The sequence below is a fragment of the Strongylocentrotus purpuratus genome, unplaced genomic scaffold (assembly GCF_000002235.5).
Source record: "Strongylocentrotus purpuratus isolate Spur 01 unplaced genomic scaffold, Spur_5.0 spur5_scaffold_21, whole genome shotgun sequence".
Taxonomy (NCBI): Eukaryota; Metazoa; Echinodermata; class Echinoidea; order Camarodonta; family Strongylocentrotidae; genus Strongylocentrotus; species Strongylocentrotus purpuratus.
Window position 1 is genome coordinate 685,802 of NW_022145607.1, and position 138,217 is coordinate 824,018.

Sequence of the window (138,217 nt, forward strand, 5' to 3'; positions counted from 1 at the left end):
GAACATTAAAACTTAGTTTTTTCCGAATGTCATTTCTCAAAATCCACCCTTTTGACGAACATGTGATGGAATTAGTCAAAAGCCGTTAGACGATTCTGTTAAAGATTTTTTCTTTTTCTTTTTTCTTTTTTTTTTGGCCGGCATTTTTTTTGGGGCGACCGCCCCCACCGCCCCCCCCCCTCCTCTGGCTACGCGCCTGCGGTAAGATGAGCATATTTTTATACCTTGTCCGCCCTCGGAAGCTCAGGGTTTAAGGCAATAAATTACGGGCAAGTAAGCATTCAGGGGCCCGCCTTAGGGCCCCTGGTGGTGTTGAGGGGGCGGAGCCCCCTGAAGCTCAGGTTTTTTTTAGGCATTTGATTACGGTCAGGTGAAAATATTGTGATACCTTATTGTGACAGGATACTAATTGGCGTGGGTTTCAGGAGGCGGAGCCCCCAGAAGCTCAAGGAATTTGGGCATTAAATTACGGTCAGATGAGTATCAAGAGCCCGCCTTAGGGCCCTTGGTTAGGTCAAGGGGGCCCAGCCCCCTAAAGCTCAGGGGTTTTAAGGCGTTTAATTAAGGTCAGATGAGCATTTTTTGATACCTTATTATTTTGTGACACTGGCAGGACATTTTTTTGGCATGGGGCCCAGCATATTTGATACCTTATTGTGACAGGTCACTTATTGGCGTGGGGTTCAGGAGCCCTAAGGCGGGTCCTGGTGGGGTCGAGGGGCGGAGCCCCCGGAAGCTCAGAGGTTTTAGGCATTGAATAAACGTCAGATTAGCATCCAGGGTCCGCTTTGGGGCCCTAAGCGGGGTCCAGGTGAGAGCCCTGGAAGTTCAAGGGTTTTAGGCAATTAATTACGGTCAGATGAACATATTGTGACACCTTATTGTGAAAGATCGCTAATTGGCGTGGGGTTCAGGGGGCGGAGCCCCAGAAGCTCAAGGAATTTGGGCATTAAATTACGGTCAGATGAGTATCAAGAGCCCGCCTTAAGGCCCTTGGTTGGGTCCAGGGGGCAGAGCCCTCTGAAGCTCAGGGGCGTTTTACGGTCAGATGAGCATTTGTTGATACCTTATAATTATGTGTGACACTGGCAGGACATTATTTGGCATGGGCCCAGCATATTTTGATACCTTATTGTGACACGTCGGTAATTGGCGTGGGGTTCCGGGGGCTCTGCCCCCGAAGCCCAGGGGTTTTAGGCATTTAATGACGGTCAGATTAGCATATTTTGATACCTCATTATTATTATTACTGTTTTTTCTTTCTTGCTCTCTTTCTTTTTATTTCTGTTTAATATACTTTTTCAAAAAAAATGTAGGGGGGGGGGGGGGGAGGAAGGAACTCGAGGCTCCCGATCCCCGCCGTTCCGCGGGCTCTGACATGTCAATAAGCATATTTTTTGCCTGACTGTAAATTTAGGAATTTGTCATTTTCCAACAAACGCATACAAAAGTATAATTTACTAAAGAGTGAGGAAACATTTCGGAAAATTATGTCATTTCAGCAACATTTGTAAATTTCCGTTATGGAATTAGAAATAAACCACGTTTGAATTTTATTCCCCCCCCCTATCAGTACGCCAGTGCCCCCCCCCCCCACCGATTTACACCTTGTTGGCGAGAAAATCGCAACTGATCTACCTTACCTTTCTTCTTTTCCTTTTCTTCTTCTTTCCCTTTCACTCCTCTTTCCCTTTCCCTTCCCTTCGTTCTCTCTCTCTTAGGTTTGTTGGGGGGGGGGGGGGGGAGGCAAAGGCCTTTCGCCCCCGATCCACACGTTGTTGGCGGGATTAACCGCAACTGATCTCCCCCTTCTTTTCACCCTTTTCTTTTCTTCTTCCTTTTTTTTTGTTCCCTTTTAGCTCTCCTCTTTCCGTTTCCCTTCCTTCTCTCTCTTTTTCTTAGCGGGGGCTGGGGGGAGCCAAGTGCCTTTTGGCCTTCTTTTCTTTTCATCTTCCTCTTCTTTCCTTCCCTTTTTTTCCTCCTTTCCTTTTTTTCTTTCCCTTTCCTTTATTCTCTCTTATTGTTTTAATTTGGGGCGGGGCGGGGAGGCAAGGCCCTTTCGGCCCCCGATCCCCTTCCCCTTTCTTTTCTTCTTCCTCTTCTTTCTTTCCCTTTCTCTCCTCTTTCCCTTTCCCTTCTTTTCCTTCTCTCTCTCTCTCTCTCTCTCTCTCTCTCTTTTTGCGGGGAGGGGGGGGGGGGGGGGCGGGGGCAAGGCCCGCTCGGCCTCCCCCTGGATCCGCGCCTGCCCAAACGCTAAAACACTAAATAAGTAGGAGGACATAAATTCAATATAGCATACTAATCTTCTTCCTTTCTGACGCAATATTTCGGTGATACATTGACAAAACAATTTATTTTTATTTAAATAATGCATATCTTGATGTTCTATGTTTAACTATAGTCTGTTTTGCTCTAGACATTATCTAATTCATTAAAGTAGCCACAGGGCAAGAAAGTCATTATTTCTATCTTGAATTACATATTCCTTAAAGATACTATGTCCCTTTTGCAGCCAACATCAAATTATGTAGACATTTGCAGGAATTATGAATATGTCATGTATATGTCCTATCTGTGAAATTTAAACGTTAGCAGTGTCCAAATATTCAAATTATGCAAGGAAACCCGTTTACTTGCTAGACTTCACTGTCATACACTATCGATGATGATGATTCACAGTATTTGTATGGCGCCATTTATCTGTTTCAAAAATATTCAAAGGCGCGAGCTCCTCCAATAAAGTTAGCATTTAAATGTCTGAAGGAAGATGTAAGTTTTGAGTTTAGCTTTAAAGTGGTCAAGGTTGTCAATCTCGCGAATACATGATGGGAGGGAATTCCACAGGCGAGGAGCAATTGAGGAAAATGCTCGGTCTCCATATCCCTTGAGATGAGTAATTAATGGGCATCTGGAGAGTAAGGCCAGATGAGCGAAGTCCAGGGCGAAGATGACTGACTTGCTTTTTTTTCTTCTTTGGTAATAACATACGTGAAATGAGCTGTAAAGGGTACATGAGCATTTTGTCTACATCAATAACCCACTTCTTGTGATGGCCAAAATTAAACTGATTGAATCTTTGCACATCACAAAACGTACGACTATTTGGTACAATAGTCTGAAAATCAGACTATTAATTGGTAGCACTTAAGTCGATTCGACAAATGATACTCCTTATTTTCCCACTTAAAGACATTTTCAAGCCCCCCTTTTTTTTAGGGAAGTTCTAAATTAGTATTATATTTCAAATGCCGTTGTAATTTAACCTTTTCATTTGGTGGCCTGCAAATGGGACATTGCACCTTTAACACGAACAAAATTTGCTTAGTGTTATGTTATTCTAGAAAACGAAAAATGTTTTTTGAGTTCTCAACACAAGGAAAATGATACAATGCAGTATGAGAGTAATCAGGTAAAACATCATGCCATAATAGCTATAGTTTTATTTCGACCAGCAACATCAATGATTCTTTCCTTTCCTATTCACATTAACTAAATTGAATGTACATTGAAATAAAATAAAGCATTAAGAAATATATGAAATAGGATACCCATTAATGACACACGAGGCATACCTACATACACGCATAAACGCATCCTTTTTTGTATAACCCACACTTACAAAACGGGTACACAACGGGATTCAGATAAAGATTGAACCACCCTGAAAATACAGAATTCCACCTATTAAATACACGAACATATGAACATCCATCCAACACGATCAATGTCCATGTTTTCCCTGAGAATCCACAATTTGTGTGATTTTGTGTCTGTACGCAAAATGAATAACAGGCCAATACCATTGACATGCTACATTTCATTTATCATGGACAGCATGACAGGTATCTAATGTCAGATCACATCACCAAGAGTTGTTAAGTAGCTGTCTCGGCCAGGCGCGTACGCAGGGGGGGGGGGGGGGGGGGGGGGGGGGGGGGGGTTGGGGGGTTAACCCCCCCCTTTGGAAATTTTGTGTGTGTAAACCCCCCTAAAAAAAACCTAAAACCCCCCCCCCCCCCCCTTTGGATTTTTTTTTTTTTTTTTTTTTTTTTTTTTTTTAATTACTAAAAAAAAAAAAAAAAAAAAAAAAAAAAATTATTCCCATGGCCGACCTAAAAAAGGTGACCTTACCCCCCCCAACGGAGCAAAATGTCAAATTTCCAAATTTCGAGACCAAAAAAAAAAAAAAAAAGTGTCCTCTTACCCCCCCCCCCCCCGCTTATTCAGCGGCTGGCTGAGTCGTTGCGAAATTTTCGGACCGATTTATAAATGTTAAAACCCCCCCCTTGAAAAAATCCTGCGTACGCGCCTGGTCTCGGCCATTTGCAAAATTGGACAGATAAGGAATTATCTTAATCATAAATCTATAGCAATCCTTGTTCACTCCTTAATCATATTCCATGTTGATAATTGTAATGCTCTTTTATATGGTCTACCACAAAAGCAATCGAATCATCTTCAGAGAATCCAGAACACAGCAGCAATTAAGGCTCATAACAGGCCCTCGCTTTATAGAGACCCAATTTCACCTATATTGTTAGATCTCTATTGGTTACCAGTTGAAAAACGTGCACCTTTTGAGATATTAATTTGGGGCCAGTCACCACGAAATGAGTCCAGTGTCGCATTAGGCTCAATCGTAGTAATAGCGATGTATAATGTGTATGTACTGAAAATTGACCCACCTACCACATTTAAGATTTTTCCAAAAATCGACTTATTAATGTCTTGTAGTTTATATCCCCAGAGCTTAGGTCACGAAAATATCTCCTTCTAACATTTTTTGGCAAATAATATAGGCTATGTTACGCATCATTAACTTTACACCTAATTATCTCAAAACTGGGTAATCCCATTGTTTATAAAGTCCAATTAGGTTTTTGTTCATATTTCTGGATATAATTTATCAATTTTAATGTGTGACCCCTTAATTTAAAGCTTACTTAATGTAGATTCATATAATACTTAAAAACAGGAATAAATTTTTTGACCAACTGGACTCATTTCGTGGTGACAGGCCCCATTTTATTGTTTAAAGCTCAGAATTACGCCCTCTCCACACTCGTTCGTCAGTACACACCAAAACGCAACCTGAGATCATCCTCGTAATGTCTTCTTTCTGTTTTATACGCCTACTAAAAGGGACTAACACCCCCCCCCCACTCCGTGATCGGAGGGATACCATGCGTGTTTCCAAAATGTCCGGTAAAGGGGTACTTGTCCGGCTCGTAGTACTCAAAACTCCGGCCCGTATTGATTTTTACACACCGGACTTAGGGGGGTGTTTTCAAAAGGAGGGAATACGCATATGCGTACCCTAAATAACAATGAGTGGGGGGGGGGGGGGTGATCAACACACATACCGTGACAGACGTATGGCAACATAGCCTGTTCGGTCTTCGCTCCTGTACTCTAGAATTGTCTACAAAGTTTAAATATAAGAAAAACTAACTCACTTGCAATGTTTAAGACTGCTGTCAAATCTTATCTATTTTCAAAGAAATTATTATTTGAGGTAGTAGAATATCGTTTGATTGTAATTATCTATAATTTGTATGTACACTGTAAAAAAAAATTTGTTCATTGGTAATTTTTACGTATTTTTTCCATGTAGAATTTACTTGAAAACATTAGTTTTGCCACTTACGCACTAAATTTAAGTCTTGCTAACTCAAACTTTCAATTTAGTAGAACATACGTGGAATATTTAAGTAAAGTCAAATACATAAGAACTTTAAGTAATTTCAGCTTGTATTAATTTAGTAATTTTAACTCAAAATCAGAAATTATACGTATTACTCAAACAATTTATGTTGATTATTCTTATCTTTTTAAAGTAAGGACCGATGCAGTGCGTAATAGAAATATTTACATAATTTATGAATATTCATTAAGACCAAATTAAACTCTTTTTTAAATAAAACAATTCTTTTTTGTTGTTGAATGAAAATTTAAGGACTTTAAAACATTTACTAATTCATTTAACATTGCTAAGCAAAGACAAGACAATTTTTAATTGTTACCCAGTTCAAAACAATTCAAAACTTGATATTTCAGGAAATTGTCAACCAATTTTCCTTTTAAGATGCTACGATCAAGTATATATAAAATTAGGAGCCTTTCAATATGTGTCGAATTGAAGCGTATGTGTTAGTGATTAGTGATTAATCTTAAATAGAAGTAGTGAATGATTAGTGGATGTTACTTGTTAGATTAGATGGGTACCAAATCGTGCAATATGTAATCCTATCATAGCTTTTTTTTTAATTATCTAAAATGATTACAATACTTAAATTATTTACGTTAATGTAACTCGATTTAACTGAGTAAAAATTTATTCAGCAAAATAAGTAAATTCTACTTAAGATGCCGTAGGTAATATTTACTTAATAAAAATAAGGCAATTCTTTTCCTCAATTTTATTGAGTTATTTCGACTATTATTTTTTTTACAGTGTAGGCCTAATAATGTAAGTTGTATGAATGTAATAATGTACAGCGCATAGAGGATTGTCATCGATGATTATTATTCGCTATAATTATAAATCACAATTATTATTATTAAACTTGTGGCAAAATCTAGTTCAGCAAGTTCAAAGTGCGATCCAACCCTTGTAATAAGTTCAATAAAAGCAGAAAAATAAGATGAACAAAATGTTGAGATGTTTAAGGCAAAATAGAGTCAATAGGACAAGAAATAAATAAATATGATAGTCATATTTGTATTAACTAATAATTCATTCAATGATGGATTCATAATTGTTATCGGAATTTTTCGGTTATAGGTGGTAAGTTGGTGAAAATTAAAGAAAACTAAAGTATGATATCATAGTATTCTTTTATTTCATTTTCAAGTATAAGGTTGGTTGGTTCCAGTTTATTCAAACCTTTTAGGACAAGCTTCCACAAAAATTGTCCTCTTAATGCAGAATATATTTACAAGGACATGTTTCTCATCTATACGCTTTACAGATCTACCATTGATCATAATTATTTACTTTTAATCATAAGCCCAGCTGAGTAAACGACGTAACAATATGTGTTCATGGTGTTGAGGGTGTGAGTGTATGTGTGTGTATGTGTGTGTTTGCGCGTGCGTGTGTGTGTGTGCGTGCGTGTGCGTGTGTGTGTGTGTGAACATGTAGGCGCTCGCAATTCGGTTATACAGACGTGTACCAATCAGACATGATCATTAAGTGTGTCTCGGGACCGATCTGTTTAACAATAACCATTACAAGAAATCTTAATAGTCGTAACTGGTCATAACAAGGAGTTGTTTCAAGGAGCGGTCACGCCGGTCAGCATAAACAAATCATTGGTTATGGAGAAATATTCCCTCCTAAAAAGGTTTTTTTTAGTACCCCCTCCAAACTAAGAAAAAACAAGTGAACATGGGGAGACAAGGCGCCAGTGAAAACGATAATAGGATAAATTTGAGACAATGTAACACTAACCCCGATATCCTCATACATCTATCAGTATTGTTCGGCAGAAATTATTAGGTTGTAACTGTAAACAGTCCGTTTAAATCGGTTTGAGTTAGTACCATTTGGTGGCTGTTAAATAAGAATTTACGTTTGATATTTAAATCAGTGTAGCTCTTAATCCACCAGTAAATCAAAGAGAACCATATGAAAAGCGTATACCAAGAGCTTTATACGATGCGGCGGGGAGGTGGTTGCAGCTCCCTCCTCCCCGCATGAGAGTTTGAGATATGCCTATCGAAATTATCAATATTTGGGGAAACCGTCACGCTTATTATATACATAGGCAGCGAGATCGATACACGAGTTTGCATGCGTATCAGGACAATCACCCCCTGGGCAATCACCCCCGGGAAACTACCCCCAAGGACAATCACCCCCAGGAAAATTACCCCACGGAGAATTACCCCCCCCCTCTCGAGGACAACTACCCCCCGAGGACAGCTACCCCCGAGAAAAATTACCCCCCTCCGAGGACAACTACCCCGAGGACAATAACCCCCATAGGACAAATGTAACACTGTGACGTATAATACGAGCTTCTCTCCAAATTACTATTTATATAACATTTCATGAACTTTCATCCACTTAGTTAGTTATGAAGTTCATTTCAGTCTTTTCAAATTATTCAATTCGATGTGGGGGCGGGGGGGGGGGGGGGGGTGAAGGTTGCCCAATTCCCCCGCAGTTTTGCCACCGAGTATAAAAAACAGAAATTACATTTCTTACAAATTTAACAATACCTTGCGGGCAGATGAGTACGCGTTACAGCCTCTCTCCCAAACAATGGCACAACAAGGAAATTAGGATGTAAACAGATTTCATTTACACATTCTCTGTAACTTTTTTAATCAGCTGATCGTATATTTGTCTTTGTATGTACAGTGCGTCCCAGAAAAAACGAAACAGAGAATTATCGTTGTTTTATCATAACTTAGTCACATTTATACTTAATAAATGAAACATATTTGGGAAGCTTAGATCCTCCTCTTTCATTTGATGCAACTCTATGTATATTTCACGCATGAGTGATTAAAATGAATTACAAGAGAGGAAACCAAAAAGTCATTTGGCGGACGGTATCTGAATTTCAAAGAGAAAATGACATTTCCAGAAACTTGAGTTTCTGTCCTTTCATATGATACCTCAATCAGACAAAAATGAGCAAGGAATGACAAAGTTCCGTTTGTTTAAAGTAGTGCTTGCATTTCCATAATTTTATCAAACAAATTCGTTTTTACTGGCTGCCTGCGGTAGCAACAAGCAGAATTGACTAAAGACTTAACTCCGTTTCGATGACAATCAGCCATGCATGAAGTCTTTCGTCTACGGCTGATTGTCAACGAAACGGAGTTAAGTCTTTTGTTAATTCCGTTTGTTGCTACGGCAGGCAGCCAGTGAAAACGAATTCGTTTGATTCTCCCACTTCAAGCCCTCTGAGATTGTGACTGCCAGGTAACGGATATTTTGGACATATTTCAGGATGTTGCTATTAAGTTGGTAAAAGAAGGAATGACTTGCTGCAGATGCTCATGGTGTAGCACTTCTTTGTGTTAAAACACATGCCCCACTTCTTTGCCCAGGCATCTAGGGCTGGAAGATCATCTCGTAGGATGTGATGGTCTTGTTGCTTCCCGATTTGGCGGTAGAGGAGGCAGTCATCTACGAACAGTCTAACTTGTATTTCAGCAACATTTGTAAATCACCGGTATCGATTTTTTTTTTTTTTTTTTTTTTTTTTTTTTAGGGGGGGGGGGTGATGGGGGGGGGGGGGGAAGGCCCTTTCGGCCCCTCCGATCTCCTTCTTCCCCCTTCTTTTCTTCTTCCTCTTCTTTCTTTCCCTTTCTCTCCTCTTTCCGTTTTCATTTCCTTTTTTTTCTCTCTCTCTCTCTTTTTTTTGCTCGGCCCGCTCGGCCGCCCTGGATCCGCGCCTGCTTTAAATCGTTTCTAGTGTGTTGATTATAAGTTGATTACCAGTTTAAAAATGTCTTACATAGCACTTGACGAGTGCCAGAGTCATGCAAAATAAATAGTCTGTGAAGACTTTGGGATTTAGGTTTTGAAATAACGCTGCTCCAGAGAAATGTATTTATATGCATTTTGAGAAGCGCTGGACAATTTCCTAAAACTTACTTCCTTTGTGGAAGTCAGCAACCGCACTGGCGGTTATTATGATTAAAGGGAAATGTGTAATAATGAGGAAGATAACGTGCTATAGTATTTGAACGAATATGGGTTCATGCATGGGATCTTATGGTCTCGTAGCCATCTCTCAATGAGTGATTTCAAGTTGGGTGTTAGTGTTAGTGTTAGTGTTAAGAGCAGTCAAGAGCTCTTAAATCGAGCGAAAAATATGCTGATGAAATTAAGAGCCCGATACCGATATCAAAATCGATAGCTTAACACCAGCTGACGTCACCACATACATTTACAGAAGTGGCTACTGCTGACGTCACCACATTCATTTACAGAAGTGGCTACTGCATACAAAGATGTTTAGGTTTAATGAAGCGCATGCATGTAGCCGGTATTGGAATGATTGTATAAAGAAGGTAGTAGAAAGGATAGAAGCTGGGGGGGGGGGGGGGGGGGGGTGAGGCGGTGGTTGTAAGCGGAGGAGAAATAGGTGCAACTTTATTTGTAGACATGTCTTTTCTACATAGGTTTTATTGTGTGTGTTATATGTTACGTAAATGTTTAATGTATTCTTCTTTTTTTTTTCAATGGGGACAGTTTGTGGCAGCCTTTGATCTGGTTAGTTTTATATGGCTTGAATGTGGGCAACAACCTTTCCATCTCTCATCCACCTATATTATATACTCAACACGCACATGATGAGTAACACTAAAAATTCCGTCTGCAATTTGATATCCTTAAATGTAAAAGGTATTCGGGAGAAAAATAAAAGAAGAAGCATTTTCAAATGGTGCAAAGAAAAAGGTGGGAATATTATTTTTTTACAGGAAACCTTTAGCACACAAGATATAGTTAATACTTGGAATTCGATGTGGGAAGGCGAATGTATATACAGCCACGGTACTAATCATGGTAAAGGGGTTATGATACTATTTGATAGTGGAGTAAATATTAAGATACGACACACAGTTATCGATGAAAATGGCAGATACATTTTTGCAGTTGGTTTTCTGCAGAATAAGGAGGTAATATTCGGAAATGTTTACTTCCCTGTTGGGAGCAAAGAGTTGGAACAATTGGAGTTTCTGGGCAAAGTTAGAAATATTTTGGAAAAAGATGAATTCAAAAATAAACCTCTCATTATTGGAGGGGATTTTAATATGGTTAGAGATGTACATTTAGATTACAGTGGACATAATGTTAATAAAAAACAGTCTAAGCTTAGCTATGAATTTGAAAAGTTTTTAATTGACTATAATGCCACAGACATATGGCGTGTCAAAAATAATTTAAAGAAACAATTTACATATCACCAACAGAATCCTAAAATGCATAGTAGATTGGACTACTGGGTTATTTCGGAGAGCATAGAAGATATGGTATTTAGCTGCAAAATATTAACTTCAATTTCACCGGACCACTCAGCAGTAGAACTGATTATTAAACTACATTCTTCTACTAATCCTGTAATAAAAGCAGGATATTGGAAATTTAATAACAGTTTATGTAACGATGCAGATTATGTGAAAAGTATGAAAGAAGAAATAACACGGTTGAAACTCAATCTATCCAAAGAGATAATAGATAATAGAATATTATGGGATTATGTTAAAATGGAGATACGAAGTTTTACAAGAAAATACTGTAAGAAAAAAGCCAAAGAAAGAAAGGATAAGATTGTTGGTTTGGAAAAAGAAATTTCAAAGTTAGAGGAAGAATTACAAATACCAGCGAAGGTGAATGACAATTCTTTGATTAACGATTTGGAAAAGAAAAGAAGGGAATTGAAAAATCTTTACGGTTATATAAGTGAAGGGGTAAAAATCAGATCTCGAGCCCAATGGTTTGAAAGTGGAGAAAGAGAAACGGCATATTTAAGCAACTAATAGATTTCAAAGAGAAAAAAAGTGCTATTAAAGAATTACAAGTAGATGGAAATATAACTGATGATGAAAAAGATATCATACAAGAAATTAGAAGATTTTATTCTAAACTGTATGCTAAATCAGAAGAAGGATTATGCGAAAATATTAATTTTTTCCCCAAAACCTTACCCAAATTAACAGAAAATCAGAGGAAGCTATGTGAAGGAAAAATTAACCAGGGAGAGTGTATTGAAATCTTAAAAGAAATGCAGTTAAATAAATCCCCAGGAAATGACGGATTAAATGTAGAATTTTATATTACATTCTGGCATGTAGTTGGTGACTTAGTTCTTAAGGCATTTAACGATACCATGAAATTCAAGGAATTGTCGCCTTCTCAAAAACAAGCAATCATAACGCTTATACATAAGGATGGTAAAGACCCCAATTTCATTAGTAATTATAGACCTATCTCCTTACTCAACGTAGACTATAAGATTATTACCAAAATACTTTCTAAAAGAATAAAAACAGTTTTGAATGAAATTGTGTCGGTCGATCAAGTAGGTTATTTAAAAGATAGAAACATCGGTGATGCAATCAGATTAATCAATGATATGATTTTTCATACTTCTTGTTTTAACAAACCAGGGTACCTATTGGCAATAGATTATGAAAAAGCTTTCGACTCGATTTCACATAGTTTTCTTCAGAAAGTGCTCATTTCTTTCGGGTTTGGGCCAATGTTTTGTGAATGGGTTACAATTTTACTTACCAATGCTCAAAGTTGTGTTTTTAATGGGGGTAAATCAACCGGATATTTTAAAGTTCAAAGGGGTGTAAGACAAGGAGATCCGTTATCTCCATATTTATTTATTTTATGCATAGAATGCTTAACTCACTGCATTAGAAATGATAAGTTGGTAAAAGGTATTTGTTTTGGAGAAACAGAAATAAAGATGATCTTATATGCAGATGACATGTCAATTTTTGTACGAGACATAAACTCGATTAATAGAATAGAGGTAATCATGGAAAATTTTAGGAAAATATCAGGACTAAAGATTAATGGAAATAAAACATTCATTTTACCCTTAGGATCTTCTGTTGGCTCTGCGACTGTGTATCCTTTTGGAAAGGAGGCACACATTTTAAAAATACTCGGTATATATTTTACATTAGATCCCAATGTGGCGGAAGAGATGAATTACAAAGAAATATTAAGCAAAATAAAGAAATTGTTAAATTGGTGGAAACAAAGAGATCTTACTTTGATAGGAAAAATTCATTTACTGAAAACATACGCATATTCAAAACTAATCTATGTAAGCTCTTTGACTCCAGTGCCTGAATGGGTTATAAAAGAAATTGATGAGATCTGTTTTAATTTTCTATGGCGAGGTAAAGACAAAATTAAAAAAAGTACGATGTATTTTGATTACAAGCAAGGAGGATTAAAAATGCTCAACTTTCAACTTTTTGTGAAAGTACAAAAAGTGATGTGGATTAAAAGACTTGTAACAGGAAACCAGAGAGTTAAATGGAAAAAGTATTTCAAATTTTTAATGAGACCTTTCGGAGGAAATCTTATTTTTTACTGTAACTATTTACCTAACAAGATCGATATACAATTACCAAAATACTATCGGGATTTAATAAACATTTGGTTAGATATGAATGATTTTATTAAAAAAGATACAACTCACAAAGGGAATGAAATTTTTTTAAATAATAGGTATATACACAATAGTGGAAAAACATACTTCAATGAAAATCTTTTCTTAAAAAATACTTATAGATTGTACCATATTATAGATGGAAAAGGAACATTAAAGTCGGAAACTTATTTCAGATGTATGGGACTAGAGGAAGAGGAAATATCAATGCTTAAAGAAATCTATGGTAATATACCAAAGGAATGGAAAATCGAATTAACAAAGAGGCAAATTTCATTTCATGATCTAAAAATAGAATTTATGTTTACAAAAAAAACATTCCAATTTGAATCGGTTTGTTCGAAAAATCTGTACAGGGCATGCATACAAAAAATGCAAGACGTCCCTGTCAGTTTTCAGAATTTACATTCATCATACAATCTGTCGGTTAAAGAAATTGAAAAGGTTTTTGTCCGACCAAGAATTAGTACTTTAGATAATAAACTAAGAGAATTTCAATTCAAATTGCTTTATAAAATTGTTTATGTCAATCGTTATTTATACAGGTTTCAATTCATATTAAGTGATAAATGCTCATTTTGTGGAAAAGAAGAGGAAACATATAGGCACATATTTTTTGAATGCGAAATGGTGAGAAAATTATGGGATCAATGTAGTGATAGTTTGGATATTCCAATCCTTAAAGATATGAGCTGGAAGGAAGTTCACATTGGATTAGACGAAATAACCGAAGATAGGCAAATGATTAATCACGTGGTTTTATTAATTAAATATTTGATATTTATTAGTAGGAAAAAAAGAAGCCTCCAAGTATTGAAGAAATAAGAGAGAAAATATTCAAAAGTAAACGGGAAGAAAGAAAGAGTGCTACTGAACGAAATACGTTGACGCTCCACTATAAAAAATGGGAACATCTCAAGGTAAACATGGATAATATGCAAGAAAATGCAAGGGATGAGGAAAGGGGGGGGGGGCCTGCCCGGTTCACAGCTGTGTGTGATTGACCGGTCTCGACTGCCATAGACTGCCCACGTCTTCTTGTATCGTTTTTTTTTTTTTGTTTTTTTGTTTTGTTTTTTGTTTTTGTTTTTGTTTTCTTTTTTTGTTGGTTTTTTGTTTGTTTTGTGTTTGTTGTCGTTGGTTTTGTTTTTAACGGGGGTAGGGGATTTAACAAACTTTATTCATTCGATATAACTAAGTTGATTGTAGTCTGTACTTTGTTCCAATATGTTATAAATTATAATATGTAATAGGGATACTAGTAACACAGAACAAAATATAGAGGGGGGGGGGGGGGGTTATAACAATATTAATTCATTCAATATAATTGAGATTACTGTATTTTGTGCTCTGTAATTGGTTTCAATATGTTATATATTACAATTTGTATGAATTAATATTATTTATTGAGTGAATACAATAAAGAATATTACAAAACAAAAAAAAATACTTGATTTCACGATGATGATTTAAAAATAGTACATCAAAACTAAAGATATCATGAAAAGTATAAAAATAAATTTACACCTATTTCTCTGGTCTTATAAAATAACTCATTTTACACAAAAGAATATATGAATTACCTGTTTCACATATTTGTATCTGATCGTCAGACAATAAATTGGCGTCGTTCGTGCGTTGACTGTTGTGCGGTACAACGCTAACACCGAACTGGAAATCAACATTTGCTTAATCCCTAGGGGATAGTGTTAGTGAATAGGACATTTGTACGTAAAATATTAACACCAGCCACAAAGGTCGGTTCAGCAGACGACAATTTTGCAAAATCGATAACACTAGCTACCGGAAGTTGACGATATTCAGAGGTCAAAGCCTTAACACCGGCTGATTTCAATTTCGGTGTTAAGGCTGGTGTTAGTGTTTATTAAACACTAACACCATCCTTAAACACCCAATTTGAAATCACTCATTGTGTCAGATCGTCTTTCGCTTTCGAATCCTGATTGTCCACGGGGGTAGTTGACCTCGGGGGGTTATTGTCCTCAGGGGTAGTCGTCCCTGGGGTAATTTTCCGAGGGTAATTGTCCTTGGAGGGTAGTTGTCCTCTGGGGGTAATTTCCCGATTGGTAATTGTCCTTTGGGGGGGGGGGCGGAGAGTAGTTGTCCTCGGGGGGTAATTCTCCGGGGGTATTTTTCCGAGGGTAATTGTTCTTGGGGGGTAGTTTTCCGGGGGTTAAATTTCCGGGGGTGATTGCCCAGGGGCTAATTGGCCTAGAACCGTTTGCAAGTCTGTATCTTACATCATCTGATTTTTTACAGATGATTAAATAATAGTTTTACCACATTAAAGTGTTGAGATGCGTAGTGTGACGTATCAAGAACGCCGAAATTAGGCTGCGTATTCATAACACAAATGTTGCTTTGGCGTTCATACCTGCGTTGGTTATGCGTAGGCTGGCGTACGGTTGGGTACCCTGTGCATAAGGCGTATGTAGTTGTCGTACCTACGCGTATGCCTATACGATTGCGTACGTTTACGTAGGCCTGGCGTAACATGTACGTAGGTTTGCCTACGGTTGCACACAATTGCTTACTGTGTGCGCAAATAGGATCTAGGACGCCTTAATTAATGTATACGCTTTTACTGCTTCGTCGGACTGGTGTAGGGTAGCTTACTATTGCGTAGGCATGGAGTACAGTAGTGGTGCGCAAACTTGCGTAGGAAATGCGTAAGTTTTGCATCTAGTGTCGATACGCCGAAAGTACGCGAAAAAATTAAATATGTTTAATTCTCAGCGTATAGCTACATAGGCCAGCGTAGGGCAGCTAGTGTACACTCGTCGAAGTCGGATCGCAACACTACGCAACTATACGTTTGGCCCGGTGTGAAAGGAGCTTAAGCTGAAGTAATAGATATGTATTGAAATATATGCTTACATGGCCATCACGATGAGTATATTTTTCCTGTGAAAGGTTTCGTTTTGGCAGGAAGCTGTAACCGCTTTCTGGATTCGGGGTGCGCGAAGATATTATACACACATACACACACACACACACACACACATACTCTAAACCACGTCTCTGTACTAGGTATATTGATGCACCACTGTGGTTTTTATTATCTAAGTCATTGTATCTTGTTCGCTGGTTTTACTTGGGACTCGGATCATGGATAATAACATATTTCTGCAAACGCAATCTCTTTTGAGAATAATTTCTTGGGCGAATGCACTGCGTGTTTCGAACTGTAGTGACAATACCGGATTAGCCATTATTATGAACATCACCCCTCAGACCTGTTTCTGATCGTGCGCAAGACAAGTATTTCAACCTCATTTTGTTTCTTCATCACGTTCAAGAACAAACCTTTCAAGTGAGTTGTTACTTGTTATTTTGACTGAAATTTGAACAAGATACACGTGAACCTTGGTAGCTGGGTAGCATTTAGTTTACACAGTCAACATTGCTGATGGGGGGGGGGGGGGGGGGGGGGGGCAGGAGGGGGTGGGGACATTAAAGGCCCCGTTTTATCGTGTTTTTTTTTGGACATAGCAGAAAATTAAGCAACGGTAAGCTTCCACGTTTAAATTTTCATAAGAATATAAAAAAATGTGAATTGTAATTTCTGTTATTTGGGATTTTAATTTTGTTTTTTTCGCTATTAAATCTGCTCAACTCATCATGCTCATTAGAGTAGATGTTATTTCTGTTATAATTGTATTTCAAATGTTTAAATGACAATGAGGTCTGCTATGTCCAAAGAAAAACACGATAAAACGGGGCCTTATTCGTAAATATCTTAACCGTAGTGCCACTGAGAAAATTACTCATGCTTTGATTTCTTCTCGCTTGGATTTTGGTAATGGCCTTTTGTTTAGTTCACCTCACAACCTACTCGCATAATTACAAAGATTACAGAATGCTGCTGCTCGTGTCGTGACCCTGTCCAACAAGTACAGTCACATCACACCAGTCCTCCAATCACTCCATTGGTTGCCCGTAGAAAAACGTGTTGTTTTCAAGATTATTTTGCTATTATTTCACTGTATACATGGCTCTGCTCCGCAGTATAACATCGGCTTGATTAAGCATTACTTTCCTTCTAGACAGCTACGTTCTCAAAACTCTGGCTTACTTGTTACTCCTAGGGTTAAAACAAAGTGGGGGGAGCGAACTTTCGCTCTTGCTGGGCCTTCGTTATGGAATACTCTCCCTCAATGGGTTAAGAATAGCAGTTCTGCTGAAGTGTTAAAAAACAATCTTAAGAAATATCTGTTTAATTTAGCTTATAATTGATGACCATTACCTTTCATGTCTGTACCTTTCCTATCGCACTTTGTATAAATGTATCATGTATGTATTTCATCTTTTGCACAAGATGCGCCTTGAGCATTTGACTGTCAAGTGGATTTGGCGCCTTATAAATCATATGTATTATTATTATTAAAGTAACTGGAAATTGTCATACAAGCATTAATAAGTCCGAGCTCACTTTGGTATAATATTCGAACATCAACGTTATGGTTTTATTAGGTGAATAACACCGGCAACACAACTGGCAGGGCCGGGACCGCCATGATCATGAGCGGGCAAAGTTGTACGCGTATACATTATGACGTCAGATACGTCACTGCGTATATAGTAGATCATGCATTATAAGACATATTACTACAGAAATAGATTACAGATTTTTTAAAGTCTGTTTAAATCTATTTTCACAGAATGAGCGTGATGTTACTTAAGATACCATGATTAATACAGAGCTGTCAACCCTCCTGCATTTGGAGGGAGTCTCACGTACGCCAACACGCTCATTCTCCCGCCGTCCCACAAGCTCGTAGCTCGTAGCTCGTAGCACATACCCCCGCCACCACGCCCTTCCTCCCGCTCTCTCGCATCTCCCGCAATCTCCCGGTTTATGAAAAAACCTCCCGCCAATCGTGTAAAATGAACCAGCATACCGTATCGTATGCAATTATTTGCTCAACGGGGCTGGGGGGGGGGGGGGGGGGGGGTGAGCAATTTTTGTTTTCTACACCCTCCCCCCCCCCATATATTATGATTAAAGGGAAATGTGTAGTAATGAGGAAGATAACGTGCTATAGTATTTGAACGAATATGGGTTCATGCATGGGATCTTATGGTCTCGTAGCCATCTCTCAATGTGTCAGATCGTCTTTTGCTATCGAATCCTGATTATCCACGGGGGTTAGTGTCCTCGGGAGGTATTTGTCCTCGGGGGTAGTCGTCCTCGGGGAAATTCTCCGGGGGGTAGTTTTCCGGGGGTAATTGTCCTTAGAGGGTAGTTGTCCTCGGGGTGTAATTTTCCGGGGTGTAATTGTCCTAGAACTGTTTGCAAATCTGTATCTTATATCATCTGATTTTTTACAGATGATTAAATAATGGATATACCACATTAAAGCGCTTTTTCCCCGGCTCGATCGCAAAGGTCTTAGAGATTCTATCTCCCTTTTGCAGCCAACCTCAGATTCTGTACAACTCTGCAGGAATTACGAATATGTCATGTATGTCCTATCTGTGAAATTTAAACGTTAACAGTGTCCAAATATTCAAATTATGCAAGAAAACCTGTTTACTTGCTAGACTACACTGTCATACACTATTGAGTGACTAGCTGTTTTTTTTCTTCCTTGGTAATAACATACATAAAATGAGCTGTAAAGGGTACATGAACATTTGTCTACATCAATAACCCACTTCTTGTAATTGCCAAAATTAAACTGATAGAATCTTTGCGCAGCATAAAACGTACGACCATTCGGTACATTGGTCTGAAACTTAAGACTATTACTTACTAGCTCTATAGCTCCTAAGTCGATTCGACAACTAATAGTCCTTATTTTAACACTTAAAGACATTTTGAAGCACCCTTATTTTTAGGGAAGTTCTAAATTAGTATTATCTTTCAAATGCCGTTGGAATTTAACCTTTTCATTTTTTGGGCCTGCAAATGGGACATATAGTACCTTTAAGCTGGAAAATTCAGGCAAAAGGCAAAATGTATAGTTGCGTAGTGTGGCGTACCAAGAACGCCGAAATTAGGCTGCGTATTCATAACACAAATGTTGCTTCGGCGTATATACCTGCGTTGGTTATGCGTAGGGTGGCGTACGGTTAGGTATCCTGTGCATAAGCTCCGCGTACCTACGGCGTATGCAATTGTCGTACCTACGCGTAGGCCTATACGATTGCGTATAGCAGGCGTAGGGTTGCATACGTTTACGTAGGCCTGGTGTAACGTGTACGTAGGTTTGCTTACCGTTGCGTACCTGTAATTGTTTGCGTCCATCTCGCGTAGGCCTACCCCTTTTTGTGCCTCAGCGTAGCTACGTAGACCAGCGTAGGGCAGTGTACACTCGTCGTAGTCGGATCGCAACACTACGCAACTATACGTTTGGGCCGGTGTGAAAGGAGCTTAAGCATAAGTAATAGATATGTATTGAAATATATGCTTACATGGCCATCACGATGAGTATATTTTTTCCTGTGAAAGGTTTCGTTTTGGCAGGAAGCTGTAACCGCTTCCTGGTTTCGGGGTGCGCGAAGATATTATACACACACACACACACATACTCTAAACAACGTCTCTGTACTATTATTGATGCACCGCTGTGCTTCAATTATCTAAGTCATTGTTTCTTGTCCGCTGATTTTACTTGGGACTCGGATCATGGATAATAACATATTTCTGCAAACGTAATCTGTATTGAGAATAATTTCTTGGGCGAATGCACTGCGTGTTTCGAACTGTAGTGACAATACCGGATAAGCCATTATTATGAACATCACCCCTCAGACCTGTTTCTGATCGTGTGCAAGACAAGTATTTCAACCTCATTTTGTTTCTTCATCACGTTCAAGAACAAACCTTTAAAGTGAGTTGTTACTTGTTATTTTGACTGAAATTTGAAGAAGATACATGTGAACCTTGGTAAATGGTAGCTGGGAAGCATTTAGTTTACACAGTCAACATTGCTGATGGGGGGGGGGGGGGGCAGGGGGGGGGGGGGTGGGGACATTAAAGGCCCCGTTTTATCGTGTTTTTCTTTGGACATAGCAGAAAATTAAGCAACGGTAAGCTTCCACGTTTAAATTTCCATAAGAATATTAAAAATAAGTCATAACGATAAAATCTAAGTATGAATTGTAATTTCTGTTATTTGGGATTTGAAATTTGTTTTTTTTTTCGCCATTAAAGCTGCTCAACTCATCATGCTCATTAGAGTAGATGTTATTTCTATTATAATTCTATATCAAATGTTTAAATGACAATGAGGTCAACAAGTAACTGGAAATTGTCAAACAAGCATTAATAAGTCCGAGCACACTTTGGTATAATATTCGAACATCAACGTTATGGTTTTATTAGGTGAATAACACCGGCAACACAACTGGCTGGGCCGGGACCGCCATGATCATGAGCGGGCAAAGTTGTACGCGTATACATTATGACGTCAGATACGTCACTGCGTATATAGTAGATCATGCATTACTCCAGAAATAGATTACAGATTTTTAAAGTCTGTTTAAATCTATTTTCACAGAATGAGCGTGATGTTACTTAAGATACCATGATTAATACAGGGCTGTCAACCCTCCTGCATTTAGAGGGAGTCTCACGTACGCCACCATGCTCATTCGGCCGCGACTTTGCGTTTTACACCCTGGCCTGGACATTTTCCCGGTAAATAGCAATGAAACTGCTTGAATGAGTCTAGTCTACGCTCCTCGATCGGGCGCGCCAGTTCCAAATCGAATCGTACATGCACAGACGTACGTCGATGCAGCATTTATACACACCGTACGCAGCTGCAATACTGAAGATTAAGGGAGAAGATATAGGATTTCAAGTTCAGAACAACAAGTTAAGAAGCTTGCTGCACGATGGAATTCATCGAGGATGATGACGGAGTGGCAATGCAGACGCCTTTGCGGGTATGAATACTGTAAATCCAGTTTTGAATTGTAGTTATATGAGTACGATTAACTGTAACTGTTAGGCATCCACGAAAAAAAAAAGTATATGAATGTAAAGCAGTAAATAAAGTGCAAATGAATTCATGTAAAACTGGTGTATAATTTCCTTTATATGTTATGTGTCTGTACATTACACTAGACAAAGTGATGAATGGAAAAAGAGAGAAAGAGAGGTCTTATAAACAAATATCATGAATTTAAAATGAGAAAGAGAGAAAGGGAGAGAGAGACAGAGGTCTTAGAAACAAATATGAATTCAAGAAGTGAGAAAGAGAGGGGGTCTTAGAAACAAATATCATGAATTGAGAGCTAGAGAGAGAGAGGTCTTAGATTGAAACAAATATCAAGAAATGAGAAAGAGAGGGGGGGGGGGGGGGTCTTAGAAACAAATATGAAGAGAGAGAGAGAGGCCTTAGAAACAAATATGAAGAGGGGGTTAATGAGAGAGAAAGAAAGAGGGGTCTGAGAAATACATACGAGAGAGAGAGTGGGTCGAGAGAGAGAGGTCTTAATATGAATAGAGATGGGGGGGGGGGGGGGGGGCGGGGGAGAAATGGGTCTTAGAAAACAAATATGAAGAGAGATGAGGGGGGGGGGGAGGTCTTAGAAAACAAATATGAAGGGAGAGGGGTCAAGAGAATTAGAGAAATTAGGTCTTAGAAACAAATGACATGAATTTAAAAAATGAAAGACGTGATCCCACAATAATAGAAAATGGTACGAGTGCAATATTTAAATCACAGTTTATGTATTACATTACCATTACACATATTATGTCGAGTGTAGTCTGTGTATGTGTCGATATGTGTACACGTGTGTTAGGGGGGGGGGGTCCGAATCAGCAAATGGTTTGAAAGTAGGCTACACGTCAAAAATTGAAACCCTGAAGAAGGCGGAATTAAACCACAAAAACCATAATATTATTTGGTTTCTCTCTTTCCTTACTTTGATTAATTCCTTCTCTAATTTCTCTCTTTCTTTCAAGTTAGTTTTTGTTTTCTCTCTCTGCTTATGACATTCTTTGTTTCCTCTCTGTTCTTTAATTATTTATTGTTTTTCTCTATTTCCTTCTGTTGTTATTCGTTGTTTTTCTCTCACTCGTACGTCTCGATACAAAAGTACATGTACCGCGTACCGCGACACTGGACATATAGGACGTACGTTGAGCATTGCAGAAGAGCTACGTGCGCGCGCAATATCTTGTCATGGATAGACTTTTCCCAGTCGGTTCCTTGAAATTTATTGGGAAAAGGTCCAGGCCAGGGTGTAAAACGCAAAGTCGCCTCCCGCCGTCCCACAAGCTCGTAGCCCGTAGCACATACCCCCGCCACCACGCCCTTCCTCCCGCTCTCTCGCAATCTCCCGCAATTTACCGGTTTATGAAAAAACCTCCCGCCAATCGTGTAAAATGAACCAGCATACCGTATCGTATGCAATTATTTTGCTCAACGGGGCTGGGGGGGGGGGGGGGGGGGGGATAAGGGAGGTAGTACGCAATTTTTGTTTTTGAACACCCCCCCCCCCCCATCATAAATTATGATTAAAGGGAAATGTGTAGTTATGAGGAAGATAACGTGCTATAGTATTTGAACGAATATGGGTTCATGCATGGGATCTTATGGTCTCGTAGCCATCTCTCAATGTGTCAGATCGTCTTTTGCTATCGAATCCTGATGGTCCACGGTGGTTAGTTGTCCTCTCTCCTTATTTTCCCTTCCTCTTCACTTCCTTCTCTCTTTTAGGTTTGCTGGGGGGGGGGGGTAGGGGTAGGAGGCAAGGGACATTTGACCCCCCTGATCCACACAATGTTGGCGGAAAAATTGCAACTGATATCCCCCTTCTTTTCTTTTCTTCTTCCTTTGTTTTCCCTTCCCTTTATCTCCTCTTTTCCTTTCTTCTCTCCCTTTCCTTCCTTCTCTCTTATTTTGTTGATCGGGGGGGGGGGGGCACCAGCCTGGGAGGCAAGGCCCTTTCGGCCCCTCCGATCTCCTTCTTCCCCCTTCTTTTCTTCTTCCTCTTCTTTCTTCCCTTTCTCTCCTCTTTCCGTTTTCATTTCCCCCTTTTTTTTCTCTCTCTCTCTCTCTCTCACTTTTTTTGCTCGGCCCGCTCGGCCCCCTGGATCCGCGCCTGCTTTAAATCGTTCCTAGTGTGTTGATTACAATCTAATTTTTTACCAGTTTGAAAATGTCTTACATAGCACTTGACGAGTGCCAGAGTCATACAAAATAAATAGTCTGTGAAGACTATGAGATTTGGGTTTGAAATAACGCTGCTCCAGAGAAATGTATTTATATGCATTTTGAGAAGCGCTGGACAATTACCTGAAACTGACTTCCTTTGTGGAAATCAGCAACCGCACTGGTGTTGCATAAATTATGATTAAAGGGAAATGTGTAGTAATGAGAAAGATAACGTGCTATAGTATTTGAACGAATATGGGTTCATGCATGGGATCTTATGGTCTAGTAGCCATCTCTCAATGTGTCAGATCGTCTTTTGCTATCGAATCCTGATTGTCCACGGGGGTTAGTGTCCTCGGGAGGTAATTGTCCTCGGGGGTAGTCGTCCTCGGGGAATTTCTAATATACTATATTAAATTTAGAACTTCCCTAAAAAAGGCGGGGCTTGAAAATGTCTTCAAGTGGGAAAATAACGACTATTAGTTGTCAAATCGACTTTAGGGCTATAGAGCCCAAAAGTAGTCGTCTGGATTTTCAGACAATTGTACCGAATGGTCATACGTTTTATGCTGCGCAAAGATTCAATCAGTTTAATCTTGGCCATCACAAGAAGTGGGTTATTGATGTAGACAAATGCTCATGTACCCTTTACAACTCTTTTCATGTATGTTATTACCAATGAAGAAAAAAAAAGCCAGTCAGTCACTCAACAGTGTCTGACAGTGAAGAACAGCAAGTAAACGGGTTTCCTTGCATAATTTGAATATGAGGACACTGCTAACGTTTAAATTTCACAGATAGGACATACATGACATATTCATAATTCCTGCAAAGTTCTACAGAATTTGAGGTTGGCTGCAAAAGGGACATAGTACCTTTAAAGCGCTTTTTTTCCCGGCTCGATCGCAAATGTCTTAAAGATACTATCTCCCTTTTGCAGCCAATCTCAAATTCTGTACAACTTTGCAGGAATTATGAATATGTCATGTATGTCCTATCTGTGAAATTTAAACGTTAAGAGTGTCATAATATTCAAAAAGGGAGATAGTATCTTTAAGACCTTTGCGATCGAGCCGGGAAAAAAGCGCTTTAATGTGGTATATCCATTATTTAATCATCTGTAAAAAATCAGATGATATAAGATACAGATTTGCAAACGGTTCTAGGACAATTACAACCCGGAAAATTACACCCCGAGGACAACTACTCTCTAAGGACAATTACCTCCGGAACCCCCCCCCCCCCCTCGGAGAATTTCCCCGAGGACGACTACCCCCCAGGACAATTACCTCCCTAGGACACTAACCCCCGTGGACAAACAGGATTCGATAGCAAAAGACGATCCCATGCATGAACCCATATTCGTTCAAATACTATAGCACGTTATCTTCCTCATTGCTACACATTTCCCTTTAATCATAATTTATGCAACGCCAGTGCGGTTGCTGATTTCCACAAAGGAAGTCAGTTTTAGGCAATTGTCCAGCGCTTCTCAAAATGCATATAAATACATTTCTCTGGAGCAGCGTTATTTCAAATCCAAATCTCATAGTCTTCACAGACTATTTATTTTGCATGACTCTGGCACTCGTCAAGTGCTATGTAAGACATTTTCAAACTGGTAAAAAATTAGATTGTAATTAACACACTAGGAACGATTTAAAGCAGGCGCGGATCCAGGGGGCCGAGCGGGCCGAGCAAAAAAAGAGAGAGAGAGAGAGAGAGAGAAGAAAAAAAAGGGGAAATGAAAACGGAAAGAGAGAAAGGGAAAGAAAGAAGAGGAAGAAGAAAAGAAGGGGAAAGAAGGAGATCGGAGGGGCCGAAAGGGCCTTGCCTCCCAGGCTGGTGCCTCCCCCCCCCCCATCAACAAAATAAGAGAGAAGGAAGGAAAGGGAAAGAAGAAAGGAAAAGAGGAGATAGTTGCTAGACTACACTGTCATACACTATTGAGTGTAAATGAGCTGTAAAGGGTACATGAACATTTGTCTACATCAATAACCCACTTCTTGTAATGGCCAAAATTAAATTGATAGAATCTTTGCGCAGCATAAAACGTACGACCATTTGGTACATTGGTCTGAAACTTAAGACTATTACTTAATGGCTCTATAGCTCCTAAGTCGATTCGACAACTAATAGTCCTTATTTTCACACTTAAAGACATTTTGAAGCACCCTTATTTTTAGGGAAGTTCTAAATTAGTATTATCTTTCAAATGCTGCTGGAATTTAACCTTTTCATTTTTTGGGCCTGCAAATGGGACATATAGTACCTTTAAGCTGGAAAATTCAGGCAAAAGGCAAAATGTATAGTTGCGTAGTGTGGCGTACCAAGAACGCCGAAATTAGGCTGCGTATTCATAACACAAATGTTGCTTCGGCGTATATACCTGCGTTGGTTATGCGTAGGGTGGCGTACGGTTAGGTATCCTGTGCATAAGCTCCGCGTACCTACGGCGTATGCAATTGTCGTACCTACGCGTAGGCCTATACGATTGCGTATAGCAGGCGTAGGGTTGCGTACGTTTACGTAGGCCTGGTGTAACGTGTACGTAGGTTTGCTTACCGTTGCGTACCTGTAATTGTTTGCGTCCATCTCGCGTAGGCCTACCCTTTTTGTGCCTCAGCGTATAGCTACATAGACCAGCGTAGGGCAGTGTACACTCGTCGTAGTCGGATCGCAACACTACGCAACTATACGTTTGGGCCGGTGTGAAAGGAGCTTAAGCATAAGTAATAGATATGTATTGAAATATATGCTTACATGGCCATCACGATGAGTATATTTTTTCCTGTGAAAGGTTTCGTTTTGGCAGGAAGCTGTAACCGCTTCCTGGTTTCGGGGTGCGCGAAGATATTATACACACACACACACACATACTCTAAACAACGTCTCTGTACTATTATTGATGCACCGCTGTGCTTCAATTATCTAAGTCATTGTTTCTTGTCCGCTGATTTTACTTGGGACTCGGATCATGGATAATAACATATTTCTGCAAACGTAATCTGTATTGAGAATAATTTCTTGGGCGAATGCACTGCGTGTTTCGAACTGTAGTGCCAATACCGGATTAGCCATTATTATGAACATCACCCCTCAGACCTGTTTCTGATCGTGCGCAAGACAAGTATTTCAACCTCATTTTGTTTCTTCATCACGTTCAAGAACAAACCTTTAAAGTGAGTTGTTACTTGTTATTTTGACTGAAATTTGAAGAAGATACACGTGAACCTTGGTAAATGGTAGCTGGGAAGCATTTAGTTTACACAGTCAACATTGCTGATGGAGGGGGGGGGGGGGGCAGGAGGGGGGGGGGGGATGGGGACATTAAAGGCCCCGTTTTATCGTGTTTTTTTTTTGACATAGCAGAAAAATTAAGCAACGGTAAGCTTCCACGTTTAAATTTCCATAAAAATATTAAAAATAAGTCATAACTATAAAATCTGAGTATGAATTGTAATTTCTGTTATTTGGGATTTGAAATTTGTTTTTTTTTCGCCATTAAAGCTGCTCAACTCATCATGCTCATTAGAGTAGATGTTATTTCTATTATAATTCTATATCAAATGTTTAAATGACAATGAGGTCAACAAGTAACTGGAAATTGTCAAACAAGCATTTATAAGTCCGAGCTCACTTTGGTATAATATTCGAAAATCAACGTTATGGTTTTATTAGGTGAATAACACCGGCAACACAACTGGCTGGGCCGGGACCGCCATGATCATGAGCGGGCAAAGTTGTACGCGTATACATTATGACGTCAGATACGTCACTGCGTATATAGTAGATCATTCATTACTCCAGAAATAGATTACAGATTTTTTAAAGTCTGTTTAAATCTATTTTCACAGAATGAGCGTGATGTTACTTAAGATACCATGATTAATACAGGGCTATCAACCCTCCTGCATTTAGAGGGAGTCTCACGTACGCCACCACGCTCATTCTCCCGCCGTCCCACAAGCTCGTAGCTCGTAGCACATACCCCCGCCACCACGCCCTTCCTCCCGCTTTCTCGCAATCTCCCGCAATTTACCGGTTTATGAAAAAACCTCCCGCCAATCGTGTAAAATGAACAAGCATACCGTATCGTATGCAATTATTTTGCTCGGGGCTGGGGGGGGGGGGGGGGATGAGGGAGGTAGTACGCAATTTTTGTTTTTGAACACCCCCCCCCCTCATAAATTATGATTAAAGGGAAATGTGTAGTAATGAGAAAGATAACGTGCTATAGTATTTGAACGAATATGGGTTCATGCATGGGATCTTATGGTCTCGTAGCCATCTCTCAATGTGTCAGATCGTCTTTTGCTATCGAATCCTAATGGTCCACGGTGGTTAGTTGTCCTCTCTCCTTATTTTCCCTTCCTCTTCACTTCCTTCTCTCTCTTTTAGGTTTGCTGGGGGGGGGGGGGGGGGGGTAGGGGTAGGAGGCAAGGGACATTTGAACCCCCCCCTGATCCACACGATGTTGGCGGAAAAATTGCAACTGATATCCCCCTTCTTTTCTTTTCTTCTTCATTTGTTTTTTCTTCCCTTTATCTCTTCTTTTCCTTTCTTCTCTCCCTTTCCTTCCTTCTCTCTTATTTTGTCGATCGGGGGGGGGGGGGGGCACCAGCCTGGGAGGCAAGGCCCTTTCGGCCCCTCCGATCTCCTTCTTCCCCCTTCTTTTCTTCTTCCTCTTCTTTCTTTCCCTTTCTCTCCTCTTTCCGTTTTCATTTCCCCCTTTTTTTCTCTCTCTCTCTCTCTCTCTCTCTCACTTTTTTTGCTCGGCCCGCTCGGCCTCCTGGATCCGCGCCTGCTTTAAATCGTTTCTAGTGTGTTGATTACAATCTAATTTTTTACCAGTTTGAAAATGTCTTACATAGCACTTGACGAATGCCAGAGTCATGCAAAATAAATAGTCTGTGAAGACTATGAGATTTGGGTTTGATATAACGCTGCTCCAGAGAAATGTATTTATATGCATTTCGAGAAGCGCTTGACAATTACCTAAAACTGACTTCCTTTGTGGAAATCAGCAACCGCACTGGCGTTGCATAAATTATGATTAAAGGGAAATGTGTAGTAATGAGAAAGATAACGTGCTATAGTATTTGAACGAATATGGGTTCATGCATGGGATCTTATGGTCTAGTAGCCATCTCTCAATGTGTCAGATCGTCTTTTGCTATCGAATCCTGATTGTCCACGGGGGTTAGTGTCCTCGGGAGGTAATTGTCCTCGGGGGTAGTCGTCCTCGGGGAATTTCTCCGAGGGGGGGGGGGGGGGAGGGTTTCCGGTGGTAATTGTCCTTAGAGGGTAGTTGTCCTCGGGGTGTAATTTTCCGGGGTGTAATTGTCCTAGAACCGTTTGCAAATATGTATCTTATATCATCTGATTTTTTACAGATGATTAAATAATGGATATACCACATTAAATGTACTATGTCCCATTTGCAGGCCAAAAAAGAATAAGAAGTTTAATTCCAACTGCATTTGTAAAATAATACTCATTTAGAACTTCCCTAAAAAAGGTGGGGCTTGAAAACTTCTTCAAGTGGGAAAATAACGACTATTAGTTGTCAAATCGACTTTAGGGCTATAGAGCCCAAAAGAAATCGTCTGGATTTTCAGACAATATTGTACCGAATGGTCATACATTTATGCTGCGCAAAGATTTAATCAGTTTAATCTTGGCCATCACAAGAAGTGGGTTATTGATGTAGACAAATGCTCATGTACCCTTTACAACTCTTTTCATGTATGTTATTACCAAAGAAGAAAAAAAGCCAGTCAGTCACTCAACAGTGTCTGACAGTGAAGAATAGCAAGTAAACGGGTTTCCTTGCATAATTTGAATATGAGGACACTGCTAACGTTTAAATTTCACAGATAGGACATACATGACATATTCATAATTCCTGCAAAGTTCTACAGAATTTGAGGTTGGCTGCAAAAGGGACATAGTACCTTTAAAGCGCTTTTTTCCCGGTCTCATCTGTGAAATTTAAACGTTAAGAGTGTCATAATATTCAAAAAGGGAGATAGCATCTTTAAGACCTTTGCGATCGAGCCGGGAAAAAAGCGCTTTAATGTGGTATATCCATTATTTAATCATCTGTAAAAAATCAGATGATATAAGATACAGATTTGCAAACGTTCTAGGACAATTACAACCCGGAAAATTACACCCCGAGGACAACTACCCTCTAAGGACAATTACCTCCGGAACCCCCCCCCCCTCGGAGAATTTCCCCGAGGACGACTTCTCCCGAGGACAATTACCTCCCGAGGACACTAACCCCCGTGGACAAACAGGATTCGATAGCAAAAGACGATCCCATGCATGAACCCATATTCGTTCAAATACTATAGCACGTTATCTTCCTCATTGCTACACATTTCCCTTTAATCATAATTTATGCAACGCCAGTGCGGTTGCTGATTTCCACAAAGGAAGTCAGTTTTAGGTAATTGTCCAGCGCTTCTCAAAATGCATATAAATACATTTCTCTGGAGCAGCGTTATTTCAAATCCAAATCTCATAGTCTTCACAGACTATTTATTTTGCATGACTCTGGCACTCGTCAAGTGCTATGTAAGACATTTTCAAACTGGTAAAAAATTAGATTGTAATTAACACACAAGGAACGATTTAAAGCAGGCGCGGATCCAGGGGGCCGAGCGGGCCGAGCAAAAAAAGAGAGAGAGAGAGAGAGAGAGAGAAGAAAAAAAAGGGGAAATGAAAACGGAAAGAGAGAAAGGAAAAGAAAGAAGAGGAAGAAGAAAAGAAGGGGAAAGAAGGAGATCGGAGGGGCCGAAAGGGCCTTGCCTCACAGGCTGGTGCCTCCCCCCCATCAACAAAATAAGAGAGAAGGAAGGAAAGGGAAAGAAGAAAGGAAAAGAGGAGATAGTTGCTAGACTACACTGTCATACACTATTGAGTGTAAATGAGCTGTAAAGGGTACATGAACATTTGTCTACATCAATAACCCACTTCTTGTAATGGCCAAAATTAAATTGATAGAATCTTTGCGCAGCATAAAACGTACGACCATTTCGTACATTGGTCTGAAACTTAAGACTATTACTTAATGGCTCTATAGCTCCTAAGTCGATTCGACAACTAATAGTCCTTATTTTCACACTTAAAGACATTTTGAAGCACCCTTATTTTTAGGGAAGTTCTAAATTAGTATTATCTTTCAAATGCTGCTGGAATTTAACCTTTTCATTTTTTGGGCCTGCAAATGGGACATATAGTACCTTTAAGCTGGAAAATTCAGGCAAAAGGCAAAATGTATAGTTGCGTAGTGTGGCGTACCAAGAACGCCGAAATTAGGCTGCGTATTCATAACACAAATGTTGCTTCGGCGTATATACCTGCGTTGGTTATGCGTAGGGTGGCGTACGGTTAGGTATCCTGTGCATAAGCTCCGCGTACCTACGGCGTATGCAATTGTCGTACCTACGCGTAGGCCTATACGATTGCGTATAGCAGGCGTAGGGTTGCGTACGTTTACGTAGGCCTGGTGTAACGTGTACGTAGGTTTACTTACCGTTGCGTACCTGTAATTGTTTGCGTCCATCTCGCGTAGGCCTACCCCTTTTTGTGCCTCAGCGTATAGCTACGTAGACCAGCGTAGGGCAGTGTACACTCGTCGTAGTCGGATCGCAACACTACGCAACTATACGTTTGGGCCGGTGTGAAAGGAGCTCAAGCTGAAGTAATAGATATGTATTGAAATATATGCTTACATGGCCATCACGATGAGTATATTTTTTCCTGTGAAAGGTTTCGTTTTGGCAGGAAGCTGTAACCGCTTCCTGGTTTCGGGGTGCGCGAATATATTATTCACACACACACACACACACACATACTCTAAACAACATCTCTGTACTATTATTGATGCACCGCTGTGCTTTAATTATCTAATACCCCATTCACAGTGGTTTTGAAATTTGTAGCGGCGCTGTAGCGGAGCGGCGACACCGCCATAACACCGCTACAAATGCATTCGCAGTAGAAAAGTTATCCCGCTGCAGCAGCGGGATAAATATCATGTACCCATTCACGCTGCAGCGGGTGATTTTTATTACCTCCGTAACAAACACGTGTATGCATGGCTCATGACCCGCGAGTGACCCCGATATGACCGGAAATACTTCAGCGCGGGGTTTCCGAAGAGGTCAGTGATAGGTAAGTAAACAAATCACACGTGTTTGTCGCGGTGTTATAGCGGAGAGCCTTCACACTGAGTAAACACCGCGACAGCAGCGGGACTGTCCCGCTGCTGTAGCTAGGCGAACCTAGCGATAGTTTGTCGCGGCGTTATCGCGAGGCGGTGTTATCCCGCGATAGTTTATAACGGGTCCGAGCCTTCACACTGAAGACAACACCGCGACAGCAGCGGGACAGTCCCGCTGCTGTCGCGGTGTTTGAGGCCACTGTGAATGGGGTATTAGTCATTGTTTCTTGTCCGCTAATTTTACTTGGGACTCGGATCATGGATAATAACATATTTTTGCAAACGCAATCTGTAGTGCCAATACCGGATTAGCCATTATTATGAACATCACCCCTCAGACCTGTTTATTTCAACCTCGTTTTGTTTCTTCATCACGTTCAAGAACAAACCTTTCAAGTGAGTTGTTACCTGTTACTTTGACTGAAATTTGAAGAAGATACACGTAAGAAAGAAACGGAAGAAAAGAAGAAGAATACTAAGTGCCGAATGTTACGCCCTAGGGCGTCGTGTAAAGACGCTGTGCAAACAAGTGTGTAGAAACCCTTTTGATCGAGGCCTCAGACAACTGTATTACGCTAAGAAAAAAATGTTAAAACAGAAGTTGAGAGATATAGTACGCAAAGAGAGAAATCAGATCATAGACAAATTGGATACTCTGTATAGTGAAAACCCTAAGGAATATTGGAATCTGATAAAGGATCTAGAAAATTTACACACTGAAAAGAAAAGACCTGGAAACAGTATACAACCAAACATGTGGTTTGACTATTTCAAGAACCTTATGAACAAGAATCCAAAACTGTCAAAAGAACAAAAAGAAATTAAAAACTTTACGGACGACGCAATACTGCAAAAAAACTTCTCATCTTTAGATTTTAGGATAACTCCAAATGAAGTTCTAGGATGTATTGAAAAATTGAAAAGAAATAAGGCCCCAGGAAATGATTCAATTTTAAACGAAATGCTAAAGGCAAGCCGATTTGTTTTGACACCGATTTTAGCAAAGATATTTAACTTAATCTTAATTAGTGGTTGTTTCCCTGAAAATTGGTCAGTGAGCCTTCTAAAACCGCTTTATAAAAGTGGGTCTGTATGTGACCCCTCAAACTATCGAGGAATATGCCTATCCAGCTGTCTTGGCAAATTATTTTGTTCGGTTTTAAACCGACGTTTAGTACAGTTCCTTGAAGACAATGAACTGTATAAACCCAATCAAATTGCGTTCAGAGCGGGCTACAGAACGTCTGACCACATGTTTGTTCTAAAAACAATAATAGATAAATACGTAAGAGGCCGGGCAAAGAATGATAAGAAAGGTTTATATATATGTTTTATAGATTTAAGGAAAGCCTTTGACAATGTTTGGAGGGATGGTCTTTGGTATAAAATGTTAAAACAAGGTATTGGTGGTAATTTTCTGAGAGTGCTACATGACATTTTTTTAAAATGTAAAGTATCCATAAAACTAGACGAGGGCGTCACCTCGTGTTTCAATACGAATACCGGAGTAAAACAAGGGTGTGTCATTAGTCCGACATTATTCAATATGTTTTTAAATGATGTTGTAGATATTTTTGATACCTCAGTTAGTGAACCAGTAACGCTACATGACAAGGACTTGAACTGCATAATGTATGCAGACGATCTAGCAATTATTTCTAGATCCCCTCAAGGAATGCAATACTGTTTAGATAAATTCACTCAATATTGTAACTCTTGGATGTTGAATGTTAATGTCACCAAAACTAAAATAATGATATGTAATAAGTCAGGCAGGTTGAATGATAAGAGTGATTTTGAAATAAACGGGGAAAAACTTACCTCGGTAAAGGAAATGAAATATTTAGGCATTGTTTTTAGTAATAATGGATCGTTCAAAATGGCGACAAGGGACTTAGCGGATAAGGCCAGGAGAGCATTATTTAAACTTTATAAATCTTTCGGCAATTATACGCCCAGTATTAAAACCTTATTACACCTGTTTGATGCAACTGTACAACCAATTTTGCTTTATGGATCCGAAATTTGGGGTGCTAGTGCAATAGACATGAAGAAAATTCTTCAAATAGAAACAGGGAAAACAGGACTGTATTATAAAAACGATTTTGAGAAAGTACACATTCAGTGTTGTAAAAATATCTTAGGGGTAAACCGCAAATGCAGCAATTTAGCAGTTTCAGCTGAAATTGGAAGGCATCCTCAACTTATTCAAATTGCAATAAACATGCTCAAATATTGGATACGAATACGGAGTTTGGATGAAAATGGCCTTGTCTATAAATCTTTTGAAGAAAACAAAAAATTAGTAAATAACGAACAAAGCTGTTGGTTAATGTCAATTCGGGATATCTTTAGTTCACTAAATATTTGTAATAATGGAAATGAGACCGTATTAGACCCTGAAAATATACAAATTTCTCATAAAGATTTTGTCGAGTTATGTAAACTTTGTTTGGAAAGGAGATTTGATGAACAATTAAAACTAGACTTATTTGATGATAGATATACCCGTAAAGGAAATAAACTCAGAACCCTCAGACAATTTAAAAACTCAATCAAGCAAGAAAAGTATTTATCTCATATACCAAATATAAATTTAAGAAAAAATATCACCAAACTACGTCTAAGCGCGCACAACTTACCCATAGAAACAGGAAGGTATAAAAGACCAGAAAAAACTCCCCCGAATCTACGATTCTGTGAAGACTGTAATATGAATCTTGTAGGAGATGAATTCCATATAATTATGAAATGTGACAAGTATAAAGATTTACGAGTAGATTTTATAGAAACAATTAGTAATCTGGAAGAAAATGTTTGTAATTTGGATAGTCAAGAAAAATTCATATTTATAATGAGATTAGATAATGAAGTTGTAATAGATAGTTTTTCTTTGTTCACCAAAAACATAATTGCAATGAGGGGTAATTTTTAGATACTATGGGTGGTATTCTCTTAAGTTAAGCCGGGACTAAGTCCAGACTAAACAAGAATTTTAGTTCGCACTTCTATGGAATGCTAGGTTTCATCTTCCTCCTTCAATATTCATGACAAAGATAATCTACCAAGGACTTTGTTGAAATTTAGTGTATACTCATATTATCTTTTTCTTCCTATTTCAGTGCAAAATTAATTTTTTTGGACACTTTTCATTGAAGGATTAAAATAATCTGTTCAGGGTAAATTAGTTCACAACAGGCACTCCATAAAAGTGTGAACTAACTAAGCACGCGCTAACTTAGTACGCGCTACCGGAATACCACCCTATATGTTATAACAAAGTAGTCGTGTACAATCTTATGCTTTTGTTTTAGTTCTCATTTACATATTTCGTATTGCATGACTTATTGTTTATTTAGAAAGGTGTTGTAAATGTTTTATATTATGTTTTATATATCGATTGTTGCATTACATTGTAAAGTGATTATAACTATGTCTATAAACAGAATATTGATGTACTTCAATGATGTTTAATAAATACAATACAATACAATACACGTGAACCTTGGTAAATGGTAGCTGGGAAGCATTTAGTTTACACAGTCAACAAAGCTGATGGGGGGGGGGGGGGGAGGGGGGGGACATTTAAGGCCCCGTTTTATCGTGTTTTTCTTTGGACATAGCAGAAAATTAAGCAACGGTAAGCTTTCACGTTTAAATTTTCATAAGAATATTAAAAATAAGTCATAACGATAAAATCTAAGTGTGAATTGTAATTTCTGTTATTTGGGATTTGAAATTTGTTTTTTTTTCGCCATTAAAGCTGCTCAACTCATCATGCTCATTAGAGTAGATGTTATTTCTATTATAATTCTATATCAAATGTTTAAATGACAATGAGGTCAACAAGTAACTGGAAATTGTCAAACAAGCATTAATAAGTCCGAGCACACTTTGGTATAATATTCGAACATCAACGTTATGGTTTTATTAGGTGAATAACACCGGCAACATAACTGGATGGGCCGGCACCGCCATAATTAAATATGAGCGGGCTAAGTTGTACGCGTATACATTATGACGTCAGATACGTCAATGCGTTCATAGTAGATCATGCATTATAAGACATATTACTACAGAAATAGATTACAGATTTTTAAAAGTCTGTTTAATTTTTTTTTCACAGAATGAGCGTGATGTTACTTATGATACCATTTAATACAGGGCTGTCAACCCTCCTGCATTTGGAGGGAGTCTCACGTACGCCACTACGCTCATTCTCCCGCCGTCCCACAAGCTCGTAGCTCGTAGCTCAAACCCCCGCCACCACGCCCTTCCTCCCGCTCTCCCGCAATCTCCTGCACTCTCCCGGTTTATGAAAAAACCTCCCGCCAAACGTGTAAAATAAACCAGCATACCGTATCGTTTGCAATTATTGTGCTCAACGGGGCTTGGGAATGGGGGGGGGGGGGGGGGGGGTAGTGAGCAATTTTTGTTTTCAACGCCCTCTCCCCCCTCCCCGTTGGGCAAAAAAACATTGTAAATATAACGGCGGACCATGCAAGGAAATGTGCCTGCAAATATTAAAGGTAATACAAAGTTTTGGTAAATTTTGAAAATTGGGTGGATAGTGATTCTTTACAATTTTAATATATTTGGATGCCCCTGTGGATGTATTATAAGCACTAGAAAATTTAGCCCCTAAAATACTTCTTCTTTCGAGAAAAATTGAATATAAAAATTTACCGGTGCTCCCGTTAAATTTTGATTAATTTCAAATTGCGCCTACGGCCGTACGTACATAACTGCGACCATGAAAATCTCTGAATATGTAGTTGTAATATATAGTTTTTAAACGGGAATAGCTAGTCGGTCGATTTTAGTCAAGAAAAAAAGTTTTATAGCTTAATTAATATCTTGACCTTGAGAGGGGGCTCTACAGCATAAAGAGTTTATTATCTATAATTTCATAACTTTAGACTCGATTTCGACCGCGACAACGATCACTGAATATTGTAGGATCGCATTTGCTTCCAATATGTTCATTTGAACCAAATTCATGACCCTAGCTATACCAACAACTTTGTATTACCTTTAAGGCGCTTGATTGGAGATTCGAAGGTCGAGGGTTCGAATCCCGACACGGCACTAATATCCTTTGGCATGATATTAACCTATATTTGCTACTCTCCACCCAGGTATTAAAATGAGTACCCGGTAGGATGCGACCGTCATTGTTGGTCAAACAGTTTTTGAGCGTCATGTAACGCCTGGCTGGAATGCTCCGTAGGGAGTGGAGATTGTGCACACAGTATTGTGCGGGCAAGCACTGAATCCAACGACCGGGGTAATAGTATTTCTGTAAAGCGCTTAGAGACATTTGTATTAAGCGCTATATTAGCGGAATTTTATTATTATTATTAAAACAAAGAATTACATCAGAATAGAGGGAAGAAACGAAGAATAACATAAGGACAGACAGAAAGAGAAAACGATGAAAAATAGACAATGGAAAGATAGAAGAGAAGATGAAAGATGGAAAAACGAAGAAAGACATAAGAAAAACAGAGAGAGAGGAAATGATAGCAAGTAAACAAAGAATAACATGACGAAAGATTAAAAAAATGATAGGATTATAACGAAGAATAACATAAGAAGTGAAAGAAGGCGAAATTGAATAAACGCACGCGGGGGCCAATCACGTCATAGTGTAAAGAACAGGCGTCGACTGCAAACGAAAAGGGTTATAAAGTAGTGAACAGCCAAAACTGACTGCAGCCAATTCGCATAGTTTGATGAAGGGAACGGCATCCTCGTCCACACAAACGAAAAGCCCATGATGTGCGACGTACTGCTACGGCTGCGCATATAGCTGTGTAATAATAATTACAGTGCTTATATAGCGCCTAACACTTACTATGTCAGAAGTCTCTAAGCGCTCTCAATAATGCAGCATAATTACCCTGGCTTTAGCAGTGCAGCTGTTACGCGCGCTGCGTTTCAAGGAATAAATTCCTACCAGGTGTACGACGTCACACTTTTTCTTTAAAGCTTATCAGTACTAGTTTACAGGAGGGATTAGAGCACCCTGCAAGGTCACTGGACAGGTGGTTATCTCATCAACTCAGCTCTCAAATAACATAAGAAAAAGAGGATCATGGGGGACCAATGGTCACCGATTAGGCATTGTTTTCTATATAGAGGGAGCAAGTAGCTACAAGTAGTACAGTGGGCCTTTAAGACCACCACAAGAAGCCTGTGCGACGCTCGCAAAATGCCCGTCCGATGTTTGCATGGAGTACTAGGGACTTTTAGATTGAGTAGACGAGAACACGACGAACGCCGACTGATCATGCGTGTCAACGTACTCAACTGCCCATGTTGACTACAATTATACCCCATTCACAGTGGCCTCAAACACCGCGACAGCAGCGGGACTGTCCCGCTGCTGTCGCGGTGTTGTCTTCAGTGTGAAGGCTCGGACCCGTTATAAACTATCGCGGGATAACACCGCCTCGCGATAACGCCGCGACAAACTATCGCTAGGTTCGCCTAGCTACAGCAGCGGGACAGTCCCGCTGCTGTCGCGGTGTTTACTCATACCCCATTCACAGTGGCCTCAAACACCGCGACAGCAGCGGGACTGTCCCGCTGCTGTCGCGGTGTTGTCTTCAGTGTGAAGGCTCGGACCCGTTATAAACTATCGCGGGATAACACCGCCTCGCGATAACGCCGCGACAAACTATCGCTAGGTTCGCCTAGCTACAGCAGCGGGACACTCCCGCTGCTGTCGCGGTGTTTACTCAGTGTGAAGGCTCTCCGCTATAACACCGCGACAAACACGTGTGATTTGTTTACTTACCTATCACTGACCTCTTTTCTCCAGCAATGGGGAACATAAAGTGAAATAGAAATAAAGTAACCAGTGGATTCAAATTGATTTTATTATTATGTAGATATTATAATTATCCAAATAAAAATATTTCACACTTCAAAAAATTAAAATATTCTGACTGGAAGCAATAAAAATGCTAGTTTTTAAAAAAGTAATATGATAAAACCCCGCGCTGAAGTATTTCCGGTCATATCGGGGTCACTCGCGGGTCATGAGCCATGCATACACGTGTTTGTTACGGAGGTAATAAAAATCACCCGCTGCAGCGTGAATGGGTACATGATATTTATCCCGCTGCTGCAGCGGGATAACTTTTCTACTGTGAATGCATTTGTAGCGGTGTTATGGCGGTGTCGCCGCTCCGCTACAACGCCGCTACAAATTTCAAAACCACTGTGAATGGGGTATCAGTGTGAAGGCTCTCCGCTATAACACCGCGACAAACACGTGTGATTTGTTTTCTTACCTATCACTGACCTCTTTTCTCCAGCAATGGGGAACATAAAGTGAAATAGAAATAAAGTAACCAGTGGATTCAAATTGATTTTATTATTATGTAGATATTATAATTATCCAAATAAAAATATTTCACACTTCAAAAAATTAAAATATTCTGACTGGAAGCAATAAAAATGCTAGTTTTTTAAAAAGTAATATGATCGATAAAAGTATAGATAGATCCATAGCTAAATCGAGCTAGCTACATGAGGAAGAGTGTGTAAAGTACAGCTAGCGCGCGCAATTTCAAGCAATCGAAAACCCCGCGCTGAAGTATTTCCGGTCATATCGGGGTCACTCGCGGGTCATGAGCCATGCATACACGTGTTTGTTACGGAGGTAATAAAAATCACCCGCTGCAGCGTGAATGGGTACATGATATTTATCCCGCTGCTGCAGCGGGATAACTTTTCTACTGTGAATGCATTTGTAGCGGTGTTATGGCGGTGTCGCCGCTCCGCTACAACGCCGCTACAAATTTCAAAACCACTGTGAATGGGGTATAAGAAATCTTTTAGATTGCACTCGACGATATAAATGCATGCAGAAAGTAACACTATGAACATGACAGACAAAGAAAGAGGACAAAATATACAGTTCCTCATTCTACTCTCAACAATAGGCCATTTTCGTAATGTAACCAAATTTAATGCATATAGGTCTTTGTGAAGTGCCTCGATACAAATTATTTCATTCACCTGATAGAAATAATAGTATTTCAATAGTCAGAATGCAACTGCATATATTAAGTGTTGCTAGGTAGGTCAAGTCATAATGTTTGTCCAACCTGGCAACAAATAATGTATGCAGTTAGGATTCTGTTATAATATTATTCTTATCAGGTGAATGAAAGGTTTGTTTTGAGGCACTTCACAAAGACCTTTGCATTAAATTTGGTTACATTACGAAAATGGCCTATTGCTGTGGTAGAACATCCCTTCACTGCTATTATGTAAACATGTGTAGAACAGGTGAATATGCATGTGACACCTGTTCTACACATTTTTACATAATAGCAGGGAAGGGATATTCCTTTGTCTACCTGAGGAACTGTATATTTTATGCGCACGCGGCATACCGTACTAGATTTAGGAAAATCAAGGTTGACGCATTTTCGATCGCCGACTAAGACGACGTGACGCATGCGCAGTGCCTTAAAATGACGTCACACGTTGCAGTCAACGCTGTCAACGTGCAAATCTAAAAGTCCCCACTATCGCTCCACACGCCACGTGCATTAAGAACAACAAAAAACACGCAGGGATTTTCTGCGAAATGGACCAGACGCGGATATAGCTGTACTTTCCGTTGTGGTCATGTCTTTACTGACAACGATTCTGATTATTTTGCTCGCCCATGAAAGAGAAAATGTATACCCCGTTTCCCATTTGTATCGAAAGAATCAACGGCAACAATTTTTCTTTGTGTTGCATGCACAGACACACACACACGCACGCACACACACACACATACACACAGCACGCGCACAACGTGGGCACATGATACATACCCATTCTCCAGATGCTCCTATGTAACTCTGTCTTTGTCTGACATAATGCATTGAAAATATTCAGCTTCTGCCATAGCTCCAGGACATTTTGGATAGCTACTCTGGACTCACATCCCGCACAAGAAACATCTACGACAACCATAAACCCATAAAAAACTACCCCCCCCAATTGAAGCTTTTGTTACTGCCCCTCTACAAAGGGCCGTTTTCCCGGTGGTAGTTGTCTGGAGGGGATTGCGGAATATAAAGAGTTGTGCAAATTTACACTCAATGCATTCAATTGACTTTCAAAGATGAAATATATTTTGTAATTTAAAATGAATACGTATTCCATACATGGCATGTTAAGATAAATCTGTACAAAGATTTGACACAATTTTCTTATACACAGTCATGTTGCCCGTCTCATGAACTAACTCTGCATTAATCTTTTCTCTTTCTTGAATAACACAGTATCCTGATGTCACCATGCCTGTGTCTCTTGGTGAATGGCGTGTCAGGATCGGCACGTTCATGCGACGTCGGAGGAAAGAATACGACTACCACTATTTTTGGAGGAAACTTCACAACTTAATGAAAAAAGCCAAGAATGCTGAGCCACCCGAAGAAAACAACAATTCTGAGTGTAACATTTCATCTCGCACTGGCTCTTCGCCCGATGCGAATAGATCTCCAAGCAACACGGCTCGTCAGTCTGCATCTTCTGCTCAAACAGGGCATTTACGTGACGTCAACAATGGCGGAGGTAACGCAAGCTCACCGACTCTCTCACAATCTGACGTTACAGAGTGTGATACTGTCAAGGAGAGTGGATTCCCATGCGGTATAAATTACCCCGGTCATAGCAATGTCTCTCACTCTGAGTCTTCGTGTGCTCAAAGCAGTGGTTCTTCAATTGAAAAAGAGACCAACCTAGCTGGCCCTGATACCACTGATGTGACAATTCCAGTTCCCCGACCCTGTGTAGAAGACGAATTGGACAACAATGACATAGCCATTAATGTCATGTCACATGAATACATCCCGAAATCCGCCCAAATAAGTAAAACAGACAAACCTGAAGTTGGCACATCAGAGTCGAACTCACTTGTACCTGCAGACGTTCATGGTGAGACAGATCGTATCAATCGAGACAAGGAGGAAACTATAGACTCCGCACCGTTAGGGATAGAGGATCAATCATCGGACATATCACCTAAACATAGACTAGATACAACGATGAATACCGACCAAAGAACATCACCTATAAGGGTATGATTGATAAGCATTTTCCAGAACCACACCACTCACATGAAAACAACAAAGAAAGAAAAAAAAACTGTGAGAAAAAACATGGGAACAATAAATCAAAATAAAAACTCCCCCAATACTGAATAAAACAATTGTTTTTTTAAACAGGGTTTTAAACAGGACAAGACATTAAACATGTAACTAGCAAAATTTGAGCTACATTAGATGTAGGCTGTTGTAGAGGACAGCTTATTTAAATTTGCTATGAAAAGTGTAGGTTTGACGTTTGTGACGACTGTAATCAGTGGTAATATTGCCCTTTACCCTTTCACAGAATTCTTATACTCCCGTGATTCTACATCTATTTTGTTCAAATAATTTCTGATTATTCTTTTGAAAATTGTCTTTTGTCCATATGTTTCATTAAGGAAGTAACGGAATATCACGAATTGTCCACCCATCTTGTCCAATGGCTACATGAACACCCGTCTATCATTATGACTGCACTAATTATTGTTCTATTATGAAATTAGGAATAAACTAGAAACCATTGATAAAAAAAAATCCCCGCCAGACTACATTGTGGCACAATGAAGTTATCGCAGTATGACATGTACATAGTTTACGGAGTTCAAATTGTATCATCTATTCGTAATTTTCTCTTCATTCTTAGGAAGTAACGGAGTATCATGGATCCCCGATCTATCCGGTCCTCGGATCAGGGACAAGCAGCGGTGAAGCAGATGAAATTAAAGGGAATGACTGTCCAGACATGAATAACATACTTCTATTGAGATCCGGTGATGTAGAACAAAACCCTGGCCCAAATGATAAGTAAGCACAATGAAAGAGCGACTTTGGATCTTATTCTGTCCATTGAGGTACGCCCGACCCTTGGTAGGAGATCACGTTTAAAGATAAACTTCATTAAACTTCAGACTAATTTCCATTCTAAATCCGATTATAAACTTTGGCAAAATACGAGCCAACGAATTTGTTGGTAAAAAATATTAATTGGAATATACCAATTGATCAATGAAAGCAAATGGTGACAGTAGAAGTTTCGCGTATTTCCGTTATGTTAACAGGTCCTTATTTTGCAATGTTTTTGGAGTGCTTGCATTCTAGCAAATGTTGGAAAATTGTAATATTGTAATGCAATCCAAACAAGAGTATTCACTTGAGATGATAATAAAAGGAAAGTCCTTTGACTGTAAAACCTCACAAATATATGTAAGCTGTGTATGATTTTCCCCCTTTCTTTTATCTAATGATTTAGACCTGGGAACCTCACCGAACTCGAACTTTATCTCATTGCTGACAGTATGGATCCATCAGATTTCAGGAAGGTCGGACTAGCTTTGGGATTCACTGAGGCTGAACTAAGTCGGTTTGAGAAAGATCAGATGGGCAACACTTTGTATGCTATCTATAAGATGCTTTACGAATGGCGGAAGAGAGTACGTGATAGCGAGGCGAGGGAGGCGTTGGTGGTCACGTTACACCGAATTAAGCTGGTACAGCTTGCTGATAGCGTACAGAAAGGTACAGTATTACTCACATGCATGCGTACACACACGACCATCCCCACCAAAAACACCACCACCAAAAACACGTTTACGCCTATATATGCAGTATCCAACAAAATTGAGCACACCCCAACAAAAAATATGAAAACTTATATGTAAACTTTTCACAAAGTTCTATGAAAACGAAGAGCCTTATTAAAAAAAAAAAAGTTCAAGCATTATGAGATATAATTATGAGTACTATTACGTAATCCATTAAAGCAGCGCAGCAAACTAAGAAGTATCCTTCAATCACGATGGCTTTGCTGCTCTGGCACGTCGATCCAATGGTCGATCCTCGAAATGCGCGGAATAAGCCATCTCATCGCACCGGAAGTCGTAATCAATATTCATAAAACTTTACCGAATAAGGCAGTACAACTCGTTACCTATGACCAATGAAATACAAGGAGCCGCGATCATTGGCCCTTCACCGTGCGATCGTCAGGATGTTGTTTCTGATTGGTTCATTTTCTGTACCAGGAGCTAAGCCAATAAGGATGAAAACACTAGGCGACTTAAGGAGAATTTTTAGTTCCATGGTGACTTTATTAGATGGCGTACAGTAAATCATGACGTAATTCAATGGCGTGACCACTCTCCCCTCCTGTGTTCTTTCCTGTTTGTTCAGTACACCATACACATGCTGAAATAGAAATACATCTGTATATGTATTCCGAATACATATTACTCTGAAACAGCAAAAACGTTTGATTTACTATCAAACACAGCACATGCTTCAATACTGGAAACAGACAGTTACATGTGTATCAAACTGGATGTCCCTTCGGAACATTGTGAACACTGTCTTACAAACCCAACTTTACTCTCCAATGTAAACAATTAAACAAAATTCTTCTTCAACATTTCGAATCCCCCCTTATTTTGCGTACTGTATCATGCTACAGATCATTTGATTTGACCGGAAATATTACCGATGGAACATATACATGTACAAAAACAAGAACTCCAACTTCTTACGATTGTTCAAAACATCAATCGCAGCTGCATATACAGCACAAACATTAGAAAATGAATTAACAATAAAAAAACAAAACAAAAACACTAGACTTTAATTCGTCACTTAGACGAATTAGGTGATACGTATGATAATGGTTTACATAACGAATAATTCATTACACGATATATTATTTTGCTTCTCCCATTCATATGCTTCTCCCATTATGATCTATTCATATGTCAAGATTAAATTGTGTCTCCTTGATCATCATGGATCTAGGGAAGATAGATTGAAACAATATATGACCTTTGACCCTGTGCAGTAACCAGTTACACATTTGACTCTAATTTGCATCATGAAGAACACCTTTTGACGATTTTATCTTATTCAAAGAAATGAAAATGTAATTGATAAATGATTAGCATCATTATGATAATGATGATCGTGATGATCATGATCATGATCATGAGCGCGATCATGACATCTTATTGAAAAAATGAGGGTTGATTTAGATAGCATATAGTCTCAGCTACAACATACTCAAAAATCAACAAAATCCAAGCCGAAATAACGGCGATATTGCTCGCAAAAGACAGGAATGTAGACTCCAGATTTGAGAAAAAGTCATTTCCCATAGGGATTACACGCAAAAAGTAATGGATTAAGTGAAAATAGGGTAATAATAAAGTAAAAAGGGTTGTTTATCACATTATTTGCGATTCTATGTGTTTAAATAATCAAAGGAGATGGTACAGTGAAAGTTCAAAAGGAAAAAAAAGTGGAGAAAAAATTGTTGGAGACACCTGGACTCGAACCAGGGATCTCGAGGTTGAAAGTCAAGTGCGTTACTGATATACCAAAACATCTCCCATAGCGATTACACGTAAACGGGAAATGGAATTCTGAAGTCCTACTTTGCAAGTGAAATATGAGCATGATCCCGGCATATGATCAAAAAATGAAGTGCACATTGGAGATAGGTAATTGTCTCAGCTACAACATATTCGAATCTCAGCGTAAACAAAGCTAAAACAACGGAGATGTTGCTCGCGAAAGACGGAAATGTAGAATCCAGTTTTGAGAAATAGTCATGTCCCATAGACAATACACGCAAAATGTGAAAAAATGACATGCCTCCTTTAATCGCAAAAATACTGAATTTGTAGAAAATTGTCTCAGCTAGAACATATCAAAATTTGAAAGAAAATTGATCGATATTTACAGAGATACAGTCAATTTTCCCAAAATATGCTGACGTCATAATATGCAAATTTAAATTTTGAGTTTGGAGGCCATTATGATGACGTCATGATTTAATTGAGGATCAAAAAAGACATGACATCATATCTCCGTGTCATAATTTATCCAAATATGAAAAAATATTAGGAGTTTCTATCTATTCTAAAGAGTTACAATGAATTTTATATAGGCATGTTTTTGCCCATGTATTGTGGATAAAGATAACACAGAGATTTTAGAATATGGTTAATGTAGACAACACTTTAAACTCTCACCAAATTAAATTTTTGGGCAAGTTTGAAAAAAAGAAGATGATATCTGCAAATATATATATCAGTACACAAAAAGCGTCCACAATTCTTAAACAAATTGGAAAAATATAATTGATTGATAAAGTTTTGAAATTACTATGTGGCATGCCTCTTAAACCATTCCTAGCCTAAATACAAGGACACGCAGTTTGGACTCTAAAGTTGATATGAAATACAAAATGAATTTCCAATAAGTAAAAAAGGAACGTCAGGAAATTCCTGCACAGAACCACTAGCATCTAAAAAACCCATAGTAACATTGACATACTTGTGGATTTTAATATCATAAAGCAAAGAAAGAACCGCTAGCATCTGATATTCCAACTGTAATATTCACATACGTATCGAGTCTCAGAGTCATAGTTCAAGGACAGACTTTAATAAGTTTAATCATAACCATGAATTGTATTTACAGTGTATGCGCTTGGAGAGCAAAATAATTATTATGTTTTATTTATATTAATATAAAGTGCATTGAGCATGTTTATGTAAAGGCTATGTACGTATGTATGTATGTATCTAGTTGGAACAATATCCGTTCCGGTATATCCATATTTGGTCCTACATCAATAACACCCCCTACCCCCTAAAAAAATGCCTAAAATTCCCCGAAAACAAACACATATGATTTCTCCTTTATTATTTCTATTTCTTATTATTGAGTACAACAAACAAAAATTGCTTTCATGCGTCTTTTCCAACAATATACACATTCTCCAACTCTCTATTACCCTCTCTCTACCTACCTTAATATCATGATATACAGATTAAAATTACAGAAGAATGGACAAAAAAGGGGCGGGGACGTAACATCATAATTAATTACACAAAAGGATAGATACACAATCCGATTAACGATTGACCTGTTGAGAGAACATGCGATAGTGGATAGGCTATAGATCAAAGCAACTGGTACTCTAAAGCACTCCGCGTGCTATACGATGTGATTAAGACCCAATTTGGGAATAATTTGCAATATATAGCATTTGACATGAACATTTAAACTTAAATTTTTAAATGAACGATGATTTAAATAGTCATATGATGAATGAAATTGAAGTTTGAATGGATTTCACGTTCCCTTCGAGGAGGAATAGCTACATCAGCTAAGAATCATATTGACGTCATACAAATAGTGCGATCGTCTACGATTTATAGCCGATTCTGCTTATATTCTGACTAGAGGCTTAAATGTTGTGTTATAAATATTAACCACGATAACATATTATCATTATTAACAACCTACATTAGGAAAAGAATTTAAAAAAAGAGAGGTCAATCAATTTTCAGAATTAAAGTTAGAATTAAGAAAATACAATTTAGTTAGTGATAATAGTCGAATTTGACTGATTGCCATATAATGCTGAACAACAACAACAAGGTTCGGTAGTTACTAAAGGCGACTTACAGCAAGCTGCACGCAAGTGTCGACTTTCCGTGCAATCAGATGACTATTCTATTTTTTGAGGACGATCATTGGATCGATAGAGCAGCAAAGCCGCCATGATTAAAGGCTACTATAACGAGTTTCATTGCAATAGTTAACGTTTATTTATAGGGTTTCGTAGATACTGTTGGATACTGCAATATAAAAGAGAGAGAGAGAGAGAGAGAGAACCGAGGGGGGAAGGGGGGGGGGGGGGCAATTCCAAGGTGATTTCTTCCATGTTGTTGCTGCTGATGGTAGTACTGCTGTTGTGTGATATTAAAACACTGGTCATATTTTTCTAGTCATGCTAAAGACAACGTTCTTCACCATTCTCATCACAGGTCAGGTTGGTGATCACATACCGTCCATGACAGAGAAGGAAATCCAACGGGTTGCTGAAGAGGTCAAACACTATTTGGCAATTCATCTATGCCAGATTCAAGCCGATCCACTGAACAGTGAACTTGTACTTGAATTCAAACGTATCTTCACCAATCTAACGTTGATGGAAGAAGACAAAGGTACAAAACTCAAGACACCGCTTCTCTACGATGACCTCCTCAGGACCAAAGTCAACGGAACCTATCCCAAACGCTTGTTGGTAGAAGGTGAAGGTGGTGTAGGAAAGACCACTTTTTGCGCCAAGATCGCTTGGGATTGGATCCACGGAAAAGCCTACCAAGATTTCAAACTGGTTCTTGTCATCCTCCTTCGCAAGACAGAGGGCAAGACTGTTGGAGAGATAGTGAAGTCGTATCTTTCTGACAACAATCCCGTCACAGCCAAACAGCTAGACAAGCACATCCTCTCAAATCCGGATGACGTTTTTCTTGTCTTGGATGGCCTAGATGAGTTTGCTGTCGATCTTGACAGCAATCAGCAAATCGCCCTGATCACTCTCAATCATCTGTTCAAGTCAGGGACAGTACTAATCACATCGAGACAATGGAGATCAGATGAGATTAGGAAGAATGCCGATCTTAGAAAGGTGTTTGCTTTCATTGCTGTAGAAGGTTTCTCTGCTGAAAACCTCTCTTCTTACATCACCAAGTTCTTTCATCCAGATGCAGCTTCCTCTGAAGATCTGAACCGATTCATATCGAACAACGATGTGATCAGAGAGAACATGGCTCCCTACCCCATATACACAGCCATGCTGTGTATCATGTGGAAAGAGTTTGATGGAGAGCGCCGAGAGGCAATGTCCAAGCTGCAAACATTTTCCCAGCTCTTCAATCAGATGATTGACTTTTTGGTTGATCATCACCTATCAAAGCACATTCCATCTTCAGGTATTGTTGGAGGCAAATTAAGTGAGCATTGTTCAGATATTCGTCATCACCTGATTCACATCGGCCGCATTGCCTTCCAGGGGCTTCTCGAAAGACGGTTAGTATTCACAGAAGAAGAGTTTCAGAGCTATCCAGAGTCCATCGATGTAGGTTGTAAAGTTGGTGTACTCACCAGAGAGAAGAAAATTCTTCCGAGGCGAGACAGGAGAAACACTCCAAATTCAGTAGTCCAATCGGTGCAGTTTCCCCATAAGCTCTTCCAGGAGTATCTATCAGGAATGTATCTTGCATCCCTTTACAAGTCAAACCGTAATGAGTATGACATGTTGATAGCGAGTATCATACAGGAAGCAGTGGAATACCGGTACCTACTGTACTTCACCTCGGCCCAGCAGAAGAGGGTCGGCTTTGATATCGTATCTCGTCTCATAGCGTTGAAACCAGTGCGCCAACCTTTCGGTATTGATGATGATGACTTCATCATAGATGTAGCATATGAGAGCCAAGACCAAGCAGTGACCAAAGCAGTGGTGGATCATCTATCGACTACGTCCAGAAAGACACTGAGGATCACCACATGGATGCAGGCACACACAGTATCAGGGCATACTTTCATCATGAATCATCGTGAAGTGGTAAGGAATGTAACATCGGATCGTAGCAACGTATACATGTTATGTTTGTTTGATCTCTTTGAGTGAAAGAATTGATTTAAGTTGATCGCCCGTGAAAAAATTGATTTAAATTTCATGCTCTCAGACTTTAATAGGATGACCTCGTTTGGTTTGAACACATGACTGTATACATATACTGTGTTTATGAACGATGCTTTGAACCCCGAAATGCTCTATAAGGCAATGCATTCTGTACAAACTCTCGTCACCCAAATTCACCCGAACGCTTGATAGAATACATTTTATTTAAATCAGTAGCATGTTTAAATTAAAGCAACTTCTATGGATCTGGCATGGATACAAGTCTGATCATCATATTTAAAAAAATTACTATCCACAAGGATTAATTATCGTTTAGGACTTTATTCTTTAAATAGGAGTTGTGATTTATTAATACAGTATAATTTTGATGGTTTATGTTTCTAGCCTTACAATATTATTTGTGTACATGTACATTGTAGGATGACCTGAGTATTAAGAAGTCATGTGGACGGACGGCTTCAGAGGACCTGGCTGAATTCATCTGCTCATCACGATCACTGAGATCTGTTACGATCGATCTTACTCAAGTTACTGGTACTATGCATGACGTCTTCTACTCGGTGCTTGCGAATAATGCAGTCGATTCCAAGGTCAGTATAAATCTTTGTATCATCCACATTGTCGTTTATTTGGTACATCATTCCTTAAAAAAATGGATGCCAAATTCAGTCAGGATTGAAATAATTTAGGAAAATACTGGGAAACAGAAATTTGCTTAATATAGAAAAACAAATTTAAATTTCAAACGTCTATGGCACGCATATCGGGAAACAATTAGAAATATTCAACAACAATAACAAATATTTTTCTCTCTCTGAAATAAACTCTCTCTCTCTCTCTCTTTCTTTCTCTCTCTCTCTCTCTCTCTCTCTCTCACTATTTCAACCCTGTTTAGCACCTATCCTTGAAGTTTTTTAAATTACTTTTCCGATGCGGTTGAGACATTTTTTCACCTACCCCATCACACTTTTTTGTTTTCGCTGTCAAAATTTCTGGTTAGGGTGTTTCTAATTATTTAAATGACCCAATCTCAAATTATTTTAACTAGATTTTGAGGCATGTAGTCTATAAAAGCATATCTTTCCAAATGCTCTGCTATCACAAATATATTATCTCAAAGGTCGTAACATGTGAATTGTATGAAATTAACACTTAGTGTATAAGGGGGGCTAGGACGCCCTCCTATCGTCATTTCCGTTACGTAGTATCCGCTTTGCATTTCGCATTGTCCTTTCATGTCTCTTCCCTAAGGTCCTACGCACATTTTGATAGCATGTTCGTCAAACTCGGATATACCCGTCAGATGTGACATAACAATTAGATGTGCATGTCACTAACATGTGCTATAATTCGTTCCTATTTTCACGAAGTGACAGTAGTGAGGACAATCGTCACGCAAATTGTATGCGATTTTCCTCACTACCGTCACTTCGTGAAAATAGGGACGAATTGCTTATATTCACGAACAGGCGGAATTCCGAATAGAGACTAGCATGTATATCTTCATAACAGGGATGTTTGAATTGATATCAAATTGTTATTAATCGTTTTTAAATCAATGTTAGGAATTCATTAAAAAAGATACTTGAGAATGGAGATTAAATTTTTTTTAAAGACGCAAAAAAATTAAATGAAATTTCCCCAATATATATCAGCAGTTGGTGAGTAATAGAGACAGATAATTATTTCCTGGGAAATAATGGTTGTGTTTGGCTGTAGAAATCATGGTAGTAGTTCTAAATACTCTGATAAAGTTCAAATAAGGATTTTTTTTTTAATGCATATAATTATCACAATTCAAAATCAACAATTTCATAATATATAACAATTATAAAAGGTTTCTACATTAAACAAGGTTTAGTCTGACCATTTTGTAATGATTCAATACTTGCCCGCATACACTGTGTGCACAATCTGCACTCCCTGGGAGGCATTCCAGCCAGGCGTTACTTGACGCTCAAAACTGTTTGCCCGACAATGACTGTCGCATCCTACCGCATGCGCGGATCCAGGATTCCTTAGGGGGGCCCATCTCCCCAAAAAGGTAAAATTAACGTTAAAAAATGAAAAAGTACACGTTTTTTCCCAGGGGGGGGGGGGGGGCCCCCCGGCCCCCCTGGATCCGCCACTGTCCTACCGGGTACCAATTTTAACACCTGGGTGGAGAGAAGCAAGTGCAGGTTAATATCTTGCCAAAGGACATTAGTGCCGTGTCGGGATTCGAACACTCGACCTTCGCATCTCCATTCAAGCGCCTTAAACCACTCGACCACGACATTCCTACGTAATACGTAATAATTATGTAATTTCCATATTCATTCTTAATGCAAATTTACGTATGCATCTTTAAGTTTTACAAAAACTAAAATGAATATGTTTACATCTGATAAAGGAAAATATTTCTCCAATATAGTATCGTTTTCAAGAGTCCAGACATATCTAGAGACACGAATATTTAGTCTTCTGAAAATGCATTGAATTAAAATTCTGCATAATTGATTCACGCTATATACTTTTTTTTCGAATGCATATCAGGGACTCCTTTATTGCTCATTACAGGACAGAGGAGAGGCATGCAATTGACGCGTTAATCGGATATTACACGGCCGAGATGACGGATGGGGGGATCCACTGGAAGTTTACTAATTTCGATAGTCAGACTAAATTCAGTGATTTTACTGTATAAACTAGTACGCCGTTGAGAAAAAAACAATTAGGAAAAAAATTACGCTTTTAGTGGAAGCAAAACAAATGTAATGTTATATATAATTCAGTATAGTAATGTCAGCAATTGTTTATCCAACCTGTTGTCGTACTATTACAACAGATTGAGACTCTTAACATTCACTCTGATGATCTCAGTGGACGTCCCTCAGCATCACGTGATCTCGCTCAGTTCATCTGTAAGATGACTCATCTGAAGGACCTGACACTCAAGGGTCAGTATCACCATGGACCTACTAGTACTACAGTAGGTCCATGGTATCACGATGCTTTCTACTCAACAGCGTCATCGATGGCATCATCCGCAAAGGTACTGATTTGATCATATATTTTGGGACTCTTAGCAAATCACTACATGTTTTTCTTATACTATTGGTGTACTCTTTCCTAATATAGTCAATCACAAGACTGGTACATCGATAAGAGCAAGCATGTAGGAAAAATTGATCGCTTCAGGAAGTGGAAGCGAAAAGTGAACTTTCTGCCATAGTACATATACAGAATGAAGATTATATAGATTGATATTGGATAATATGTACCTTATTTTTCATTGCATATGACAATTCGGAGTGCTACGGAATTGCTAATGGAGAGACGGCTATTTCAATTGTGAATACTGATGAGACTAAATAGTTTAATTTAAAGGCCTACAAAAATGATAAATCGAATCCGTTGGTGCCTGTTTGTATTATTTATTTACCCCTTTGGAAGCTACAAAGTGCATATATTTGTTTTTACACTTTTCTTAAATGAATGAGGATGACAACTGTCTCATTGTCAAGATTTTCCCTGGATATACAAAATAGCCAGACACTCTCATAAATGAGTTCTACAGACTGTTTATTGACAACTACATCAACATCTAAATTCATAGAAATATGCTGTTACACAAATATTACATATACGTACGGTCATTTAATTACTCTAATACCCACGAGTGTAGTCCCGTACAAGTTAATTTCCCAAATCATAAAAATCTGCTGTTACACAAATATTACAAATACGTACAGTCATTTAATTACTCCAATACCCACGAGTGTAGTCCCGTACAAGTTAACGATTCGATAGACTACTGAAATTAGTACATATTTTAGGGGTCAAGAATTGTACCTCATTACAAAATAAATGTTGTTGTGTAAAGGATTTTCAAATTGGCGACGATATCAATACAATTTTAAACATATAGCTAAATTTTGAATATATGTTTAATGGTTTGTTATTAGTATTCATTCAACATAATGTTACTATCGTAACAGATTGACCCTCTTAACATCCACTCTGGTGATATCAGTGGACGTCCCTCTGTATCACGTGATCTCGCTCAGTTCATCTGTAAGATGACTCATCTGAAGGACCTGACACTCGGCGGTCAGTATCACGATGACTTCTACTCAACAGCGTCATCGATGGCATCATCTGCAAAGGTACTGATTTGATCATATATTTTGGGACTCTTAGCAAATCACTACATGTTTTGTTATACTGTTGGTGTACTCTTTCCTATATAGTCAATCGCAAGTGTACAATTTTACTCTCCCTAGTGTTGGTACATCGATAAGAGCAAGCAGATAGGAACAATTGATCGCTTCAGGAAGTGGAAGCGAAACGTGAACTTTTTGCCATAGTACATACACAGAATGAAGATTATAAAGATTGATATTGGATAATATATGTACCATATTTTTCATTGCATATGACAATTCGGAGTGCTACGGAATTGCTGATGGAGAGACGGCTATTTTAATCCTGAATACTGATGAGACTAAATAGTTTAATTTAAAGACCTACACAAATGATAAATCGAATATGTTGGTCCCTGTTTGTATTGTTTATGTACCCCTTTGGAAACTCCAAAGTGTTCCGTATATATTTGTTTTTAAACTTTTCTTGAATCAAAATGTCAGAATAACGTTTTGCCTTTGTACATGAATGAGGATGGCAACTGTCTCATGATGTAAAGTATAACAATATTTGTATGTATTTTAATGTCAGCAACTTTTTATCCAATACAATGTTCCTATTATAACAGATTGAGATTTGACATCCAGTATGTGGATCACCCCACCCTTCCCTCACCACCACCACCTCACTCATTCCGACGTGAAAATGTAGTAGGGTCAGTAAAATAAACGGATCATATGCCCGGGGGAAAAAAAATCTCCTCCTCTCTGACAATCATGGATCCACCATTATACTGTTGTCAATAACATAATCAGGGTGTTCAGACTATCCCCGATCGAAAGCGCACATTTTCCTTCAAGAGTAGTCTGTTTGGTGACTGCTTTGCGACCAACGTTCTGCCTACTTCTTTTATTCTCTTTTGTGTACGACTTTAGATCATGAGCCAAGTCCTTCATTCATATTTCCCCACTACTCCCTCAGTCAACAGGTAAACATGATCTAGAAAGTATTATCATCTTCTTTGTCCGTAATGCCCACAGTCCCAATGTGATCAATCAAAAACATATTATGAAAAAACAGTTATGAATAAACACCATCCTATCGGTCTCAAAGAATCGAGAGACTACTGAAATTAGTACATATTTTAGGGGTCAAGACTTGTTCCTCATACAAAATAAATGTTGTTGTGTTAAGGATTTTCATAATGGGGACGATATGAATACAATTTAAAAATATAACTGAAATTTGAATATATTTTTTAATGGTTTGTTATTAGTATTCATTTAACAAAATGTTGCTATCATAACAGATTAAGACTCTTAAGATCTGCTCTGGTGATCTCAGTAAACGTCCCTCTGCATCACGTGATCTCGCTCAGTTCATCTATAAGATGACTCATCTGAAGAAGCTGACACTCCACGATCAGTATCACGATGAATTCTACTCAACATTATCATCGATGGCATTAACCGTAAAGGTATTGATTTGATCGTATATTTCAGGGCTCTCGACAAATCCCTTCATGTTTTGGATATACTAGAGGTGTAGTCTTTCCTTTTAGTCAAACGCAAGTGTACAATTTTACTTTCCTTATTGGAACACCGTTAAGAGCACATACGAAAAGTTGATCGTTTCTGGAAGTGGATGCTAAAAGTAAACTTTCTGTCATAATATAAAAACAGAATGAAAATTATTGGAGTAAAAGTGCATAATATACATTTCATATGACAATTCGAAGGGCTACGGAATTGCTGACGGAGAGACTGCCATTTCAATTGTGAATGCTGATGAGACTAAATATTTAAATTTAAAAACCTACACAAGTGAAAAATCAATCTCTTCTTCCCAGTTTGTATTATTTTTGTCACTCTTTTGAAATTGCAAAGTGTTCCATGTATATTTGTTTTCACACGATTGTGCTATGTAAAATTACTTTTTCAAAGTACTATTTAAATCGAATGTCAGAATAACGTATTGCATAATTATTAAGGATGGCTACTGTATCATAATGTAAAGTGGATTTTGTTTAAGGTAGTTTAATGTTAGCAATTGTTTATCCAACACAATGTTACTATTAAAACAGGTTAAGACTTGACATCCAGTATGTAGAACGCCCCCCTCCTACACACCCTCACTCATTCCAATGTGAATATGTATAAGGGTAGTAAAAATACCGGATCACATGCCCGGGAAAAGAAAATCCCGTCCTGTCTTTATACAATCATGGATCCAGGAACTATTTAAATTAGTACTTTTATTTCAGTTGTCAAGACTTGTACACTATCAACAAAATAAATGATATTGTCTTAAGAGTTTTTTATTGTGGCAACGGTATTAATATAACTCAAACATATTGTTGATTGTTGAATTCAGTTTTGATTGTTTTGTTATTGGTATTCATTCAACATTATGTTGCTATCATAACAGATTGAGACTCTTGACATCGACTCTGCTGATCTCGGTGAACGTCCCTTTGCATCACGTGATCTCGCTCAGTTCATCTGTAAGATGACTCATCTGAAGAAGCTGACACTCGACGGTCAGTATCACGATGACCTCTACTCAACATCATCATCGATGGCATCATCTGCAAAGGTATTGATTTGATTGTATTTTGTTGGACTCTTAACAAATCACTACATGTTTTTTGTTATACTGGAGGTGTACTCTGTACCTTTATAGTCAAACGCAAGTGTAGAATTTTACTCTCCCTATTGGTACACCGTTAAGAGCAGGTACGAAAAGTTGATCGTTTCTGGAAGTGGATGATAAAAGTAAACTTTCTGTCATAATATAAAAACAGAATGAAAATTATTAGAGTAAAAGTGCATAATATACATTTCATATGACAATTCGAAGGGCTACGGAATTGCTCATGGAAAGACTGCCATTTCAATTGTGAATGCTGATGGGACTAAATATTTAAATTTAAAAACCTACAAATATGAAAAATCGAATCTCTTCTTCCCAGTTTGTATTATTTTTGTCACTCTTTTGAAATTGCAAAGTGTTCCATGTATATTTGTTTTCACACGATTGTGCTATGTAAAATTACTTTTTCAAAGTACTATTTAAATCGAATGTCAGAATAACGTATTGCATAATTATTAAGGATGGCTACTGTATCATAATGTAAAGTGGATTTTGTTTAAGGTAGTTTAATGTTAGCAATTGTTTATCCAACACAATGTTACTATTAAAACAGGTTAAGACTTGACATCCAGTATGTAGAACGCCCCCCTCCTACACACCCTCACTCATTCCAATGTGAATATGTATAAGGGTAGTAAAAATACCGGATCACATGCCCGGGAAAAGAAAATCCCGTCCTGTCTTTATACAATCATGGATCCAGGAACTATTTAAATTAGTACTTTTATTTCAGTTGTCAAGACTTGTACACTATCAACAAAATAAATGATATTGTCTTAAGAGTTTTTTATTGTGGCAACGGTATTAATATAACTCAAACATATTGTTGATTGTTGAATTCAGTTTTGATTGTTTTGTTATTGGTATTCATTCAACATTATGTTGCTATCATAACAGATTGAGACTCTTGACATCGACTCTGCTGATCTCGGTGAACGTCCCTTTGCATCACGTGATCTCGCTCAGTTCATCTGTAAGATGACTCATCTGAAGAAGCTGACACTCGACGGTCAGTATCACGATGACCTCTACTCAACATCATCATCGATGGCATCATCTGCAAAGGTATTGATTTGATTGTATTTTGTTGGACTCTTAACAAATCACTACATGTTTTTTGTTATACTGGAGGTGTACTCTGTACCTTTATAGTCAAACGCAAGTGTAGAATTTTACTCTCCCTATTGGTACACCGTTAAGAGCAGGTACGAAAAGTTGATCGTTTCTGGAAGTGGATGATAAAAGTAAACTTTCTGTCATAATATAAAAACAGAATGAAAATTATTAGAGTAAAAGTGCATAATATACATTTCATATGACAATTCGAAGGGCTACGGAATTGCTCATGGAAAGACTGCCATTTCAATTGTGAATGCTGATGGGACTAAATATTTAAATTTAAAAACCTACAAATATGAAAAATCGAATCTCTTTGTCCCAGTTTGTATTATTTTTGTCACTCTTTTGAAATTGCAAAGTGTTCCATGTTTATTTGTTTTCACACTTTTCTGCTATGTCAAATTAGTTTTTCAAAGTACTATTTAAATCGAATGTCAGAATAACGTATTGCATAATTATTAAGGATGGCTACTGTATCATGATGTAAAGTGGAATCTGTTTAAGGTAGTTTAATGTTAGCAATTGTTTATCCAACACAATGTTACTATTAAAACAGGTAAAGACTTGACATCCAGTATGTAGAACGCCCCCCTCCTACACACCCTCACTCATTCCAATGTGAATATGTATAAGGGTCAGTAAAAATACCGGATCACATGCCCGGTAAAAGAAAATCCCGTCCTGTCTTTATACATTCATGGATCCACCACTTTGTAGTCAATAACATTATAAGGGTGTTCAGGTTCTCTACGGAAGAGAGGACAGGGTTTTCTCAAGAGTAGTGTGATTGGGGACTGGCTCAAGACCGTTCTGCCTTCTTGTGTTATTATCTTTTGTTCTGTAAGACTTTAGAGCATGAGCCAAGTCCTTCATTCATATTTACCCGCTTCTCCCTCAGTCAACAGGTCAAATTCAAATTCAAATTCAAATTTATTCATGTTTCCAACAAAACATTACAAATCAGTTATAAGCATTTAAAACAAATGTAAGAAATACATGTTGGAAACAGAGGGGTCCACTAAAAAGCAATGCTTGTACAAGTGTGAACACCTCAAATGATACTTAGGAATAATGAGTAATTAAATTAACTAATCTGTAACTACAAAAGGAACTACAAAATAGGGGAAAGAAAAAGGGGGATGCCAACAGAGACGAGAAAGGGACAAGACAATACTTTACACGACAAAGATAGAAGAACACGGTCATAATACAAAGAGTGACAATGACAAAAAGAAGTGAAAGATCGAGGGTACAGAAAATGATACAAGATGATGAGATGCAAGTGGGGTTGAGAAAAAGATAAGGAAAGAGAAATGCGCGTTAGAAAGGAAATAGGCATGAGAAGGCACAATATAATATATCAAATTACATTTTGAGTCAGCGAGTGGAGAATGATCTTGTATTAAGCAAAAGCAACAACGGCATATAATTCGATGAGGTGTATATGTTTGTAATAAAAACAATTTCAATTTTTTCTTAAAAGTATTAATAGATGGAGCATTTTTTATTTCACTACTTAAAGAATTCCAAAACTTTGGACCTTCATATATAAATGTTTTTTGAGCTGAGAGGGTCCGCAAGAGAGGTAAATGAAAATCATCTGAATGTCTTGTGGGGTAATTATGAACTGAGCTATTTTAAAAAAAACATTTCTTGAAAAACAGATGGCAACATATTATTTTTATAATTATACATAAATTGACCGAGTTGGAACAAATATAAGTCTTTTACCTTTAGTATCTTTTTTTCAAAAAATAAAGCGTCTGTATGGGAGCGAAAGGGGGAATTACTAATAATACGAATAATCTTCTTTTGTAATAAAAACACTTTGTCTAACGACGTTTGATGAGTGTTACCCCAAACTAAGAGACCGTAGTTCAAGTATGGGAGTATCATAGAACTATAAAGCATAATTAAGGAATTAAGAGCCAGGAATCTCCTGAACAATCGTTACCACTAAATGCCACTACTTGTGACAATATCACCTTTACTTCTAAAAACAGTCTCAATCCAACTGGCTCACAAACTGATGTAAATTGGGCCCACACCTGTAAGTACTTCGGAACTCAAGATAAATTATTCAGCTGCCTTCCTAAAACAGGTTTAAAAATATGTCACATTAATATAAATTCAATTGTACCAAAGTTATCTGAACTTAAAATTGTACTTCAACATAATCCTTTCCATGTTGTTGCTGTCTCTGAAACCAAATGCGATGCTACCATATCTGATTCTGAATTAGACATTGAAAATTACAATATTTTCCGCAAAGACCGCAACCGGCATGGAGGGGGTGTGGCTCTGTACGTGAAAGATGACGTAAGTTGCCGGTTTGAAAATAATATTACATGCGACGATATTGAAGCCCTGTGGGTAAAATTATCGCCAAAACATTCAGAAACACTTCTTATATGTGTTATCTACAGACCTCCAAATTCGTCGTCAAGTTACTTTGATTTATTGAACGGAATGTTAAGTCAAGCTGTCACCAATACAGATGTGGAAATGATATTACTTGGAGACTTAAATTGTGATATGTGTCCAAATAACATAGACTCTCTATCACGATCTCTCGAAGAGATGATGTCTGTTTTTCTTTTCGATCAACTGATTGATGTTCCAACACGAGTGACGACAACGTCGCAAACTATTATTGATCTTATATATTCCACTGACGTAGAAAATCACTCCTTGAATGGAGTGCTAAAAACATCATTTAGTGATCATTATATGATTTTCACCGTTTACGGTGATGCTGATATTACTCAAAAAGAAAATATCATAGAATGGAGAGATTTTAAGGGTTTTGAGTTTGCAGAATTCAATTTTTTACTTTCCCAAGTGCATTTTGAAGAATTATATCAGTGTAAGGATGTTAACTGTGCATGGGATATATGGTTCAACCCGATAATGGAAATTGTAAATATGTGTGCACCATACAAAAGAAAACGTCTAAGAAATAATCCATGTCCTTGGGTGACAGGTGACGTCATTAAATTGATGAACACGAGGGACTACCTTCGTGATAAAGCAATACAGCTCTCGTCATCAGATTTTTGGGAACAATATAAAAAATGCAGAAATCTTATCACACGCGAACTCAAAAATCTTAAAAAATCATACACTACTTCATTATTGAACGACAAATCAGGAAACGCAAATGCGTTATGGGATGTTATGCGACGTCTTACTAAGAAAAGTCAGTCTAAAAATATAATATTGAATGTAAACGATGTTGAAATATCAGACTTAAAGGAGGTTGTTGAATATTTTAATACGTATTTTGTTGACCCCTTTTCTGAACTCACTAAAGGTTTTGAGCTCGAGACCGAAACTATTAAGAGATGTGAATCACTTGAAGAAAATCTGGAAAAACAAACAAACGGTGATTTACTTTACTTTTCAAATATCTCGATAGATTTCGTCATCAAACAGATAAAATCATATACTTGCAAAAAAGCAACTGGGTATGATGAACTCTCTGTTAAAATACTGAAATATATCTGTGATATTCCTCATGTAATGCAAAGTTTAGTATATATACTCAATTTGTCTTTGCATTCTTCAGTATACCCTGATGCTTGGAAGATAGCCCGAGTCCAACCAATTCCCAAAGGAGGGGATACAGCCATAATGAAAAACTACAGACCCGTGTCTATATTGCCGATTTTATCTAAAATAATTGAAAGGGCAGTTTATTTAAATATCTTTGAATATCTGTCTCAGCATAATCTATTTTATAAGAACCAATTTGGATTTCGTCCTAAGCACTCATGTGAAACAGCCCTATTGTGCATGGTTAACCAGTGGTCAGTCAATGTAGACAAAGGGTATTTAAATGGTGTAGCTTTTATAGATCTCCGACGTGCATTCGATACAGTCAATCACTCTCTCCTCTTAAATAGATTACATCAATATGGTTGCTCTCCGCATGTAATTAAATGGTTTGAATCATACTTGAAAAATCGCCAACAATTTGTCTCATTAGGGAAAGAAAAATCAACATTTAGAAATATAACAATGGGAGTTCCACAAGGGTCCATCCTGGCCCCGCTCCTTTTTACTCTATTCGTTAATGACCTCCCATGTTCCATCTCAAATGGCATTGTTTATATGTATGCGGATGATACTACTATTTCTGTATGTGGAAAAAACTAAGCAAGAGGTAGAACTCAAACTGACAAAAGCTCTTGGTGAACTGAATTCTTGGCTGAATAAAAATAAGTTGATTTTGAATAGTGATAAAACCAAAACGATGCTGCTAGGATCAAAGCAAAAGCTTAGATCATTAGATAACAGTATGCTGTCGATTGAATTAAATAGATGCCAATTGGAATGTGTATATACATATAAATGTTTGGGAGTTATAATTGATAACAGTCTTGACTTTAAAAAACATATCGAAAGTATTGCTTTAACTGTGAAACAGAAATTAGGAACTATTCGTCGATGTAAACATTATTTTGATAAAGCACAATTGAACAAACTGTACTGGGCTTTTGTAGTGCCCCATTTAATGTACTGTTGTACCGTTTGGTCTGGGAGATCTGAAGCAAACCATAGTAAACTGGAAAGATTACATAAGAGGGCAGCATATATGATATCTCGTTTTTCCTGGGAAACCCCATCTGAACAAGTGTTTGAAATTCTATCCTGGCCGAAAGTAGATCATCTGTTTTTTAGAGCATCTTGTTGCATGATTCATAAATGCTTACATAAAGCTGCACCTGAAGTACTAGGTGATAAGTTTATTTATATTGAAGCGATATCATCTCGAACAACAAGGAGCACAAATAAGATGCTAATTAGGATGCCACATGTTCGTACGACCTTTTATCAGAAGTCATTTCTTGTCACAGGTCCATCAAACTGGAATAAATTACCCGAACGTATTCGATTTATAAAAAATATGAAACCATTTAAACAAGAATTGGCAAAATGGCAAAAGACATCCACATTTTAATATGATTATGGTATGATATAACTCTTCTTTTTCTCCTCTTTTTATATATTTTATCATATCTTCTTCTTGTTTTCTCTTGTTGGTTTGTTATTGTGGTTGTATGTTGCTGTTGTTTTTTTTTTTTTTTTTTTTTTTTTTTAACAACTTTTTACTGTTTGCTTCAATAGGACATATGACATTTACATATTTGAATCATATACATTTTACTAATTTCGTTATTCTCTATGTTCAAATCCTTTTATATAACCTGGTTTGCAATTTTAGTTTGTTAAAATCGTATTTTGTAACTTTCTATATTTATTTATATTTTTATATTTGTATCATATACATTTTAATCATTTCGTTATTCTTTATAATCAAATCCTTATTTATAACCTGGTTTGCAATTTTTTGTTTGTTAAAATCGAATTTTGTAATTTTCTATATTTATTTATATTTTGATATGTTGATGAAATGTATATACTTGTTTGTGTCATGAAGGGCCTCAACGAAAACCAGTATTTGTTTGCTGATTGGGCTACCCTTCTTTTTAAAGATGTGTTATAAATAAAGAGGAAGACATGTCTTTACTTTGTAAATAATACCAATATTTCGAGAAATAATTTTACAAATATTGTCGATGAGATTTTTCCAAGAAAGCTTTAGGTCAACCGTTACACCCAAAAATGTATTAAATGAAACACACTCCAATGGAGTATTTTCAAAAACTATGTTTCCTGGCAATGAATTTATAGAATTACTAAATAACATATACTTCGTTTTCTGGAGATTCAAAGATAATTTGTTCGCTCTAATCCACGATAAAATATTACACATTTCGATATTAATTATTTCAACTAATCTATGAGAGTCTTTGTGAGAAAAAAATAAATTTGTGTCATCAGCAAAAAGTATGAAAGACAAAATATCAGATGATCGACAAAAGTCATTAATATATAGAATAAATAATAGCGGGCCTAAAATGCTACCTTGTGGAACACCACAATTTATTTTACGAAGATCTGAGGAGTTGTTATTTAAAAAAACATATTGCTTTCTATCCGAAAGATAGCTCCTGAACCACTCCAAGGCCTTCCCACGTACACCATAATGTGAAAGTTTATAAAGTAAAATATCGTGGTTAATCGTGTCGAAGGCCTTGGAGAAGTCCAGGAAAATACCTATCATATGGGAAGATTTGTCGATGGTCAACATGATTTATAAAATATTGTACTTTTCTGTATCCGCAATGCCCAGTCCACATTGAGTCAATCAAAAACCTATTAATTACCTCTGTCCTTATCTATCATTTATGAATAAACGCCATTACCTTGGTCTCAAAAAAATCCAGGAACTATTTAAATTAGTACTTTTATTTCAGGTGTCAAGACTTGTACACTATCAACAAAATAAATGATATTGTCTTAAGAGTTTTTTTATTGTGGCAACGGTATTACTATAACTCAAACATATTGTTGATTGTTGAATTCAGTTTTGATTGTTTTGTTATTGGTATTCATTCAACATTATGTTGCTATCATAACAGATTGAGACTCTTTACATCTACTCTGCTGATCTCGGTGAACGTCCCTTTGCATCACGTGATCTCGCTCAGTTCATCTGTAAGATGACTCATCTGAATGACCTGACACTCGACGGTCAGTATCACGATGACTTCTACTCAACATCATCATCGATGGCATCATCTGCAAAGGTATTGATTTGATTGTATTTTGTTGGACTCTTAACAAATCACTACATGTTTTTGTTATACTGAAGGTGTACTCTTTACCTTTATAGTCAAACGTAAGTGTAGAATTTTACTCTCCCTATTGGTACACCGTTAAGAGCAGGTACGAAAAGTTGATCGTTTCTGGAAGTGGATGATTAAAGTAAGGGCTACGGAATTGCTCATGGAAAGAATTGCTCATGGATAGAGTACCATTTCAATTGTGAATGCTGATGGGATTAAATATTTAAATTTAAAAACCTACAAAAATGAAAAATCGAATCTCTTTGTCCCAGTTTTTATTATTTTTGTCACTCTTTTGAAATTGCAAAGTGTTCCATATTTATTTGTTTTCACACTTTTCTGCTATGTCAAATTAGTTTTTCAAAGTACTATTTAAATCGAATGTCAGAATAACGTATTGCATAATTATTAAGGATGGCTACTGTATCATAATGTAAAGTGGAATTTGTTTAAGGTAGTTTAATGTTAGCAATTGTTTATCCAACACAATGTTACTATTAAAACAGGTTAAGACTTGACATCCAGTATGTAGAACGCCCCCCTCCTACACACCCTCACTCATTCCAATGTGAATATGTATAAGGGTAGTAAAAATACTGGATCACATGCCCGGGAAAAGAAAATCCCGTCCTGTCTTTATACAATCATGGATCCACCACTTTGTAGTCAATAACATTATCAGGGTGTTCAGGTTCTATACGGAAGAGAGGACAGGGTTTTCTCAAGAGTAGTGTGATTGGGGACTGGCTCAAGACCGTTCTGCCTTCTTGTGTTATTATCTTTTGTTCTGTAAGACTTTAGAGCATGAGCCAAGTCTTTCATTCATATTTACCCGCTTCTCCCTCAGTCAACAGGTCAAATTCAAATTCAAATTCAAATTTATTCATGTTTCCAACAAAACATTACAAATCAATTATAAGCATTTAAAACAAATGTAAGAAATACATGTTGGAAACAGAGGGGTCCACTAAAAAGCAATGCTTGTACAAGTGTGAACACCTCAAATGATACTTAGGAATAATGAGTAATTAAATTAACTAATCTGTAACTACAAAAGGAACTACAAAATAGGGGAAAGAAAAAGGGGGATGCCAACAGAGACGAGAAAGGGACAAGACAATACTTTACACGACAAAGATAGAAGAACACGGTTATAATACAAAGAGTGACAATGACAAAAAGAAGTGAAAGATCGAGGGTACAGAAAATGATACAAGATGATGAGATGCAAGTGGGGTTGAGAAAAAGATAAGGAAAGAGAAATGCGCGTTAGAAAGGAAATAGGCATGAGAAGGCACAATATAATATATCAAATTACATTTTGAGTCAGCGAGTGGAGAATGATCTTGTATTAAGCAAAAGCAACAACGGCATATAATTCAATGAGGTGTATATGTTTGTAATAAAAACAATTTCAATTTTTTCTTAAAAGTATTAATCGATGGAGCATTTTTTATTTCACTACTTAAATAATTCCAAAACTTTGGACCTTCATATATAAATGTTTTTTGAGCTGAGAGGGTCCACAAGAGAGGTAAATGAAAATCATCTGAATGTCTTGTGGGGTAATTATGAACTGAGCTATTTTTAAAAAAACATTTCTTGAAAAACAGATGGCAACATATTATTTTTATAATTATACATAAATTGACCTAGTTGGAACAAATATAAGTCTTTTACCTTTAGTATCTTTTTTTCAAAAAATAAAGCGTCTGTATGGGAGCGAAAGGGGGAATTACTAATAATACGAATAATCTTCTTTTGTAATAAAAACACTTTGTCTAACGACGTTTGATGAGTGTTACCCCAAACTAAGAGACCGTAGTTCAAGTATGGGAGTATCATAGAACTATAAAGCAAAATTAAGGAATTAAGAGGAAGACATGTCTTTACTTTGTAAATAATACCAATATTTCGAGAAATAATTTTACAAATATTGTCGATGTGATTTTTCCAAGAAAGCTTTAGGTCAACCGTTACACCCAAAAATGTATTAAATGAAACACACTCCATTGGAGTATTTTTAAAAACTATGTTTACTGGCAATGAATTTATAGAATTACTAAATAACATATACTTCGTTTTCTGGAGATTCAAAGATAATTTGTTCGCTCTAATCCACGATAAAATATTACACATTTCGATATTAATTATTTCAACTAATCTATGAGAGTCTTTGTGAGAAAAAAATAAATTTGTGTCATCAGCAAAAAGTATGAAAGACAAAATATCAGATGATCGACAAAAGTCATTAATATATAGAATAAATAATAGCGGGCCTAAAATGCTACCTTGTGGAACACCACAATTTATTTTACGAAGATCTGAGGAGTTGTTATTTAAAAAAACATATTGCTTTCTATCCGAAAGATAGCTCCTGAACCACTCCAAGGCCTTCCCACGTACACCATAATGTGAAAGTTTATAAAGTAAAATATCGTGGTTAATCGTGTCGAAGGCCTTGGAGAAGTCCAGGAAAATACCTATCATATGGGAAGATTTGTCGATGGTCAACATGATTTATAAAATATTGTACTTTTCTGTATCCGCAATGCCCAGTCCACATTGAGTCAATCAAAAACCTATTAATTACCTCTGTCCTTATCTATCATTTATGAATAAACGCCATTACCTTGGTCTCAAAAAAATCCAGGAACTATTTAAATTAGTACTTTTATTTCAGGTGTCAAGACTTGTACACTATCAACAAAATAAATGATATTGTCTTAAGAGTTTTTTTATTGTGGCAACGGTATTACTATAACTCAAACATATTGTTGATTGTTGAATTCAGTTTTGATTGTTTTGTTATTGGTATTCATTCAACATTATGTTGCTATCATAACAGATTGAGACTCTTTACATCTACTCTGCTGATCTCGGTGAACGTCCCTTTGCATCACGTGATCTCGCTCAGTTCATCTGTAAGATGACTCATCTGAATGACCTGACACTCGACGGTCAGTATCACGATGACTTCTACTCAACATCATCATCGATGGCATCATCTGCAAAGGTATTGATTTGATTGTATTTTGTTGGACTCTTAACAAATCACTACATGTTTTTGTTATACTGGAGGTGTACTCTTTACCTTTATAGTCAAACGTAAGTGTAGAATTTTACTCTCCCTATTGGTACACCGTTAAGAGCAGGTACGAAAAGTTGATCGTTTCTGGAAGTGGATGATTAAAGTAAGGGCTACGGAATTGCTCATGGAAAGAATTGCTCATGGATAGAGTACCATTTCAATTGTGAATGCTGATGGGACTAAATATTTAAATTTAAAAACCTACAAAAATGAAAAATCGAATCTCTTTGTCCCAGTTTTTATTATTTTTGTCACTCTTTTGAAATTGCAAAGTGTTCCATATTTATTTGTTTTCACACTTTTCTGCTATGTCAAATTAGTTTTTCAAAGTACTATTTAAATCGAATGTCAGAATAACGTATTGCATAATTATTAAGGATGGCTACTGTATCATAATGTAAAGTGGAATTTGTTTAAGGTAGTTTAATGTTAGCAATTGTTTATCCAACACAATGTTACTATTAAAACAGGTTAAGACTTGACATCCAGTATGTAGAACGCCCCCCTCCTACACACCCTCACTCATTCCAATGTGAATATGTATAAGGGTAGTAAAAATACTGGATCACATGCCCGGGAAAAGAAAATCCCGTCCTGTCTTTATACAATCATGGATCCACCACTTTGTAGTCAATAACATTATCAGGGTGTTCAGGTTCTATACGGAAGAGAGGACAGGGTTTTCTCAAGAGTAGTGTGATTGGGGACTGGCTCAAGACCGTTCTGCCTTCTTGTGTTATTATCTTTTGTTCTGTAAGACTTTAGAGCATGAGCCAAGTCTTTCATTCATATTTACCCGCTTCTCCCTCAGTCAACAGGTCAAATTCAAATTCAAATTCAAATTTATTCATGTTTCCAACAAAACATTACAAATCAATTATAAGCATTTAAAACAAATGTAAGAAATACATGTTGGAAACAGAGGGGTCCACTAAAAAGCAATGCTTGTACAAGTGTGAACACCTCAAATGATACTTAGGAATAATGAGTAATTAAATTAACTAATCTGTAACTACAAAAGGAACTACAAAATAGGGGAAAGAAAAAGGGGGATGCCAACAGAGACGAGAAAGGGACAAGACAATACTTTACACGACAAAGATAGAAGAACACGGTCATAATACAAAGAGTGACAATGACAAAAAGAAGTGAAAGATCGAGGGTACAGAAAATGATACAAGATGATGAGATGCAAGTGGGGTTGAGAAAAAGATAAGGAAAGAGAAATGCGCGTTAGAAAGGAAATAGGCATGAGAAGGCACAATATAATATATCAAATTACATTTTGAGTCAGCGAGTGGAGAATGATCTTGTATTAAGCAAAAGCAACAACGGCATATAATTCAATGAGGTGTATATGTTTGTAATAAAAACAATTTCAATTTTTTCTTAAAAGTATTAATCGATGGAGCATTTTTTATTTCACTACTTAAATAATTCCAAAACTTTGGACCTTCATATATAAATGTTTTTTGAGCTGAGAGGGTCCACAAGAGAGGTAAATGAAAATCATCTGAATGTCTTGTGGGGTAATTATGAACTGAGCTATTTTTAAAAAACATTTCTTGAAAAACAGATGGCAACATATTATTTTTATAATTATACATAAATTGACCTAGTTGGAACAAATATAAGTCTTTTACCTTTAGTATCTTTTTTTCAAAAAATAAAGCGTCTGTATGGGAGCGAAAGGGGGAATTACTAATAATACGAATAATCTTCTTTTGTAATAAAAACACTTTGTCTAACGACGTTTGATGAGTGTTACCCCAAACTAAGAGACCGTAGTTCAAGTATGGGAGTATCATAGAACTATAAAGCAAAATTAAGGAATTAAGAGGAAGACATGTCTTTACTTTGTAAATAATACCAATATTTCGAGAAATAATTTTACAAATATTGTCGATGTGATTTTTCCAAGAAAGCTTTAGGTCAACCGTTACACCCAAAAATGTATTAAATGAAACACACTCCATTGGAGTATTTTTAAAAACTATGTTTACTGGCAATGAATTTATAGAATTACTAAATAACATATACTTCGTTTTCTGGAGATTCAAAGATAATTTGTTCGCTCTAATCCACGATAAAATATTACACATTTCGATATTAATTATTTCAACTAATCTATTACCCCATTCACAGTGGCCTCAAACACCGCGACAGCGGCGGGACTGTCCCGCTGCTGTCGCGGTGTTGTCTTCAGTGTGAAGGCTCGGACCCGTTATAAACTATCGCGGGATAACACCGCCTCGCGATAACGCCGCGACAAACTATCGCTAGGTTCGCCTAGCTACAGCAGCGGGACAGTCCCGCTGCTGTCGCGGTGTTTACTCAGTGTGAAGGCTCTCCGCTATAACACCGCGACAAACACGTGTGATTTGTTTACTTACCTATCACTGACCTCTTTTCTCCAGCAATGGGGAACATAAAGTGAAATAGAAATAAAGTAACCAGTGGATTCAAATTGATTTTATTATTATGTAGATATTATAATTATCCAAATAAAAATATTTCACACTTCAAAAAATTAAAATATTCTGACTGGAAAGCGACAGCAATACGTAAAAGTATAGATAGATCCATAGTTAAATCGAGCTAGCTACATGAGGAAGAGTGTGTAAAGTACAGCTAGCGCGCGCAATTTCAAGCAATCGAAAACCCCGCGCTGAAGTATTTCCGGTCATATCGGGGTCACTCGCAGGTCATGAGCCATGCATACACGTGTTTGTTACGGAGGTAATAAAAATCACCCGCTGCAGCGTGAATGGGTACATGATATTTATCCCGCTGCTGCAGCGGGATAACTTTTCTACTGTGAATGCATTTGTAGCGGTGTTATGGCGGTGTCGCCGCTCCGCTACAACGCCGCTACAAATTTCAAAACCACTGTGAATGGGGTATTTGAGAGTCTTTGTGAGAAAAAAATAAATTTGTGTCATCAGCAAAAAGTATGAAAGACAAAATATCAGATGATCGACAAAAGTCATTAATATATAGAATAAATAATAGCGGGCCTAAAATGCTACCTTGTGGAACACCACAATTTATTTTACGAAGATCTGAGGAGTTGTTATTTAAAAAAACATATTGCTTTCTATCCGAAAGATAGCTCCTGAAACACTCCAAGGCCTTCCCACGTACACCATAATGTGAAAGTTTATAAAGTAAAATATCGTGGTTAATCGTGTCGAAGGCCTTGGAGAAGTCCAGGAAAATACCTATCATATGGGAAGATTTGTCGATGGTCAACATGATTTATAAAATATTGTACTTTTCTGTATCCGCAATGCCCAGTCCACAGTGAGTCAATCAAAAACCTATTAATTACCTCTGTCCTTATCTATCAGTTATGAATAAACGCCATTACCTTGGTCTCAAAAAAATCCGGGAACTATTTAAATTAGTACTTTTATTTCAGGTGTCAAGACTTGTACACTATCAACAAAATAAATGATATTGTCTTAAGAGTTTTTTTTATTGTGGCAACGGTATTAATATTACTCAAACATATTGTTGATTGTTGAATTCAGTTTTGATTGTTTTGTTATTGGTATTCATTCAACATTATGTTGCTATCATAACAGATTGAGACTCTTGACATCGACTCTGCTGATCTCGGTGAACGTCCCTTTGCATCACGTGATCTCGCTCAGTTCATCTGTAAGATGACTCATCTGAAGGACCTGAAACTCGACGGTCAGTATCACGATGACTTCTACTCAACATCATCATCGATGGCATCATCTGCAAAGGTATTGATTTGATTGTATTTTGTTGGACTCTTAACAAATCACTACATGTTTTTGTTATACTGGAGGTGTACTCTTTACCTTTATAGTCAAACGTAAGTGTAGAATTTTACTCTCCCTATTGGTACACCGTTAAGAGCAGGTACGAAAAGTTGATCGTTTCTGGAAGTGGATGATTAAAGTAAGGGCTACGGAATTGCTCATGGAAAGAATTGCTCATGGAAAGAGTGCCATTTCAATTGTGAATGCTGATGGGACTAAATATTTAAATTTAAAAACCTACAAAAATGAAAAATCGAATCTCTTTGTCCCAGTTTTTATTGTTTTTGTCACTCTTTTGAAATTGCAAAGTGTTCCATGTTTATTTGTTTTCACACTTTTGTGCTATGTCAAATTAGTTTTTCAAAGTACTATTTAAATCGAATGTCAGAATAACGTATTGCATAATTATTAAGGATGGCTACTGTATCATAATGTAAAGTGGAATTTGTTTAAGGTAGTTTAATGTTAGCAATTGTTTATCCAACACAATGTTACTATTAAAACATGTTAAGACTTGACATCCAGTATTTAGAACGCCCCCCTCCTACACACCCTCACTCATTCCAATGTGAATATGTATAAGGGTAGTAAAAATACCGGATCACATGCCCGGGAAAAGAAAATCCCGTCCTGTCTTTATACAATCATGGATCCACCACTTTGTAGTCAATAACATTATCAGGGTGTTCAGGTTCTCTACGGAAGAGAGGACAGGGTTTTCTCAAGAGTAGTGTGATTGGGAACTGGCTCAAGACCGTTCTGCCTTCTTGTGTTATTCTCTTTTGTTCTGTAAGACTTTAGAGCATGAGCCAAGTCCTTCATTCATATTTACCCGCTTCTCCCTCAGTCAACAGGTCAACATGATTTATAAAATATTATATTTTTCTGTATCCGCAATGCCCAGTCCACAGTGAGTCAATCAAAAACCTATTAATTACCTCTGTCCTTATCTATCAGTTATGAATAAACGCCATTACCTTGGTCTCAAAAAAATCCAGGAACTATTTAAATTAGTACTTTTATTTCAGGTGTCAAGACTTGTACACTATCAACAAAATAAATGATATTGTCTTAAGAGTTTTTTTATTGTGGCAACGGTATTAATGTTACTCAAACATATTGTTGATTGTTGAATTCAGTTTTGATTGTTTTGTTATTGGTATTCATTCAACATTATGTTGCTATCATAACAGATTGAGACTCTTTACATCCGCTCTCGTGATCTCGGTGAACGTCCCTCTGCATCACGTGATATCGCTCAGTTCATCTTTAAGATGACTCATCTGAAGAAGCTGACACTCGACGGTCAGTATCACGATGACTTCTACTCAACATCATCATCGATGGCATCATCTGCAAAGGTATTGATTTGATTGTATTTTGTTGGACTCTTAACAAATCACTACATGTTTTTGTTATACTGGAGGTGTACTCTTTACCTTTATAGTCAAACGTAAGTGTAGAATTTTACTCTCCCTATTGGTACACCGTTAAGAGCAGGTACGAAAAGTTGATCGTTTCTGGAAGTGGATGATTAAAGTAAGGGCTACGGAATTGCTCATGGAAAGAATTGCTCATGGAAAGAGTGCCATTTCAATTGTGAATGCTGATGGGACTAAATATTTAAATTTAAAAACCTACAAAAATGAAAAATCGAATCTCTTTGTCCCAGTTTTTATTGTTTTTGTCACTCTTTTGAAATTGCAAAGTGTTCCATGTTTATTTGTTTTCACACTTTTGTGCTATGTCAAATTAGTTTTTCAAAGTACTATTTAAATCGAATGTCAGAATAACGTATTGCATAATTATTAAGGATGGCTACTGTATCATAATGTAAAGTGGAATTTGTTTAAGGTAGTTTAATGTTAGCAATTGTTTATCCAACACAATGTTACTATTAAAACATGTTAAGACTTGACATCCAGTATGTAGAACGCCCCCCTCCTACACACCCTCACTCATTCCAATGTGAATATGTATAAGGGTAGTAAAAATACCGGATCACATGCCCGGGAAAAGAAAATCCCGTCCTGTCTTTATACAATCATGGATCCACCACTTTGTAGTCAATAACATTATCAGGGTGTTCAGGTTCTCTACGGAAGAGAGGACAGGGTTTTCTCAAGAGTAGTGTGATTGGGGACTGGCTCAAGACCGTTCTGCCTTCTTGTGTTATTATCTTTTGTTCTGTAAGACTTTAGAGCATGAGCCAAGTCCTTCATTCATATTTACCCGCTTCTCCCTCAGTCAACAGGTCAACATGATTTATAAAATATTGTACTTTTCTGTATCCGCAATGCCCAGTCCACATTAAGTCAATCAAAAAACCTATTTATTACCTCTGTCCTTATCTATCAGTTATGAATAAACGCCATTACCTTGGTCTCAAAAGAATCCAGGAACTATTTAAATTAGTACTAATTTCAGGTGTCAAGACTTGTACACTATCAACAAAATAAATGATATTTTCTTAAGAGTTTTTTATTATGGCAACGGTATTAATATAACTCAAACATATTGTTGATTGTTGAATTCAGTTTTGATTCGTTTTGTTATTGGTATTCATTCAACATTATGTTGCTATCATAACAGATTGAGACTCTTTACATCGGCTCTCGTGATCTCGGTGAACGTCCCTCTGCATCACGTGATATCGCTCAGTTCATCTGTAAGATGACTCATCTGAAGAAGCTGACACTCCGCGGTCAGTATCACGATGACTTCTACTCAACATCGTCATCGATGGCATCATCTGCAAAGGTATTGATTTGATTGTATTTTGTTGGACTCTTAACAAATCACTACATGTTTTTGTTATACTGGAGTTGTACTCTGTACCTTTATAGTCAAACGCAAGTGTAGAATTTTACTCTCCCTATTGGTACACCGTTAAGAGCAGGTACGAAAAATTGATCGTTTCTGGAAGTGGATGATTAAAGTAAGGGCTACGGAATTGCTCATGGAAAGAATTGCTCATGGAAAGAGTGCCATTTCAATTGTGAATGCTGATGGGACTAAATATTTAAATTTAAAAACCTACAAAAATGAAAAATCGAATCTCTTTGTCCCAGTTTTATATTATTTTTGTCACTCTTTTGAAATTGCAAAGTGTTCCATGTTTATTTGTTTTCACACTTTTGTGCTATGTCAAATTAGTTTTTCAAAGTACTATTTAAATCGAATGTCATAATAACGTCTTGCATAATTATTAAGGATGGCTACCGTATCATGATGTAAAGTGGAATCTGTTTAAGGTAGTTTAATGTTAGCAATTGTTTATCCAACACAATGTTACTATTAAAACAGGTTAAGACTTGACAGCCGGTATGTAGAACGCCCCCCTCCTACACACCCTCACTCATTCCAATGTGAATATGTATAAGGGTCAGAAAAAATACCGGATCACATGCCCGGTAAAAGAAAATCCCGTCCTGTCTTTATACAATCATGGATCCACCACTTTGTAGTCAATAACATTATAAGGGTGTTCAGGTTCTCTACGGAAGAGAGGACAGGGTTTTCTCAAGAGTAGTGTGATTGGGGACTGGCTCAAGACCGTTCTGCCTTCTTGTGTTATTATCTTTTGTTCTGTAAGACTTTAGAGCATGAGCCAAGTCCTTCATTCATATTTACCCGCTTCTCCCTCAGTCAACAGGTCAACATGATTTATAAAATATTGTATTTTTCTGTATCCGCAATGCCCAGTCCACAGTGAGTCAATAAAAAAACCTATTAATTGCCTCTGTCCTTATCTATCAGTTATGAATAAACGCCATTACCTTGGTCTCAAAAAAATCCAGGAACTATTTAAATTAGTACTTTAATTTCAGGTGTCAAGACTTGTACACTATCAACAAAATAAATGATATTGTCTTAAGAGTTTTTTATTGTGGCAACGGTATTAATATAACTCAAACATATTGTTGATTGTTGAATTCAGTTTTGATTGTTTTGTTATTGGTATTCATTCAACATAATGTTGCTATCATAACAGATTGAGACTATTTACATCTACTCTGCTGATCTCAGTGAACGTCCCTCTGCATCACGTGATCTCGCTCAGTTCATATGTAAGATGACTCATCTGAAGGACCTGAGACTCCGCGGTCAGTGTCACGATGACTTCTATTCAACATCGTCATCGATGGCATCATCTGCAAAGGTATTGATTTGATCGTATTTTGTTGGACTCTTACTAAATCACTACATGTTTTTGTTATACTGGAGGTGTACTCTTAACCTTTATAGTCAAACGTAAGTGTACAATTTTACTCTCCCTATTGGTACACCGTTAATAGCAGGTACGAAAAGTTGATCGTTTCTGGAAGTGGATGATAAAAGTAAACTTTCTGTCATAATATAAAAACAGAATGAAAATTATTAGAGTAATAGTGCATAATATACATTTCATATGACAATTCGAAGGGCTACGGAATTGCTCATGGAAAGACTGCCATTTCAATTGTGAATGCTGATGGGACTAAATATTTAAATTTAAAAACCTACAAAAATGAAAAATCGAATCTCTTTGTCCCAGTTTTATATTATTTTTGTCACTCTTTTGAAATTGCAAAGTGTTCCATGTTTATTTGTTTTCACACTTTTGTGCTATGTCAAATTAGTTTTTCAAAGTACTATTTAAATCGAATGTCATAATAACGTATTGCATAATTATTAAGGATGGCTACTGTATCATGATGTAAAGTGGAATCTGTTTAAGGTAGTTTAATGTTAGCAATTGTTTATCCAACACAATGTTACTATTAAAACAGGTTAAGACTTGACAGCCGGTATGTAGAACGCCCCCCTCCTACACACCCTCACTCATTCCAATGTGAATATGTATAAGGGTCAGTAAAAATACCGGATCACATGCCCGGGAAAAGAAAATCCCGTCCTGTCTTTATACAATCATGGATCCACCACTTTGTAGTCAATAACATTATAAGGGTGTTCAGGTTCTCTACGGAAGAGAGGACAGGGTTTTCTCAAGAGTAGTGTGATTGGGGACTGGCTCAAGACCGTTCTGCCTTCTTGTGTTATTATCTTTTGTTCTGTAAGACTTTAGAGCATGAGCCAAGTCCTTCATTCATATTTACCCGCTTCTCCCTTAGTCAACAGGTCAACATGATTTATAAAATATTGTATTTTTCTGTATCCGCAATGCCCAGTCCACAGTGAGTCAATAAAAAAACCTATTAGTTACCTCTGTCCTTATCTATCACTTATGAATAAACGCCATTACCTTGGTCTCAAAAAAATCCAGGAACTATTTAAATTAGTACTTTAATTTCAGGTGTCAAGACTTGTACACTATCAACAAAATAAATGATATTGTCTTAAGAGTTTTTTTATTGTGGCAACGGTATTAATATAACTAAAACATATTGTTGATTGTTGAATTCAGTTTTGATTGTTTTGTTATTGGTATTCATTCAACATTATGTTGCTATCATAACAGATTGAGACTCTTTACATCGACTCTGCTGATCTCGGTGAACGTCCCTTTGCATCCCGTGATCTCGCTCAGTTCATATGTCAGATGACCCATCTGAAGAAGCTGACACTCGACGGTCAGTATCACGATGACCTCTACTCAACATCGTCATCGATGGCATCATCTGCAAAGGTATTGATTTGATTGTATTTTGTTGGACTCTTAACAAATCACTACATGTTTTTGTTATACTGGAGGTGTACTCTTTACCTTTATAGTCAAACGTAAGTGTAGAATTTTACTCTCCCTATTGGTACACCGTTAAGAGTAGGTACGAAAAGTTGATCGTTTCTGGAAGTGGATGATTAAAGTAAATTTTCTGTCATAATATAAAAACAGAATGAAAATTATTAGAGTAATAGTGCATAATATACATTTCATATGACAATTCGAAGGGCTATGGAATTGCTCATGGAAAGACTGCCATTTCAATTGTGAATGCTGATGGGACTAAATATTTAAATTTAAAAACCTACAAAAATGAAAAATCGAATCTCTTTGTCCCAGTTTTTATTATTTTTGTCACTCTTTTGAAATTGCAAAGTTTTCCATGTTTATTTGTTTTCACACTTTTGTGCTATGTCAAATTAGTTTTTCAAAGTACTATTTAAATCGAATGTCAGAATAACGTATTGCATAATTATTAAGGATGGCTACTGTATCATGATGTAAAGTGGAATCTGTTTAAGGTAGTTTAATGTTAGCAATTGTTTATCCAACACAATGTTACTATTAAAACAGGTTAAGACTTGACATCCAGTATATAGAACGCCCCCCTCCTACACACCCTCACTCATTCCAATGTGAATATGTATAAGGGTCAGTAAAAATACCGGATCACATGCCCGGTAAAAGAAAATCCCGTCCTGTCTTTATACAATCATGGATCCACCACTTTGTAGTCAGTAACATTATAAGAGTGTTCAGGTTCTCTATGGAAGAGAGGACAGGGTTTTCTCAAGAGTAGTGTGATTGGGGACTGGCTCAAGACCGTTCTGCCTTCTTGTGTTATTATCTTTTGTTCTGTAAGACTTTAGAGCATGAGCCAAGTCCTTCATTCATATTTACCCGCTTCTCCCTCAGTCAACAGGTCAACATGATTTATAAAATATTGTATTTTTCTGTATCCGCAATGCCCAGTCCACAGTGAGTCAATAAAAAAACCTATTAATTACCTCTGTCCTTATCTATCAGTTATGAATAAACGCCATTACCTTGGTCTCAAAAAAATCCAGGAACTATTTAAATTAGTACTTTAATTTCAGGTGTCAAGACTTGTACACTATCAACAAAATAAATGATATTGTGTTAAAGAGTTTTTTATTGTGGCAACGGTATTAATATAACTCAAACATATTGTTGATTGTTGAATTCAGTTTTGATTGTTTTGTTATTGGTATTCATTCAACATTATGTTGCTATCATAACAGATTGAGACTCTTTACATCGACTCTGCTGATCTCGGTGAACGTCCCTTTGCATCCCGTGATCTCGCTCAGTTCATATGTAAGATGACCCATCTGAAGAAGCTGACACTCGACGGTCAGTATCACGATGACCTCTACTCAACATCGTCATCGATGGCATCATCTGCAAAGGTATTGATTTGATTGTATTTTGTTGGACTCTTAACAAATCACTACATGTTTTTGTTATACTGGAGGTGTACTCTTTACCTTTATAGTCAAACGTAAGTGTAGAATTTTACTCTCCCTATTGGTACACCGTTAAGAGTAGGTACGAAAAGTTGATCGTTTCTGGAAGTGGATGATTAAAGTAAATTTTCTGTCATAATATAAAAACAGAATGAAAATTATTAGAGTAATAGTGCATAATATACATTATATATGACAATTCGAAGGGCTACGGAATTGCTCATGGAAAGACTGCCATTTCAATTGTGAATGCTGATGGGACTAAATATTTAAATTTAAAAACCTACAAAAATGAAAAATCGAATCTCTTTGTCCCAGTTTTTATTATTTTTGTCACTCTTTTGAAATTGCAAAGTGTTCCATGTTTATTTGTTTTCACACTTTTGTGCTATGTCAAATTAGTTTTTCAAAGTACTATTTAAATCGAATGTCAGAATAACGTATTGCATAATTATTAAGGATGGCTACTGTATCATGATGTAAAGTGGAATCTGTTTAAGGTAGCTTAATGTTAGCAATTGTTTATCCAACACAATGTTACTATTAAAACAGGTTAAGACTTGACAGCCGGTATATAGAACGCCCCCCCCCTCCTACACACCCTCACTCATTCCAATGTGAATATGTATAAGGGTCAGTAAAAATACCGGATCACATGCCCGGTAAAAGAAAATCCCGTCCTGTCTTTATACAATCATGGATCCACCACTTTGTAGTCAATAACATTATAAGAGTGTTCAGGTTCTCTATGGAAGAGAGGACAGGGTTTTCTCAAGAGTAGTGTGATTGGGGACTTGCTCAAGACCGTTCTGCCTTCTTGTGTTATTCTCTTTTGTTCTGTAAGACTTTAGAGCATGAGCCAAGTCCTTCATTCATATTTACCCGCTTCTCCCTCAGTCAACAGGTCAACATGATTTATAAAATATTATACTTTTCTTTATCCGCAATCCCCAGTCCACAGTGAGTCAATCAAAAACCTATTAATTACCTCTGTCCTTATCTATCAGTTATGAATAAACGCCATTACCTTGGTCTCAAAAGAATCCAGGATCGATTTAAATTAGTACTAATTTCAGGTGTCAAGACTTGTACACTATCAACAAAATAAATGATATTGTGTTAAGAGTTTTTTATTGTGGCAACGGTATTAATATAACTCAAACATCGAAAATAATATCGCTAGTGATATTCGTTCGTCTCGCAATGTGGTCAATACGGAATCTAAAAGTTCACGACGTTTCGTGCGCTATCTGCAACACTTCGTAAGGTGATAAAAACTGCTGTAAGCAAGGGTCTTTTATACTTTACAGGAGGACCGGCGGAGCGGTCTATAATTCGATCACCGTGAGTGTCGACCAATAGGCATTGTGCGTTATTGTTCCAATTATCGATCGAATTATAGACCGCTCCGCCGGTGTGACCGCGCCGTTTGTCCTACCAGTTTCGTTTGTCCGTCGGACACAATATGCGGGTTTTCTGCTCGCACGGATCGTCCGAGGGACGAGGGACGATCCGTGCGGTTTGCTTTCCGCACATTTTGTGCCCCATTGTTTTACGTGTATATTTGATAAAAGGAAGCAACTCGGCAAATCAATGTATTTAGACTCATTGTAAATCATGTGGTTGACATTTTTTCTAGAAATTACATAATAATAATTCTACCATTTTTTTTTAAAGCAAATGGGCCAGTCCTTTTGAAAGTAGAAGTGAATATTTTCTTTAGAACCTTTATTTTATGAAGGCATACTCGTGATATCGGCCCCACAACTGTTGTAATCGATTATACTTTTGTACGTGGCTTCGTACATCAACCAACTCACTACTAGTATATACTCGTCATAGAGGCCCCGCTCCAAGTATTTGGGGGCGTTTCGAGGTTTAATGAAGGAGTTAAATGGGAAATAAAAGTGATTAAAAATGGGGTTGAAAGTGAGTGGGGGAGGCTAGATTATTTAAGATAAGGTAGAGCGTAGCACAAATTGGCGGATGCTCAGGGGGTAGGGGCATTTAATTACGGTCAGATGAGCATATTTTAATACATTATTCATGACACTGGCAGCTAGGTCACTAATTGGCGTATGGTCCAAGGGGCGAAGTCTCCGGAAGCGCAGGGGTTTTAGGCATTAAAATTAAGGTCAGATTAGCATCCAGGGGCCAGCCTTAGGTCCCAAGGTGGAGTCCAGGGGGCAGAGCCCCCGGAAGCTCAGGGGTATGGGCATTTAATTACGGTCACATGAGCATACTTTCTTTTCTATTTCTTTCTATTTAATTCTCTTTAATATACTTTTTCAAAAGTGGGGGGGGGGGGGGGGGGCAGAGGCAAAGGTCTTTCTCCGCGATCCACATCTTGTTTGCAGGAAAATTGCAACTGATATCCCTTCTTTTCTTTTCTTCTTTTGTTTCTTTCCCTTTCCTTCCTTCTCTCTTGTTTTGCGGGGGGGGGGGGGAGGCAACAGCATGGGCGGCAAGGCCCTGTCAGACCCCTTTTTCTTTTCTTCTTCCTTTCCCCTTCTCTCTTCTTTCCCTTTCCCTTCTTTTCCTTCTTTCTCTCTCTCTCTCTCTTTTTGTTTGCTGAGGGGCCAGGGAGGGCAGGCGAAGGCCTTTCGCCCCCGATCCACACCGCGTTGGTGGGAAAAATCACAATTGATCTCCTTACCTTTCTTTTCTTTCCCTCCCCCTTCTCTTCTTTTCTCTCTCTTTTAAATTTGCTGTAGAAGGGGGGGGGGGGGGGAGACAAGGGCCATTTGCCTCCCCCGATCCCCAACTTGTTGGCAGGAAAACTGCAACTGATATCCCCCTTCTTTTCTTTTCTTCCCTTTATCTCGTCTTTTCCCGTTTTTCTTTCCCTTCTCTTCCTTCTCTCTTTCTTTTTGCTGGGGGGGGGGGGGGGGCAACAGCCTGGGAGGTAAAGCCCTTTCGCCCCCCTCCCGATCTTCTTTTTTCCCCCTTTTTCTTCTTCTTCTTCCTTTCCCTTTGTCTCTTCTTTCCCTTTCCCTTTTAATATTTTCCTTCCTTCTCTCTCTCTCTCTCTCTCTCTCTCTCTCTCTCTTTTGCCAGGGGGGGGGGGGGAGGGGGGGGGGGGGTGGCGAAGGCATTTCGCCCCCGATCTCCTTTGTTCCCCCCTTTTCTTTTCTTCTTCCTCTTCTTCCTTTCCCTTACTCTCCACTTTACCTTCTCTCTCTCTCTCTTTCTTCATTTTTTGTTGGCGGTTGGGGTTCAAGGCCCTCCCCTGAATGAGGATGGCAATTGTATCATGCTGTAATGTTAAAAGCTGTTTTTAAGTAGTGTAATGTCAGCAATTGTTTATCCAATACAAAGTTACTCTTATAAAAGATGTATACTTGGCATCCAGTATCTGGATCGCCCCCCTTCCTATCCACCAGCCCTAACTAATTCCAAAGTTTGAATGAAGTAGTGTCAGTGAAATTACCGGATCATAATAATTATGACCGAGCGATGAAATCCCCTCTTCTCTTACAATCATGGATCCACCACATAATGTAGTCGATAACATAATCAGAGTGTTCTAATTTTCCCCCATTAAAAGCACACGTTTTCCATGTATAGAGTAGTGTGGTTGAGGACTGGTTTGTGACCGTTATACCTTCTTGTTTTTAAACCCCTCGTCGACGAGGTCGGAGGCGATATGCATGTAGTAAAGCTGCCGCACGTCCTTTCTTCTGTCCTTCCGTAAAAAAAATCTGGTTTCTGTTTGATAACTTTAATAATAATTAACGGATTTTAATAAAATTTGATATGAAGGTACATGGTATTTAAATACAGCCTATCTTCAATTTCGGAGTATGTAGATCAAAGGACAAAGGTCATAGCTCATTAAATTTGCGAAAATGCCTACTTAGATATACGCGAAAATGTTTGTTTTTAATCCAATAACGTAAGTAATGTTGTTGAGTAAACACGTCAAAGCTCAAAGGTCACAGTCCATTAAATATGCAAAAATTGCTCAATTAAGGAAATTGTACCCGGCGAGGGGATGCTACGCTTTGCGTAGACTTCTTCTCTTTTGTTCCGTTAGAATTTAGATCAGGAGCCAACCCACTACTCCCTCAGTCAACAGGTCAACATGATCTAGAAAATATTATAATTTACTTTATCCGCAATGCCTACAGTATCGATGGGATTAATAAAAAACAAACTAATCACCTCTGTCATTATCTATCAGTTACATGTATGAATAAACACCATTGAATCGGTCTCAAAAGAAGCCAAGAACTATTGAAAGTGGTACTAATTTCAGGTGTCAAGATTTGTCAGTTATACACAAAATAAATGATATTGTGTTAGGAGCTTATCTAACACAATGTTACTATACGGCAACGATGTTAATACAATTTTTATTGAATTGTTGATTCGCGAATATAGTGTTATTTGGTTGTTATTAGTATTCATTAAACATAATGTTGCTATCATAACAGATTGAGACTCTTTACATCGACTCTGATGATCTCGGTAAACGTCCCTCTGCATCACGTGATCTCGCTCAGTTCATCTGTAAGATGACTCATCTGGAGGACCTGACACTCCGCGGTCGGTATCACGATGACTTCTACTCAACATCGTCATCGATGGCATCATCCGCAAAGGTATTGATTTGATCGTATATTTCAGGGCTCTTAACAAATCACTTCATGTTTTGGATATACTAGAGTTGTACTCTTTCCTTTATAGTCAAATGCAAGTGTACGATTTTACTCTCCCTATTTGTTACACCGTTAAAGGTACTATGTCCGATTTGCAGGCCCCAAAAATGAAAAAGTTAAATTCCAACTGCATTTGAAAGCTAATACTAATTTAGAACTTCCCTTAAAAAGGTGGGGCTTGAAAATGTCTTCAAGTGGGAAAATAACGACTATTAGTTGTCAAATCGACTTTAGGGCTATAGAGCCCAAAAGTAATAGTCTTGATTTTCAGACAAGTGTACCGAATGGTCATATGTTTTATGTGCGCAAAGATTCAATCAGTTTAATCTTGGCCATCACAAGAAGTGGGTTATTGATGTAGACAAATGCTCATGTACCCTTTACAACTCTTTTCATGTATGTTATTACCAAAGAAGAAAAAAAGCCAGTCAGTCACTCAATAGTGTCTGACAGTGAAGTCTAGCAAGTAAACGGGTTTCCTTGCATAATTTGAATATGAGGACACTGCTAACGTTTAAATTTCACAGATAGGACATACATGACATATTCATAATTCCTGCAAAGTTCTACAGAATTTGAGGTTGGCTGCAAAAGGGACATAGTACCTTTAAGAGCAGGTCCGAAAAGTTGATCGTTTCAGGAAGTGGATGCGAAAAGTGAATTTCTGTCGTAATACAAAATCAGAGGGAAGATTTTAAGATCAATAGTGAATATATAAACCATATCTTAAATTTCATATGACTATTCGGGGTGCTATGGAATTGCTGATATTTTAAATTTCATATGACTATTCGGGGTGCTATGGAATTGCTGATATATCTTAAACATAATAAATGTAATTATGATGAGAGATTTTCATTGTGGCAACGATATTATTACAATTTAAAACAAGTTGTTGATTCTTGAATTTAGTTTATTTGGTTGTTATTAGTATTCATTCAACATAATGTTGCTATCATAACAGATTGAGACTCTTAAGATTAACTCTGATGATCTCGGTGAACGTCCCTCGGCATCACGTGATCTCGTTCAGTTCATCTCTAAGATGACTCATCTGAAGGACCTGACACTCCGCGGTCGGTATCACGATTACTTCTATTCAACATCGTCATCGCAAGCATCATCTGCAAAGGTATTCATTTGATCGTATATTTAAGGAATCTTAGCAAATCACTACAATTTTTGGATATACTAGAGGGGTACATTTTCCTTTATAGTCAAACGCAAGTGTACAAGTTTACTCTCCCCATTGGTACACCGTTAAGAGCAGGTACAAAAAGTTGATCGTTTCAGGAAGTGGATGCGAAAAGTGAATTTCTGTCATAATACAAAATCAGAGGAAAGATTTTAAGATCAATAGTGAATATAAAAACCATATTTTAAATTTCAAATGACTATTCGGGGTGCTATGAAATTGCTGATATTTTAAATTTAATATGACTTTTCGGGGTGCTTTGGAATTGCTGATATTTTAAATTTCATATGACTATTCGGGGTGCTATGGAATGGCTGATATTTGAAATTTCATATGACTATTCGTGGTGCTTTGGAATTGCTGATATATAGAGAGACAACCATTTCAACTGCGAATGCTGATGATGCTAAATATTTAAATTAAAAAACCTAAACAAATGAAAAATGGAATCTCTTTGTCCCCGTTTGAATTATATCTGAAACCCTTTGGAAACTGCAAAGTTTTCTATCTACATTTTATTTCACACTTTTCTGTTATGTACAATAATTTTTTTCAACATTTTTTTACTAAATCTCATTTCAGAATAACGTATAGCTTTTGTAAAATAATGAAGATGGCAACTCAAGAATGATGTAATGTTTAAAATTATTTTTAAGAAGTGTTATGTCAGCAATTGTTTATCCAATACAATGTAACTATTATAACAGATTAAGACTTGACATCCAATATGTGGATCGTCCACCCCCCCCCTCCTCCTCCGCCACCCCTCATTCATTCCGACGTTTAGATGTAGTAGGATCAGTAAAATTACCGGATCATAATAATTATGACTGCGGGATGAAAAATCACCTCTTCTCTTACAACTATGGATCCACCACATAATGTATTCGATAACATAATCAGGTTGTTCTGATTTCCCCCGATTAAAAGCACACATTTTCTATGTAGAGTAGTGTAGTTGAGGACTGGTGTGTGACCGTTATGTCTTCTTGTTTTATTAATCCCCTCGTCGACGAAGTCGGAGGCTATATACATAGCGAGCTTTCGAGTTTAGGCACCCGACGTCGGCTACTACGCGTGACGTCATATTTATCCCCTGCGCATGCGTGAGCTTCTGGGCCCACGTTCCCTTCCAAATCACCCGACGGGAGTCGGGGGCAATTTATGTGAATCGACGTCGCCGTGAAAACGTCAACGTGAGTGTAGTTTCATCACCTTCTTTTATGTTATTCTTTGTTTTTATTATTCTATTATTTCCTCTTGCTATCTTTTGTTTCTTCTTCTATCACCTTTTCTTATGTTATTCTTTGTTTTATCATTCTATCACTTTCTCTTTCTGTCTTTCCTTATGTTATTCTTTGTTTCTTTCTTCTGTCACCTTCTCTTATGTTATTCTTTGTTTTTATCATTCTATCACTCCCTCTTTCTATCTTTCCTTATGTTATTCTTTGTTCTTCCTTCTATCACCTTCTCTTATGTTATTCTTTGTTTTCATTATTCTATCACTTTCTGTCTCTCCTTATTTTATTCTTTGTTTCTTCCTTCTATCACCTTGTCTTATGTTATTCTTTGTTTTTATCATTCTATCACTTCCTCTTTCTATCTTTTCTTATGTTATTCTTTGTTTCTTCCTTCTATCACCTTGTCTTATGTTATTCTTTGTTTTCATTATTCTATCACTTTCTGTCTCTCCTTATGTTATTCTTTGTTTCTTCCTTTTATCACCTTGTCTTATGTTATTCTTTGTTTTTATCATTCTATCACTTCCTCTTTCTATCTTTTCTTATGTTATTCTTTGTTTCTTTCTTCTGTCACCTTCTCTTATGTTATTCTTTGTTTTTATCATACTATCACTCCCTCTTTCTATCTTTCCTTATGTTATTCTTTGTTTCTTCCTTCTATCACCTTTTTACTATGTTATTCTTTGTTTTATCATTCTATCACTTTCTCTTTCTGTCGTTCCTTATGTTATTCTTTGTTTCTTTCTTCTGTCACTTTCTCTTATGTTATTCTTTGTTTTCATTATTCTATCACTTTCTGTCTCTCCTTATGTTATTCTTTGTTTCTTCCTTCTATCACCTTCTCTTATGTTATTCTTTGTTTTTATCATTCTATCACTCCCTCTTTCTGTCTTTCCTTATGTTATTCTTTGTTTCTTCCTTTTATCACCTTCTCTTATGTTATTCTTTGTTTTTATCATTCTATCACTCCCTCTTTCTATCTTTCCTTATGTTATTCTTTGTTCTTCCTTCTATCACCTTCTCTTATGTTATTCTTTGTTTTCATTATTCTATCACTTTCTGTCTCTCCTTATTTTATTCTTTGTTTCTTCCTTCTATCACCTTGTCTTATGTTATTCTTTGTTTTTATCATTCTATCACTTCCTCTTTCTATCTTTTCTTATGTTATTCTTTGTTTCTTCCTTCTATCACCTTGTCTTATGTTATTCTTTGTTTTCATTATTCTATCACTTTCTGTCTCTCCTTATGTTATTCTTTGTTTCTTCCTTTTATCACCTTGTCTTATGTTATTCTTTGTTTTTATCATTCTATCACTTCCTCTTTCTATCTTTTCTTATGTTATTCTTTGTTTCTTTCTTCTGTCACCTTCTCTTATGTTATTCTTTGTTTTTATCATACTATCACTCCCTCTTTCTATCTTTCCTTATGTTATTCTTTGTTTCTTCCTTCTATCACCTTTTTACTATGTTATTCTTTGTTTTATCATTCTATCACTTTCTCTTTCTGTCGTTCCTTATGTTATTCTTTGTTTCTTTCTTCTGTCACTTTCTCTTATGTTATTCTTTGTTTTCATTATTCTATCACTTTCTGTCTCTCCTTATGTTATTCTTTGTTTCTTCCTTCTATCACCTTCTCTTATGTTATTCTTTGTTTTTATCATTCTATCACTCCCTCTTTCTGTCTTTCCTTATGTTATTCTTTGTTTCTTCCTTTTATCACCTTCTCTTATGTTATTCTTTGTTTTTATCATTCTATCACTTTCTGTCTCTCCTTATGTTATTCTTTGTTTCTTCCTTCTATCACCTTCTCTTATGTTATTCTTTGTTTTATCATTCTATCCCTTTCTGTCTCTCCTTATGTTATTCTTTGTTTCTTCCTTCTATCACCTTCTCTTATGTTATTCTTTGTTTTATCATTCTATCCCTTTCTGTCTCTCCTTATGTTATTCTTTGTTTCTTCCTTCTATCACCTTCTCTTATGTTATTCTTTGTTTTTATCATTCTATCACTCCCTCTTTCTGTCTTTCCTTATGTTATTCTTTGTTTCCTCCTTTTATCACCTTCTCTTATGTTATTCTTTGTTTTTATCATTCTATCACTTTCTCTTTCTGTCTTTCCTTATGTTATTCTTTGTTTCTTCCTTCTATCACCTTCTCTTATGTTATTCTTTGTTTTTATCATTCTATCACTTTCTGTCTCTCCTTATGTTATTCTTTGTTTCTTCCTTCTATCACCTTCTCTTATGTTATTCTTTGTTTTTATCATTCTATCACTCCCTCTTTCTGTCTTTCCTTATGTTATTCTTTGTTTCTTCCTTTTATCACCTTCTCTTATGTTATTCTTTGTTTTTATCATTCTATCACTTTCTGTCTCTCCTTATGTTATTCTTTGTTTCTTCCTTCTATCACCTTCTCTTATGTTTTGTTTTGTTATTATCATTCTATCACTCCCCCTTTCTATCTTTCCTTATGTTATTCTTTGTTTCTTCCTTCTATCACCTTCTCTTATGTTATTCTTTGTTTTTATCATTCTGTCACCATCTCTTTCTGTCTTTCCTTATGTTATTCTTTGTTTCTTCCTTCTATCACCTTCTCTTATGTTATTCTTTGTTTTTATCATTCCATCACTTTCTCTTTCTGTCTTTCCTTATGTTATTCTTTGTTTCTTCCTTCTATCACCTTCTCTTATGTTATTCTTTGTTTTTATCATTCTATCACTTTCTGTCTCTCCTTATGTTATTCTTTGTTTTCATTATTCTATCACTTTCTCTTATGTTATTCTTTGTTTTTATCATTCTATCACCTCCTCTTTCTATCTTTCCTTATGTTATTCTTTGTTTCTTCCTTCTATCACCTTCTCTTATGTTATTCTTTGTTTTTATCATTCTATCACTTTCTGTCTCTCCTTATGTTATTCTTTGTTTTCATTATTCTATCACTTTCTCTTATGTTATTCTTTGTTTTTATCATTCTATCACTTCCTCTTTCTATCTTTCCTTATGTTATTCTTTGTTTCTTCCTTCTATCACCTTCTCTTATGTTATGTTTTGTTTTATCATTTTAACTTTCTATTTCTGTCATCCTCATGTTATTCTTCGTATCAGATTTTGGCGCACTGATTTTATTACCTGATTTAATCACCTGATCTAAAAAAATTGGTCACGTGACCGACGCAAGCACCGACGTGAAAAATCGAAAGCACTGCCGGGAAGGGAACGGACGTGAGTTGCGCAACGTCTCCACGCTCCAGTACCTCGTAGTAGCCGACGTCGGGTGCCTAAATCGAAAGCTCGCTCATGTAGTTAAGCTGCCGCACGTCCTTCCTCCTGTCCTTCCGTAAAAAAAATCTGGTTTCTGTTTGATAACTTTAATAATAATTAACGGATTTTAATAAAATTTGATATGAAGGCACTTGGTATTAAAATACAGCCATGTCTAATTTTGGAGTATGTAGGTCAAAGGACAAAGGTCATAACTCCTTAAATATGCGAAAATGCCTACTTAGATATACACGAAAATGTTTTTTTTTAATCCAATAACGTAAGTAATGTTGTTGAGTAAACACGTCAAAGCTCAAAGGTCACAGCCCATTAAATAGGTAAAAAATGCTCAATTGAGGAAATTGTACCTGGCGAGGGGAGGCTACGCTTTTGTTCCGTTAGAATTTAGATCAGGAGCCAACCCACTGCTCCCTCAGTCAACAGGTCAACATGATCTAGAAAATATTATAATTTATTTTATCCGCAATGCCTACAGTCTCGATGGGATCAATCAAAAACAAACTAATCATCTCTGTCATTATCTATCAGTTACATGTATGAATAAACACCATTGAATCGGTCTCAAAAGAAGCCAAGAACTATTGAAAGTGGTACTAATTTCAGGTGTCAAGATTTGTATATCATACACAAAATAAATGATATTGTGTTAGGAGTTTATCTAACACAATGTTACTATACGGCAACGATATTAATATAATTTTTAATGAATTGTTGATTCTCGAATATAGTTTTATTTGGTTGTTATTAGTATTCATTCAACATAATGTTGCTATCATAACAGATTGAGACTCTTGGGATCTACTCTAAAGATCTCAATAAACGTCCCTCTGCATCACGCGATGTCGCTCAGTTCATCTGTAAGATGACTCATCTGAAGAAGCTGTCACTCGACGGTCGGTATCACGATGACTTCTATTCAACATCGTCATCGCAAGCATCATCTGCAAAGGTATTCATTTGATCGTATATTTAAGGAATCTTAGCAAATCACTACATTTTTGGATATACTAGAGGTGTACATTTTCCTTTATAGTCAAACGCAAGTGTACAAGTTTACCCTCCCCATTGGTACACCGTTAAGAGCAGGTACAAAAAGTTGATCGTTTCAGGAAGTGGATGCGAAAAGTGAATTTCTGTCATAATACAAAATCAGAGGAAAGATTTTAAGATCAATAGTGAATATATAAACCATATTTTAAATTTCATATGACTATTGGGGGTGCTATGGAATTGCTGATATTTGAAATTTCATATGACTATTCGGGGTGCTTTGGAATTGCTGATATTTTAAATTTCATATGACTATTCGGGGTGCTATGGAATGGCTGATATTTTAAATTTCATATGACTATTCGTGGTGCTTTGGAATTGCTGATATATATAGAGAGACAACCATTTCAACTGCGAATGCTGATGATGCTAAATATTTAAATTAAAAAACCTAAACAAATGAAAAATGGAATCTCTTTGTCCCCGTTTGAATTATATCTGAAACCCTTTGGAAACTGCAAAGTTTTCTATCTACATTTTATTTCACACTTTTCTGTTATGTACAATCATTTTTTTTAAATATTTTTTTTTTACTAAATCTCATTTCAGAATAACGTATAGCTTTTGTAGAATAATGAGGATGGCAACTCAAGAATGATGTAATGTTTAAAATTATTTTTAAGTAGTGTTATGTCAGCAATTGTTTATCCAATACAATGTAACTATTATAACAGATTAAGACTTGACATCCAATATGTGGATCGTCCACCCCCCCCCCCTCCCCTCCTCCTCCGCCACCCCTCATTCATTCCGACGTTTACATGTAGTAGGATCAGTAAAATTACCGGATCATAATTAATCATAAGTATTCATTCAACATAATGTTGCTATCATAACAGATTGAGACTCTTGGGATCTACTCTGAAGATCTCAATAAACGTCCCTCTGCATCACGCGATGTCGCTCAGTTCATCTGTAAGATGACTCATCTGAAGGACCTGACACTCCGCGGTCAGTATCACGATGACTTCTACTCAACATCGTCATCGATGGCATCATCTGCAAAGGTATTGATTTGATTGTATATTGTTGGACTCTTAACAAATCACTTCATGTTTTGTTATACTGGAGGTGTACTCTTTCCTTTATAGTCAATCGCAAGTGTACAATATTTTACTCTCCCTGTATTAGTATACCGTTAGGAGCAAGCAGATAGGACTTGGCATCCAGTATGTGGACCACCTCCCCCCCCCCCTCTTTCCCATCCACCAGCTCTTATGCTAACTCATTCCAACATTTAAATGAAGTAGGGTCAGTAAAATTACCGGATCATATGACCGAGGGATGAAATCCCCTCTTCTCTTACAATCATGGATCCATCACTATAATGTAATCGATAACATAATCAGAGTGTTCTGATTTTTCCCCGATTAAGAGCACACGTTTTCCTTGAAGATTAGTGTGGTTGAGGACTGGTTGGTGACCGCTCTGCCTTCTTGTTTAATTCTCTTTTGTTCTGTAAGACTTTAGATCATGAGCCAAGTCCTTCATTCATAATTTCCCACTACTCCCCCAGTCAACAGGTCAACTTGATCTAGGAAATATTATCATTTTCTTTATCCTTAATGCCACAGTCCCATTGGATCAACCAAAAGCTTATTGATCACCTCTGTCATTATCTATCAGTTATGAATAAAGACCATTATATCGGTCTCGAAAGAATCCAGGAACTATTGAAATTAGTACTAATTTTAGGTGTCAAGACTTGTACATCATAAACAAAATAAATTTCGTTGTGTTAAGATTTTTCATAGTGGCGACGATATTAATATAGCAGAATTTTGAATATAGTTTTATTTGGTTGTTATTAGTAATAATTCAACATAATGTTGCTATCATAACAGATTGAGACTCTTAAAATCCACTGTGATGATATCATTGAACGGCCCTCGGCATCACGTGATCTTGCTCAATTCATCTGTAAGATAGCTCATCTGAAGGACCTGACACTCCGCGGTCAGTATCACGATGACTTCTACTCAACATCGTCATCGATGGCATCATCTGCAAAGGTATTGATTTGATCAAGGGGGATCCAGGGAGGAGCGGGCCTTGCCTCCCCCCGGCAACAAATACAAAATAAAATAAGCGAGAGAGAGAAGGAAAAGGAGGGGAAGAGGAGAGAAAGGAAAAGAAAGAAGAGGAAGACAAAATAAAAGGGGGAAAAGGAGATCGGGGTTGGGGGGGGCGAAAGGGCCCCCATCAACAAATAACAGAGAAGGAAGGATATGGAAAGAAAAAAGGAAAAAAATGAAAAAGAAGTAAGGTAGGGGAGATCAGATGCGATTTTTTTTTCCCCCAACAAGGTGTAAATCGAGGGGGGGATGTATTGTATTGTATTATTGTATTATTTATTCGGCACTTTCAAGAAATATAACAATTTAACAATATAAACATGGTAAATACAAAATTGGAATGACAAAAAATGTGCAAATACAAATTTTTGTAGCAATATTCAGAGTGCAAAAGATGGCGGCCATGGAAGAAGAGAGCAAACTTAATTACTGTAACCGTGAAGGTCCCTCCGCCCAACCAACTGATGCACTCAGGACAAATAAGACAGTAACAAATCAAGGATAAACAATAAAAATATAAAGAAAGGCGAGGCACGAGCATATGTAACGCCAACATAGAAATTATAGATAACATATTACAAATTTGCAATTTCAATAACATATTACAAATGTACAATTTCAATAACATAATCGCATTGACTCTCCATAGAAATATAATGTAACTAGCATGTTTAATATTTATACTGGGGTTTTCTCTACCTGATTTAATGCTATCAAAGTATTACATGTATATTAAATATCTTTAAAATAAAATGAAACTATTATCCGGCCTTATGACACATATCTGATTGATCACATATGATATAAATGAAATTGAAATTGAGATTATTGAATTAGAAATTGAGGTCCAACTGAGTGCAGAAGACTGTTAAAAAACATAGCATACGGACAATAAAGAGAGTAACAAATCAAGGATAAACAATAACATAAAAAAAGAAATGAGAGGAAAGAGCAAATGTAAGCCAATATAAAAATTAAGTACACATTATATACATGTATTAAATTGCACTGGCTTACGGATGGGGGTAGGGTGCCCCCCCCCCCAATGAAATGCAAACGTGGTTTATTTCTAATTCGATACCGGTGATGTACAAATGTTGCTGAAAAAACATAATTTTCCGAGATTTTTCCTCACTTTTTAGTAATTTATACTTTTGTATGCGTTTTTTTTGAGATGACAAATTCCTAAAATTACCGTCAGGCGAGAAATATGCTTATTTAAAGGCTTAAATGTCAGGGCCCGCGGAACGGCGGGGCTCGGGAGGTTCGAGCTTCCCCTCCCACTTTTTTGAAAATTTTTATTAAAGAGAAATAGAAAGAAAGAATAGTGACCTGCCAGTGTCTAAATATAATGAGGTATCAAAATATGCTCATCTGACCCTGTTTAAATCCGAAAAAACCCTGAGCTTCCGAGGGCTCTGCTCCCCGGATTCCACTTAGGGCCCTAAGGCGGGCCCCTAGATGCTCATCTGATGGTAATTTAATTCCTAAGACCCCTTAGTTTCAGGGGGCTCCGCCCCCTGGAACCCACGCCAATTAATATCATGCCAATGTCACAAATAAGGTATCAAAATATGCTCATCTGAAAATGTGGTGTGCATAGACAAACGCCATATTGTGAGAAGATATTCAACTCATCTGGTAACTTAACCAAACACATGATAACTCTGAATATAACTGTGTATTAAACTGTGATTTAAAAAGACGTTATCATGCACTGCTTTTCATGGTCTCAATTGTGTTAGTAGATGCCAGGAAAACATCACTTACGGGAGTAAAAAAAGAGCACCAAAAAAAAAAAAAAAAAATCGCCTCGCCGCTACGTGGCTCTAGTAAGATGCTCCGCATCGTCTTTGGGTCAACCCCCCCCCCCCCCCCTTAGCAAAAAGCTAGATCCGCTTGATGCGAAAAGTAAACATTTTCTGTCCTTATAAAAAAACGGACAAACGTAATATTAAAGATTAATAGTAAAAACAATATTTTTCATAACTATACTTCATCCAATTATATTGACAAATGGCAATAGACGACTTCCATGTTGAACAAGAATTGATCACTTCCATCAGTTCTTTCAAAACTATATCTAGGAGAGACTGTGGAATGTGAACATTAGGCAAATCATATCATCAATTCAGCCAGGTTATTATTATTCTGCTTTTCACTAAATTAATCAGGTACTAGTTTGCACGACAGATTGAGACACTTTTCATTTGAGATTTGTATCTCAGAGGATAATGATAATGATAACAATTAAAATAATAATAATAATAATTGTATAGTAATAATAATAATAATTGAATTTAAATAGCTCCTTTTCCAGAGTTTACAAGACGGTGTGTGCCAGCAAGGATATCCGTTGGCATCACATGATAACTTTACGGGATGAATAATGGCGGATCGAGAGTAGGGGCAAACCCCTATCTGACATATTTATACAAAATAAGAATGGGTCCGTAATTATGCAAGATACCCCCCCCCCTCCCTACCCACAACTGCACTTAAATGTCATAAGCCTTGCTTTTTCTATCCATCTCACTATGTTATATTTAGAGAAGCTAAATACAAAACTCCATAGCGCTTACAAAGAAATAAACACAAAGTAAATAGACTGATTAAATTACGAAGGAAAGACTTTTTTTTTCCTCTTCAGAGGTATTTATTCGGTTATAAAATACACTTAACAACAAAATAATTGAAACAGAAAAATACATTCACTTTACACCTCATCTTTTGAGATCTTTACAATCAGATAAAATCAAGGGCTATAATGTTGAAGGGCATTTGATATAACATCTGAGATGTTATCCAAACACAGTTCATTTTTAAAAACATGCCATATTCCAAGACTGTTGTAAGTTTTCCCTTGGAAATAGTTTAACATGTACATTTTATATATTGCCTATTGTGCATATGTAATAATTAAATTTATATCTTTAGTGTTGGAACAATTAGAATCTGCACCAACAATCAGGTATTTTTCGTTTATTATCAGTGTTTCCTTGAAGTTGTAACGAATAAATGCAACAACGCGTTTCCAAAAAGAATATTGGGGATTCTAAAAGAACATGAACAAACGATTTAGTTGTTTTGCAAAAAGCACACAAGTTCTCATTTACATAAATTATATCTGAACGGTAAAATTCGATGAAGTGTTTTAAAATTTACTTGCTTTACTTTATTGTTTTTATTGTTTTAAACTTAAATTTCAGTATCTCTTTCCAGTAAATATCAATTGGAAGGTTAAATATTTCTTCCCATTGTGTTAATACAGCTAGATTACTTTTACTGCGCTCACTCATTAAACTATAGAAATGTTTCGATTTCATTGTTGATAACCTAATAACATCACCTGTTTTAATTTCGTAAAAATCATTGTCATAATGCTGTATAGTACCTCTATTGTCATCAACGCTGGTTGACTTTATGAATTCGTTTTATCCAAACTTTAGGGATCGTCTTTTTGAGCTTCGTATACATAAAGTCAACCAATAAAGAATTCGAACCAAGCACATTACAAATATGATCTTGTGTCTTAAAATGTCGATTTTCTGCAATATCATCAACTAGTACAATACTGTACCATTTGTAAACCATTCTTTAAAAAATAAGGTTCTACTATCAAATATTATGTCACTGTTGTACCATAACACCTCATTTCTAACATTTGCGCCACGCAAAAAGTCAATGTATTTAAGTTCACTCCAGCATTTCAGATTCTAATACATGTATGGCATGCCAGTTACATTTTATTGGAATATTGCATACAAATATACGGAGTACGGAATACTTGCATTTCATTTAACTGATTGTAAATTATTTAAAAGGTGTTCATCCTAATGTATGGCTAAATTAGACTGGTCTTCGTTTCATTGAATCTATAAACTGTACTTGCCTTTAACATATTTCTATTGGGAAATTATGAATGATAAACATGTACAAAATTGTATTGCATGAAAGCAAAAAAAATATTATTTCTTATAACTTTGACTATCATGCAACTTATACTGGCAATTGCAAAGCTTTCTCGCATTTGTTCCGCTCATGTCTTCTTAAAATCCTTGTTTATATTCTACAATACACATTAGGCTAGCATAATCCATTTTCATGATTTTTGTCGCTTTTCTTCATGAAACTTAAGAACGCAATTCAATATTTACCAACAATCGAACATTTGCTAGTGCACTTCAATTTCCTCTTTTTGTATGTACATGATCACGTCCAGAGTTGTAACACGAGCCCCACCCTGGCTGAGCTTACAGTGGATGATGGCACACTAGATGGATGGCAGGATTGTGGTTCGATGTTTGACAGTGTGAAGAGGGTCACTATACAGGTACGGAGGACGATCAACTCTGACGTCATCCAGAGGATCCATCTACCAGGAGCAAGAGAACTTACCATTCAAACAACTGAGTATGCAGGTCGACCGGCTGTTTTCCACGAGGAGCCCACTTCACTACTTAATGCCCTCCTGAATATCTCCCCTCAGCTTCTCAAGGTGACATTCAGCGATCTCGACATTCGTAACAGTAAGATGGAACTAATCTTACAAGCTTTCAACCTCAAACATCTGAAGTTTATCAGGTGAGACATTTTGTCATTTGTTAAAAGAGCACTTTGATATGTTTCATTTCTTTTACTCCTCCTCTATCTCTCTCTTTCTCTCTCTCTCTCTCTCTCTCTCTCGTTTTCTCTCTCTTTCTCTCTCTCTTTCGTTCTTTCTCTCTCATTATATCTCTTTCTCTCTCTCTCTCCCTCTCTCCCTCATCTCTCTCTCTCTCTCATTCCATCTCTCTCTCTCTCTTTCTCTCTCTCGTTCTCTCTCCAATTCTTATTCCTATCCGTAATACACACATCCCCCCCAAAAGTGTACACTATTTATATTAAATGATTTAAAGGCCCACTGCACTACCTGTAGCTACTTGCGCCCTCTATATAACAAACAATGCCTAATCGGTGACCAATGGTCCCCCATGATCCTCTTTTTCTTATGTTAACTGAGAGCTGAGTTGATGAGATAACCACCTGTCCAGCGACCTTGCAGGGCAGTCTAATCCCTCCTGTAAACTATGGCAGATAAGCTTTAAAGGGAAAGTCCACCCCCAAAATAAGTTTGTTTCGATAGAGGCAGAATAATAAGAAAATCAGGTGAGTGAAAGTTTGAGCAAATTCTGAATGAAAATAAGAAAGTTATGAATTATTGAAGTTGTGATCAATCAAATACAAATTGGCAACTCTGTGACTTATTATACGAGCTCTCCTTCATTTGCTTTGTGCATAATATTCCATAAAATCATGTTTTCTTCGTTATTGATGACGGAATATATATTTGTTCCTTGCAGGGGGAGTATAGAAACATATTTGCAATTATTATATTTAGGGTGCATGTATGGTTGAAATTTTTCTTGAGGGAAAATGAAAATTTTAGATTTTTTTAGTACTGAGCAAATGGAAGTTGAGCTCGCATGATACGTCATAGAGTTGCCAATTTGTGTTTGATTGATTACAACTTCAAAAATCCTAACTTCCTTATTTTTAATCGGAATTTGCTCAAACTTTCACTGACTTGTTTCTCTCATTTTTCTACTCCTATTAAAACTAACTTAATTTCAGGGTGGACTTCACCTTTAATAGTACTTATCTTTCACATCTCAAAATGAACATAAATTATTACTTTTTAAGTTGATTTGCAATCGGTTTCATACCATTCGTCCATGAGCAGTGGCGGATCCAGGGGGGGGGGGGGCAGAGGCCCGGGCCCCCCTTGAAAAAAAAATGTGAAAAAACACGTTAATTTTGCCCTTTTTGGGAAACGCTCAAGGGGGGGGGGGATGCGATTTTTCAAATTTGTGAGGGCCCCTAAAAAAAAAAAAAAGTGCTCACTACCCCCCCCCCCCCCCCCCCCCCCCACTGAGCGAAATACCGGCCGGCACTAAATTTTAAATTGATTTCAAATTTGGGCCCCCCCCCCCCCCTCAGAGTTCCTGGATCCGCGCCTGCCCATGAGTGAGATTAGTCATTTAACAATAGTCTATCATGAAAGAAAATCATAAATTTGGGGCATTTGGCCTTTCAAATTTTTGATGAGCATTTCCAAAAAACAATAACAAAAATCATGAGGAGCACGAAAGGAGAAATGCTGTATTGCGTCTATTTTGATACTGGTAGATTCATACGATGCGGGTCAGATGAGGCCGTGGATGATGTCATAATTGCTTGCAATAAAGACAAGGTCATGGAGGTGGAGGTGGAGCATGGCAAACCACGTGGGTAAGTCCTTAAAACTCTTACTTCCAGGCTTGCAGCGCTCTTTAAGGTACTATATGTCTCATTTGCAGTTCAAACAAATGAAAAGGTTGAAATAAATACTTATTACGAACTTCCCTCAAAAAAGTAAACGTTTGAAAATGGCTTTTCAGGGGACAATAACGACCATTAGTTGTCGAATCGACATAAGTGATTGCAATCACCTAAGTAATAGTCTGATTTTCAGACCCTGGTTGTAGAAGTATCCTTTCACATTAACAAAACGCTATAATAGACATACGGTGTTAGTTACTATGTTTAATTGTTTATCTCTGTTTTCATCGAGAATGAAAAGAACTGTCATTATGTACCACTCATATACAAATGACCTCAGAGAGAGCCCTCTCTATTCAGACTCAATTGTTTTAAATAACCTACCGGCAAACATCCGATTAGAAAGTAGCCTGGCAATATTCGCAGGTCTTAGATCCCTTACACCCCTCCATTGTTTCTGTTATCCGAGCAATTTTTAATTAATCTTGTTTGTTTTCATCTTATTATGTTGTTATGATAATTTTTGTGATTTCTTTTGTATATAATTGTTATATTCGTTTACTTGTTCTGTTCAATTGTTGTTCACGGCCTTGCTGAAAAGCAGCTTCTAGCTGATATCACCGTGATTAAATAAATAGAATACCAAAAAAATACAAAAAATAGTCTCATATCAATTAATCTGTGCAAAATGTAACAAAGAGTTGACAAATGGGGTGCATGTAAATTAATATTCCTTTTGAAATGTGTAATCATGAATGTTCAAGGGTGCCTATTGCATAATAGGCTTAGGTTACGGGATTAGCGAAGTGATAAACTGAAGTTATTTATACTATTTTTCATATTACATGTTGGCTTATTTCGTTACATTATTCGCGCATGTTTTCTACGTATTAATTAACTGAATAACATATATTGCCCATTTACATGTTGTAAAAGAAAAGAAGTTCAATTTAATTCAAATTAAAATAGTAAAGATGGTTCTTTTTGACGTAAAGCTGTGTGATATTCAATCTCTCTTCTTTGCCCTCCTTTTATTATTGTTATTATTATTTAATGTAGTGCTGTTTGTATGTTGAAGCACACTTTTACACTTCTCTCTCTCTCTCTCTCTCTCCATCACTATATAGTGATAATTTCATTGAGTAATCATAGAGATGGCACCACACTCGATCAGACGGAGCAGACGGAGCAGACAATCTTTGCACGCGAACAGGAAATATGGACAGAAATGAAAAGTGCCTCAAACACATCATCAACATTTTTCTTTGGCAATTGTCATGCAATCGATTTATTAATGCACTGAATCCCGTTGACATTCATATGATTTAGACTGATGTGCAATATATGCTTTACATCGGTATTGCAGCTCTTGTGATTGTGATTTTGAATTCCCTTCATAATGTTACTCTCAGTGTTCTTGCATATAATATACTTTAAAGGGTGTTACGTGGATTTACACGGTGAAAATCTCAAACCTTGTAAAAGAGCCGAAATGTTGTAAAATATCATGATTGAAATTGTTAAAATTATGATGGAAAAATATTCATTATTAGAAAAATAAATAAGTAATAATTATTTTTGAATTTGAATTGTGCAACTTGCAGTGCTTTACTCACCACATTTGCTATGTAGAGAATGTACACGATGTGGAATTTGCCTAGAGTATGCTTGCGTCAGCGACTGGCGGAGGCATTGACGCACCATAAGAGAGTATATATATCGCACCGACAAGTGAGTGCAAATCAAACAGTGCAAACCTCTCTTCGAATTAAGGGTGTTATAGTCTGAATCACCTAGCTCGGTTAAAGCAATGAAATAAAGCAATCTAAACACAACCTCGTGTGCAACAGGCATTGTCAAAATGATGTCTGTGCTATTAGAATCAATTGTCTTTCATGATTTATTTATTACGTTTTATGTAAAAAACAGTTATGCCTTCTCAGAACCAAAAGGGATGCTTTAAATGAAAGACTATAAACACGGCAAACATGAACAAGTGAGATTAATTTGTTGAAATAAAATAAAATGTATAAATACAGAATATGCAAACGGTAATGCAAAAATCAAAAATCAAATGAATATATACAAAGAACAACAAATATAAACGAACGAACTATATAAACGAACCAACAAAAAGTCAAAACAAAAATGATGACCGTTTCTATTTTACCCTTTTCTGACCCACGTAATCATAATCTATTAATACCCCATCATCTATTAAAAACACACTATTGGACAAGGTCATGAAATTTGCTAACTTGCAGGCCTATTGTCTTTGTGTATGATAATTGAAACCAAAATTATAGATTGATTTTCTCCAAATCCATTGTAAATTGATTTTATTATTGATATGTTTATATTGACGATAATTTCAGCACCAGGCCTATTGTGATTTCCTACAAGTGGAAGAGTTTTAGGGTAAACCTTTTGAAGTTGTATTCACAGATAGGAAATGAAGGAATGTATCTAGTCATATATTAAGGCCTATATAGACCTTCCAAAAAAGGCCAAATGAAGACCACTTTTAATTCACAAATAAATTACTGTATAGTTGTTTTATCCAATATATCTTGTGTATGAACTGTTGCATGTATCACATTAAAGGTTTCTTATGATTTATGATTTTCATTTTGAAAGGGAAAACAATCTTGTCTGATATATTTGAGTTGGTAATTTTGTCAGTTGATAATTTGTAAATAACGTAGCCAAATTGTATGTGCCCTTAATACAAAGGATTGTCTTAGCAAAGCAAGTTATACATTACTGACTAACTATAAATTAAGGCTGTATAAATGCATAATAATTTTAAATATCCAATCAGCTGTTTTCCTACAAGTTCAACTAGTGATTGTACACTATAATAATGCAAGAACATTATTAAGAGTAAATCATGTACCGTAAAGCTTCATATTTTTAATATATTTATGTATTTATTATGTTTATTGAATAGCGCACTGAGACATTACCGCATTTTGCGAAAATAGTCTAAACGCACAATTTATCTCTAGTAATAGTAGTAGTAGTTGATTTTGTTGTTATTGATGTGATCTTGTATGTTGTTGTGGCGGAATTATTATAAGTATTTGTATTAACATAATATTAACATAATATTAACATGATATTAACATGATATTAACATGATATTATATATCAATGTCAATTATTCCATTCGGTATCAGCGAAATATTGTTAAAACGCCAAAAATTGTTTACTGAAACTGATTATTTTGTATATTGTATTGATTAGATTGTAAAGAGTGACGTACGTCGTTATTTTACAATGTAGGTCTATTTCGTTGCACACATGACTACCTACCTATATATAGTATAAACCATTATCTTGGATTTAGCAGTGATGAATTACATTCATTCTCATTTGTGTATTGTAATATAAAGTGACGAGAATGTTTACATGACAATTTGAATGTGGTTATAATGTAGGCTGTATTAAATAAATGTAAATAATATAATGTGCCTTAAATTTGTCGACTTTTATCTTTGTACATGTATCTATCTTTTCGTTTATTGCGTATGTTCCGATGTATATGTAGTTTGGTGTATTTTAATGAGCATGGCTATATTTTTTGTTGTAATTAGTTTTCGGAATACAATTATCTTGCATTACCATGTACAGCGCAAAGGGATTTAACCGGCAGTATAATGCGCTGTATAAATATTTCCTTATTGATATGTTGTTTAATGAAACCTCTACTGATCCGAGAATTATATTTTTTGAACTTTGTATTAGTCAGACGTTTGTCCACATTATTGAAATAAAATTAATTATACAACTGTTTAATTCAATAAATGTTACTCCAGTCTCTAATTCAGGTGTATAGGCCTATAACCCCCTTCTCTATAGCTGTCTCTGTTTCTCTCTTCTCATTGTCGAGTTTTATCAATCAGTTTTCAATGGATCAGTGAAATTAACGTTCTTTTTTTAATTTACGGAATTTCCTTTGCTTCTTTTCCATCATCATCATAGAGGCGTCGTAGTCGAGTGGTTTCATCACTTGACATGAAATGTAAACATCTTGTGTTCGAGGCCCTGCACGACACTCATATCAATGAGCAAGGCATTTAATCTACATTACTCCTCCCCACCCAGGTGTTTTAAGATAGGTACCCGGTGAAGATGTAATAGTTAATGTGATTGGAATAGCATATATTATGTGCATTCACGTGGACAGTCGTCGTATATGCTATGGAAGCTCGTGGGATATACCCGTGTATCCCATTGACTGTAGGCCCCATTATTATTTATTATCCCCATCGATCTTAAATCGATTGTTATGGTATAGGCCTATATGTAACCTCTACAAGTTTTGTTTGCATTTCTGTTTTTTTAATATTTTAAAACAATTTTGCTCACTACTCTGTTGTTTGTTGTTACTGGATTTCTTTTCTTTATAAAGTAGACTATTAAACTTGAATGTTGTTGGATGCGATCAGGTAAACGACTCAAATCTGCAAAGTGTAGATCATACCGCTATCTGAAATCCTTCATTCCCTTTTCCATAAAGGGCCTTTAACAGCTCACATTGAATAACGATAATATTTGTATAAACATGTACAATTGCAATATTAAATTGCCCGTATGAATTTAGTTCATATTTATATAAGTCTTGTACGTACAACTGACATTGTAATATAATGCGAAAATTGATATTCCATCTTCTATTGCAGTTTAGCTTTTGTTTGAATGGAATATACGAAGATCAACCATTTCGAAAAAAAATCACATACCCTGTCTACATAATTATATTATTAAAAAAAAAAAAACTTTTCATGAAGTTACTATGTCAGCACTTACTATGTCAGTTTCACCTTCCTTTCCTTCTAATTTCCCGGTTCTTTCTTATTACATTATCTTTTTCTTAATTGTCTTCTGTGGCACTTCCATGTCAATATATACGAATGTGTTAAGTAATTTCATAATGGGAGTTCATTATCCTTTTGTGTATTACCTTTATCATTTCATGATATTCTCTCTTTCTTCTTACAGCCGTTCCTACTTCTCTGTTCTTTATCTCGCATCAGCTCTCTTTCCCTTTCTCTCTGTGTCCGTCCCCTTCTTCTGACTCATTCCCTTCTCTCTCACCTCAATCTGCTGTCCTTCTTTCTCTGCCACACTAATTCCCCTGTTACTCTTTCTTAGTGCTCATTCTATGGGTTATTTTACTTTTTAATGTCTAAGATGTCGACGTCTACATATATTTATCACTTATGTTTTCCGAATATTACTGTTTTTGTTGTTTACATTTCTATTCCTTGTAAAAAGATCGCCATGTAACATCTTCATGTTCTTACCTTGGAAAAATAGAAATTGAACCAAATTGAATCAAATTGAATCGTATTAAATTGAAATTAATATACACTGCATTCATATAAAAGTAAAACTGTGATGGTAATTATCAATGTGACGACATGTAAAATTAATGAAGGATTTGATTTCTAGCATTCGTTTTTGTATTACATAGTAAACCTCTTCCGATTTGCATATAATGTTATTTCTTTCATGATATTTACCAAGTATTGCTAATGATAAACTGTATAATGTTCTCGTGAATTTATTGACTCATACTGTAAGATATTATGTTTTGAGTTTGAATGATACTTCTGTTTAATGTCTCATTTCCTTTTGATTATGAGTGTATATGATTCTTTGTACAGTTATCATATTCGAATATGATACTGTGATAGTAATTAGTATGTTCCCTTCAATTGTATGCTGGGAGGGATCGTGAATGCAACTGCCCTATATATCTTTTAAATGCTTTCATGTCTCAAGGGTTGCTCGCATCTATCCTGGGTAATGTTTTCACAACCATAGTAAAGAATGTGCGTTGTGTCAACATTTGGTTACAACTTATTATGACATATTATGACAAAATGGGCACTTTTCATGTATATGAACAGTACAATAAAATCTTAATCTGAAACAAGTCGATAGTTTTGTTCTTTTATTTGCAAAGAGTGTCTTGTATATTTTGGATACGTATGTATATGAAAAGGGGGATTCCGAATGCTGCATTTAACGAAATAGGATTAAACAAATGTATTACTTAATAGTAGAAAGAAATTGCAGATGAGAAAGATTTATGATTATGACGATGATGATTAATGTTATTATTACAATATTGATCTATTCCGCATAAAACAAAATCAAGAAAAAGTGAAAAGCGGAGCAAACCAAATTTTTAAAAAGTCACATGGATGCCGGGAAAGGAAAACGAGTAATTATAACTATAGCATGTCGTCTTTTCTAGATTCAACAGACAATTAGTCGTTAGCATAATTTAAACAGCTGAAAACATTGGTGTTAACCTTAGAATTAGAAAAGAAAGGAGGGAGTAAACAAAAAATGAGTTTAATATGCATAGGCCTATTGCTCTATATAGATACAATATAATAACTGAATACATGTACTTGTTATAGCTCAAGCCGGACATTGAACATTAACATGGATATGATGAGGGCGCTGTGCGAGTGGGTACAATTAAATATATTGAGAATGGCCACATTTTATGGGACTGACCTGGATTAAAAGGAAATCGCATTGCATGATATAAGGTCATTAACTATGCATTCGAATTTTAAACATTTGGGACTATTGGGAGTGGCTGATTATATGGAGCTGACTTGGACAAACACAAATATATATATAATATATACAGTGTGTCTCTAAAAAAAGTAAACCCAACTTCAACGGCAAATTTTCAGAAAACTATAAAATATTTACACATTATTTTTTATGGTTATATAGTCCAATAAGTCCTCTGTCCAATGATACCACGTAGGTTATGTAACTCTCATGCATGACTGAGCATGATTCAACTTAGTGAATGGGTGTGAAATCATCACTGTGGCAAGTTAGAATTGCACTGGAAGTTCATCAATCAAATGACATAGGAAATGTCTGATTTCTTACAAGCATAGCTTAGGGATGTGTACCCTCGACATGACCGCCATTCCTTTCCATGCAAAGCTCGCAACGCCTCCTCATGTCCCTGACAGCACGCCTGATCATTCCCTGATCTTGTCGTAATCGGTTCACTTCACCTGTTATCTGTTGCCTCAGCTCCTGAATTGTGGCCGGTGGGGTTTGGAACACTTTTCCTTTAAGATACCCCCAAAGAAAGAAATCGCATGGTGTCAGATCTGGTGAACGTGCAGGCCACTCAACTGGGAAATGAAGAGCAATGATGCGATTGCCAAATAGTTCAGTCAAACGATTCCTCACAGCAATAAGTCTGTGGGCTTGGGCCCCATCCTGAGCCCACCAGGCCCTGCGGAATGCTCCACGTCGTTGTCGGGGGAAGATCTGTTCCATCTCAGGCACAATAAAATTGTTCAGCATGTCAAGGTACGCCCTGCCATTGATGTTGCCTTCAAAAAAGTAAGGTCCCACCAATGAACCATTGCCACAAAGACCAATCCAGACACTCACTTTCTCCCTGCTCATGTTCTTATTAAAAGCATATCCCGGTGGATGATGGAGTTCAGCATACTCGTGCTCATTGTGGGTGTTTACCATTCCATCCATGGAAAACGTTGCTTCATCCCCGATGGTAAAAAATTGGAGGAACTGTCGATCTCGGTTGCACCGGTTCACAAACCATTGTGAAAATTGAAGTCGTCTGGGAAAATCAGCTGGTAGAAGTTGGTGCTGAACATGAACATGATATGGATGGAGATGCAATTCCAGTCTTGCTATTCTGTTAAAAGTTGCGCGTGGTATTCCAGTATCATTTCTCCTGGTGCTTATGCGTGGGTTGGCTTGGATGGCCTCTCTTACCACTTGGATGTTTTCAGCAGACCTCCCAGTTCGTCTGTGGCCAGAGTGTCCTTTATTCCTGTTCAAACTGGTTCCGTGATCAGCATACTTTCTCACATTGTACCAGATGGCTCTTTTTGTTGGAGGCTGCCTCTCGGGGAACTGCACCCGAAAAGCATCTTGAACTTCCACGAAACTTCTTGTTTCCTGGTATCGAGTTACCAGGAATACTCTCTGCTCAATTGTCAACTGTACCATGTTTGGAAAGCATGTGAAGTGTGCCTGTGTTAGGAACAACCTTTGCTGAAGTTGTTATGTAATCATAGGCCTAACATGTGACAAAGATTTAACTTCAAATAGGCCCTGAATGCATGACAATAGCAAGAAATAACTTGCCACAGTGATGATTTGACACCAGTTCACTAAGTTGAATCATGCTCAGTCATGCATGAGCGTCAGATAACCTAAGTGATATAATTAGACAAAGGACTTATTGGACTATCTAACCATGAAAAAATAATGTGTAAATATTTTATAGTTTTCTGAAAATTTGCCGTTGAAGTTGGGTTTACTTTTTTTAGAGACACACTATATTTGTGTTTATAATAATGTTTTTTTTTTCCATTAACAATTAAGAATAACATCAAGGGGAATTCATTCGCAAGTATCCGAATAACATATCGTAAGAATCATAAATTGCAAAAATATGAAAAACATAAATACATGTCATTCTCCTGCATTGCCAATTAGTATCGGGTCTTTGGATTTAATTTAACTCACATTAATACATTAGACTTGATGTTTGGAGAGCCATGTCTTAAGAGATGAAGACACAACATCAGTCTTCAGATTAATGGGAGAGTATCACAACAACGGAAAGATTGTGTGGATGGCAGAGCTATGGAGCCTTTGGTGCGAGATTTTACATTTAGATTTTTGAATTAACAGATGTCAGAATATCATTGTTTAATATGGATAGCAGACCGAGATGCTTCGCAATTCATGAGGCGTTTAAGACTAGAACAAAACTAATGATAAGATAGTGTCGCCAATAGAAGAAATAAAGTGTACCAGTTTAAGTTTGGGAGGCGTACATAATATTCCTTATTTTAAGTTGTGGAAGAAGAATACACAGAAAAGAAAATTTGATAGCAAGAAAACAATTGAAATCAGTTATGATATAGCGATATTCCTATTCTATACGATCTGATCGAATGTCATAATATATATATATATATTATTCATATTCATATATACATCTACTGCGAATTAGAATTTAAAACGAAGACGCCCCCTTCCAATAAAAGAAGGGAACAAGAAGGAGTTCAATTTTTTACAAAAGAATCAAGAAGTAGTGCCAAATAACATCACCCACCGTGACCGACTCTTCAATAGGAGTAGCTCCATATCAATAGATATGTTTATGGATTCCTAATTTCGATATTCTTTGTCCGCATTTTCTCGGTTTTCCCCCGAGTTCCCCGTTTTCTCTTTCTTGTTTCTGTTCCCCAGCACACTTGAGGCCTATTTCCCGTCATAATGTATACGCATTATCCCATACAGAGAGAGAGAGAGAAAGCGTAATAGAGAGCTAAAATAGAGGGGGTTACATGTATATCAAGCTGGATGACCCTTCGGAACACCATGAACACTTACAAACCCAACTTTACGCTCAAATGTGAACAATGCAAAATATAAGATTTTCAACCTTTCCATTTCCTCCTTATTACTGAATCATGTAACAGATCATTTGATATTACCGAAAATATTATCAATGGAACTTAAAAAAAAAGAACTCCAACTTTGTATGATTGTTCAAAATATCATTTGCAGTTGCACATACAGGACATGCTTTAGCACAGACATTAGAAAAATAAATGAACAAGAAAAAAACCCGCCAAGAATAACAAAAACATATGCATTATGTCAATTACATACAGCAGTTATAATTACAAATCAATATGTATGTTGTGTATCGACGCAACCTTGCAGTCAACACAAATAAAAATAACTTCTTACACTTGTTGGAAATTGCTTTTTTAAAATCAAACGAATTACATACTCTCTAAATTTGAAAGTCTTATTTTTAAATCTTAAAGTCTTACTTTTAAATCTAACAGAGACTAATATTAGTGACGAACCCTTTGGGATTTAAAATAAGTCTAAGCTAAGACTTGAAATTTTAAGTCCCTGAAAAGGTTTAAAATTTAAGTCAATTGGATTTATATTTCAAGTCTTTTAATATTTATTTTAAACCTTTCTTGGATTCATTTCAAAAATAAATCTAAGCTAAGACTTAAAATTTTAAGTCCCTGAAAGATTTAAAGTTTAAGTCAATTGTATTTATATTTCAAGTCTTTTAGATTTACTGGTCTAGCTAAGCCATTAGAACCATTTGGTAAAACTTCCAACCAATTGAACGGCAACAACACTTCAATACTGGTACGTCTGTATTATCAATGTAAAGGCATCGGTAATAAGTAGACTTATACATAATTTAATTAATCGAATTTTTTTTTCATATACTTGTATTTTATTGAAATTATTTTAGTTCATAGTTAATGTTTCCCTTATTCATGTTTAATTAAATGGAATTCATACGAAGTAGCGAAATGTCCTAATAACTTGTAATTTATATTTGTAGTATTTTCGAAATGAATTGCATATACCTAAATCATCAGTAATTAAGAAATATGCTGTAAATTCAGAAAAATTGTTAAAAAAACATAGATCTGCACGCACCCCATATTCAATGTGCAAATTAATTGGTGTCAGCTGGTTCAACTGGAAATATGCCAACAGTCAGTCATCAACAGGTGCAACTGGAAATATGCACATCTTATTGGCGAGAAGTTTAAGTCTGTCCAAGATTTATATCTAGAAGCTGGTTTCGATAAAACTTTTAGTCGAATTCCCAATTTATTAAGTCTTAAAGACTTGAAATATTTTAAGTCTCAAAATGGTTTTAAAATTTAAGTCCTAGAAATTAAGAGAGTATACAGTAAGAAGCGCCCTCTCGTATCTGTATAAAGTGGATTATTTGCACGAGCACATACATGTTGGAATATGGTAAACATCCTTAGATTGATGTTCACAAACTGAAGAAATATCTTTAATAAGAATCAATTACCATGGGAGTGAGAAACCTAGCCCTTTATTTAAAAAAAACCCCAGCAAATTACCTTTGGGGCGAAATTGTAGACAACACTTTAAGCTCTAACCAAATTAATATATGGGTAATTTTGTACAGGTGATAAAAAGATGGAATCAACAACACTTGTTCGACAATAAAAATGAGAAGAATGAATAGATTGTGGTACTGCGTCAATAAACAGTTTTTTTTCAAAGTTAATACAATAATTATTGAACTGATTTGTTATTTCAATAGGCTCAGTAAATAATTTTCCGTTACATTGACAAAAAATGGAATTTGACTTTTCTTTTCGCCCAATAATTCATTAATTGTTTTTCAGGTCTTTTTAATACTATTTCGATTCAATCGCAACAAGTTCTTATGATATTCTTGACGAGCTCTACGAACGGCATTCATAACTTTTTTTCTATTTTTTTGAAATGTTCTCCCATCACTTGTCCATGTAGTTTGACAAAATATTTTTAAACATTTATTCTTTTTCTTAATCAATTTCAATATTTTATTGGTAACCCACGGTTTCTTATTTTTTCTTCTCTTTTTTTGTTGATATAAGAGGAAAATTGTTATCATACAATTTGAGGAATTAGTTCATAAACAAAGTATAAGCTTTATCAGCATCCATACACCTTAGTACGTCACCCCAATCAACGTTACTTAATTCAACAATTTTTTTTTCTTTCCTGTAATGATTTTCCTGTAAGTATAGGATTGTTCTGAATCATTTTTATAGACACCTCTCTTATAGCAGCAAATTGGCATGTGATCAGTAATTGAAGAACACCAAACACCTGGAGTAATATTATTATCATTCGTCAATATGTTATCAATAATAGAAAGAGATGAGTTGGTTACACGGGTTGGTAGGTTAATTTGAATGTAAAAGCCGTGTGACGCAATTATGTTCATTAGAGTAATAATACAAGTTATCCAATAAAGTCTACTACACTACTACAATACTATTTGAAGTAATTTTCAATAAATCAATATTATAGTCTTCAAGGAGATAGATTTGTTTATTTTCCTTGGAAGGTTCTTGCAATAATTTATCAAAATATGTCATATATTGATCTAAGTTGGGTTTCGGTGGTCTGTAGATTACACCAATTACTTTACTTTTTACTCGAGGTATATTAATTTCAATAAATACAGTATCACATGAAGAACACGTGGGATTCAGGTCATCCCGCAATCGATAACACAACTTTTCATCTACAAATATTCCCACGCCTCCTCCCCTACCGACTTTTCTATTATTATTAATGAAGTTATATCCATCCAACATGTAACAATTTTCGTTTTCTGAATTCAGCCAGGTCTCTGTTATACCAATAGCCGTAAAATTTAAAGAAAGGCTGCTAAGGTAAGCAGAAATTTGATCAAATTTTTTGGCCATATTTCTCGAGTTAAAGTGTATAGCACTAAATTGTACTAAATTTGGATCTATAGACTCTTTGAATTCATCATAAAAATAATATTTGCAATCATTTACATATTGTTTATCAAAGTCAGAATCAAAAATTGGAATAGAATCGTTTAATCTTACATCTTTACCCATGTCTTTTAAATCATCGTAAGTTATACGTATTTTGTTTACTTGTGCGACACAGTTTAGGAATTCATGATTGTTGACAGTTTAGAACTCTCATTATATATCAATGGGCTGTCACTATTTGAGTTATATGGTGCTGCAAAAATAATTATTTTACATTACTTGATACAAGTAATACTTCACAACATTTTCTTACTTTTCTGATGAACAGGAATTTCCAGCAGCTTCTGCCATACACGACCCTATCAAATCTTGCTCTGTCTCTATTGGATGGCACTGTGTTTGAGATTGTACAACATCTCTCTGAGATACAACAGATGATGGAGAGAAAGCTGATGGAACAGAGATCAAGGCTTCACAATAGTCATAAATGTAAGGAGAATACGATTAACCCATTGGCTGGTATTCCAGTAGCGCGTACTAAGTTAGCGCGTACTAAGTTAGTCCACACTTTTGTGGAGTGCCTGTTGCCAACTCATTTACCCTATACAGATTATTTTAATCCTTCCATCAAAAGTGTCCAAAAAATTAATTTTGCAATGAAATGGGAAGAAAAAGATAATATGAGTATGAACTGAATTTCAACAAAGTCTTTGGTAGATTATCTTTGTCATGAATATTGAAGGAGGAAGATGAAACCTAGCATTCCATAGAAGTGTGAACTAAAATTCTTGTTTAGTCTGGACTTAGTCCCGGCTTAACTTATGAGAATGTCACCCATTGACTTTAAACAATAATTGAGTGTAGTGGAATTGCAGCACCAAAGGGGATGGTCTGAGGGAACCAACTACCTTTAGTTCAAACTATACATCAACATTTCTTCTTAGAGTTTGTCTTGCATAGTTTGCCACACTTGAAAGTACTTGTAGTATCTTAGCACTTGAATCCAGTCTGATGCATTGTCCTTGTAGTAATTCATATTGAGGAAATCCATTTCTTTGAATAACATTCTTGTCTTAATGTATTCTATGACAAGAATAATAAATGCTTGATTAAAAAAAAAATACTTCACTGAGGAGGCATACTTGTTTCAATGTCATTTTGCTGCTGACAGAACTTTAAATGACATTTTCACAGGTCATTGTGAATGGTAAATAGTATGTTCTATTGTGACAATTGTTCCCTTTCTGTATTTCAAATCCGCTTTCAGCCCAGAAGTATCAGATGCAGTAGAGACATCAAGCAGCCATGCAGGATTGCCAGAGCAAACCTCACAATATACCACGAACCAAGATTGCCAATGAGAAAGAGAAAGAGGTGTGTTAGTGTTTCATTTGAAATTTAAAGCTTACTGCCTCGGTCTACTGAAGATCTTAGCCTAAACATGGGCATATTTTGATATCAAATTCATGAAAACAGGACGCATGGTTGTATAGTTGGTACAAGCAATATGCAATTTTTGTCCTAACTAGTAGGAAGTATTTCCTTGAATGCTTGAGCACCTTACCATGGGAGTTTGTTTAAAAAAAGATACTTCTTTAATATTAGATGGCCTTGAGTGTGATACAAGAATGTATTGCTCGAGCTATGACAATATTGGACGAGTCAAAGACTAGTCTAATATTGTCTTAGAGAGAGCAATATTATACAAATAATGAATGGTTATGAGTTCAATAGTGCGAATATTTTCATGAGTTGAAAGATTAACATTCTATACAAAGAGGCGTCAGCCGAGTTGAATAGAATTAACGTTAATCTTTCAACGAATGAAAATATTCGCACTATTGAACGAATGAAAAACATTCATTATTTGTTTTTTACAACATCGAAGATGATCTAATAGAACGTTAATCAACAAATTATGCTTTACTCCTTATATTAAAGATAAATTAAAGTTGGAGTCAAGCCTTCTCGATTACATTCAGATTGCCTTCGCGTCAGATACACGCAGGGATACGCGCGCGCACGGCTGAGAGGTACGCAGCATATAACCAAAAATGCACGGCGCATATAACCAAAAATGCACGGCACATATAACCAAAAATGCACGACCGTGCAATATAACATCTATTGAATATCATGTGACCAACAATCCTCCAATCAAATGACAAGGATCCACGTAGGTTTTGTATAAATTGTTGTATCACACAAAAACAAAGCCATACAATATTATTATTATCTGTATTAGTCGGACTAGAGAAATATCAAAAGTTGACTCTATAAATATGGCTTTGTTTTTGTGTGATATCGCCATGATAGCTAGAGTTGAAGTTCACGGATGACTGAGAAATACACAAACAATATTGGTCAGACATCCGGGTAAGATATTGAATACACTGATTTATTGTACCACTTGGAAACCTTATTTAGAAAATAATAACAATCTGGTTATATTATAATTCGTCGCTGTTTTCACGAAGTGACGGTAGTGAAAAAAAATTGCATTCACTTTGCGTTACGATTTTCCTCAGTACCGTCACTTCGTGAAAACAAGGACGAATTGTTACTATCATAACTTTTTCTTTAAAATTTCCCAACAGGCACTGGATAAGAAGATGTCTGAGGAACAGAAGAGAATGGATGAGAGGATCTTGATAGAGTTAGACACCTGTGCTGCAGAGCAACAGACAACCCTTGAGAAGGCTGGAGTCCCTGGCTTCCAATGAACTCATGATTCAAAGGAGTCTAGACTACAGATGTACATCCTGGAGTTTATCACAAAGTTACACAGAATGGAAACGGCAGAGTCGGTCAGTTAACATGATCTGAAATGTCTTGTAGATGTGCTGCAGAGCAACAGACTACCATGAAGAAGGTTCTAGAGTGCCTTGCTTCCAATGAACTCATAAACCTTCATAGTGCAGCAAAGTTCCGTCCTGGTCGTGGAGTTCATCACTGATTTGCACAGAATAGAGTTCCAGAGACTGTCAATCAACAAGATATGAACAACATAGCACATCAAAGTGTGTCGTCATACTGGCCAAGCTGCCAAGGTTGCTGGTTCCCAACAATTTTGTGCCAAACAATGGCGTGGTGATCACACCAGCACTAAAGACTTAGCTTGCCCTGCTACACCCTATTGCTTGAATGATTTCATGATGAACCTCATGCAAAGGCTCTGTTGTTTGGAACCAGTAACATTGACGACGAGCGAATATGACGTTAGCACTTAGGTACTCTATTGGCAATATGGTCTAAAATTTAAGTTATGTGGTGTTCTTGTCACTTAATAGTCCATTGCAAGTTGCTCATCATGGACATGGATAAGTCTAGACAGTGATCTGGGAAACTACCTGAAATGGGCTTACACTTCTGGAATTGAATGTTAACAATGATTTTCGGGAAGAATTTGATTTTCCATTATGATTACCAGGTGCAGATGTACTTCATGCACTAAGGAGAATATTGTGGAGATACATGTAGAGTCTGCTTTCAGTTTAATAATACAGTAATCTCTGTTACAATGTCACCCCAGTAAATTCCAAGTTGATGCTGATGCCAGCGATTTTCATAATTTGAAAAGGTTTGTCAACATACAATCATTGTTAATGCCATATGGAAACTGGAAGGAATCATGAAGAATACTATGTTTTTTTAACCATAGCTTATTGATATCGTTATCTTACAGATAGATGGTAAGCTGCAGGGTTGCATTTCATCAAAATTATTATAACCATTTATATTTAAATACACTGAAGTCAATTAATGTGATTGGGTGTGAGTAAATTTGGTATACACTGTGGCTCAGTGTGAATAATACCTTTCTCCTTGCAAGAGCTCTTTTAAGATTAGGTGTTGTATAAGTGCGATTCCCATACAGTGATATTTAAGTAAGTAATTGATATACATGTGTTTACCAGAGTTCTTTATCAGTTTACCAGAGCTATTTTTATAGCTTCTCAAAGCTACATATTATGTTCAAAGTTTTATGGACTTGTTCCCCTAAGACATGTATTTCTCTATTTAGCTTTTCAAGAAATGCTTTCATCTATGCACAGGTTTTCAGGTATGAAAATGGTAATGGCAATGCATGTAGACGAAGGCCCTGGGCCAATAAACCATACTTGGGCTGGATGAGGTATTCAACAGGTTCTGAAGAATCTACTGATAGTATATGTTTGTCTAATTCTATTATTTTAATGTTTAAGAGAGATAGCATTTATTGTTATCGACTCACATTGACACAAAGTGTAAAATCTTTAATATTGAACAACATCTTTAGAGATTTGGGAAATATCTAATTTAATGCTGATGCAAAGTTTATTTTCAACTTAAAGAGATTTTGCAACAGACAATATCAATTTGGTGACTTGGCAAAATATGGTTGCTGGCTATCTTTTATCATTACATTACTACACGACTCTCCATGTGCACATGTGGTAACCGGAAAACTCAGTTATGTCTCCACTCAGTGGAGACATAACTGAGTTATGAGTCATGATGACATGATGGTTGGTTTGATGCCAATAAATGTGAGTGTTGATTACTAGTGAATGATATGGTCACATGCTGGATTATCTTATTTCTTTCTGGACTGCAGCCATGACATCTACAAAGCTGCTCAATATAGAATAAGACTGTGCAAGGACTGCATGTAATTAACTTTGGATGTCTCTTTAACATGTTCATCATCCATGACATTTGTGCATATTTTAAAGGTATGATAACCTATATTGTGGATGGATTAATTCTAAAAATGTTTAATCTCTCTCAAAAAGTACAAGTGGTATATCTTTTTTGTATTAAAAAGATACTTCTCAACTTAGTTTTGGCATTGTTGCTTTGATTGCTTTAGCTATGTGATGCAACTGTTATTGTGATTTTGAACAAAAAAGACATTAAACAAGCAGAGTGCAATATTATTTATAACAGCTGAAAACAACCATCAGCATACTTCTAGGCTTGAATTTAAATTACGTCTGGAATGAAAACTATAGAGGTAAAACATGTCGGATGAATAAATCTTGCATTGAACAAACGATCAACTTTTGCTGAGTTGATATCAAGTTGAAAATTTTTCTAATGAAAAAAAGGAGAGGGAATCATTAAAAAAAATAGAGAGAGAGAGAGAGAGAGAGAGGGGGGGCATTTGAAGAGAAAGTTACCTGTTCATAAAGGGAGAGGGAGAGGAAAAGTGAAGGACTGAAGGAGAGAGGAAGAGGGAGAAAGACAGGGGGGGAGGGTGGAATGAACCGGGAGATCAAGTGCATGCATGGTTATTGCTCTTCTTCTTATTTATGACTTTCCTTAATGTCCTTTTAGGACCTAAAATTGCTATGAAAGCAATTTTAGACCCCAAAATGTGTGAAGTTTAGATTAAATCCTATCATACCAATTCAGCCTAACTTTCAAAACAATACCGTGACCGTTAATTAAAACGTATAAGGCGCTATCGTTCTTTCAACGGCTGATTCAAAATTAGCGAATATTTGTGGGGCTCCACAACTATTACAAATTGTTATATTTACGGATATTTCAGGTGTCTCTGAACCGATTTTGATCAAACAAAGATGATTTTGTCATTTAAATTGCATGCTCTTTCAAATTTAACACTCAGTTTTTCATTATCTCACAACAAATTATTTTGTGTAGCGCCCTCTATACCCAAACTCAACTATGCCTTTTGATAAGAAACTAGCTGATTATTTTGTTTGAAATTTAGTTTCGAGTTATATAATTACAATACAATTCAAACGATTTTCATGTCGAGTTACAACTTTTTGCAAGTGCTCCAATATTATAGATTATGAAACATTATTTCAAGATAAATTTATTGTACTGTATATGTGGTCTGTCATATAAAAGAAACTTTTAACTGGTAACAAAGATTTCCAGTTCAATAAAATTATTTACAAATTGCGTTTTACTAGGTCATATACATTGTTAAAACTATCGTGCCGTGCAACTGTAATTGTTAGAACTTTATGCAAAAATATTAATGTATTATTGCATACTTGAATTATGAAATGTGAACAAAATTAGTACGACATTCATTGGGAATAGCAGTACTGTTACATGGTCAGCATAATCCTTTATACAAAATAATCAGATAGTTTCTCAAATTATTGTCAGAGCTGAAATTTAAGACTAAAAAGAATAAAACTTCTTCCCGGGGAGAATACATCGGTTGTGTGTTTAGATACATCCTTCTCGCAACTTGGGATACTGACTAAACACTGTTTTGTATACAAACATTTCAAGGCTTCGACTCGCAGGCCCAGTTTTACAATCTTTATAAACAGCTCGCTGATATCACGTTCTTAATCATAATGTCCAGAAACCTCGCGAGTCTTCTTATTCTATACTAGTATATCCCAAGTTGGCCAACCATTATTCAAATGTGCATCTTCTTTGTTTTATCTTTATATATCAAATTGAAATCCAACTACTACATTCACCCCCTATTTCTTTTGTTCTTCTTTATTTCTCTCTCTCTCTCTTTTCCCCTTTTACCAATATGTTTTCCTCCATATTTGTATCATTATGTATCCATTGACTAAAGTCATGCTATCAAGCTTTGCTTACTTTGTCAATCCTCCTGTTTGATGTTTTCGATTAGTTACAGCCAGTCTTCTTTTGTCATGATTGTGTACAATTTGCAACGTTTTGTTTGTTACATATTTATAAAACTGCAAAAGAAAAAGAAAATCAAACAAAAGTAAATAAATCAAATCAAATCAAATAATATGGTAGTGTTAAAAAGGGGTGGGCTTCTGGCTGTACACCCTTTTGACAAAATAACACTGCTTCAGCGGGAGATCGAATTTGTTTGTAAAAAGACCTCTCTATCAAATTCACAATTCCTTTTTTTCCCGAAATAAATCCTAATTGTCCTTAAAGAGCTGGACAATAAACATTTCAACCATTATCTTCCATGAAAAATGAAGGCAACCAAGAACCAGTAAAAAAGTCAGTTTTGTCCTAAATAAATGTGATTTTTCAAGATCCACCCTTTTGCCGAACATGTGATGGAATTAGTCAAAGGTTGTTAGACGATTCTGTTAACTGATACAAACTCTAGGGACCTGTATCTCAAAAATTAGCAATTGATTGTACGATTGATTGATCAATCGCTAAATCAAATCACTGTAAAATCATTGTCAACTCCAAAATAGCAAACAATTGCTAATTTATCTTTGAGTGCCGGGGCCCAAAACATTGAAAGCACTATCAAACACACTTCACTTCCAGTCTCAGGTACATATGTTTCTTTAAGATGAAACATCTCCTTACGTAAGATCATGGAAAATGTTAAAAAATAAGTATGAAGACATAATTTCGATAAAGCATACTAATCTTTTTCCTCCCTGATGCAATAATTCGGTGATACATTGACAAAAAATGTCAATGGACAGATGAATACTGTGATTAATTTTTCTTTCAATAATGCATATCTTGATGTTCAATGTTTAACTATAGTCTGTTTTGCTCATTAACTAGACATTTTCTAATTCATTAAAGTAGCCACAGGGCAAAAAGGCATTATTTCTATTTTGAATGACACATTCCTTAACACGAAAAAAATTGTTAGTTTTATGTTATTCTAGAAAACGAAAAATGTTTTTTGAGTTCTCAACACAAGGAGAATGAGTCGGACAATGCAGTAAAAGAGTAACCAGGAAAAACATCATGCCATAATAGCTATAGTTTATATCGACCAGCAACATCAATGATTCTTTCTTTTCCTATTCACATTTACAAAATTGAATGTACATGGAAATAAAACAAAAGCTTTTTGGTATGAAATAGGATACCCATAATGACGCACGATGCATACCCACATACAACCATACACGCCATGATCCTTTTTTTTAATAAACCGCACTAGGGTACACAACGGGATTCAGATACAGATTGAACCACCCTGAAAATACAAACTTCCACCTAATAAGTAAACAAACATATTATGAATATCCATACAACACGATCAATGTCCATGTTTACCTTTACCAGAATCCACAATTTGTGTGATATGGTGGCTGTACGCAAAATGAATAACGGGCCAATACCATTGACGTGCTAAACTTGTGGCAAAATCTAGCTCAGCAAGTTCAAAGTGCGATCCATTGAATAAGTTCAATTGTATAAAAGCTGAGAATTATGATAAACAAAATGTTTGAGATATTATATTAAGGCAAAATAGAGTCAATAGGACAAGAAATGAATACATATGATAGTCATATTCGCATTACTTAATTCATTCAATGATGGTTCAAATTGACCTGTTATCGGAATTTTCGTGTATAGGTGCAGGTATGTTGGTGAGAATTAAAAAAACAACACTAAAGTATGATATCATATTCTTTTATTTCATTTTCAAGTCTAAGGTTGGTTGGTTCCAGTTTATGTAAACCTTTTGGGACAAGCTTCCCCTTCTCCTCTTCAGAATGTATATTACATGGACATGCTTTTCATTCACGCTCCACTAATCTCTACCATCGATCATAATAATTTAATTTGAATCATTGGTGTCGATTTGTATCCGTGGTTGGGGGGGGGGGGGGATAATAGGTGCCAAAAATATTTTCGGCAATGGATCAAAGCAACCAAGAGGTAGAAACGTGTGGCAGGTTGCACCCACTCCCTTCCAAGTTATTAACTTTTTCAAGTCACCCTCAATAAAGATAACATTTCAGATAATATAAGAGTGGTAATAAAATTAATAACATGCTAAATGTTAGTCCTGACTCTTGCTTGCAGTGTAGGCCTACCAGACTGATATCATCTATTTTTATACGAAATTTAGACATTACCAAAAAAAAATCCAATGGTGAGGGATATCAACTTGTGAAAGTATTTTGTTACCAGTGGGCAAATGCATTAATAAGCAACCAGGAAAGGTTCATGTAGACAGAAAATGCTTTACTTCCTGGTGATAGAAACATACATGTTATGAATATTGATGTCTCCAAACAACATTCATCGTGAAAACCCCATATTCTGTGTACGGAGATCTAAAAAAAAACAGAGTTCTCATTAGTAAATGAAAAAACATATTGCTTCTTGCTCCATTCCGGATATAACCTGTGTACCATCTACCATGATCCCGAAAATGCCATCCTCTCTGATCTCTTTGGCAACTTCTCGGCCGACCTTGTGTGCCATGATTTTAATAACCTCTTCTTGAGATGTTGGGGGAAATGAACTTTGTTGTTTGTGTTAAATAAGAACTTAATTAAGGATCAACAACAGAAATCATTTTGAGTAATTGCTCCAGGTTGCCTTCATCTGCCTTTCTTCTGTGAAATGGCAACCCCTGTCGCAGGAGTACCTTAATGAGGTGAAGATCTTTACTAATGAGTGACGAGCAGCATCTTGTTGTTCTTGGATTTGTCTCTTCAGCTGGCTGTCAATTGGTGGTTTCTTTTGGGCCTTCAACTGAGCAACCGCAAATCTGTGAGATTCTGAAGCCTAGTGCCTGTCGAACCTCTCAGTAGCCTTCTTCCAATTATTAAATCCATCTGTAACGAAGGCTGGATCTCTCTTCTTGGACAATGTTGAGATTCCCATAACATTGGTCCTTTCACAGCCAAAGCAAACAACTGCACCAATGTCAGCTTTATAATAGAGCCATGGATATTCCTGGAACTATTTTTTCTGAAAATAAATCTTCTAAGATTTTGTTTGTTTGGGGGGAATGTTTCTACAGTCTTTAGGTTGGTTTGGTTCACTTCCGGGGAATCCTTCGTCATCTCCTTCATTGCTTGTGGACATTATTTGTTATTAATTTTGTTTGTAAACGTGTGTAATTCGGCTGAACGCCGCGATGAAAGTTTTATGTGAAATAAACCATATTGAATGAATGAATAAATGAATATAAAAAGCCATCCTCATAGCCAGAGGCTTTCTCAAGTACCCCAAAAGTGCCCTTTCTTACGTAGGAAAAGTGCCCCTATAACTTCGTAAGAATGCCCTTTTTTACGTAGGAAAAGGGCACATTTTACCTTAAAATGTGCCCCTATTACTTTTCTCCCAATGATAAGTACCCCTTTTATTTTGACACTTGCCCCTTTTCCTTCAATAAGTCCCCATTTCAATTTTGACCCTTCACCTCTGATAGTTGCTCTATTAAAATTTGAGAGGTGCCCCTTTTACACCTATTAAAAGTGTCTCTTTTCATTCTTATAAGTACCCCTTTTCATATCTGTTCAGTGCCTCTTTTCAGGGGCGATAAATGCCCCTTTACATCTCTGACAATTTCCTTTTTAACAATGAAACATGCCTCTTTTCCTTTCTAATAAGGGACCTATCCCCTTTTCATAAATGCCCATTTTCAACTCGTATGAATGCCTATATCAAAATATGATGGGTGCCCCAACTCCGTCGACAAATGCCCATTTACCATTCTCATAAATGCCTTTTTTAATGAGTGCTTCTTTTCAGGTATAAGATATAGATGTCTTATCCTTTTCGATAAGTGTCCCATTTTCTTTTCTTTTTAAACGTGCCCCTAATTTAAAGTGACTAAGAGCAATTTCCCCCAAAGCTCGCTTGCTACACTCACTCGCATTCACAGATGATATAATTATGTTACTTATCAAAGGTCTTTTCGGTCTTCCGTTATGAGAAGGTGAGTATAATCCCAACATGATTGGGTTTTGTTCTCTTTATAAGATGTAATTTTCTGCACTGCGACCTCACAAATCTTTCCTCGATCGCATATGAATATTCAGACCATCACACCCAACTGCAAAGTATGATGCTTACACAATATCTTGTATGATGTATAAAGAGAAATAAATATTGAAGGCATCCCAGTTAATGTAACCAAAATGTAGGGGTATATAACAATGTCTAACCAATTGTATATTTTCGCTTTGAGATTTCCCTTTGTAGGCGCCCCTTTTTTCAGAAAGTGCCCTTTTTTGTTGGTCCCGTTCCCCAATTTGGAGGTCACTCCGACGCCCCTGCTTTGAGCATCATTAATTTCCGATCAGCAATTGACTTTCCCACCATCGGTCGAAGGTTTTATACCATCGGAAGGTCACGTGACGCCTTCGTGACCTAGTTGGAACGCATCGTACTCTCGATACGACGTCGTGTAACCATTGTGTGGCCTTCGTGTGGCCTGCGGTACACTTCTTGTTACAAATTCACATCTTCGTGTTGCCTTCGTGTGTGGTTCGGTGCCATCGTGTGACCTTCTGTAGGTATCGTACTTGCTTCGGCTGTTGGTTGGCTGTTGACCAAGTTCGGGGCCATCTTCGTGCGAAGTTCAAATTTCCTTCATGTTGTGTCCATCTTATGTCAACTTCGGGACAGTGTGACGCGGTCATATGGCATTAATCCTCATTACCAGGTCCCTCGGAGAGGACCTAAAGCCGTCGGCCGTCTGGTTGCTTACTTACAAGCATTTATGCTCTCTTAGAAGTCAGGTAAAAATAACCACCACCACATTCAATTACGGTCGGAAAAGAGGCACCCATCAGATTTTGATAGGGGCATTTATAAGAAGTGAAAAGGAGCATTTATAAAAAAGAAGGGTAGGTTCCTTATTAGAAAGGAAAAGGGGCACATATGATTGTTAAAAGGGTAATTATCAGAGGTGAAAAGGGGCACTGACCATACATGAAAAGAGGCACTTTTGAGAATGAAAAAGGGGCACTAATGATAAAGGGAAATGTGCATTTGTTGAAAGAAAAGGGGCACCGATCAGATTTTAAGGGCATTTATCGGAGGTGAAAGAGGGCTTTTATGAGAAGGGGGAAGTGGCTCTTATTCAAAAGAAAAAGAGGCACATGTTAACATAAACGGTGCACAATATCAAAGATGAAAAGGGGTAATTATAAAAAAGGGAAGGGATACTTGTCAAAGTAAAACGAGTATACAAGATATGAAAAGGGGTACTTATGAGAATGAAAGGGAACTATTTTCATAGATGAAAAGGGGTATTTATGAGAAGGGAAAGGGGCACATTTCCTATTTAAAAAGGGCACTTTTGTGGGTACTTGAACAAGTGGGGGGGCACTGTCCCCTTCCCCCCTGGAGCGCCACCTCTGGGTAAAGGTAGGCGTAGCTAACGCGACCATCATTCATGATCAGACGGTCACTACTCCGCCCTTTGCACCTACCTTATTTACCCCGTCTGGCTCTTAACACGACCTTTACCCCGGGGTAAATTGCCTACGTATGAATAAGACTATTCCCATACAGCTAGCCCGGGCGAAGTATATGATTTGCATAACAAATAGTATTTACCGACTGACTATAAGCAATACATATGCATTGAAATATATGCTGTCATGGCTATATGACGATGACGATGACATTTTATGTGGAAGGTTTCGTTTTGGAGTACGCCAAGAGATAATACACACACACACACACACTACACCACCTCTCTGTACTAAGTCTAAGTAGATTTATGCACCGCTGTGCTTTCCATTATCTAAGTCACCTTGGTCGAAACGCATCGAAATGCGTCAAATGACGCACATAAACCTAAGTTTGTCGACAAACCTCCTTTGTGAATTCGGGCCATAGTGTTTCTTCATCACACGTTCAAGAACAAACCTTTCAAGTGAGTTGTTACCTGTTACTTTGACTGAAAATTGATCAAGATACACGTGAACCTTGGTAGCTGGGATGCATTTAGTTATTAAACACAGTCAACACTGCTGATGAGGAAAAAGAGGCCCGTTTCATCGTGTACTTTTTGACATAGCAGAGAATTAAGCAAACGGTAAGCTTCCACGTTAAAATTTTAATGAGAGTATTAAACATAACGAGAACTCTTTTACAAAAATTGTAAGTGTAAGTTGTAATTTTCGTTATTTTGGATTTGAAATATATTTTTGTTTTCGCTATTAAAGATGCTCAACTCATTAGAGTAGATGATTCAATATAACATGTTAAAAAAATAATGAGGTCAATATACACTGTCGCTCATAAAGTTGGAATATTTTTGTTTTACCCCAATTTATGGAATTATTTTACAAATAATTTAAAAATAATAGATCTACATAATATTATACATTCTCAGATTGTATTGAATAATAATTTGACAATGTGTGTTTTGCGTGACTGCTAGAGCATGTGTATGCTACTATGCTTATCAAATAGGGGACCTACGCCCTTAAGTCATAAATGACAGTAATGAGGATTAATGCCCCACAAAAGGGCACTAAGATGGCCATGCATTATGGCTCAATGCATGGGCACACAGAAGATTTTGTTATGTTGGGAACCGGGGTAAAATGCAATAAATTATTGAAAAATTATTGCATTTTCTGTTTTTTTTGTATATTTATGGAAACTGACCCCTACCCTAGCCCCCACTACGTACAGTCATGGTTCAGTGACAAAGCAATGGCCTCGTAACTGTGAGGCCCCATGATCAAAACCGTGTCGATGTGATGTGTTGTATTAGTCACGCAATTATAGCATACACATGCTCTAGCAGTCACGCAAAACACACATTTGCAAATTATTAATCAATAAAATCTGAGAATGTATACTTTTATCTAGATCTATTATTTTTAAATCATTTTAAAAAATAATTCCATAAATTGGGGTAAAACAAAAATATTCCATCTATATGAGCCACAGTGTACGTATAAAAAAAGAAGAAACTAAATAAAGATTCAATAACAATCAAACTTGGTAATGTAAATAATAATAATAATAATACACAACATTTATTAGGCGCTTAATACGGATGTTTCTAAGCGCACCATTGTCTGACTAAAAATTACCAACCAAAATTCATAATAAACACACAAATTATAAATCTGTTCTTTATTCAATAGAACATGCATATATAATAATAAAAACGAAAATGAGATCAAACAAAAGATCAAACAAATAAGGAATAAGATGGTGTACACCTCCTAGGACCGACTCACAACTGCGCCCGTGTATAATATAATTTATGAATTAAAAAGGTGCGTTTTCAGCAAGGACTTAAACTGGTCAAGAGAATGAGTATTATGAATATGCGCTGGTAATTTATTCCAAAGGATAGGGGCAATCACTGAAAAAGCTCGATTGTCATATTTTGTAACAGTACGAGGTCCAAGAGTTTACTGCAAGGTTGATGATGATCGAAGGTGTCTTAAAGGGCCACTCTAACCCAACTAACATAGCCTTTCAATACACCTCTACTTTAATATTCCAGCCTCTGATTTTTCAGAAAATCTCTAAATTGACCAAAAAATGGTAATAGCCAACTATGTGTAAACTGTGTGAACATTATGTGTTCACATCGTTGTCACAGTGTGGAGTTTCAGACCATGTGGTTTACCACATATTATCCACGTAAACTTACATACTAAAAACAGAGTACCACATATTTACCACAGTGGTATATGTATTGGACCTTGTGTTAACTCTGTGTTCACAGTATTGTCACAGTGTGGGGTTCATATCACGTGGTTTACCACATAGTCGTACACATTTAGCACAGAGTGACACATACCTACCACAGGGTGGTATGTACTGCACTTTGTGTAAACTCTGTGTTTACAGTATTGTCACAGTGTGGGGTTTGGTTTACTACATGATCGGTCATATTTCACACAGAGTGTCACATATTTACCACAGTGTGGTATGTACTGAACAATGTGTTAACTCTGTGGCCATAGTATTGTCAAAGAGAGGGGTTCAGATCATGTGGTTTACCACATAGTCGTACATATTTAACACAGAGTGACACATATTTACCACAGGGTCCTTATTAGGTCCGCTCCTTTTTATTTTATACATCAATGATCTCAAAAACTCTTCTGAAATCTTATCATTTATTCTTTTCGCGGCTGACTCCAATTTATTTTGTTCTCACAAAAACCCCGAAACACTTCTAAACACTGTAAACACCGAATTGAATTGCGTTTTTAAATGGATCCAAGCAAATAAATTGTCGCTTAATATGAATAAAACATATTTCATGCTATTCAGTAATTGTGTATCATCCTTACCAGTTCATATCAAAATCAATAACGTAACTATCAACCAGGTTGAATCAACCAAATTCTTAGGTGTCTACATAGACAGTAAACTAACATGGAAAGTTCACATCAACTGTTTATGTAAGCTGTTGTCAAGGAACTCCGGTGTAATGAATAAGTTGAAACCTTTTGTACCTCCTCATGTCACGCTCTCTTCTACCTTGATCTTGCCTTATCTTAATTATTGTATACTCGCATGGGGAAATAGCTCTATAACCTTTATGGACAAAGTTAATGTTGTACAAAGACGGGCTGTTAGAATAATAAATAATGTTGGTTTTCTTGCCCATACAAATATGCTTTTCTATATTTGTAATATTCTTAAAATATCTGACTTGCACTTATATTATATTTGAATATTTATGTATGAACTATCAAAAGATAATTTACCAGATGCTTTCGTCCCCCTTTTTCAACGCAATAATACTATACATTCTTACCCTACTAGACAGTCGAACCATTTTCATCTCCCTCGAACTCGCACCGTTTTTGCTAACAAAACAATTATTTTTACTGGACCCAAGTTCTGGAACAGCCTGAATAATGAACTAGTTGAAAGCCCCTCCATTAATTTATTTAAACGAAAGCTCAGGTGTTTCCTTTTAAGTAAGTATGTATGAAAGTAATGTTGATGTCGCGCTGGATCGTACAGGTGGTCGTACAGGTGGTTATACAGACACTTTTTTTTGGTTATTTTACAATGCCATTGATTTCATCAATTTGCTTTCTCTTATTCTTCTACTTCTTTTTCGTATTCCTCTTTTTCCTCTTTCTTCCCTTCTTCACCTTCTCCTACTTATCACTATCATATTATTCTCTTTACTCTTTATTTCTATTTTTCGTTTCTTCTCAAATTCACTCTCCTTGTACGTCTTTAGAAACTCATACCATACTACTCCGTTTTCGCTTCCTATAAATAGCTTTTAAATCCAGACCTACTATATCGTGTTACTCAGTACGGGAGCCTATTCACATACGAGCTATGCTTTTCATTTAGGCTCCCCACATGTTACATTGTTCTACCTAGCCTGTTATATATATACATGTTTCGAAATTTCGTACTTATTTTCCGTACATTATATTTGATTTGAAATCTTTATTTTTTTTTTCTTGTGTGAAATCTATTCTTATAATAATATACGCCTGTATAGAAAAGAAAAGAATATAAACTGTTTTTCTATGTAAAATGTGGAATAAATAAAACTTCAAACTTCAAACTTCAAACTACTGAACAATGTGTAAACTATGTGTTCACAGTATTGTCACAGTGTGGGGTTCAAATCACGTGGTTTACCACATAGTCGTACATATTTAACACAGAGTGACACATATTGCTCCGATTGTCTCATTTTCGCTCGCTCGATCACTGCAGCACAAACATAGCTCGTTCGACGTCACTACCAAACTAGCCAATCAGCTGTCAATGACGTCATATTGAATGCGGCGGCAAATATATTTTGTGAAATTATCGAGAAATTGACTATTTCTAATTGCAAACTAGTTTTAATTTTGGATGGAAAAGCAGCCATTGTTATCTTGACATTCATTGAAGTCATCAGAATAGGGTTAGTTACTTCTCAGATGATTCAAGAGGTCCATTTTGTAGATAATTTTTTAATTTCTTAGAATGTTCCACTGTGTTGCAGGTTACCGGGTGTATGCCATTGGGTGTGATGTGTTCGCGCGCTATAAGTACAGGCCACCGCGCCGTCGGGTGTATTCTCGTACTGATGTAGGTGCAAAGCTAGAATGGCTACCACGCCCACTTCCCTCTCTATGCCTTTCTGAAAATTCCTTTCCTTCTCAATACAATAACTTTCACCTGCCTAAGTTATTCAAACCATACCGCCTCGCCACTTCCATTACGTAATCATTAAAAGGATTCGCATATACAACATTTTCCTGCTATACGTTGTACTGCAGGAAAATACAAATCTCCCTGGTATACCTTACAGTCCAAACGATGCACCAAGTGCTGAGGCTGTCGAGTGACCGGGTCTGAACCCAAACTGTACTTCTGTTAATACATCATTAAGAATTAAAAAGTCATAAAGGTGCTTGTGAACCATTCTTTCTATAAGTTTACTGACAGCTGGCAGTATAGATATCGGACGGTAATTAGTCATGGAATTAACATCTCCTTTCTTAAACAAGGGGAACACTTTTAGTATTTAAAAAAAAAGTGAAACCCTGTCCGCGATGTCATTAGTCATGTAAGCTTCTTACAATAGCTTGACAAGATTGTCATTATTCATGTTTTCTGAGGAGGGAGTATTTCGTTGCTTGGAGATATTTCAATACATCTAGTTTGATTATAATATCACCACAATCGCCTTGTAAGACATGTAGAAGGATACATAATGAAACCGGCTCTGCATCTATTCCGTTGCGTTGACAATCAGCCGTAGACGAAAGTCTTCATGCATGGCTGATTGTCAACGAAACGGAGTTAAGTCTTTTGTCAAATCTGCTTTTTGCTACGGCAGGCACCCAGTGAAAACGAATTCGTTTGTTAAAATTATGAAAATGTAAGGGCTACTTTAAACAAACAGAACTTTGTTATTCCTGGCTCATTTTTCTTGATTGAGGTATCATATGAAAGAGCAGAAAGCGAACTTTCTAGAAATATGAATTTTTCTTTGAAATTCAGATACCGCCCGCCAAATTACTTTTTGGTTTCCTTCCTTCAAATTTCTTTTAATCACTCATGCGTAAAATATGCATCACGTGAGTAGCATCAACTGAAAGAGGAGACTCCAAGCTTTCCAAATATGTATCATTCATTAATTATGGTTGTGATTAAGTTATGATAAAACATCGATACTTCTCGGTTTCGTTTTTTCTGGGACGCACTGTATATACAAAATACAATAATACTCTTTTGAAATGGCAGTTGAACTTGCAGACAAATCATTTCAAGGGAGGAGTCCTCGAATTCGTTTCTCCTGAAATAAGTCAATGATTCTGCAATATAAACAGCAACGCCTCCGCCTGAACGGTTTCTATCTCTACGTTCAATACGTAGGCCTTCTATGAGAAGTTCGTTATCACCGATTGTATCGTCACAAAAAGTTTCGTTTAAACATAGCAGGTCAATTTTGTTATCCGACAATATGTAACGAAGAGAGTCAACTTTGTTCACAAGTCCGCGAATGTTTAACAGAAGGAGTTTCGTTCCTTTAGACAATGGAGGGGCTTTACCATCCGTAAGTAGTATATTTTTGCTACAAGATTTATGCTTACAAAGACTACAATTCATATTAACTGACTTTGAGAACTCATTGCTATCATCGAAATCGTCAGAGTTAGTCAAAGTTAATCGTTGTTGATGAACATCATTGATGTCTACTACGAACTCGGGTTTCGTAGCCTCCTTGCTGTGTTCAGGGAGTCCATCCAGTCGCGGGGGAAGATCCGATCCTTTGCTTTCCGCTGATGGTTGGTGCGGCGATAATCTGGGAAATGATGATCAACTAGTTGTGATGAGTTCTGACGTAGGTGGCGTATGATGTTTTTCGCTAGTTCGATAACTCCATCGGCCTGTAGGTGGATATCGGGATAGATGGCGCTGTTGTCAACCAACTTCCAACCTCTCTCATTGGTCAGAAGTTTCAGCTGTACGTTAACCGCATCGACCTTCTTCCGCTGGCTTTGTGTCTCTGGGTGACGATGTATGATGCTTGATAGAGTGATTGCACTAGCTTCGGTCTTCGTCACAATTTCTTCACAAAGTGACGAGATCTTAGTAACGATTTGGACCTCATCATCTGAATGTAGGTTGTTTGATCCAAGATGTAGTATTACTTCCTTAGGTGCGTTATCCTTGGAAAGATTATAGACGCTCTCCGATAGTCCTGTATTTTCGCACCAGGGAAAGATTTGCATTTCACATTGATCCATCGAGACATTTTAGATGGTTGGATGTTCTTAATCATTGAATCTCCTATGAACAAAACATCCACTTTGTTGGGGGAAGCCTCGGTAATTTGTACTAAATCGGGCGGATTTGAGTTGGCCATCATTTCTGTATGTTGTTGCTTCTTTTTACTGTGATAGTCGGCTAACTGCTGATCAAATGACATACCACTTGGGCAATTAGTTGTCTGAACAGGGTCATTTGACGAGGCAATGTTCAGTGCAACGGGATCGTGTGTGGCTATTCTCTCAGCATTATCAAGATTCACTGATGTGGAGTTTTGGTTAGTGTCATTTAACGAGGCATTGTTTACTGCAAGGGGGTCGTGCGCAGGGGCGTCGCTAGACCTTTTTCAGTGGGGGGGGGGGGGGGGGGGGGTGTAGAGGCCAACGATTACCGACAAAACTAGCCACCAATTACCGACAAAATTAAATGTCCCAATATCTACAAATTTAGCGCTATAAACCCGGGGCCGAAGGCTAAATTGTTTTTCCTATGGATTATCTATAGTACATGCTTATGCGCAAATGGTCATTTTCCTCGACGACATAAAATATACGAATTATTTCGTCAACTTAGTCAGCATCATAGCTATATATTTTAATACAGGCGCGGAGCTAGGATCTTATTTTAGGGAGGGGCGATGGTGAGTAAGCGAATCACTTTTGCGCGCTCATTAGGGGGTGTGGGTGATAGGCCTCCCGCGCGGAGCGCGGAAGCTTAGACGTTCCGTTGAATTATTAGGAAAAGAAGACGATTTATTGTACCGTTCTCGACTGTTCATCCTTATCTGAATTCAGTTTCTCCCCCTCCCGCGCAAAGCGCGGAAGCTTTGACGTTTCATTAAATTATGAGAAAAAGCAGACGATTCGTTGTACTGTTCTCGACTCTTAATCCTTATCTGATTCAGTTCTCCCGCGCGAAGCGCGGAAGTTTTGACGTTTCATTATATTATTAGAGAAAGTAGACGATTCGTTGAACCGTGCTCGTCTTTTAATCTTTGTCTGAATGAAGTTTCTCCCTCCCGCGCAAAGCGCGGAAGTTTTGACGTTTCATTAAATTATTAGAGAAAGAAGACGATTCGTTGTATCGTGCTCGTCTCTTAATCATTGTCTGAATGAAGTTTCCCCCTCCCGCGCGAAGCGCGGAAGTTTTGACGTTTCATTAAATTATTAGAGAAAGAAGACGATTCGTTGCACCGTTTTCGACTCTTATTTATCCCTATTTATCTGAATTCAGTTTCCCCTCTCGCGCGAAGCGCGGAAGCTTTGAGGTTTCCTTAAATTATTAGAGAAAGCAGATGATTCGTTGTACCGTTTTCGACTCTTAATAAGCCCTATTTGTCTGAATTCAGTTTCCCCCTTTACCGCGAAGCGCGGAAGCTTTGACGTTTCATTAAATTATTAGAGAAAGAAGACGATTCGTTGCACCGTTTTCGACTCTTAATAAGCTTTATTTATCTGAATTCAGTTTCTCCCTCTCGCGCGAAGCGCGGAAGCTATGACGTTTCCTTAAATTATTAGAGAAAGCAGATGATTCGTTGTACTGTTTTCGACTCGTCTAAATGAAGTTTTCCCCTCCCGCGCGAAGCGCGGAAGCTTTGAGGTTTCCTTAAATTATTAGAGAAAGCAGATGATTCGTTGTACCGTTTTCGACTCTTAATAAGCCCTATTTGTCTGAATTCAGTTTCCCCCTTTACCGCGAAGCGCGGAAGCTTTGACGTTTCATTAAATTATTAGAGAAAGAAGACGATTCGTTGCACCGTTTTCGACTCTTAATAAGCTTTATTTATCTGAATTCAGTTTCTCCCTCTCGCGCGAAGCGCGGAAGCTATGACGTTTCCTTAAATTATTAGAGAAAGCAGATGATTCGTTGTACTGTTTTCGACTCGTCTAAATGAAGTTTTCCCCTCCCGCGCGAAGCGCGGAATTTTTGGCGTTTCATCCAATTATAGAGAAAGTAAGACGATTCGTCGTACCGTTGTTGACTCTTAATCCTTGTTTGAATTTAGTTTCCCCGAAAATTTTAAACCTCTGATTTCTTTAGCTGATATTATAGGAAAGTGAAACTTCGAGAAAATACAAGTATTGTAGTTGTAGTCACTCTCGAAGTCGTCACAGCGGATAAACAGTCACAGTTCGAAGGGGAAAAAACTTGTCGGCCGACCGAAAATATACATCTCACCGACTTCAAACTTATGCATTGATATAGTAGGCCTACACGAGGATTGAGCAAGAATACCGACACAGCTGTCCCCGACACAGCAACATATTTACCCGTGTCTTTTTTGCTCCCTCGGCGAGACGACTCAACCCAACAACCCCCTCTCTCTTTTACACCCACTCCTCCTCTCTCAGGCTCTTACCTCCCCTCTCTCTCCTCTCTTTCATCCCCCGTTTCTTTTGTTTCACTTTTCTCTCTTTTTTCTTCTTTTTTTCCTTTTCTTTCTTTTCTTTCTTTTCCTTTCTTTCCTCTCCTCCCTCTCTTTTTTTCTTCTCTTTTCTTTCCTTTTTTTTCCTTTCTTTCCTTCCTTTCCTTTCTTTTCCTTTCTTTCTTTTCTTTTCCTTTTCTTTTCCTTTTCTTTTTTCTTTTCTTTCCCTTTCCCTCTCTTTTTTTCCCTCCCCCTTTTCTCTTTTTTTCCCGACGGCAGCGCAATTTTACCGACAATATCCTGACAGGTGGGGGTGTCGCACGCCCCCCACACCCCCCCTTTGGCGACGCCCCTGGTCGTACGTTGCTGCCCCCTCTGCATTGTCAAGATTCACTGATGTGGTGTTTTGAATGAGGGCATCAACGGTCTTTCCTATAGACACTATCTGAGCCTTCAATTGTGATAGTTGGGGCTCAATTAGATGGATGGAATGAGTACAAACTTTCGATTGGCTTTGTTGCTGACTCGGTGGTACACTGTGATTATCAGCTTTAAGCACATCATGGCTGCCATGATCAATGGATCTGTTTGACAAGGAATCCGTTTGACAACCGTTGTCATGGAGAATCGGCTCATGTACTTTAGCACTGTCAATGTCATGGCGGCCATTTTTTACTGCTAAAATACTATAATGACGGGCAATATCCGAGTTTAAGTGAAGATATATGGATCCCAATTCACATGTGAGATAATCCACCAGTTCATCGTCGAGTACCGCATTAGTGATATCATTTTTTAGTAAATGAGACAAGATGATGTTTATACTAGAAATGGTTGCTTGTTTTGGCATTTTACATCTGAAATGATCAGAGCCAGGGGATCCATAACACGTATTAGTCTTCAATTTGGAGATGGGCTTAGTTTTATCAATTTTTCAGGATCACGTTTAATCTCACTCAATAAAATGAATTAGTTAATAATTCAGGCAAGAATAAAAGGTAAAGCAAGATTACCAATTCAGGATGTCGGTAAGATCCGGCGATGATAACGTAAAAAAACATCCATGCACATGGGACTATGATGAATGTTGCTCGGCTATATGCTCTCCAAATCGTTTAAAAATAAAACAGGCAAGAAGTCCATATCCATCACCAAAATCCAAACTAAAATAGCAGTGAAGATGTTTCCAGGGCAATAAAGAACACCAAATATTGATAATCGTAGATATTAGTTGATAAAATTGGTCGCAAACTGAAGAAAACTGAAGAAAACAGGAGAGCTCTGTTCGTGCGTTATATCTTCGTATAAAATTCGGCAAATATTGGGGTTATGTGCTCAAATTTTCTCGATAGAGTATCAAGCCTTGCAGCAGTATTCTGAATTCTTTGAAGTGGAAGTAGGTATGAATGAGGAAGACCGGGAAAAAAACGAATTACAATATTCTAGGTGGGAGGATACAAAGGCATGTCATTTTGCAGTTGCGGGTCGGTCAAGTAAATAATCGGAGAGTTTCTTCAGCAAATTTTGTGGGTGTTATTATTGATGATAACCTCTCTTGTTCTAATCATAGTGGTGACATTTGCAACAAATTGTCTTGAAGTATTGGTGTCATGTTCAGGTTGAAATTTCTCCCTAAAAGTAGTCTCAAATGATATACTATGCAATTGTGGACCTTTACTTATATTATTGTCTGGGGAAATGCTGCTTTCATTCACCCAGATAGATTGTTTAAATTACAAAAAACGTTCAATAATAATTATCACTCATTCTTCTTTTCTTGCCCGTACCAATCCAATATTTTACTCATTAAACATGTTGCGATATAGGGATGAATATTTATTACAAGTAGATGTTTTTTTAGGTTCTAGGACAATTACCCCCTGGGCAATCACCCCCCGGAAAGTTACCCCCCGGAAAACTACCCCCCAAGGACAATTACCCCCCGGAGAATTACCCCCCGGAGAATTACCCCCCGAGGACAATAACCCCCTAAGGACAATTACCCCCCGGAAAATTACCCCCCGGAGAATTACCCCCCGAGGACAATTACCCCCCAAGGACAATTACCCCCCGGAAAATTACCCCCCGGAGAATTACCCCCCGAGGACAATTACCCCCCAAGGATAATTACCCCCCGGAAAACTACCCCCCGGAAAATGACCCCCCGAGGACAACTACCCCCGAGGACAATTACCCCCCCCCCCCCCCGGGGACAATCAGGATTCAATAGCAAAAGACGATCTGTCACGTTGAGAGATGCTGTGAAGGCTACGAGCCCATAAAATCCCGTGCATGAACCCACATTCGTTCAAATATTTGCGCGTGATCTTCCTCATTACTACACATTTTTCTTTAACTATAATCTATGCAACAACACTGTGGTTGCTGTTTTCTACGAAGGATTTCTCTTGTGCAGCGTTATTTCAACTTTTTGTTCGACACGATGCCCTCTTAAGAAATGAAAAGTTTCGCCCAATCTTAAATTCTTCACAAACTATTTATTTTGCATCACTCTGGCACTCGTCAAGTGCTATGTACACACGTATGGGCACATTTGTTTCTTGATTTAGTGAACGAGCAAGAAAAACAAGGACAAGACATTTTCAAAATGGTAAAACATAATGTTGTAATCAACACACTAGCACAGATTTAAGGTATGCGGGCGCCTCACCGCCGAATGTTCACGAATATAAAGTGAAATATTCGGTCATGACCTTGATACACGAATATGAGGATATTCGGGCCTCTCGTTGCCTTGATTCATCATGTTTATAATTGTGATGAGTGTGGTAACAATGTGATGTCGAAATAAAAGATATATATTCGCAAAATATTGTCAGTGAGCAAGGAAGAAAGACATTTTATTATTTGTTTACATTTTATTTTTTAATGACAATAAATACTCTACCCGTTTCTGATATTTGTTTTTCACAAAATCAACGTTTGCCAAAAAAAATTGTCATGTAACTAACATTCTCTTGCGGCACCCCAGTTGAAAAAACGCTGCTCTGGAATTACAAAATCATTGAGATGAATGTACCCAAGTGCGGATACTTATTTTCTTTTAATATGGCACCGTACATACCATATATTTAACTTGAAGGCAATTTTTATTTCAAAATAAATTACAGTACAAGAAAACACATTTTAATTCACCATGACAACAGAAATATATATATATATATATTACATTACATTTATAAACATGAAGAGAACCTTAATTTTGGAATAGATCATGGATGAGGGCCCATTATACATACAAAGACAAATATACGATCAGCTGATTAGAAAAGTTACAGAGGATGCATAAATAATGATATCTTACATCCTAATTTCTTTGTTGGGCCATTTTTGGGGAGACTAGCTGTATTAACGCGTACTCATCTGCGCGCAATGTATTGTCAAATTTCTAAGAAATGTAAATTCCGTACTTTGATTTGATACATGCGTCTTCTGGCAATTGAATTCGATTTTATACTTGCGTCTTCTGGCAATTGAATTTGATTCAATACACGTGGCATATTAAGTCAAACTTCACAAAGGTGGAATGGATACAGAGCGAGAGGGGTGGGTGAAATCTCCTCCTAGGAGGATACATGTACGTCAAGCAAAAAGATTGGCAGATGGGTACGAGGGCTTTGAATGTGAGCTACGAATATAAATATAATTTATACACAACCCCTGTACGAAACAAATCTATTCCGTCATAAATAACTAAGAAAATGAAAGTTCATGACATTTTCTCTAAATAGCAATTTGAAGAGGAGCTCGCATTATACGTCACAGTGTTACAAATTCCCTGGGTGTGATTGTCCTCGGGCCGCCGGTAATGGTGTTTCGAGGGAAGGGGGGGGGGGGTAATTGTCCTCGGGGGGTAGTTGTCCTCGGGTGGTAATTGTCCTCGGGGGTAGTTGTCCTCGGGGGTAATTGTCCTCGGGGGGTAATTGTCCTCGGGGGTAGTTGTCCTCGGGGGGGTAATTCTCCGGGGGGTAATTGTCCTCGGGGGGTAATTGTCCTCGGGGGTAGTTGTCCTCGGGGGGTAATTCTCCGGGGGGTAATTTTCCGGGGGGTAATTGTCCTTGGGGGGTAATTGTCCTCGGGGGGTAATTCTCCGGGGGGTAATTTTCCGGGGGGTAATTGTCCTTGGGGGGTAATTGTCCTCGGGGGGTAATTCTCCGGGGGGTAAATTTCCAGGGGGTAATTGTCCTTGGGGGGTAGTTTTCCGGGGGGTAATTTTCCGGGGGGTGATTGCCCAGGGGGTAATTGTCCTGATACGGTTTTTTTAATGTATTTATCATTACACTCTTCTTCCTGATTCCATTCCCGAATTGTTTATACTAATATTCATAGTTATAATACTAGAAATGCTCAAAATTTTCATTTACCATTGACTTGTACAGTAAGAAACCAAACCATAATATTTTTTTTCCAAGGACCGTTTCTGTGCAATACTTTTCCTCATTACATACTTAATTCTGCTCGTGTAAATGTATTCAAATGTAGTTATAGGAAATTTCTTTTGGGTAAATTGCAATGATCATTTGAATTCAAGACATATTTTATTTGTTTGTTTGTATGTATGTTTGTTGTCTTGATTTGTGTATTGTATAATGTTTAGTAACGAATATATTTCATATTTTTAATTATCAAAAAAGGGTCAACCTTTTAGTTAAGAATTATGTTTCCTATATGTTATCAATATAAAGAAAACCATAAATTAGCATATAGTGAGGCAATGACGTCACACAGACTCATGAGTAATTTGCCAATTTGTCTTTTGATTTTCAGAGTTTTCCATGTCATTAAATGTTCATAACTTTCTTATTAGTTATCTGATTTTGCTCAAACTTTTTTTGATTGGTTTGTATGATTTCTCTGCTTCTATTGAAATTTAGTTAGTTTAAGGTGGGATACGGTTGCGCGTATATCTGTGTCCGGCGCCACACTGCTCTTAATTAAGACCACCACAAGAAGCCTGTGCGATGTTCGTTAATTGCCGATTTTTGGATGGAGTACTATCGCTCCACGTGCCACGTGCGTCAAAACAAAGACACAGGAATTTTCTTCCAAATGAACCAAACGCAGATAACTGCACTTTCCGTTGTGGCCATGTCTCTACTGACAATGATTCTGATTATTTTGCGTTTTCTGATTCCCATTTGTATGGGAAGTATCCACGTCTTCGATTTTCCTTGTGTTGCATGCACAGACACGCTTAAGCACACAGGCGCGGATCCAGGATTTCTTAAGGGGGGGGGGGGGCCCAAATTTGAAATTATGCGAGCCAAATATCGGTAATGGTGACCAGCATTGACGTAGTGGGGGGGGGGGGGTGCAGGGAGGGGCGATTTCCCCCTCCCTCCTCCGCAAAGCGCGGAAGCTGTTACGTTTCATTAAATCATTAGAGAAAGAAGACGATTCGTTGTACCGTTCGCGACTCTTAGTCCTTGTCTAAATGCAGTCCCCCACTTCCTGCGCGAAGCGCGGAAGCTTTGACATTTCATTTAATTATTAGAAAAACAAGACGATTCGTTGTACCGTTCCAGAAAATAATCCTCGTCTAAATTCAGTTCCCCCCCCCCCCGCGAGGCGCGGAAGCTTTTACGTTTCATTGAGTCATTATAGAAAGAAGGCGTTTTGTTGTACCGTTCTCGACTCTTAATCCTCGTCTGAATTCAGTCCCCCCCCCCCCCACCTGCGCGAAGTGCGGAAGCTTTTGCGTTTCATTAAATCATTAGAGAGAGAAGACGATTCGTATTACCATTCTCGACTCTTAATTCTTCTCTGAATTCGGTCCCCCCCCCCCCTCCTGCACGGAAGCTTTTACGTTTCATTAAATCATTGGAGAAAAAAGACGGTTCGTTGTCCCGTTCTCGACTCTTAATCCTTGTCTGAATTTCAAAAAAAAAATTGTCTGCTCCTACGTCCTTTTTTTTTTCTTCTCTCCTCTCCTTTTTGGCCGGTGTTTTTTTTTTTTTGGGGGGGGGAGGGGGGGGGGGGCCACCACCCCCATGGCTACGCGTTTGCGGTCAGATGAACATATTTTGATACCTTGTCCGCTCCCGGAAACTCAGGGGATTAGGGCAATAAATAACGGTCAGATAAGCATTCAGGGGCCCGCGTTAGGGGCCCTGATGGGGTCGAGGGTGCGGAAACCCCGGAATCTCAGGGGTTTTATGCATTTGATTACGGTCAGATGAACATAATTTTTATACCTTATTTGTGACACAGGCAGGACACTGATTGGCGTGAGGTCCAGTGGGCGGAGCCCCCATAAGCTCAGGGGTTTTAGGCATTAAATTTATTACCGTCATATTGGAATCCAGGGGTCCGCCTTAGGGCCTTGGTGGGGTCGAGGGTGCGGAAACCCCGGAATCTCAGGAGTTTTAGGCATTTGGTTACGGTCAGATGAACATATTTTTATACCTTATTTGTGACACTGGCAAGACACTGATTGGCGTGAGGTCCAGCGGGCGGAGCCCCCAGAAGCTCAGGGGTTTTAGGCATTAAATTACCGTCATATTAGAATCCAGGAGTCCGCCTTATTGCCCTGCTGGGGTCGAGGGTGCGGAAACCCCGGAATCTCAGGGGTTTTAGGCATTTGATTACGGTCAGATGAACATATTTTGATACCTTATTTGTGACACTAGCAGGACACTGATTGGCGTTGGGTCCAGCGGGCGGAGCCCCCCGAAGCTTAAGGGTTTTAGGAGTTTAATTAATAATAATAATAGCTCGTTCTTATATAGCGCTTTTCAGGACCGGAGGCCCTCACAAAGCGCTTTACAGATAAGTATATTACTACCGCGGTCATTGGATTCAGGCTTACCCGCACACAATGTATGCACATTCTCCACTCCCTGGGGAGCATTCCAGCCAGGCGTCATTTTTACATGCGCACACTTGCTAATCTAACCACATTAGCTTTCGCATCCTACCGGGTACCCATTTAACACCTGGGTGGAGAGTGGCAAATGTAGATCAATGTCTTGCCAAAGGACATTAGTGCTGCG

General features: G+C 37.2%; 1 protein-coding gene across 1 annotated transcript; it reads left to right on the forward strand.

The window, feature by feature from the left end:
* The first annotated feature begins 40,371 nt into the window (after nt 1-40,371).
* Nucleotides 40,372-97,527, forward strand: LOC105445068. Its single transcript, XM_030995037.1, has 21 exons — nt 40,372-41,629; nt 42,282-42,442; nt 42,888-43,153; nt 47,458-49,043; nt 49,544-49,714; nt 51,952-52,158; nt 53,105-53,272; nt 55,677-55,844; nt 56,799-56,966; nt 63,509-63,676; nt 66,564-66,731; nt 70,394-70,561; nt 71,794-71,961; nt 74,595-74,762; nt 76,062-76,229; nt 77,528-77,695; nt 83,378-83,545; nt 90,018-90,185; nt 91,023-91,190; nt 95,476-95,837; nt 97,422-97,527. The coding sequence occupies exons 1-21, from the start codon at nt 40,847-40,849 to the stop codon at nt 97,525-97,527; spliced, it is 5,826 nt and encodes a 1,941-aa protein (XP_030850897.1). The 5' UTR covers nt 40,372-40,846.
* The last annotated feature ends 40,690 nt before the right edge of the window (nt 97,528-138,217 follow it).

What these genes read in the sequence shown, in the direction of transcription:
- LOC105445068 (XM_030995037.1), top strand. Translation starts at nt 40,847, where the DNA reads ATGCCTGTGTCTCTTGGTGAATGGCGTGTCAGGATCGGCACGTTCATG. An exon ending in TGCTGATAGCGTACAGAAAG is followed by an intron (nt 43,154 to 47,457) that starts GTACAGTATTAC and finishes TTCTCATCACAG; the next exon opens with GTCAGGTTGGTGATCACATA. An exon ending in CGATGGCATCATCTGCAAAG is followed by an intron (nt 74,763 to 76,061) that starts GTATTGATTTGA and finishes CTATCATAACAG; the next exon opens with ATTGAGACTCTTTACATCGA.